At 35.4% G+C, this 132,810-nt stretch overlaps 5 protein-coding genes, 1 non-coding gene and 1 pseudogene across 12 annotated transcripts in view; 4 read left to right on the forward strand and 3 right to left on the reverse strand.

Annotated features, from left to right (window-relative positions):
- Positions 1-2,650, reverse strand: part of LOC129945495 (uncharacterized) — a 5,586-nt gene extending 2,936 nt beyond the window's left edge. The window contains exon 1 of the mRNA XM_056055314.1: positions 1-2,650. This exon is cut by the window's left edge and continues 2,936 nt beyond it. Within this exon, the coding sequence (XP_055911289.1) occupies positions 1-2,650 (2,650 nt within the window).
- A 9,277-nt stretch (positions 2,651-11,927) lies between these two features.
- Positions 11,928-13,018, forward strand: LOC129941564 (uncharacterized). Its single transcript, XM_056050238.1, has one exon. The coding sequence runs from the start codon at positions 12,011-12,013 to the stop codon at positions 12,902-12,904; it is 894 nt and encodes a 297-aa protein (XP_055906213.1). The 5' UTR covers positions 11,928-12,010; the 3' UTR covers positions 12,905-13,018.
- A 6,873-nt stretch (positions 13,019-19,891) lies between these two features.
- Trnaq-uug (transfer RNA glutamine (anticodon UUG)) lies at positions 19,892-19,963 on the forward strand. Its single transcript has one exon. It is a non-coding gene; the product is annotated as a tRNA-Gln (tRNA).
- Positions 19,964-39,248: 19,285 nt separating this feature from the next.
- On the forward strand, positions 39,249-72,192 carry LOC129942542 (protein TRC8 homolog). 2 transcript variants are annotated; one of them, XM_056051528.1, is made up of 7 exons: positions 39,249-40,269; positions 65,312-65,882; positions 65,941-66,478; positions 66,541-66,715; positions 70,603-70,799; positions 70,863-71,042; positions 71,106-72,192. In XM_056051528.1, the coding sequence occupies exons 1-7, from the start codon at positions 39,819-39,821 to the stop codon at positions 71,367-71,369; spliced, it is 2,376 nt and encodes a 791-aa protein (XP_055907503.1). In that variant the 5' UTR covers positions 39,249-39,818; the 3' UTR covers positions 71,370-72,192. The 2 variants fall into 2 exon arrangements, with proteins under 2 accessions (XP_055907503.1, XP_055907504.1); XM_056051529.1 differs by having other exon boundaries at positions 70,618-70,799.
- On the reverse strand, positions 55,435-56,013 carry LOC129940960 (nucleoside diphosphate kinase-like; annotated as a pseudogene).
- On the reverse strand, positions 72,183-116,063 carry LOC129942543 (F-box/LRR-repeat protein fbxl-1). Of its 6 annotated transcripts, none has more exons than XM_056051535.1 (7): positions 97,747-97,812; positions 89,985-90,166; positions 78,494-78,818; positions 77,813-78,431; positions 77,583-77,750; positions 77,314-77,517; positions 72,183-72,529 (listed from the first exon to the last, which is right to left on the reverse strand). In XM_056051535.1, exons 2-7 carry the CDS (start codon positions 90,069-90,071, stop codon positions 72,394-72,396), a joined length of 1,539 nt encoding a protein of 512 aa, XP_055907510.1. In that variant the 5' UTR covers positions 90,072-90,166; positions 97,747-97,812; the 3' UTR covers positions 72,183-72,393. The 6 variants fall into 6 exon arrangements, with proteins under 6 accessions (XP_055907510.1, XP_055907508.1, XP_055907507.1 ...); XM_056051533.1 differs by having other exon boundaries at positions 97,325-97,809; XM_056051532.1 differs by having other exon boundaries at positions 97,304-97,809.
- Positions 116,064-124,880: 8,817 nt separating this feature from the next.
- Positions 124,881-130,461, forward strand: LOC129942318 (uncharacterized). Its single transcript, XM_056051190.1, has 2 exons — positions 124,881-125,616; positions 129,797-130,461. The coding sequence occupies exons 1-2, from the start codon at positions 125,288-125,290 to the stop codon at positions 130,224-130,226; spliced, it is 759 nt and encodes a 252-aa protein (XP_055907165.1). The 5' UTR covers positions 124,881-125,287; the 3' UTR covers positions 130,227-130,461.
- The last annotated feature ends 2,349 nt before the right edge of the window (positions 130,462-132,810 follow it).

Below are 132,810 nucleotides of genomic sequence, written 5' to 3' on the forward strand. Positions count from 1 at the left end.
AGTTGAGTGACACGCCATTGACTTCGGCAGCAGCATCCCAGACTATTCGAGTCTTGCCCGGTTTATTTTGATTTGTAACAACAAATATTGGAAGGTACCAAGTTCGAGGAAATTGATGTTCAAGTTCGTTTTTAGACAATTTTCTTATGTATCTTTTATTTTCATATTCTTTGATCTGATTTTTTATTTTATTGCCCAAGTCTGGGTTGCGTTTCAATTTTTGTGCAAAGCAGTGGTGTCGTTTTAGAGCCATTTGGAAGCTCTCTGGGAGTTTAATGTTTTCATACTTCCATAAAAGGCCTGTTGTGAATCGACAACCGATTCTGATCGTAAGACTTTCAAGCATCTTGCAGGCGCGTTCGTCATCTTGCGACCTTAACAGCCCCTTTGGTTCCCCAACCCCAAGACTATCCAGAGAAAAGTAATCTTTCATCATGTTATGAAGGGTGTAGTCGGCGTCACTCAGCTTGGCAGTTGCGCATTCACACTCATGATAGTAAGAATGAAAGGACTCACCTGTGTTATTGTCTGTTACTGATGATGGTCCATATGCTACCCAACCAAGTCTTGTCTTTGTTGCAACTGGATCTCCTTCGCCGCCTTCTACCACCTTCAGAGGAATTGCTAGCTTCAAATTATCTAGACCGATCAACAAGCGTGGAACAGCCTTCTCGTAGGATTGAATTGGGTACCCGCGCAGATAAGGGTACTTAGCTCTGAGTTCTTCGACATCCAAGGATTGTTGTGGCAAATTAAGAGATTTCACAGTTCTGATGATTGGAATTTTAAATCTTTTATCGGTGTGTTCCCTTCCAGAAACTTCGACGGATACTATTCTTGATTCATTTTCGTTTCGGTGGGTGTTGCCTGTCCACTTTAAAAAGAGCGGTTGATTGATGCCTTTGAGATCCAATTCTTTTGCCAAGGAGTCCTCCATCATAGTAAGTGACGATCCGTCGTCCAGAAAGGCAAATGTCGCAATGTGCTTCTGTTCAGCATGAAGAACAACAGGAACAACGCGGTATTTTATATTATGAGTTGATCTGTGCGTGTTACAGTTGAAATTTGCGTCATCTGTAGAGGTAGCTTGGCTTGTTTCTGTCGTTTGCACTTCAATTGTTGATGTTCCTGTAACCACTGTGTCACTCGTGTTCTTGTGTAACAAAGGATGATGTCTATAAATGCAACCCTTCACACCACACAAAGTATTCAGTCTGCAACGAGATTGCGGATGAGATTTCAGGCATGTACGGCAAAGTCTGTTTTGTTTTATAGCATTCCATTTGTCGTTAAGGCTCATATTCTTAAATCTCTTGCATAGGTGAACTCCGCAACAATCCTGAGAGCAAATTGTACAGCGTCTCTTGTCGGACATTGGTGTCTTTACATCTTCTTCGGAGTGTGTATTGATGTGGGCTTTTTCTTTCTTGCGCATAGGTGTTCTCGAATCTTGATTGAATGATATAGCAGGACTTACTTTACATATGTTATCTATTAACCTGAAGAGCCATTCGTCGAAGTCCAATAGGTTGTATGATGTCATTCCTTCAATTGCTTTCGCCCAATCTAACATCAGCTGTGTCGGCAGTTTGCTCACAAGATCGTCCAGGAGCTCTGCATTGTGCAAATACTCCTGGAGGTCACAGGCTTCTATTGTCGAAATCAGATTTTGTACAGCCAAGGAATACGATATAATAGTCTCGACTTTCTCGATTTGGATTCTTGGCTGAGTTTGGATCTTCTGCAAAAGCGACTTTATTATGACTTTTGGACGGCCGTACATGATTCGCATTGTTTGTATGATGTTAGGAACATTAGATGGCAACATCAATCTGCCGCGCATTGTTTCAAGGACCTGTCCTTTTAAACATTTTTGCAGTCTCAAGAGGTTTTCTTCATTACTAAAACCACAGAGCCGTGTACTTCGATCGTAAGTACTGATGAAAAGTGGCCACTCTTCAGGGCTGCCATAGAAATTCGGTAAATCCCTTGACATTGAATGTCTGTTTGCCAATTGAACATTATCGGGTTGTGCAGACTCTTGCTGTAGATTTCTTGGATTTGCATGATGAAGTGATGTTGATGGGCCAGGGTTGTGTGGCATGGTGGTGGCAGGAATATGGATGCCCAGATGTTGATTTATTTGTGTTGTTATTTGTGCACTTTTCATTGTATTCACTGCAAGTGCTTGGTGTTGTACATCGTTCTGGTTTCGAATCCAATTCTCGACATCTTTCGGATCTTTATACGATTCGGAGCACGCACTTTTTTGACTTCCATTTACGAGCAAATCCAATTTCTTTCTTAGATAATCTTCATCTCTCTTCTTCTCTAGTTCTCTAGATTCTTCGAGGATCTGTAATTCTATTTGCCGGCGATTTGTTGATGACGTCTTCTTGGAACGTACGGATTCTGCATCTGCCTTCTTTTGGTTTAGACATTGCGCGCAGCTCCAATCTTCTTCTTCTATGGCCGCAGTCACGTTGACGCAATTGAAATGGTACCATTGTAAACATTCGTCGCACTGAACCATTTCTTGCGTGTTGTCTATGTCGCATAATTTGCATCTACCATCTTCTTTGGCTTTGGCGATTCTACGACCCTCTTGTCGTTTACTTCTCCTTATTAATGGAGTTTCGTCAGCAGACATCTTTATCTTTATCTTTTACTTATTAATATAAAAGAAATTTGTAGAATTGTTGCTCTTCCTTATTATTGGAACAACTTATTTAAAGAAAAACAAAGAATCAATTTTAAATTTGTCAGTTTCGAATAATTTTATTAAAAGTAGAAATTTTTATGAGAAACTACAAATTTCTTTTAATATTACTTCGCAATTCTTGTGGTTCGTTGGTCTTCTCTCAATGACTGCTGAAATACGTTTGTCTGGAATTTGAATTTTTCGTTTCTTCTTCTTTTTTGCAGTTGCTATTGGTATGGCTTGGATTTTGTATCGTAAGTTTGGTATTTGTATGACATTGATGTTTGTATCTTGAAAGTTGGCAGTCGAAGATATGAGTGACAGTGATGCCACTGCCACTAACACAATCCTTCGGGGGTTTTCTGGCCCGCATGGCGAAGCCAAGAAGAATTTTGAACATTGAAATCACCCGTAAAAACGATTTCAGTGTGAGGATACAGGGAGACAATTCTGTGTACGGAGTCAGACAGAGCATAAAATTCCTTAGAAGTTGAAACTCTCTTCAGGTTTGGGCTCCGATAAAAAAAACAATAGTGAATGATGTGCTTATTGACGGAAAGTTTTTTAAATTTCAGCTTTATGTTTAATAGCGAAGTTTTGTAAGGCATTTGATAGAGTCATATTTCGATTTTGATAACACTGATTGTCACTGAAGATAATAATTGGTATGGTTTAATTTTTCAATTTTTCCAAAAAGACAATAATGCATGATGCAAAAACATTTGAATCAACGCCACCGTCTCCCTTCCGCTGTTTCGATTAAGCGTGGAAAAAGGATTCTGTTTTAAAGGTACGTCATCGGTTGTCATGTTTGCATGACATTGTTGAGCATTATTAAGTTCCTCAACGAAAATAAGTTATCAAGAGAAAAAACATATATTATTCTTGCATATGAGGAAATGTGAAAATATTTCCGTAGTCCAAAAATATATCTTGTCACACTATTATATACAACATTAAGCGACTTAGCAAGTTCCATTCTTGTTTTTATTGCAGTGATTCTTTGGGTGGTCCATAACATTCGTAAGCCTCCGTACAACCCACCGATGATAAGTTGTATATAATTTGTCGAAGTGAGTGTCTTATTGAATACAAATCCAAGATTCTTGGCTGGGTCAACAAACTGAATAGCGTTATCATTGAGTAATATTATAGAAAAGCAAAATGTGACTGAAGGGTCTTTTGAAATCACTAAGAATTTTGACTTGGTACGATTTCAAAAAAGTCCGTTGGATCCAGACCAGAGCAATATGTTATTTAGATCTTCATTTATCTCCCAAATACTATTTTCAAACAACCCCAATGGACAACTGTAAATAAGCTGTACATCATCGGCATACATATGCATGGATGAGTTAAAGCTTAGAGACCGGAGCTCATTGACATAGTACACAGTTAAAAGTAATGGGCCCAAAATAGGCCCTCGGGGAACACCCCGTGTTGGCGGAAGAAAGGCTTTGGAAAATCCAAAAGAGTGAGAAAAGACACGACATTCTTATCTACACTTTCTCTTATTTCTTCGACCACATTTATAAGGGCAGTAGTGCAACTGTGTTTGGGACGGAAACCAGATTGATTGGGACCTAGCATGTCGTTACGTATAATAAAATGCCGCATTTGTGTTGTGTTCATAATTTTTTCAAAAATGTTGGTAAAATATGGCAATATGGCTATTGGCTGATACTCATTTCGGGTTTTGGAACTGTTTAAACACGTTTCTAGACTCCAGTCATGAGAATAGTGTTAAAAAGATGTGTTATGTATCTCAATGTAATCGGTAGAATTGCCTTCACAAACACGGGATGGATTTCGGAATGCTATTGAGTTTGATTTAATAGATAAAAAGAGGCTGGGATGCGACCCATACTGATAACTTCCCATCCCATTTGTCTTGCTTAAAAGTTTGGAGGGTTGGGTTAAGTAAGTTGTTAGTTGAATTATTCTTAACAATTTAAAAATTACCAACAATATTTTTCATATAAAGAAATAGTTTAGTTTGAAACTCTAGTTTTGGTAAATAGATTTTTTGTCGAAAACAAATTGTTACCAATTTTAGTTTCATTTCTTAATTTTTTACAAATTGGATAAATGAAATTAATTTATAAGATATCAAGAACCGAACATCAATTTTTACTAATTTTCGTACTATTTTTTGTAGATTTTATTTTTTTATGAAAAAAAAAACATACTGATGGATTTACTGAATGTTGACAACAATTTTTTTTTAAAGATAAAAGTAGTTTAAAGCCAATATCTCAAAGTTTTGAAAAGATATTTAAGTCGAAAACCAATTTTTACCGACTCTTATTTTTTTTTTTAGGTTTGAGTTTTTCGTAAAAAAAACTGTCAATTAAATTTTTCTCAAAATTTTTAAGAATGTTTAAAACAATATTTCTCATAAATTAAAATTAGTTGGAAGCCATAATCTCAAATTTTAGAAAAGATATTTGAGTCAAAATTTAATTTTTACCAACTTTGAGTAATTTTATCAGATTCGTTGCACAAAATTGTTTTGGAGATGAAATCATGTTTTAGTCGTAAGATTTTCGAGTTGACAAATATTTGTTCTGTTTTTGGTTTATAAAAACCGTTAATTGGACTTTTTTGACAAAATATACTTGTTTGGTATCACGTTACGATATCTTATATAAAATTTAATTCAAGTCTCTAGCGTTTTTGGTTCATGAGATTTTTAGGGTTAACCAAAATGTCGCGAACGTATGGACTTACGACCGTTCGTACACAAACGGAAAGAAATACATTGCGAATGTCAGTATGGGTGTGAATGCAATACTGTATGGCTTAGAAGATTTCCTTTGGATAAAAAGTTTTAAGCATAGTTAATTTGGCCATACTGAGAATAGTAACGTTGACAATAGTTATAGCCAATACGCCAATGCCAGTATGGGAGTCAGAACCATCCTGACTGGCGGCATGTACGTCGTACAATGCTCCTAGCAGAAAAGTCTATACATTATATTGTTATGTCCCTTATGCTAACATTGAAGTAATACCTATTGACAGTAATCCAATAAGAGTATCGATTATCACGCCATAAATTATCGCGGGAAAAACTAGTAGCATTGCGACATCTCTGGTACGGTATGGGGCTAAGGGCAATACTGTCTCGTCAAACGTACTATGCGCCCAAGTTTTACAAGCAAAGATTGTTGTACCATATAATATAGTACATGATCCCATACTAATAAGAGTTGTTGCAAGACAATTAAGGAATATCACCGATACTTTTTTAGTATGGGTCTCCAGGCCATACTAGAATTGTCAAAAATGCCATACACTTCTTTCCGTGTGTCGCTATAAAAGTGTCGCTATATAACCCCCTTATCATCCCCGTCCTGCAAAACGGTCCAGAAGCATGGACTATGACAAAAGCGGATGAAAGCACCTTGGGTCGGTTCTAGAGAAAAGTTCTTCGTGTGATCTACGGTCTCGTACGCATCGAAGGGGATTGGAGGAGAAGATGGAACGACGAGCTGTACGGGCTGTAAAACGATGTAGACCTAGCCAGAAGGGTAAACGTCCAACGAATAAGATGGCTGGGGCAAGTAGAGGCCCGGAAAGTCTTCAAATCCACAACCACAGGACAGCGCAGTAGAGGAAAACCGCGGATCAGGTGGCGCGCACAAGTGGAAAGTGACCTCATCCAACTTGGAGCGCGAAACTGGAGACATCTAGCTAGGGACCGAGCTAGATGGAGAAGTTTTTTTGGGTGAGGCCCTAGTTCACATAGGACTGTAGCGCCACCTTAAGTAAGTAAGTAAGTAAAACAGTCAGCAGTAATTCCCACATTTTTAGAATTGCTCATCACTTTACCTCAATTCCAGACTTACTATCCAAGTATAAAGGTTCTTTTTTTAACCTCACATCGAGAATGTGGAATGATATTTTTACCTCTCACCATTGTGCACCGATATATCATCTTAAATCCTTCCCTATTTTCCCAAAGCTCGCACTTAGATATGTTAAGGGAATTAATAACCTCTTGAATGCCTGTTAATTAAAAAAACAATTTGGAACCTCATTTTGAATACAAAATTTTGTGAGAAAGTAAAGTTTTCGAAAAAGAAAAAAGTACTAAAAAGAAGTTATGACTTTTACAAACCTTCTTTGGCCAATTTTCAAATTAATCTTATTTCTTTTATTCCAGGTTTTATATAACAACATTATAGTACTTCTAAGAAGTTACCGACGACAACAACTACCGACTCAACTATATAACTGTCTTAACTGTGAAGAGCTCTTTCCTGTATTTGCGCAATTAGAAAATATATGATGGAACAAATAAATCGAATCCTTATCTTGAAACCTCGCACCATCAACAGATCAACACCTTTCTTAATTCTATCAAAAAAGCTCCCACTTTTATCTCGTTATATGTGAATGGTGTATGGTGCCATTTCGAACTCCACCACCTATACCACTACTATCTAGATATCTCTCTATAGCTACTCCATTAGACCGACTACCTCATACCAGAGGAGTACCGACTTGACTACCAAACTATACCGACAACATTCAATTCCTCCCAATTACGCGAATTGGCAATCTATTAAGGCAACAGCTATTACTTAACATCAATTCAGCCTACTGCAATCATTGGCAACAACTTCATCGGGGATACCAGAGTTCAATTCGATTCCTGGATTCCTGCTTTGGTCATCAATATATATAGCCAGATTCCTGGTGGTGTGTTCCTATCCTCCTTTCGCTCTCTTTCCCTGCTTGGTGGAGCAGCTTATTCACTAGTACGAGTATATACCATCTATTGTGGCCTTGCTGATTCTTTGAGTGTTGTGTTCGGTTTCGGTGCTCCAAACGTGAGCACAGCAATTAATTAGCCAAAACACAGGAACCCTTTTGGGTTTGGTTTGCTTTTGCTGTTACTTTTGCTTTGGTTTGGTGGAAACTATTTTAATTGGCAATTGTTGTGTGCGCTCTGAGAATGGTAATAAAAATTCCATTTCCCTAAAAGTTCCAATGTATCCCCACAGATATATCCCCTTCAGAGTTCCAGTTGTTGTCAGCCATGGCAGGCATTGGAATCAGCATCGGAATCGGCGCATTATGTATGTAGGAACGTACTCTATTGGCATTTATGCGGCTGAATTGGCAAATAGAGAAGAATCCAATCAATTGGATCTCATCGAATCCGATCGAATCAGATTGTATCGCTTTGGAATCGAAGGTCGGCGACAGTGTATCTCCAAACGACAGGTCTTCCTTCTCTTAAGGCATACCACTGGCACTAACCTTTCCTATAAATATCTTTCCTTTAGTTTGGTTATCGATCGGAGATCTTATCCCCATCGCTGATGTTTGTTTAGGAGTCTAAGAAATGAAGACACAAAAAGCAGGTTGCCTGTGCAAATCTGTGCATCTGAATTCGATCACCAAATAAATAAACCAATTGCGACACACAAATCACGGTACAAGTGAGGTATAGGTATACCCTCCGCTCCACCGGCACTGGCACCGCTGCGAGATTCTTGGATTCTGCTGATGGTGATTCTGTGAAATAGAAGGATCTCAGGTTGAGTGACGGTCACGCTTTTTGTGGGTTAAAATAGAGGAAACTTGTTAAGACTTCTAACAACTTTTGAGTTCTAATATATGAACGTACACATAACGGATTAAAAAAGAATTAATTTTGAGAAGAGATGTGTTTTGATAAGTATTCAAAACTTTCTCTATGTAAGGCAAATATTTGGTAAGGTATTCGTGGAAAGGTAGAGTTTAAAGTTCTTTCCTAATGAAAATTGTTGCAAAATTTAACATTTAGTTCACCGAGAGCCAAAATTCGTTGTTCAAGAGCTTTCGGACTTTGACAGTTGATAGTAGCCATATTGAAGATCTATCAAAATGGCTTTCATACGGTCTTAACATGTTTAACACAATGCCATCATTATAGAAGGGTTTAAGAGGGGATATACATAGGTGCACACTGGTCGTAAAGTTTGTATGAATAAAATGGGAAGGAAAACCAGAGTTGAGTTAATCATTAAACATTGTCGATGTACGGATAAAAAAAGAATCTCCATACTTGACAGAAATTCCAAAATTTAGTTCAAGGGTAAATTAAGGAATTGTTTGACAAAACAGCGTTGGTAAAAATATTCGTCAAATAACTAAAACGTAAAAAATTGCGGCTGTGTTCGCACGGTGTAAAAGTTTCTATCGATGAAAAAAAGAAATTTATTTGGATCCTCTCCAATCTTGTCTTAGGGGAACCTGCGTAAATATGAGAGTTATATTCAAGTTTTGGATGAATATATGTTTTGTAATTACAAGCAGGTCAGAAGGGTCGGGGAAGCCCTATGCGCCCATTTAATGAATATAAGAGGCAAAACGGGCCCTGGTTAACATACTTACTTATTTAAGGTGATGTTACTGTCCTGTGGTAACTAGGGCCTCAACCAACAAACTTCTCCATCTAGCTCGGTCCCACGAAGAACTTTTCTCTCGAAACGAACCAAGGTGGTTTCATCCGCTTTTGTCATAGTCCATGCTTTTTCTTCTTCGGTGATATATATTTAGGTCATTTTCTTGATAAGAGTATGTGCATTATTTTGCCATCAGTAACCGTTAAACCCATGTTTGCCGCCTCTGCCTCAATATTCACAAAAGCATTGCCTCTAGTGTTGACGTGTGAGCTCTGCACTATATTCTTTCAAGCACGATGTAAAAAAAATCGCATGACAGCGCCTCATCTTGTATACAAAACTTTTTTGACATCGAAAGGTTATGTTAAGTTGTTCCCGACCTTTATGGAGCAGCGTGAATTCTTCATGGTCATCATGACACTAGACATGGCTCTATACAGCTCATTCCTGTAGATTCTGTCATATGCGACCTTGAAATCGATTAAAAAATAGTGGGTGTCGATTTGATGTTCTTGGGTTTTTTTTCCAGGATCTGGCATAATATGAATATTTGATCGACTGTGGACTTTCCTGGTCTAAAATATCACTGATAAGGACCTATCAAGTTGTTGACGATGGGCTTTAGACGTTCACATATTACGGCAGAGAAGATTTTGTAGGCGATGTTAAGTAGACTGATTCTTCTATAGTTGGTGCAGTTTAGAGGGTCTCCTTTTTTCACGATCTGGCAAACAATACTGAGGTTCCATTCATCGGACATGCTTTCTTCCGACACATAAGTTGAATAAGTTCGTCTATGCTCCGAACTAAATTATCTCCAGCTGCTTTGAAGAGCTCGGCATTTAAGCCATCGCTCTAGCGGCTTTTTAGCTAAGATATATGTCAATATTTAATTCGTCTAAGTCTGGAAGACGGGATTCTTGGCTTTCTTTGTCTATTTTGAATGGATCATCCTGCCTGACAGCAAATTCTGATCATCGTCGCTGTTATACAGTCTGCAGAAGTGGTCATTCCATATCCTCGGCATTGACTGTGGTTCCACTTTGAAGTTTCCACTATCGTCTTTGCAACCTTCGGTTCTAGGTTTATGAGTTGTTATGCACCTGGTCATAAAACTTTCAAACTTAATTCCTGCTTTTGAAACTCTCAACGTCTTCTACCGCGCGTTTCTCATATTTTTCCTTCTGAGAGGTCGGTGTTCCTCTCCCCTCTTCTGCTCATAGAGCTTGTGAGCAGCTCTTGTATTTCTATGCAGCTTGCGCCGCCGCATTGCCTGCCTGTTGTTTGGTTGCATTTTCCTGCCGATGTTTCTCATCAAATCAGGGGTTCCTTGTTGCTGGCTACTTGAAATCCAGCACGTCAGAGGTGGCTTCTCTGATTGCATCTTGGCAATGTTGCCACTAGTTTTCGATACATTGTGTTGGCGCCAGAAAACTTCGAGAGAGGTTACTTGTTACTCGGTCGGAAAAGGATTTGGCGATCTCTTGCGATTGTAGCTTTGCTACGTTGTACCTTCTCCCACCATCTCCTTGTTTTGCCTTGGGTCTGGAAACCTGAAGTGCTACCTTGGCTACAACGAGGAAGTGGTCCGAGTCGATGTAACCTCCTCGGAAAGTTCAGACATCCATGATGCTGCAAGAGTGTCTAACGTGAATCGCAATATGGTCAATCTGGTTGACGGTAGATTGATCTGGAGAACTCCAAGTTCCTTTGTGGATGTTGAGGTGTGGAAAACGCGTACTAGCTACCATGACGTTTCGCTCCGCAGCTTAATCGATGAGCCTGAATCCGTTTTCGGAAGTGTTGTCGTGCAGGCTGTTTTTCCGGATTATTCCACCGGAGATATATTCCCTTAATTGCTTGGGATTAAAATCGCCCAGCACAATTTTAATATCTTAGCTAGGACATTGCTCATATGTTTTGTCTAAGAGCTCGAAGAACATATCCTTGGTATTATCATCCTTCTCTTCTGTGAAGTAGGGAACGCATATTAGGCTAATGTTGCCGAATTTAGCCTTGATGCGTATGGCCATGAGGCGCTCATTGATGCACCTATAGTTCAAGACTTGTTGCCTAAGTCTGGATCCAATGACAAAGCCGCATCCAAATAAGCGTTGTTGGTTTTCTCGGTAATAGTCACCATAGTGAATATCGCAGTTTTCTGGATGGTGGTGATGCCTGCTTTATAGCAGGGCCTCCGCTAAATCTTCAGCTACACGTGGTCTGTTAAGGTACCTAACATTAAACGTGTATAGCCGCAGCTTAATTCGTTTGCGTGGGTTGTCAACAGTAAACCGTCCGTATACGAGGCTTGTAGCTTCTTTCCACCTGGATTTTTTTTGTGGTCTGGAAGTCACTCTGACACAAGGCCTTCAACCTGAAGGTCCAGGTCCTTCATTTAACTCTAAGATCGATAGCCGGTATAGCCGCTCCTTACTGGCCTGGGCTTTGAATATGTCGTAGTAGCCCTAAAAGGTGTTAACTAAGTAATTCAACCGAACTGGATTTGTAGACGCCACCGTTGATTCCATCTAGGAAATTCCTCCGCTGCCGCCTGGATGAAGGAGAGAGATATCCTAATGGACGAAGTCAATACACAAAATTATTTCTTTTGAACTTAATTGAATGCTTCAACGACTTCTGGTTCAAAAAGGAACGACTACATGCTTCACATTTTGCAAGAGTGTTTCGAGTGTATGGTCATGTCATCTGTGTTTATAGCTTGATGAAATAGCATGTAAAATCAATATGCAGCATTATTTGAAAATTGAGTACCGACTGGCATTTGAACGTTCACATTTACGCAGGTACCTGCCTTGATTCGTTTCTAAAACATTTATTATATCACTTTAGTTTGATTTAAGCGTCTTTTCAAAATTAATTATAAAGAGAAAAACTATTTTTCAAAATGAGTAATTTCGAATGTCAATGCTTGTGCGACAATGAGAACTGTGCCCGTTTTCACAATCCACCGAAGCCTCCGTGTAACTGCATTCGTCAACTTAGCAACTCAACCAAATTCATCGAACGCTTACTTGACTGTTCCGCGACTATAGTTCGAGTTCTATCGATTTGTGGTATTCATGAGTGTAAAGCTAAAGCAGCAGGCGATGTAATTATTTTTGGATTTCTTCACTATAAGGTCGTCCAAGATCCTGTTCGAGATGTCCTGCGAAAGAAGCTGAGAAAAGATGACATTTTTCATGATTTAGGAAGAAAATGTCGTTTGAATCGAGTTGAAGCTCATTTGGCGTATTCGATTATTAAGAAAGCTTTCAAGGCCTTTTATTACAAACAAACTGCCGATAATTATAATCCGGATTTCATATCTGAAGAAGAATGGATGCGTGCTGCTGAGAAAACTGCTGACGTCTATGCATCTGCTGAAGGTCTTCGAGAGTCTGAGAGGAAGAAACTGGAAAACAGAATTAAGACGGCTTATTGTAGTTTCATAAAGAGGGTTGAGGAGTGTCGGAATAAGGACAAAAAGTACAGTTGTACATGTTGCTTTTGCAAGCAGTGCATTACAATTGGAGGTTTTAAATTATATGCAAATGTCCTACCAAAAGAAGATGAAGCAGCTTATCAATTCAAAAAGAGGCTTATCGCTGAAGGTAGGAAAGCAGCTTGCGAGGAACCTGATCCTTGTGGACATAAAGCTTTGGAGTGGCAAAATAAGATTAAAGCTCAAACTGAACTCGATGATTTAAATGAACAGAAAAGTAGGGTAGAATGTATTTGTTCTCAAATTCCATGTTGCTGTGAAAAAAATCAGGAAAAGCTTGAGGTCGAACAAGACTGAATCATTTAGCTTCAACAATGAAAGCTAAACAAATTTAATAAAATTCGAAAAAAAATTCATTTGGTAATTTAAATTTTCTTTAAATGAAATAAAACAAATGTAATTTAAATAAAATATCTCTTTCTATTATAATATTTAAATATGTTATACGATAAGTTCAGAATAAGCTTTTTTGCATATGACCACACTACATATAAAGGTTTTAAGTTTAAACTAAAAATCATTTCTTTGAAACCTTAAACAAAAATGTACATAGTACAAAAATGAAAAAATGTTGTTAGATTTGAAATGAAATTTGACACGTATTTTTACATGTATACAGGGAGTCCCACATGCCTCGAAAAAGATATGAGTTCGTGAAGCCGTTTTAGATCGAAAAATTTAAAAGGGTACATTTTTAGTTACCACTTTGGTTTCGAGCTGTTATGGTGTTTTTGATTTTGGAGCAACTAAACTAAATTTTTTTTGTAGCTTTTCGAAAGTTACAATGATTATTGATTTTGTTTTGGATCTGAAAAAGTACCTTTTCGGAGATCGTCGTAAAGTTTCTTGCCCCACCTTTTGGTACCATTATTTCAACGAAATATGGTCCAATTCTGTTATTCACTTTAAACAATTCAACCGTAATACTAATAACCCTGCTTCTTGAGTGTTTTACAGCATACGGTTGAGCCTATAACTTCAGTGGAACCTTCAAGTATATGGATTCGGTCTTGAGCCGTACCACCGATGATGGGGCGCGAGGTCAGAGAAGATTTTATACCTAAAGTTGGTAAACCCAGTCACACCAACGATAAAGATTTAACGCCCATAAGTTTTATGTCTTTTATTCTTAAAGGCTTTCAAAGTCTTCTGGATATTCAAATACTGTGCGGTTTGAAAAATGTTGGTCAAACTTTTTTTTTTCGATTTTTTTCGAATTTTGTCAAATGTGTTGAAATAACAACATATTTTTTTATGAGGTTGTGTTTTATTATGCGTTTCGAATCAGTTCATGATACAATAAGAATTTTAAGATTTTTCTAAAATGTCACATGAGCAAAAAGTGACTATACCGAAAAATAAGTTTTTTTTGGGGACCTGCCTCGTTTTTAAGAATTAAAGAAAAATACTCTATTGGTGCAGTTTTTTTTTTTTTGTATTGCTTCTCAGAAACATGTTGTATCTAATTAGTACTTTGTTAGATCTCCTCTTGCTTTTATTACGGCTGCCCATCGGCGAGACATTGAATGAGATAGGTTTTTCCATGTGGATGCAAGTATCGTGTTTCAGTTCCGGGAAAGTAGTTTTTTTAATTTATCAACTGACCCTGGCTCTTCACAACCTCTAGTTTTATTATAGACTAAATATTCTCAATGGATTGAAATCTGAAAAAGCCAACTTAGCACCTACATCGATATAAATTTCTTCGAAGTACTTTTTAACCTCAGAAATAAACATAAATCCAAATGTTTTGTTTAGTCTTGAAAGTTTTAGTTTTATATTAGTCAGTCATGAAAATAAAAACAAGTTCATGCTTACAATTTTGGCTGTATTACAAGGAGCATTTTCCTGTTGAAAAATGATAACGAAGTGGTCCCTAAAAAGCTCTAGCACCGTGGGCTCCAATAAGTTTTCCAGGACTTGAAGGTAAACTAACTTTTTCATCTCCACAGAAGCATCCGCACACCATCTCACTTTCAATCAGAGCTTAATATTTCTTTCGGTCCTCTTCGCGCAAGGATCCTACCATCTTCAACATGGAGCTTAAATTTTGATTCCTCCGAAAAGATGACATCGTTTCACATGTCTTGGGTCCAATTTACGTGCTCCTGAGCCTGTGTTTTAAGTCCAGATTTCACGAGCCCTTTTCTCACTGAGCGTGAAAAAATTACTTTTAATTCCAAGAACTGATCTCGAAAAGGGTAATAAAATGTTTGACCAACATTTTTTAAACAGTACTGTACATAGCAATCTAAGTCCAGGAGTTTAAGCTCTTATAAATAAAATAAATAAATAAATTGGGTGGTGCGACAGTCCGTTGAGAACCAAGGCCTAGTGACTTACAACTCTCAACCATTCCTGTGTGCGAGTAATGTTGTCAGGAATGGAGGGGACCTACAGTTTATATGCCGACTCCGAACGGCTAATTTTGAGAAAGCACTTTTTCATGACAATAGTTACTCTTGGAGAATTTGTCAATTCCTCGCAAGAGGCAGTACCCGTGAAAAGACTTTGGATGGCATAGGCAGGGATCGAACCCAAGACATCTGGCATGACAGTCCGACGCACTTTTTTTTTTTTTTTCAAATTCATTTTTATTTATTCAATCTTAAACCCATCTTAAAGCTAGACAAAAATTCATAAAACTATCCTAATTATCCATAACTTACAACTAACTTAATGGTCCCATACGGACACTCTAAGCTAAACTATAACACTAATTACTAATGCCTTTCGGCCTTAAGATCTATTTTACTTCGATTAAATTTTATTTGTTTTGTTTTTATTAGAAAATTTTGAAAAAACTAATATCAATAACCTTTTTTATTTATTTTTACTTACAAACTACTTAAAATAAGGTCCATAAATAAAACTTAAAAACTAACTCAAACTACCTATTCTACCTATAAACTACTTAAAACTAGACCAACCACAGCAGCAAATCTAACTATCTAACTTTTTTGTTTTTCATATTTCGTTGTCTTTTTTTTTTTTTATTTCTATTTATTTTTTTTTAAATGTTTTTTTTTGTTTTTTTTTTTTTTTTTTTAAATTTTTTTTTTCGTGCCACCATGCCTATTCTACTTAAAACTAAACCCTAAACATAAAACAAGTATGTAAGCCGGCCAAGGCTTAAAACCCCATCCCGACTACCCAATATCAAGTGCCGATTGAAGCCACCAAAACTGGTTCTCCTGCTTCACCCTATCAGTTCGGTACCGTTCGGACACAGCCCTACTGAACCGAAGGAGCTCTGCTCCGCCTTGTGCCATGACGTCCCGATTGTACAGGAGTCGCCTATCCACGGTTCTTAGTCTGACGTGGTAGATTAACGGAACTGCCAATCTATCCTGTATCAGACCGCATCTATCTAAAATGAGGAATGCCTCTGGGGGAATGAAGCCGCTCAAGCATGCACTCTCAAAATACTCGTCGTTCGGATAGAACGCCCCGAAAATTGAATTGTTGGTCGAAGACATAGGTCTTGCAATGTGACCTCGAACTAGTTTTATCACGAAATTGTCAATTCTGTTGATTCGAGCCCCGTTGTATAGGACCTCGTTTAAATAGTAATGCACATAAGAAGATTCGGCTGTTCGATATAAGCCGGTACAGCATCGTAAACACTGCCGCTCGAACACCCGAAACTTCTCCATCTGGGAATGGGCAACGCTGAACCACACAGAACAACCATAAACGATCATTGGCCGTATGAGGGCCATGTAGCAAATTACCTTCACTCTGGGGTCAAGCCGACTGCTAAAAACAGTCGTTTCGTCAGAGCGAAGGTTCCTCTGGCCCTGGTCAGAGCAGCATTTATATGTCTGTCGAAATATAAATACTGATCTAACCTGATACCGAGGTACTTCACTACACTTTTGCTCACTACACGCACTAACCATCATGCCACGGGTACCACACTAGCTCTTATAAAGGGTGTCCCAAATTAATGCAAGATTTGAATTAAATAGAAAGCGCCGTTTTAAGTCTTTTGATAGTTATATTTTTATTGACTCGTAAAGTACATAGGATAGGGTTATTTATGGAATAACACATCGGACAAATGGCCTCCACGGCTTTGCATGCACATGCGCACTCTTTTGTTGAAATTTCCCATGACCATTCTGCATAAATGTGGCTGAATTTTGTTGATGCAGCGTTGAATCTCCTCCTTTAATGCACGGGTGGTTGTGGGCTTGTTGACATAGACTTGTTATTTCAAATAACCCCATAAAAATAAGTCTAATGGTGTTAAATCACACGATCTGGAGGCCAATTTTGATCACCGAAACGAGAGAGTACACGACCTGTAAATGTCTCATGCAGTAATTGAATTGTTTCACGGGCTGTATGACATGTGGCACCGTCTTGTTGAAACCACATATTGGACACATCAATATCATCCAATTTTGGCAGAAAGAACTGTGTTATCATGTTGCGATATCGAGCACCAGTAACAGTCACTGCCTGACCAGCATCATTTTCAAAAAAATATGGCGTTGTGGATGCATTTGTTTTTCGACAACAAATGCGGCAATTTTGGCGATTGACAAAGCCATCAAGATGAAAATGCACTTCATCGCTTAGGATGAATTTGCTCGAAAAATCAGGGTCCAAGCTTTCACTATTTTTGAAATATTCTTTAATAATGAAGACACGTTGTTCTATCGTGTAACGCTCCATTTTTAATAACCCTATACTATTAGCTGTCAAATTGCTTTTTTTCAGGGTTGCCAACACTTCACTGCACAAATGGCGGCAAATTCAAACTTGCGTTAATTTTGGGACACCCTTTATAACATTCTCATTCCAAAGGCAGAAGTATAGAAACGGCCTTACATTGAGTGATGAGAACAGATAAGATAATCACTTACAACACCAACACCTGACATTTAATTTGGTAGCAAGTTCTTACACTTGCTGTCCTTAGACATTGTTTTGTCGCTTAGTTTTTGAAAATAACTAAAAGGATTTACGCAAGATTCACCCTCTCTTCTTTGACGAAATGTTTCGAGTGAGTTCCTTTTTCTAAGCTACCAAGACTTAACAAATTCACCAATTTGTAAATTTTTCTGAACAATGAAAAACCAGTACCCTATGATATAGAATAAACCACAGCCACCACCATACTCTCACAAGGAGACCATCCCTTATATGTTACTGGAATTTATCATTTCTCAATTTATCTCGTGGTACCACATCTTCAGTGGTGTGTTAATTTAGGTCTTTGATGTGGTGCCATCTAGGAAAGATAACCCTAGAAGTGGCCGCCCGGCTTTATGTGCGACTCAATCCACCGAGCTTTATCTAGAATTACATCATTCCTAAAAATGGTTTTTACGTCCACTCCAGACTTATTTTATCTTATATGAAATACCGATTGCAATAGCCATTCGATTTGTATATTTACTGATTTCTATGGATTTTTTATAATTTTATCAGTAAGTCAGCCTCAAACCCATAAGGCAGGACGACAGTTCATTGTTGACAATCTTTCGAAAGATTCAATCTTTGGAAGGAAGTCAACCGTAGCTTTTTGCGTTCGCTCACAAGTTAAGAATTTTCTCAGTGCAGTTCTAAGCTGTGCCTTTTTCAATAACTATGAATTGCAACAGTATCATTCATCATTGAGCTGCATTGATTTCTATAACTTGTGTCCAGGGACCACCAACGTGGATGTGCAAGTACGGGCTTCTTCCTTCCAGATTAAAGACAACCATATCGCTTCCCTACTTGGAAGTCAGTTTGACCCCCAAGAGTGATGAGAACAGTACAAAAAGCCCTCACAGATTTCGAAATAAAAATGTTATTTTAAAAACGAATCATGTGTATGTTTAAACATTGACACATCAACAGCGAGCCAGGTGGTATAGATTTAAGTATAATTGAGAGGAACTCCTCAAGAAAGTGTACTTTCACGACTCCTCGATACTCTAGAACAGTTAAAGAAGTAGCCTACACCGTTGATGTAGATCCACTAGCGATAGACAAATTTCTAAGTACTGCTAGCGAGCAGTTAAACCTAGACTTAGTTAGGGCAAACAACTTAGGCTTGACTATTAACCCCTTACGACAGTACACCCTGTCTATACTTCAGTAACGAATGTGTGAACAATATTCCACACACGAATGATTCAATATCCACATGTACTGACATGACGGCTCGAAAACGAATGCTGGAGTAGGACAAGTTAGATTTAAGTGGCTATCCGGGATGGAGTAGGACACTTAGGGCAGTTTATTTCTTCTAACCGCAATTAAAACAGTTTGAGTCCCTGAGGTTCCTTTAAATCGTTTTAAAAGAATAAAGAAAATGAAGAATTGCTTCTTCGACTTCTCTACCAACCCCTTCATTTCTTTTTGATCGATCTGTGTAAGAGAATACTGACTCGTCTTCCAGGAATGTCCTTTCTACCCAGAAAGATCTGAAAGGTATTGCAAATTTGCAATCTGGAATTTTCTGTGGAATTGCAGTTGGGGGATGGTGTAGCCTAAGTGCTTTGGAGTTGATTTTAAAAACTTAAGAATTACGGAGTGGCCAATGTTGTTGTTATCCCGATAAAGCTTTGAGGCGAATAGCAGAATTTGAAGCTATTTATTTGCTTAGTATATAAAGAGATGGGTAGTGTAGGGTGTCCAGTGCCGCAGATGGCGTCGTGCGAAGCGATCCGCTTATATTTACTTAGCCACATACGAAGCTAAACGTAAGACTTTATTTAGATTGTAGTAACAGGTTTCTTCTCTGACAATGTGACGCTCAATTTTGCCAATTAGTTTCATATCAACATTATCATCATAGACCATCTTAAAACACATTTTTCGAGTCTCCTTAACATAACTGAAATATCACCACCAATTAATGAAATTCTTGATGCTCCATTTCCTCTATCCGAGGTAAAAGCAGCTATACAAAATTCTAAAAAAGGCAAAGATCTTAGAGAGGACAGAATAACTTTTGAATTTTATAAAAATCTTATCCCCAAATTTCTAAAACTTCTTACCGACAAATTCAACAACATTTTTGAAACGGCTAATATTCCCTTTAGTTTTCGATTAGAAATCATCTTTCCTTTCTTTAGGACCATATTAAAAAGAACTTACCAAAAAATCCGCACGTCCTGAATAAACACAGGGTTTTCTTTCGTTCAAATTACAAAGTCATTGTGCTTTAGGAAAAGTAAAAGATTCTTTCTTGGGTTAACATTAATAGAACGCCAAAGAAGAGTCGTTTTTATTTTATCTGATTCCAAGAATAAAACATATAAATGACCCCCGAAATTTATCGGTTCTATGGTGTAATGGTTAGCACTCTGGACTTTGAATCCAGCGATCCGAGTTCAAATCTCGGTAGAACCTTGAAGTTCTCTTTTTTTATTTTTTACTTAAACTCTAACAAATTTTGTATTGCAATTACTCGACTTATTTCAAAAACAAAAGTCTTATTAGTAGTATATTCCGGATTTATAGGAGGTGTATGATGTCATAAGCATTTTAATGACATTTAGTGTCAATAAGTCCATATATGGACTGGTGCTCCTGCAACTTGGACAGTTTTGAACGTAAAGCATCTAAATTGATTGGTGCTGATATCATCATTAATTCATCTATGTCGCCTGAACATCGTCGTAAAATTTCTTGTATCACCCATTCTTACCGTTATTTTAGCGGTTTATGTTCTAGAAAACTTACCAGTTGCATTCCTTTCCTTTTAAACAATTCAACTGTTACACAAGCGCTCCTAGGAATGTTTATTAATGTATTTTCGAGCCCAACATTGGTCGTACTGTTAAGTAGAAAGATTTGTTCGTTAGCCGCATTACGTGAATGTAGAAGACCTTACCACATTCTGTCATTACAACACTCGGACTCCAGGAAATCATAGAGGGAGACGTCGCCGTCGTCGTCAGTGGGGAATTTATCCAAGATATCCAAACCACAAAGGTATCTTGGGTCCGGGTGTCGTTCCTGATCCTTCTCATTAATTGGTAAGTGTGGCTGACGACTTTGGTGATTAGCTTCCTGTTCAAGTGACTTGATTTAAGCTTCTTCGTAGACTCTTCGATTGCTATAGTCCTTCTATCGTTGATGCTCGAATTGTATAGATCAGTGCATATCCTTAGTACCTATCTTCCTCTCGAAGACTTTGAGTTTTTCAATTGCAGTTTTGAATATGGCGCACTATATCGGAAAACTGTATGTGATAACCGGTCTTAGCAGCTGTTTGTATATCACCAGGGTCGTGTTTTACTCAATCCTGTTTTCTTCTTCAAGAGAGGATTCCCATTCCCAGGTACTGGGCGTTCTTCTTGGCTTTAATCCTTGATCCATCCGGAAACGTCAGAACAAGGTTTCAGGCCACTGCCACCAATCTATAGCGGCTGAAACACACCAATTCCTCTTTAGGATGCGATCGTAGAAAATATGGAGGACGAAAAGGTAAGTGATTCATCAGCAAACAACATGTCCAAGTTTTGATCCTTGGGCGACTCCAGCCCTAACACTGGGTAAAGGTACACTTCCACATATGAAATATTTTGTGAAAAGTAACTGTGAATTGAGAGCAGGTGAATGGCAAAAGTTATACAATATGCATATATATCTTCGGCATCTTTGGGCTATTAAACTGGCCTAAGTGTGTCCGTTTCCATCTTGGACAGCCACTATAACCTTGTATGTGTAAGCAATGGTCGTGCCATTCCTAAATAATTTTGGAATGAAATATGAAAAGCAAGCATGTACACCTATTTTGTCAGTGGAAATAATTTCGTTGAAGTCAAAATACTATTTTCAAGCTGTTTGGTTACCTTTTGTGTAGAGTATTTTTTTGTTTTCAAGCCGTTTTGTGTCCTTCCGAAAGTAAAATGAAAATGAATGAGATGTAGTTTTTATTATACCCGAAGTTGATATCTAAACAGACGAAGAGGATGTATGTGAGGACGACTTGCTTGATCCCGATATACCTATTGATATCCCAGGACCAGTATAGGTTGAAATCAATGATAGATTTGAAAGCGAAGACTATATCCCACTTTCTAATCTGAGGGAGGAAAGTTTAGACTGAGTTGGGTCTCAAAATATTGCTCCAAAATGGTCCAATTATACGATTTATTCTATTGAAATGGCTGAAACGTTTAATTGTTTGAAAAACCTTATCACAGTAAAAGAAAGATAGGAATTGCAAGACGAAGTTCAAATTTTTAAACACTTTTTCTAAGATGATATAATGAATTTGATTGTGGAGCAAGGTCGGATATACGCACTGGACCAAAACTGTCACTAATTCTTGTTTACAAAAGAAGATCTAAAGAAGTTTGTTGGCATTACGCTTTTTTCCGGATATCACACTTTACCCCAAGAATTCCGATGGTAGCTAACGGCAAATCCCGCGGATAAGATGGCGAAAATTAGACATTTGATGATAATGACTTGCCATAATTATCATAAACGACGCGATGGTAAAGTACTTTTGTCATCATTACGCTAAGCAATTTATTCGTTGAATGCCTGTTCGTTTCGGATATAAGGAATGGATGCCTTGTAGCAGCGATGGATATTGCTACAGTTTTGACGTGTATGGGAAGGTGGCCGAATGACGGTCACTTAAGGGGAAAGTATGAAAACTCAGTTAAAATGTCGCACAATTTTTTTTATTTTGATCAAAAAACATAAATTATATTCAATTCATTATGTTTCTCAGAAGGAGAAATTATCAATGACATACACTTTCATAAAAAGCGAAGTTTTAAAAAAAAGTCCAATCTGCCCATCATAGTGGGAAATTACGGCCATGAACACGGGTAATCACAGTCAGACAATTATTGTCTTCAAATATAAGAAAAACTACAAAAATAATTCAATTTTTACTTTAATTAAAGATATAAATACATATAATTATGGGAAAATATTATATACACATGTCACATTTATATCCCTTTGCGGACTCCCTCCCTGAGCACCACCCACACAAAGTCCAACGAAACCAAAATTCTTTATTTTGCCCAAAATCCGCACACTACTTTCTTCTACAGAGCTTTCTGTAAATATTTGACGGATATGCTTTTTCTCTTTTTCAGGTGTATTGGCTTTTATTTCGAAATTTGTACTTCTTTTCTCTTTTCTTTTTCGATTAAAATTTCTTTCATTGGTGTTGCTGTCAAAACAGATGAATGCTGTTTAAGACGCCTAGGCCTTGAAACTGCATGACCTGCATCAGTTTTTGGTGTTGAAGTCACGGACGAGAATGGTGTCCAAGGAACGGTTTGAGGAGTTTCAGCTGAAAATAATTTCAATTTAAACTTCTTTCAAAAAGAAAAAAAAAGATAATAGGTACCGTTCGAGAGCTTTAATGACTCGACGAAAGCAGATTTGGACGTTGAGGGAATCTTTAATGGATCTGTAATTAATGCTGATGTATTAACTTGAGGTTCTGAAGCATTTGACGACACTTTAATATAATTTTGAACATCTATTGGGTCAGATGTTGTTAAATCACCAGCAAAAAATTCATCTTCTTTGAAAACATGAGGATCTAACGGATAGATTCCTGTTGCTCGGAACCCCGCAATTCCTTTATTTATGTTGGCCACCTTACCATATGCCTTGTTAAATAGGGATGCTACTTCATATGGTGTGACTCTTGCCATCAAATTTGATTTCATATAGAAATTTACTTCCTGCCCGTAAACAGCCTTAAGCATGACAATGAAGTTATTCCTGCAAAAATTATAGGATGCAAGTGATATATGGCTGCTGTGGTAATCAACTATTAAAAGAACATTATTTTCTTCGGTGAGCTTAGTGCATGAGCGGAAAAGCTTCAGCCAGTAGTTGAAAATATCTTCAGTTATCCAACCGTTTTTGGAGATGGTGTAGAGAGCACCAGGTGGACCACCTTTCTCCAAAAGAGGAGACATCCTTGCTCTCGGGAAAATAAACATTGGAGGTTAATGAAGCACTCATGGCACACATCACGGTTATATTTTTTCCTCATTCACCCCTTTTTGGGCTAAGATTTTCCCCGGATCGGCAACCGTTATTATCCCAGTTTCGTCCGCATTGAAAATGTTGTTTAGCGTGAACTTGTGTTTTTCCATCAAGTTTTCAATCTGTTGATAAAAGAGGAAAACCTCAACCTTTTTTAATGCTGAAACGCGATTCAGACTTGTTCATTCAGCCTTGCGAATAGCTATACTCTTGATTTCTCATCCATTCGACTCCAGCTAGTTTGTCTTCACTGTTAAAATTGTATGGCACGCTGTTTTGTTGTGCGTATTCGTAAACATGTTTTCGGAGCTGCAAAGCGCTAACGCCCTAAAACAGCTTGCCAAGAAGACACCCGGTCAACAATTTCTTTTTCTTGTTGCTGTGTAAAAATTGGGTTTCTTCCCATAGAAGGTGGCTTTAAAATGCCATTTTGAATTTTTTTGCCGCGGCCCTCATTGTTAGGCCATTTGAATGGGCTCTGATGGCATTCTGTAAATCGTTAATTGTCCAAAGAGCCTTATTAGACGTTCTTTTGCGATTTATTGTCATACTGAAGTAAACAAATTGAGAATAAAATTATGATTTTAATGACCGTTATTTCCCAATATCATGTGTCGGCTGATAATATAATTTCGTTATTTTAAATTTTTAATCACCGTTTGCCATGAATTTGAACTTTTCGAACGTCAAAATATTTTCCCTATTCTTCTCTATCATAAGCAATCAAAATCGCAACTAACTTCGCGTTAGTTAGGGCAAAAATGCAATGACCACTATTGCCCATTGACTGTCATTAGGATAAGACCACGTTCCCCTATTGTGGGGCCAAAAATGAGAATCAAATAAATAAGAGCTTACCCCTTGGATCACCCGTGGTTCTTGATTTACTGGAAGTAATAACTACGCCCACTGACCACAGCGTTTTTTTCGATAACTATTTCACCAGCCTAAAGTCCAACGGCTAAGATGGCTAGGTCATGTAGAGCGGATGGACATCAACGCTCCAGCCCGGAAGGTCTTCTAATCCAATCCCGAGGGACGGGCGGCGCAGTAGAGGAAGACCGCGACTCAGGTCGCACACCCAGGCGGGAGAGGACCTCAACCAACTTGGCGTGCGAAACTGGAGACAGCTAGCTAGGAACCGAGCTGGCTGGAGATGCATGTTGGTTGAGGCCCAGGTCCGCCTCGGACTGTAGCGCCACCTTAAAGAAGTAAGTAAGTATTTCACCAGCCATAACCTTATGGCCACTTTACGCAGAAAAAGATTTCGTGCTCCAGGTACAGATCGTGACAATAGGTCAAAAAATGTCCACTCAAATTATTGAAAACGATAATGAAAGTAAATCGAGGGTACTTTCATCACCGTTGTTGTATAACACCAATGGTTTGGCTGACGAAGGACTACCTTTTGTTTCTCTGTTGTTGACCATCTTTTGACTTTTCCTAGAGGTTATATGTGGGAAGTGCCAAACTACACTTTGTATCGGAAAAAATGTTTTAAAAAATTTCAAAACTAGAATGTGTACATATCTGGCCAGTGTACTCGGTTGAGTACACCCCTCTAAGTACCAAACTTGAAAAATATTTTTAATTTGTTTTATTTTCTGGTCAAATAAATTACTTATTAAACAGCATCTCAAAGGTTTTTCAATTACCTCTATTTTAAAGGTTCTTGGTATTGAATGGGTTACCACAATCGAACAGAACAGTGGACACAGGGTTTATACAAATTTTTGACATTCAGATTCTATTGGATAAAATGTTTGACTATAGTTAATTGTGATCGAATAGAGGCTTATTATTTTGGGAATAAGTCTTTTGAAAGAATAGTTGCCAATTACTATAATCATTCTATTTTATTACATTTTATAAAAGTAAACAGTCTAAAAACTGGCAAGTATGTATGTACATAGTTGATCTTAAAAATAAATCTGCTTTAGACTCGTTTTTACTTCGATTAACTAACTGCAACCATTCCAAACTTGTAGCACCACTTAAAGCTATGAACAAATTGACTTTTTCAACCGTGCTCAAAATAAGAAAGCATTACACACACAAACAAAAAACTCATCTATCTAGAGCATATTCAAATTGACAGACATCTGTCAAGAAATTATACCAAACAAATACTCTTAGCACACTTTGGAATGATGTGGCTTTCTAGGTCCATTTGTAAAAAAAGCTAAACTTAAAATCTCTGCGGTCTCTGCTTGGGCCTTGCAGTCAAAGCAAAACAGTGCAAACCAAAGAGACACATATCAATCGGTGGACAGTTTGTCAGCCCTCATGAGAGTCCGCGAGTCCTCCTTCAGTTTCATATCAGACTCTGTACTATGCCTTCAACTCAACTCCAATGGATATACCGACGTTAAGCATCATAAGTACCTACCTATAGATAGAAAATTCATCAAGAGTCAATTAGTTTGTCAGTTGAAATCAACCAAACCAAGAGTTGGTCTGTTGGAGCTGGTCATATCGTCATCATCCTTTCAGACACACACTTGGCCAGGCAGCTCATGCTGCGTTTACGTATACAATGGGGGATTATGGAGGCTGGCCAAAGAGACACCAAAAACCTGGTGCCAGCCTTATGTGGCTGAGACGAGTCAAAGTCAGAGAGCCTGTGCACAAGTGCACTCGCTTGGTCTGCACATTATCAGAAATGGTGATGCTAATTTCTATTCTAATTAGCCATATGTCACTGCTGGAATGCTTGTGCTTTTTTGTGGTCGAGCATACGGCGGCGCGCGGCGAGTGACTCTGAGCGTGCTTGGTCGTACTTAGTAACCGTCTTATGTTGTGGTTGAGGGACGTCGAGATTGTTCTGGTCGTTGGAAGGGAGATCTAACTAAAAGTCTGCACTTTGCAATCGAAGCTCTACGAAGCGGCCAATGAACGCAGCGGTGTGATTATTGTGCTGGATCAGAGACTGTGATGGAGACCCAAGACAGAGTAATAGCCTGGTGACACTTTTTAAGACAGTTTAGAGATACCTACAATTTCGTGTCAATTTGCAGTGGGATGCACATTTATGGCAGTAGTCTGGCAATTAGGGATACCTTAGCTGAGAATGGTTGCCGTTTTGTGTGTTTCTGATGTTTGTCTAAAGGAGTAACAGCTTTTTCTTAACGGTGTTTTATTAAATAAGATCATTTGGATTATCATTAATTTATTTATTTGATGTTTATCTGTACCTAAACACATTTATTTTAATGGAAAGCCTCGAAGGAGTGATGGCTAAATTAAGGTATTCTCAGTTTATAACTAATAGCCCTGTCACTTAAATTGGATGAGAAAAATTATGGCAAAATGTTTAACAATGTTTAGAAGTGTTTGGCCTTTTAAAGGAACAACCAGGTTGTAAGTTTTTGTCGGTATTAACTTTTATAACAACAATTTTTGGTTGTTTTTAAGAAGTATAGTAACCTGCTGAAAGAAATACGAAAAGTGCGTATACGCCTTGTGAGTTACTACTTTGTGATTTTGCCTTATTTTAAAACCTTTTTTGGAAATAATGATAAAAGGTTTTTAAATAAGGGTGGGTAGATGTTGAAATAAAACAAGCTATTTTTGAGCCTTTTAGTATTGAATATGAAATCTTTCAAACCGTCTTGGTTTCTTGCATTGGTACGGATCCGAGTTATCAAATCTTCAATGGCAATTCGATGTGAGTCCTGAGCTATGATAACTTTAAGGTCATAAGTATTGCTTCATTCACATATAGACCTACGACCGTAAATAAAAATAATCGTTAATTTTCTTTGTACAACTTTTTATTTTGAGGTCAAGGATTCATGATAGATAGATAGATAGATAGATAAATAGATAGATAGATAGATAGATAGATAGATAGATAGATAGATAGATAGATAGATAGATAGATAGATAGATAGATAGATAGATAGATAGATAGATAGATAGATAAATAGATAGATAGATAGATAGATAGATAGATAGATAGATAGATAGATAGATAGATAGATAGATAGATAGATAGATAGATAGACAGATAGATATATAGATAAATAGATAGATAGATAGATAGATAGATAGATAGATAGATAGATAGATAGATAGATAGATAGATAGATAGATAGATAGACAGATAGATATATAGATAAATAGATAGATAGATAGATAGATAGATAGATAGATAGATAGATAGATAGATAGATAGATAGATAGATAGATAGATAGATAGATAGATAGATAGATAGATAATATAATTTTATTAAAAAATAAAAAAAAAAAACATTATTAGGCTGGTATTCAAAATTAAGTATGACAATAACTTGTTTTTAACTTGTCTGTCAGGTTCAAAAAAAATTAGTTAATTTAATTAAAGCAAAGCTTAGCAAGTTTTCACAAAATTCGTTTATTACTAAACTACGATATTTAAGCTAGTCTTTTAAAAAATTTTAGAGTTTTGGGTAGCAAGATTCATTTAAAATGTTTAGGAATGTTGGCCGATTTAAAGTTACATTTCCAAGATATTTTTGACGGTATCCTATAAATATGGGGCACACACCAATGAAGTGGTAAGTATTTTCTGTCGCATCCTGATTACATAGAGTGCATAGGCCAACAGAGTCGTTGTGGAAAGCTTTAGCATTTAAGTTCAAAAGACCGCAACTTGCTTTGAAGATTAGGCTGTTCATGTCACGGACATTTATATCTTCAAAGTAATTCGGGACTTCCGCATACAAAAGATTGCAATATTCGTCGTGCTTTTCAACTAGCTTTGTCAGCAGCAATTTGTGCATTTGATTCCATTGTGAAACTGGAGATTCGGGACTGAAATCAATCTCCATCTCTTGGAAAAGGCCTGAACATTGCTGGGCCCAATAAATATTTTTCTCGATGACTGCTTCAGAAAGTGGTAAGCGGTGACGTGGCATTAACATCACTCTACGTATGTATGACAGATATATCTTAAATGTACTTAGGAAAGCCTTTGGAAGACCAGTCTCGATGTGTATTGCATAGTTAGGCGTATTATAAGGCAGACCAAATCATCTTTTGACGAAGAAACGTTGTAGTTTTTTCAGTTTGAATGTGTTCCTTGTATCCCCACACTTGCGCATCACAGTAGTGATGCAGATATATTTAGCAGCGTGAGTAACAAATTTGTTCTTTACAAAATTTGAGCATGTCGAGTTTTTTGAGTTTTTCGATGATGTACATAAGTCTTTTTGTTAAGTGATACGACCAGAACATGTTGTAAGAAAAGTAAACGCCAAGATATTTGTATTGATTAGTTACCTTTATCTCACAATTGTTGAAATACCATTTTTCAGCTGCTGCTCTTCTACCTCCATTCCTAAAAGTTACTATTTCAGACTTTTCTAAGTTGAGAGCAAGGTTCAAAATTTTGCAATATCTGCCGAAGCTATTGATGATCGATTGTATAGGGTACTAGGTCTGTCAGAAAGAAGAACTATGTATGTCGTCAGCGTGTATCAAAACATTTATTTGCATACCATTCACAGTGAGACAGTACAAATAGAAGAGCACCCATTACACATCCTTGATTGACTCCTTTAGATGTCTGGAAAAAGCTAGACGTATTAGTTCCATCCCAGACTGTAGCAGTCGTATCTTTGTATAATAAACGTATAATAGACACCAGTTTTGTAGAGACGCCTATCTTTGATAATTTGTAAAACAAAGCTTCTCTGTTAATGTTGTTGAACGCTGCTGACACATCTACGAAGAAAGCGTAAAGCTTTTTCTTTTGGTTCAGCTGTAGTTGGAAGATACTAGAAAGGTTGTAGACTTGGTCAACTGTACCATATTGTTTTCTGTATGCAATTAAATTATTCAAAAAAAAAAAAGACAATATTTTGGATAATGATGAAATAGTTTGTTTGAAAATCTGTTTTTGTTAACAAAATTTTTTATTCGTTAACACATTTGAACCAATTTTAGTAGCATTTTTTTGAAAGTTTGTATGTCTTATATAAACAAATAAAAATTGGATGAATGAAATTAAATTAAAGTCAAAGTTTTCTATTATTCACCAGATTTCGAGAACAGATCATTAATGTTTACCAATTTTTCGAACTATCTTTTGTAAATGTCTAAGACAATAGTTCTTATAAGATAAAATAAGTTGGAAGCCATAATCTCAAATTTTTGGGAAGATGTTTGAATCGAAATTCAATTTTTACCAACTTTGAGCAATTTTTTTCTGAGGTTATTATTTTTTATTAAAAAAACTGTCTATTCGATTTTTCTCATAATAAACACATCGGACCCATTACAGTAACTTCCTATGGGAAGTTAATAAAATATATAAAATATTGGTTTTCATAATGTTTTATGAAAATGTGAAACGAAATTGAAAGGTACATAAACCTAGAACCGAAGGCTGCAAAGACGAAAGTTTAAACGTCATAGTGGAACAGCAGTCAATGCTAAAAATATGGAAGGACCACTTCTGCAGACTGTATAACGGCGACGACGAACCGAATTCCGCTGTCAGGCAGGATGATCCATTCAACATAGACAACGAAAGCCAACAATCCCGTCCTCTAGACTTAGACGAAGTAAAGATTGCCATATCTAAGCTGAAGTTTGACAAAGCCGCTGAAGGGGGTGGCTTCAATGCCGAGCTCTTTAAAGCAGCTGGAGATAAGTTGGTTAGGAGCATGCATCAACTTATCTGTAAGATATGGTCGGAACAAAACATGCCCGATGAATTGAACCTCAGTATTGTTTGCCCGAAACTGAAAAAAGGAGACCCTCTAAACTAATATGTGAACGTCTAAAGCTCATCGTCAATAACCTGATAGGTCCTTGTCAGTGTGGTTTTAGACCAGGAAAGTCGACAGTTGATCAAATATTCACATTACGACAGATCCTGGAAAAAAGCCAAGAACACCAAATCTACACACACCAACTATTCATCGATTTCAAGGCCGCATATGACAGCATTTACAGGGACGAGCTGTATAGAGCCATGTCTAGATTTGGCATCCCTGCCAAACTCGTCCGTTTGTGCAGGATGACCATGGAGAATTCACGCTACTCCATAAAGTTTGGAAACAATTTAACAGAACCTTTCGATGTCAAAAAAGGTTTTAGACAAGGTGACGCGCTGTCATGTGATTTTTTAACATCGTGCTTGAAAGAATAGTGCAGAGCTCACACGTCAAATGTAGAGGCACTATCTTTCAAAAGTCTGTCCAATTAATAGCATATGCTGATGACATTGACATAATCAGAAGAACTCAGTGTGATGTCAATGGGACTTTTGTGAGTATTGAGGCAGAGGTGGCAAAAATGGGTTTAACAGTTAATGAGGGCAAAACAAAGTACATGCTGTCATCAAGAAAGGACCTACAACACCGACGTGTTGGTGAAAACGTCACCAACCACAGACGTAACTTTGAGGTAGTCAAGGACTTCGTTAACCTAGGCTCCACTGTAAACGCAGAAAACAGCACCAGCACTGAGATCAAACGCAGAATAACTCTTGTAACCGCTGTTTCTTTGGGCTAAGAAAGCAATTGATTGGAAAAGTCCTCTCTCGAGGGACCAAAGTGTCGCTACATAAGACCCTTATCATCCCCGTCCTGCTATACGGTGCAAAAGCATGGACTATGACAAAAGTGGATGAAAGCGCCTTGGGTCGGTTAGAGAGAAAAGTTCTTCGTATGATCTACGGTATGCATAGAAGGTGAGTGGACGACAAGATGGAACGACGAGCTGTACGGGCTCCACAGCAACGTAGACCGTGCCAGAAGCATGCAAGTCGAACGACTGAGATAGCTTTGTCACGTAGAGCGCATGAAACCAATGCTCCAGCCCGGAAAGTCTTCGAAACCACACCCACAGGACAGCACAGTAGAGGAAGACCGCGAATCAGGTGGCGCGCACAAGTGGAAAGTATGCTCACCCAACATGGAGCGCGAAACTGGAGACATCTAGCTAGGGACCGAGCTACATCGAGAAGTTTGTTGGGTGAGGCCGTAGTTCACACAGGACCTTAAGTAAGTAAGTAAGATTTTTCTTTTTATTATAAAGTTTAAACGTTGACATTATGTGTGAAACACTACATAATTTAAATAACCACCACGCGGATTGTTGCAAGCATCGATTGTTTTGAGGATATTTTCGACCACTTTTTGACACATATTGTGCGGTATCTCAGCCATAACTTGAAAGAAAGATCCATTTACACCTCCGGACTAAAGAGCGAACTGACTTTTTAACTTCCCATAGGAAGTTATTGCAATGGGTCCGATTTGTCAAATTGAAAATTTTGACATTTCTCGACGTTTCAAGGTCCCTAGAGTCGAAATAAAAGATTTTTAGAAAGATGTCTGTGCGTGCGTGTGTACGTACGTTCGTACGTCCGTACGTCCGTACGTCCGTACGTTCGCGACGTTTTTTCGTCGTCCATAGCTCAAGAACCAGAAGAGATATCGACTTCAAATAAATTTTGTTATACAGATAATAAGGCAGAAAAATGCAGAAAGGGCTCTCAAGAAAATTGCGTGGGTGGTTTTTTTACCATAGCAGTTTGAAAAAAAGGTGAAAATTTTGGTTAACCCTAAATATCTTACGAACCAAAAACGCTAGAGACTTGAATTAAATTTTTTATAATATATTGAGACGTGATACCAAACAGGTATAAAAATCTAAAAAAAACATTACTCAAAGTTCGTAAAAATTGAATATCGATTTAAATATCTTTTCAAAACCTTAAAATTTAGGCTTCAAACTTATTTTATCTTATAAGAAATATTGTTTTCAACATTCAGTAACATTTTGAAGAAAATCGAATTGACAGTTTTTTACAAAAAATAAAAACCAAAAAAAAATTAATAAAAGTTGGTAAAAATTGATTTTCGACTCAAATATCTTTTCAAAACTTTGAGATATTGGCTTAAATTTACTTTTATCTTTCAAAAAATATTGTTGTCAACATTCAGTAAAATTTTGAACAAAATCGAATTGACAGTTTTTTTATAAAAAATTTAAAACCGAACAAAAATTAACAAAAGTTGGTAAAAATTGAATATGGATTCAAATATCTTTTCAAAAACTTGAAAGTTAGACTTCAAACTTATTTTATCTTATAAGAAATATTGTTTTAAGCATTCTGAAAGATGTTGAGAAAAATCAAATTGACAGTTTTTTTACAAAAAATAAAAACCTTAAAAAAAAATTTATAAAAGTTCGTAAAAATTGATTTTTGACTCAAATATCTTTTTCCAAAATTTTAGATATTGGCTTTTAACTACTTTTATCTTTCAAAAAATATTGTTGTTAACATTTAGTAAAATTTTGAAAAAAATCGAATTGATGGTTTTTGTACAAAAAATTAAATTGATTTTCGACTCAAATATCTTTTCAAAACTATAAAATATTGGCTTCAATTTAATTTTATTTTATAAGAAATATTGTTTTCAACATTCGATAGAATTTTGAAGAAAATCGAATTGACGGTTTTTTTACAAAAAATAAAACTCTAAAAAAAACAATACTAAAACTTGGTAAAAATTTACTTTCGACTCAAATAGCTTTTCAAAACTTAAAAATATTGGCTTCAAACTTATTTTATTTTACAGAAAATATTGTTTTCGATATTCAGTGATTTTTATATAAAAATCCAACAGTCCGTTTTTCATAAAAAATAAAATCTATAAAAAATAGTACGCAAATTTGGTAAAATTGATACTAGTATATAAAGACAAACTTTTAAGCAAGACAAATCGACAGACGGGATGGGAAGTTATCAGTGTTGTTAGTCGATTTATTCTTAAAAAATTAAAAATTACCATAAACATATCATATATTTCATATAAGGAAATAGTTTAGTTTGAAAATCTAGTTTTGTTAAATAGATTTTTAGTCGAAAAAAAATGTTTACTAATGTAAGTAGCATTTCTCAAATTTTTACAAATTGGATAAATGAAATTACTTTGAGAGATATCAAGAACCGAACATAAATTTTTACCAAATTTGCGTACTATTTCTTGTAAAATAAAAAAATGGGTGGCGCAACAGTCCGTTTGAGAACTAGGGCCTAGTGACTGACAACTCTCAACCATTCCTGTGTACGAGTACTGTTGTCAGGGATGGAAGGGACCTACAGTTTCAAGTTGAATCCGAACGGCAAATTTGAGAAAGCACTTTTCATGACAAGAATTACTCTTGGAGAATTTGTCAATTCCTCGCAAGAGGCAATACCCGTTAAAAAACGATTTAGGTGGCATAGGCAGGAGTCGAACCCAAGACTGTCTGTAGAAATATAAATACTGATCTAACCAGATACCGAGGTACTTCACTACACTTTTGCTCGTTAATGGCTGCACGTTAAGATCAACGATGGCCATCTTGCGCCATTTTATGTACATATCCCTTGTGGCCCTAGCCAACAGAGTCCGGAACAGAATTGTCTCCGACTTTTGGACATTTATTTTCAGTTTCCAGCCATCGATATATCGCTAAATCTTGTCGAAATCACGCTGCAAGAGTATTCTAATAACCTCAACCTTTCGGGCCGTTCTGTACGCAATTAGATCGTCGGCGTACGCAATTGCCTTTGTTAGACTACCTATCAGATCTCTGGTGTAAATGCTGAAGAGAATCGGCGAGTTCACCGCTCCCTGTTGAAGACCATTTCTAATTGAGAATGTTGTGGTAGAAGTTACCTTGCCACTTTTGACAACAAACTTTCTATCGTTAAGCATATCATAAAGTATATACAACAATGGCTTGCTCATGCCAAGCCTGCTCAGTTTTAGGTCTAGAGGGTCTAACCATACGATGTCGAAGGCCTTTTCCAAATCAACCAGAACAGCACCTGTGCATTGTTGTTTTGATTTATTCCATTGGATATCAGAAACGAGTTTAGACCCAGCTTGAACCTTGAACCTGAACTGTTTATCCGGAATTATTTTGTTGTCCGCAGCCCACTTAGTCAGAGCCCTATTAATGATCTTTTCGAAAACTTTGCTGATGCTCGGAAGAAGACTTATCGACCGAAGATTTGACGGGTTGGAGTTGTCCTTTTCCTTTTTCGGGAGAGGATGAACCACAGCGGTTTTTCAATGCACTGGATAATATGTATTATTCAGTGCATTACTGAAGAGTGTGGTGTAAATGTCAATTGCCTCCATCGGTAAATGTCTTAGTACAACGTTGGATATACCATCGACGCCTGCTGACTTTTTGTTTTTTATTGAATTGAAGATGAGCTGAAGCTCAACCTTCGTCACTAACAATGGACTTGGTCCCGTTTGCTCGGCGATTATGGCATTTGCCAAGAAATCGTCATTGAACCGCATGAAACCGCGGTTCTCAGATCGCCAATGTGTGATATCATTACGGAGGTACGAGTAAAAGTGATTGCGTAGGGCTCTGATTTCCAGGTCGTGGTTGAGGCAAATGCTAACATTCACCTTGTAAACTTGCTGGAAAGCAGCTCCCACCGCCTCTACTTTTTCCTTCGGATCTTCAATTATATAAAAGTCATCGTTGAAGATGGCTTCCTCTGGATCTATTTGCACTGTCATGAGTACGTCCCTGTTCTCTTCAGTTCTTTGGAGTTTAAGACACGGAAGGTCATTATCGTTTTTTTCCTGTATATCTTATTGATTTTGGGGAACATAGCAGGGTCACTGGAATTAACTGACCGGATCTTGCGGTCCCAGTACTTGTTAATTGATAGCCTGTAGTTTTCCTTAATCAACAAATTGACATTTTTTATTGACGACTTCAGTGTCCTAAGCTCCAAGTCGTGTGGGTCTGTAAGTCGTCTGTACAAGTTTTTGAGTCTTGTAAGTAAGCCACTCTTGTGCCTACGTAGTGCGTCAATTGTCGCGTTTCTGTAAGCGTCCATTTGGTCCCGTTCTTTGTACTTTGGTATTGTCCGTTTCATCGTTCGTTTTATTGTTTCGTCCATCTGTTGTAAATGTTGATCAATTTCTGTATTTGTCAAGTTTCTGTTGTTGGGTGGGGCTATGTCACTCGAACGAAGTTCTCTCGCTAGGGCGTTGGTAAAACGAGACCAACGCATCTTACTGTAATTATAAGAATGCGTTGCAACGTATTCCTCCAACTCCACGCATTCGTTCGGAATCTGCATTACAGCAGCCAGTATACAGTGATCACTGTCGTACTCGACTGTCTATAAGCAGTTTCGCGGGTGATTACCCACTTTGTCTGTAACTGTCAGTCTGGTGTCGTACAGCAAAAGGTCCAGAAAGGAGCCGCTTCTTGGATACGATGGCCTTTCAGTAGCCAGCAGGTCGACGCCATATTCAACGCTGTAAAGATTCATCAAATTAAAAAGATGATTACCTCTGGGATTACTATGTTGATTTCCAAAATCTTCATGTTTTGCGTTCAAATCACCGGCCAAGATGAAATAGTTTTCTTCCCAGCTCAGTTTCAGATCCCTTAAAAGAATCTCGAGTTCTGATGCAAAGTAAGTGATCTGCGGAGCTCCAGCCGCATAAGCCGCAACATATACATATATCCGCTTCTCTTGAATGAGAGAGATGCATACAACGCAAACCTCTAGTGTCTTGAGCTTTCGCAATTCATTGTTGGATATGACTTTATAATTAATGCCTTTTCGTATAAAGAGAGCGACACCGCCCCCTTGAGTGGAGTCGGGCCGGTCTCTTCTTACGATATTGTAATTTTTATGAGTCAATTTGTGTTTGTGGTTTAGCTTAGTTTCGCTAGCCATAAACACATCGGGGCTGAAGTCTGTCAACACTTGGAACATATTGGCTCTTCGTTAAATCCTAATCACAGCTAGGTCTGTTAGGTGCGTTTCTGGCAGCCCGCCCATTATAGTCTAAATTGCGCCAGGCCAGGTAACAAAGAGAAGAGATGATCTACCCTTTTGCCTTGCTCCTGTATCTGACTTTGCCGCCCTGTTAGTTGACCTTGAATGCTCAACGACAAGGCTACAATGTCAACATTCCATCGCACTAACCATCATGCCACGGGTACTACACTATTTCTTGTAGATTTTGTTTTTTTTTTATAAAAAAAAAACGGGCTGTTGGAAAAAATAATATTTCCTGTGAAATAAAAAAAAATTTGATGACAATATTTTTAATTTTTGAAAAGCTATTTGAGTCGAAAGTAAATTTTTACCAAGTTTTAGTATTGTTTTTTGTTAGGCTTTTATTTTTCGTAAAACAAACTGTAAATTCGTTTTTTTTTTCAAATTTTTTTTTTTAATGTTGGAAACAATATTGCTTGTAATATAAAATTATTTTAAAGCCATAATCTCAAACTTTTGAAAAGATATTTGAGTCGAAAGTCAATTTTTACCAACTTTTGTTAAATTTTCTTTTAAGTTTTATTTTTTATAGGTAGGAAAACGAATCCTTGTAATGATGGTGATTTTGACCCTTCCTCTTAAATATGGGCCTGAATTTAACCGAAGACCGAAGGCATTGTAGGACATGTGACTCAGAAAACCATACAAGAAAAAGTCTGAAGTAGTAAAATCACAAGATCTCGATGGCACATAGCGCCAAGTCAGTCGTCCTTTAAAAACAATGACACTACGACTACCCCCCATGGATCCACCACTGGTTCCCGTACTGCTTTCATAAAAATACAAATGCAGGCAGCGCACGGATGACTACTTTTTGAAACGTCATTTATTTAAAAGAAAAGAGGCTGGGATGCGACCCACACTGATAACTTCCCATCCCGTCTGTCGATTTGTCTTGCTTAAAAGTGTGTCTATATATATTTTTACCAAATTTGCGCACTATTTTTTGTAGATTTTATTTTGTATGAAAAAAATGTACTGTTGGATTTTTATATAAAAATTACTGAATATTGAAAATAATATTTCCTCTGAAATTAAATAAGTTTGAAGCCAATATTTTTAATTTTTGAAAAGCTATTTGAGCCGAAAGTAAATTTTTACCAAGTTTTAGTAGGTATTGTTTTTTTTGAGTTTTATTTTTTGTAAAAAAACTGTCAGTTCGATTTTTCTCAAAATTTGTCCTAATGTTGAAAACAATATTTCTTATAAGAAAAAATTAGTAAGAACCTATTATCTCAAAGTTTTTAAAAGATATTTGAGCCGAAAATCATTTTTTACGAACTTTTGTTAATTTTTTTTTCGGTTTTTAATTTTTTGTACAAAAACTGTCAAATCGATTTTTTTCAAACTTTAACTGGATGTTGACAACAAGATGTTTTGAAAGATAAAAGTAAATTAAAGCCAATATCTTAAAGTTTTGAAAATATATTTGAGTCGAAAATCAATTTTTACCAACTTTTATAAATATTTGTTTAGGTTTTTATTTTTTTTTTTTTTAAACTGTCAATTAGATTTTTCTCAAAATATTATCAGATGTCAAAAACATTATTCTTCGTTGCACAAAATTGTTTTAGAGATGAAATCATATTTCAGTCGTAAAATTTTGGAGGTGACAAATTTTTTTTTCAGTTTTATTGATCTATAAAAAAAAACCGTTATATTGATTTTTTTCAAAAACATACCTGTTTGGTATCACGTTACAATATATTATATAAAATTTAATTCAAGTCTCTAGCAATTTTGGTTCGTAAGATATTTAAGGTTAACCAAAATTTCCACCTTTTTTCAAACTGCTATGGTAAAAAAACCGCCCACGCAATTTTCTTGAGAGCCCTTTCTGCATCTTTCTGCCTTATTATTTGTATAACAAAATATATTTGAAGTCGATATCTCTTCTGGTTCTTGAGCTATGGACGACGAAAAAAACGTCGCGAACGTACGGACGTACGGACGTACAGACGTACGTACACACGCACGCACAGACATCTTTCTAAAAATATTTTATTTCGACTCTATTGACCTTGAAACTTCGAGAAATGTCAAAATTTTCAATTTGACAAATCGGACCCATTACAATAACTCCCTATGGGAAGTTAAAAATAACAAATGATAGTTTTTATACAAGAATAAATAAATCCTACCAAAAATTGGTTTAAAAGTCACAAATATCTGAAAAAAAAAACACTTTAATCTTGAAATATGTACTGCAAGTTCTTTGTACTTTTCAAGTTCTTAAAATGGCAATTTGGCATATCGACGGTTAAACACCATAATAACGTTAGTCAGAACATTCAATAAAATAAAACATTATTAATAAAAACAAACTGAAAATTCAAAGCTACTTTTGTTATTTTTAATTTAAAAAAAATAAAAAAAATAGAATCATAAATCCCATCAAATTTAAAACTGAATTTGCTTTAAAACAACCACAATTACTTACTTAAAAATTCTATTTATTTTTCTCTTTATTTGCTATATCTCCTTCATCGAATCTTTTTGAAATCAAAACATCATAGTTTTTTTTTAAAGTGATAGGGCTTCTAAATATTTTGAATGTTCAAAGAACATAAGAAATTATAATTAGCAAAAGTTTGAATTTATCAAACAAATGTTGGCCTCTTCTGTTAACAATAACTTCGTAGCCACCTATTGGCAGCTAGTATAACTGCAGCTAATACGAACTACCATACCGACAACAATCCCAGCAAATATAACTATCTCTTTCTAAATTACACGTCAAAACCGAAATTGACAGTTCTCCAACAACACAACACAAAACCAACAAGAACAAAAATATATTTTTAATTCACTCTCATTCGAACTAAACGCCCTCATACCTACGAATTAGGCAACAAAGAAAAATAAAACATCGACCACGAACATAGACTGAGACAGAGAAGTGAATGAGAACCGAGAACGACGAAGACGAACGACCCGAGACCGAGACCAGACCCAGACCCGACCAGTGGCAGTGGTGCATAGAAAAACGCAAAAATATGACTCCGCGAATTGTCAAATATTTTACAAATTTTACTCTGAACTGAAAAAGAAAATCGTTTATACAAAAAAAAGTGAAGAAAATAAAGAAAAACAGTTTCGATTGCATCCATCCATTCCGCCCTCGGTTAATTCGCTTTGAATAAATCGAAATCGGAAAAATCTATACATTTTCCCCGAAAAATTATTGTTTGTTAATTATATTGTGAGAGGAGAAAAATACAAAATTCTTGTCCATTGGGACGGAGGACGGCCAGAAATAAAAACTACGACGGTCGTAGTCGTCGTCTGCGGACGTAGCTGAAAGCTGAAGACTAAGCAGAAGCAAAAGCAGACAAAAGCGTTAGCGTAAGCGTGAGGTCGTTCTCGTTCGTGAGTCGTCACCCGTCATCGTCACACAAAAACACACCATACAAAATGTCGTTCCGTGCGAAGGTTCTCGGTCTGGTGGACGTTATGATGCGTGTTCCACCCATTCTTGTAATTGACGAAATTCTCAAGATAGGAATGGGGCTGCCCACACGATTGTACCCTCCGTTCGAGAAAACCGGATCCCTCCCCGACGATGTGGTAGTACTGGATGGTGGCAGTGGGGTTGAAAGAAACATCAGCACAGCCTCTGTTGCCACTGCAGAATCAACCTCATCAGCAGCAGGAGCCAATTTAAGCACCTCTAGCAATTTAACCAACGTACCTGGCCTAGCATCGGCAGCAATAGGATTACTAATAAAAAACGCTACCGAGGCGGTTGGCGTTGGTGATGGAAACGGTGGAGTTGGAGCCGAAGAAGGATTCGAGGCAGCTATTGAGAGCAACTTGAATGAAATTCTATCGATAACAGCGGTGAAATTCATCATTTGTCTAGTGGGTAAGTTTTGTATGAACCTTGGATCCGCCAAGCCAAGGGAGATATTGTTATTTTCTTTCTTTGATTTTCTCTTTATTTATTTGCACAATCACACCTCGTCGTAGTCGTCGGTCGCCGCGGTCGTATCGTGTGGTATCTCAATGTCAACAGCAGAGTTCATGATCACGCATACCTCTAACGCGCTGAGCTTGAGCTCTACCAACACAGCAGAATCAGCAAACAGCAACTATACTAAATTTGAATGAACATTTTTGTTCGTTCACCTGGCTCGGTCGATTAAGTTTTTTGAGACCAAAGGTTGTTGAAGCGCCAGTCGCTAACTAATGTTGCGGTGCTTTATTTATAATTAGTTAGATGTTGAAGTGGAATCGAATAACCTATAAGTTTCGGATGGAAATATCTTATCTGGTTATATTTTTGCCAATCGGTTTCTTATAGCCCGTAATCTTCTTTAGATTATAGTTATTCTGGAATTATACCCTTTTACGGTTAAGATCATATCTTACTTCCTGACTAAAGTACCTAGTAGCTTTATAAACATGCAACTTATATCTATTATAATTTAATTATTTTTTGTCATTTCTACAAACTCAATTTACAGCAACAAACAACACCTCACCCCACCCATTTTGTTCAATAGGGTAATTCTTCATGGTCAAGATAATTTTGAATTTTATTTAAAATTGGAACCAGTTAATTGACTTGAAGTCAAGTAATAATTTATGCTTGAATTTTATTAATTTGTGTTTTTGTTTGTTTGTTTCCAAAGAATTGGAAATGAAATAAAATGCAACATAAAGCTCTATTCTCTTATCTTATATCTTTCCTCAAAAAAAATCATTATCGACAGTTATAGTTCAAGCAATGGAAAACATGTGTTTATTTAAATTTTAGATATAAGTGTTTTTTGTGGGCTTAAGATAAATAGTTGAAATTTAAGAATAGAAATGATTCAACTTTGATAAAGCAAATTTGCAGAATGAAGTTTAGGAAAACCCTCAATCAAGCTACTATTCTCGGAAGGGTAAATAACATCACAGACGTTGGAGAACAATGAAGCATATTAAGTGACAGACATTGCCACTTCTGATTATTACATTATTGAGTATTTGGTTAGGTTAGGTTAGGTTATAGTGGCTGTCCAAGATGGAAACGGACACACCTAGGCCAGTTTAATGGCCCGTTGTGATACCACATGAATCTCTAGGCTACCTCCTAAGCTCAATGGAACCAGTTTGAGTCTCTTACAAAACGTGATTTAGATCATTAAAGAAGAATTCTCCTAGGTAATTTTTGCGTTTCGTGCCAGAGCAGGGCATGTGCAAAGAAGATGAAGAACTGTTTCTTCCTCTTCCTCATCCATATAGCTTCTGCAAAAGCCATTTGAATATACGCCTAGTCTCGTGGCATGCTTTCCTGCTAGACAGTGTCCGGTTATGACACTTATTATCGAGCTTATATTCGATCTGCTTAGAGAGATAGCAAGCACCTTGAACGTTTTAAATCCAGTGTTGGCCAGATGTTCTTTGTGGCTTGACACGTGATGATGTTGTTCCACCTGATGCCCTCCTCACAGCTTCCTGCATTAGCAACAATTTACAAGTAGTGATTGGTATGGCATGCCAGTACGTGGTAGGATGGGCTGCACTGTACCGTTTCTGGTGAGTTCATCTGCTTTAGAGTTACCTGGAATGTCTCTATAGTAAGGCACTCAGCAAGGGTGAATATTAAACTATTGTGCCATCTCCATTAGAGATGATCGACAGTTATTGACTGTTATAGAGTTTTTAGAGAAAGAGTCCATTGATTTGATAGCGGCCTGACTATCTGAGAAAATACGAATATCAGATGTTGATATCACGTTTTCTTTAAGCCAGGACAAGACTTCTTTTTAACCAAAAATCCACCTGTAACACACTACAATGATTGGGAAGACGGAATGAGAGACTTAATTTCAGTCGTTCAGAGTACACCCCCCAACCAACCCCTTCTTTTGTTTTAGACTCATCTGTAAAGAAATGGATTGACTCACCTTCCAGGAATGTCCTATTCTCCCAAAAAGATCTGGGAGGTATGGAAATCTGGAAATTTCTGTCAAATTGCAGTTGGAAGATGGTGTAGTCTGTGTGCTTTGGAATTGATTCTAAATACCTAAGAATTACGAAGTGGCCAATGTTATTGTTAGTCCACTGCGACGAAGCTTTGAGGCGACTAGCAGAGCTTGCAGCTATTTGTTTGCTAAAACTGCCAAGAGGTGTAAGGTAGAGTAAGGTGTCCAGTACAGCAGATGGAGTCGTGCGAAGAGATCCGCTTATACACAGGCAAGCTGAACGTTGGACTTTATTTAATTTATCCTGGTTTATAGCTTTCTTTAAAGCAGTCCACCATACTGCCACACCGTACATTAAAATCGGTCTGATTACCGATGCGTATAGCATTGAGTATTTGAGCGAGATTCATTTTGATTTCAGAAAGTTGGGTAAACTTAAATCCATATTTGGCATTTAAGTCCTTTCAAATGAGGACTTAAGTGTCGAAGATGTCTGTGGGTTCTTAAGTTCATTAAAAGTCATTAACTTAATACCTCATTATTACATTTATAGTTTTTTTACGTATTCGAAAGTTTTTTGATTTTTGCAATACGTTGTTTAAATTTTCTAAATTGCAATTTATTATTGACATTTTAAATATTATTAGCTGACGTGCCCGGCTCTGCGCGTCTTGCCAAACTTTAAGCTAAGTGTACACGATTGGAAGATCTTCTTATATTGGCAGATTTTTCGCAGAACTTACTTAAAGTGGGGCTATAGTCCTGTGTGAACTAGGGCCTCACCCAACAAACTTCTCCATCTAGCTCGGTCCCTAGCTAGATATCTCCTGTTTCGCGCTCCAATTTGGTTGAGGTCTCCTTTCACTTGTGCGCTCCACCTGATCCGCGGTCTTCCTCTACTTCGCTGTCCTGTGGGTGTGGTTTCGTCGTTCCGTCTTCTCTTCCACTCACCTTCGATCCATACGGGACCGTAGATCACACGAAAAACTTTTCTCTCGAACCGATCCAAGGTGCTTTCATCCACTTTTGTCATAGTCCATGCTTCTGCACCGTATAGCAGGACGGGCATGATAAGGGTCTTATAGAGCAACACTTTGGTCCCTCGAAAGAGGACTTTACCACTCAATTGTTTCTTAGTCCAAAGAAACAGCGGTTAGCAAGTTTACAGAGGAGCCTAGGTAGACTAAGTCCTTGACTACCTCAAAGTTACGTCTGTCGATGGTGACGTTTTGACCAAAACGTCAGTGTTGTATACCCTTTCTTGACGACAGCATGTACTTTGTTTTGCCTTCATGAACCGTTAAACTCATTTTTGCCGCCTCTGCCTCAATACTCAAAAAAGCCCCATTGACATCACGCTGAGATCTTACGATTATGTCAATGTCATCAGCATATGCTGGTAATTGGACAGACTTTTGAAAAATAGTGCCTGTAGATTTGACGTGTGAACTCTGCATCGCATGACAGCACGTCACCTTGTCTAAAACCTTTTTTGACATCGAAAGGTTCTGTTAAATTGTTTCCAACCTTTATGGAGCAGCGTTCATTCTCCATGGTCATCCTGCACAAACGGACGAGTTTGGCAGGGATGCCAAAACTAGACATGGCTCTATACAGTTCGTCCCTGTAGATGCTGTCATATGCGGCCTTGATTTGCCTTAATTGAAATATTTGATCGACTGTAGACTGGTCTAAAACCACACTGATAAGGACCTATCAGGTTGTTGACGATGAGCTTTAGACGTTCACATATTACGGCAGAGAAGATTTTATAGGCGATGTTAAGTAGACTGATTCCTATATAGTTGGTGCAGTTTAGAGGGTCTACGTTTTCAGGATCGGGCAAACAATACATCGGGCATGTTTTCTTCCGACCATATATTACAGATAAGTGGATGCATGCTAATAATCAACTTATCTCCAGCTGCTTTAAAGAGCTCGGCATTCAAGCCACCCGCTCAAGCGACTTCAGCTTAAATTTGGCAATCTTTACTTCGTCAAAGTAGGGAGGACGGGATCATCCTGCCTGACAGCGGAATTCAGTTCGTCGTCGCCGTTATATAGTTTGCAGAAGTAGTCCTTCCATATCCTCAGCATGGACTGCGGTTGATGTTTCCACTTTGGTCTTTGCAGCCTCCGGTTCTAGGTTAATGTACCTTTGAATTGCGTTTCACCTGTTCATAAAACTTTCGAACTTCATTCCTGCTTTTAAACCTCTAACATCTTCTACCGCACGCTTCTCTTGTCCTCTCTTTTTCCTTCTGAGAAGTCGGCGTTCCTCTCGCCTCTTCTGCTTATAGAGCTCATATGCAGCTCTCGTCGTTTTATGCAGCGCCGCTTTGCGTGCCTGTTGTTTGGCTACATTTGCCTGCCGACATTCCTCATAAAACTAGGGGTTCCTTGTTGGTGGTGGTTTGAAACCCAGCACATCCGAGGCGGCTTCTCTGATTGCATCTTGGCAATGTTGCCACTGGTTTTCGATACATTGTGTTGGCGGCAGAGAACTTCGAGAGAGGTTACTTGTAACTCGGTCGGAAAAGGATTTGGCGATCTCTTGCGATTGTAGCCGTTTGTCGTTGTACCTTCTCCCAGCATCTCCCTGTTTTGTCTTGGGTCTGGAAACCAGAAGTGCTACCTTGGCTACAACGAGGTAGTGGTCCGAGTCGATGTTAGATCTTCGGAAATTTCGGACATCCATGATGCTGGAAGCGTGTCTGGCGTCGATCGCAATATGGTCAATCTGGTTGACGGTGGATTGATCTAGAGAAGTCCAAATTCCTTTGTGTATGTTGAGGTGTGGAAAACGCGTACTGGCTACCATGACGTTTCGCCCCGCAGCAAAATCTATGAGCCTGAATCCGTTGTCAGAAGTGTTGTCGTGCAGGCTGTTTTACCCGATTATACCACCAAAGATGTCTTCCCTTCCTAGTTTGGCATTAAAATCGACCAGGACTATTTTAATATCGCTCATATGTTTTATCTAAGAGCTCGAAGAACATATCTTTGGTGTTGTCATCTTTCTCTTCTGTTGGGGCGTGCGCGCATATCAGGCTAATGTTGTCGAATTTAGTCTTGATGCGTATGGTCATGAGGCGCTCATTGATGCACTTACAGCTCAAGATTTCTTGCCTAAGTCTGGCTCCTATGACGAAGCCGCATCCAAATAAGCGCTGTTGGTTTTCTTAGTAGCAGTCACAATAATAAAGATCCCATCGTATTTCCTTGATGGCGTCGATGTCTGCTTTATAGCAGTCTAGGCCCTCCGCTAATTCTTCGGCCGCACGTGGTCTGTTAAGGGACCTAAAATTCCACGTGCATATCCGAAGTTCGTTGTACTTAATTCGTTTGCGTAGGTTGTCAACAGTAAATCTGTCTGTATCCGAGGCTTGTTGGTGCTTCGCAACTATGAAGTCACCCCGACGGCACAGCCATCAACCTGGAGGGCCAGATCCTTAGTATAACTCCTAGGACGGGGACCCAGATAAGCCGCTCCTCACAGGCCTGGGCTCCGAATATGAAGAAGAAGTTCTATAAGGTGTTCACTAAGTAGTTCAACCTTACTGGAACTGTAGACGCCACCGTTAATTCCATCAAGGGAATTCCTCCGCTGCCGTCTGGAGCTCTCTCGTTTGTTGCCCCAACAACTTTCCACTGGGGTTAGAACCCAATCTCCAGTTGAGGTACTAGGCACCCGATGCTCACCACGGGGATGTGAGAGTAGGAGTTGATAGACGAGGAAAAACCTGTGGACGCTTGTGTCCTCTTGAATGCATATGTCTACCACTTAAACATCGCTTGTCGCTAAAGAACTCCAAAAAAATGTTAGTCTCATTTTTTTTAAAGGAGATTACTTTTTTCCTTTCTGGTTCTGCAAAAAACCATCAATTGTATTAAGAAATCAAAATATTTTGAACTTGGATTTTTCAATCCAAATTTGAATTTCCTTATCCCAAAACAAAAAACAAGAGAAAACTTAAGATTGTATGTCCCGTGATCCCATTTCAACTGAACCTAAATATCTTAGAACTGCTATATTCCAATTTTGGTCATTGGAGTCTATTAAGACGACTTATTTTGAAGATTCTATTTTTTTTCTTACTGCCACTCATTTAAACAAAATATAAAATGACATATTTTTTTTCTTTCATTTTAACCATTTACTTGGCAAAATATCAACACCGTCTTTTATTCCTTGTCCATGAAAACATTAAATAATCATCTGTCCTACAACTAGAGTCCGGTGTTGGCCTTCATCAACGAGTGTTAGACCCTTTCCAGACTGCTTTTCGACGATTTGCTTATAAAAACACTTTAGTCATCTTAGTTCACACTATTTTTTTAATCTAAGCGTGATCTGTAACGGTTTCCTTTACCAATACATTAACTATAAAGGACTTTCTGGTCTAGTTTCTCTTTCCTCATGCGAGTTAGGTGACTAGTCTACTACGCCAAAGAGATTAAATGATATTAAAATACTCAGAAACAATCCCTGAAACAAAGAACCTTACCTCAGCCATCAGTGACGATAGTTGTACTACATTTTAGTTTTTTCTTGGTTGAGATATGACCATAAAGTAGCTTTCAAACTCTCGTTCTACCTCTCAATCAAGTCTTTCTCTCTACCCAAAGGTTACAAAATTACTTAATATATGCTAAATGTTAAATATTTCATCAAGAGCTAAGCTAAAATAAAGTTTCTAATGGGTCAACGACTTAATTGCATCAAATCATAAAATAAGAAAAACAAGTTTTTGTTAAGCTTCTGAGAGGCTAGACTATCTAAATTTAAAAATAGTAACTCAACCGAAATTGTGTTCAAACTATCTTAACTTGTTTTGTTGTATATTTTATTCCTCTTAAGATTGATTCTGCAAGAAGTTGTATACCCCATAGTTGTGGCTAGACTACAGACTACAGTAAAAATTCTTTTTTGAAAACCTTGCATAATCTGTTAAGTCAACCATAAATGTATTTCAGGTTTGACGTGAATCAAAAAGAAGTAAAGTACCTCTTTACATGATCAAAAAGCCTCCCATTAACACCAAGTCAATTTTGTTTGAATTCCACGACCTTGAGGTATTATTTCCATTCACTTATAATAATTCTATTCGCAGACGTTCAATTTGTTTTTCTTGTTGTTGTTGTTTTTGTTTTTGTTGTGTTTTTGATTACCTCTAGACCATTCTTTTGACTAATTGATTGGCTAGAGAAATCGACTTCAAAATGATGAAAAAATCAACTACAAAGACCAGCGACGACGTGCAAATAATTTTAAAGTTTTTGATTTTCTTTAACGACTCAATTTCGGCTTTGAATTGCCTTGATTTCGCTTTCCGTATTGTTTGAGTTTAAGTGCGCGTTTGCGCCAACTAACAAATATGCATAAAGAAGTAAACACTTGAATATTTGCGACGACGACGACGAGTTTGGTTTTAGATGATGTCGTAGTCGCTGCTGGCAATAATAATAATAATTGTAAATTGTATTCTTATCATTTTTATTTGCTTATCGCTTGCAATTTTATAGAAACCTTCATATGTACATACAAAGTACTATTTTTTTGATTAGTCATTGTGTTTAATTTTAATTTCAAGAATAATAATTTTAATTAAAACGAAAAGAACAACGCATCTAGCTTTGTTTTGTTTTTGTATTCTTTTGAGTAGAAGGGAGTTTATTGAGTTAAAGAATGTTTAGAGGGAACACTTTTAATGAGGCGGAATTAAACATTATTTTTATTTTGGTAAAATAATTATGTGCAATTTTTTTTAATTAAGAAAAGTGGAGCAATATGTAACGTATTTGAAATATAGGGTAAAGAATCAAGTTAATTTGGCTTTGGGGTGGAATACTTTTAGCTACCCTCAGAACTTAAAAACAACGATATGGAAATATCTTTAAAGATAATCTAAAAAGAAAACATTTTAAATAATTAACACTTGAAAGCTGAGTAATATTTTGATTCTGAGTCTCAACGAACATAAACAATAATAAATTAGGTTGCGCAACAGTTCGTTAAGAACTAGGGCTTACAACTATTCTTAACAACCTAAATTTTTACGCCAATTAAACCCAAAACCTCTACCATTACAGTGGGCAGGTTCAGGCAACATAAGGGACTAGAAAGTTATTGAAGTTCCTAGTATCTGATTGGACCAGCTGCCAAAAAAATTACCTTCCAATTAAGGCAACTTTAATGAAAAGTTGACTGAAAAGTTACTTAAGAAAAATCTGTCTAACTATCAAGTCGAGTCTACTTTTGTCAAAATGACAGTTGATCATGTTTTTTCATTAAACACAAAAATTAACTTTATTTTGTTATTCAACCCTATTGTGAGTTTCACGTGACCAAGATTCCACTAGAAAAATAAACCTTTTTCGAAAGATTTCTCTTATTGGGAACACTCAATTCGGGCGGAATGAAATGCCATTTGGCGCTAAAATTTCCACTTATTTTTTAGAGGTGAACAGATTAAGTTGGAAGAGTTACAAATTGAAATGATGAGACAAGAAAGAAAAAATTATGACTTACGAGCAAAAGATTTAAACTGAATGAACCCTTCCTGTTGTAAAACAGATGTTTATTGACTGCCGGTCAAACGATATTTGCATGGGTCCCATCAATACATCCAAAAACACCTGGTAGGTTGTGTTTTCCATAAATTGTTTGAGTAATTTCATGCTCTTCATCTGGAATTGGGGAAGTAATCCACTGAGGGCAAAGCGTCTCTTCAAATATGTCGAGAACTTCTGATAGTACCAGACTAAAAGTGCTTTGCGATAACCAAATTTTATAGTCCTTACCCACTCCTTTTTGATAGTCACCTTCGGCAAAAAATTGCAAACAAGAGGCAAGCTTAACAATGGGTTGTATAGCTAGTTTTTGTTTCGGTAGAGGCAAGGTATTTGTAAGGACATCTAGCAGAAACTTTAAAGTTGGTTTGTTGAGCCTATAATGCTGTTGAAAAGTATACTCTTCATTCTCACAATGGTTCACGCAACTCCAAAGGATTAGAATGATCCCTTAAGTGCCTTCGAATGGCTCGTTCTTCTATCCTTTTTTCTTCCTCCAAGACCATTCGCAGTGCAATGCTTATCATTATTTATTTCCTTTTACATTTTCTTGTAAATTATTAATCTTTTTATTAATCGTTGACGGTGGTGTCAAAACAAAAATATACTTCACTAGGGTTGTTCCCTATAGACAATAGAACCTTTTTATGTTAAAAAAGGTTTTAGACAAGGTGAAGCGCTGTCATGTGACTCTTTTAACATCGTGCTTGAAAGCATAGTGCAGAGCTCACACGTCAACACTAGAGGCACTATCTTTCAAAAGTCTGTCCAATTACTAGCATATGCTGATGACATTGACATAATCGGAAGAACTTAGCTTTACGTACCGCCACAAACGAAATGATTTCGGGCATGCGTTTAGTTCATTAGCAACAATTGATCCGAGAATAACTGGAAGAGCGTGACACAAATATTTTGGCTGTCACAAAGATCCTTTACTGTTCTGTCCAGTACTTCCAATAACTTTTTATGTGCCAATGTGCATTCACCCCGAACAATCAATTTGCATACCTGTAGAATTTTGGCCATTGCTCTATTTTTGGGATGTTGTATATTGGTGTTTCGTTTATTTGCATGTCTAATGGTTATTTAAAGGAAGAAGGTGCAGTTCATCAGAGCAGGTTTTCTAGATGAAACCAACTCTAAAGCTACATCATTCCGCGATCTTATTCTCGCCAAAAGCAATAAAATTAAGATAGAGATAATCTACTGTTCACAGCAATTCTTTGTTGTTGATTTAATTGTGGAACATTTGTACGAACTGTTTCAGCAAATGCTTCAACGTCGTAATGTTGTGGCTCAAAGCATAGAGCTGTCATTCCCAAACACTACAGTACTTGATTTGCCATCAATAAGCACAAATCTCCATCCCTGCAGTTACTCGCACACAGGAATGGTTGAGAGTTGTTAGTCACTAGACCCTGGTTCTCTACAAACTGTTGCGCCACCTAGTTTAAGCACACATTTTCAATCATGTTGAATGTCTCATTGTAGATTTCTGCAGCCATTTGTAATGATTCAATGGATACTCGCACCAATTCGTTTTGCGTTTTACTCCGTTCACTTAGAATCTTTCAATCTAATTTAAAATCGTTTAAGGATTTTACAATTTCCGCTTGTTATAGTTAGTCGTTAGTGTGAAATAATATCCCCTTACAAATATGACCTTTTATCAATTTAAAGGTAGATATCTTTTCCATTTCATATCAAATAAAGAAAATAAAAATACTGGGTCATCATTTCAAACATTTTAATATGTGTTTATAAATAGGTACTTAAGGTGGATGTGGCTCTACAGTTGGGAATGGTCTTCTTCTTCTAAACCTTCTGTTTAAAAATTTAATTCAAGGTATGCTGCTTGGCAGCGGCGTATACTTTATCTTGCCCTTATTGACCCTAACCCCTTTTTTTGCCCACCATGAAAGCCCCAGTAACATGAATCTTTATTTTATTCAAATATTTTTTTGTTGTATTAATATAGGAAAACTATTTCTTTATTGGTTTGTTTTAATCAACCTTCACTATTACTTTTTGTAGGTCCTCCTTACAGCCCTGAAGTCTTCATAGTCCAAAAAACTGTGGCAAATAGCTTTATTTATACAGGGTTTTCCAATAAGAGGTTTCACTTTCATGGCAATGTCTGTACGGCTATGGATGTTTAGGTAGGTTTATATTTATTCTACAATGAGCAGTGAGTAGGATTGTCACTATGCTTAGGTTATTCCTCCTTTTAGGCTATTGCAGTCTTTCAAACGTTGTTGCTTTTAATTATGTTTTTGCCTGTATAATTTTTGGGAGTTAATTGTAGGTATTAAGAGTTTGAGACTCCTCGTCGTTCTTGTTTTTGTATATAATAACGCTTTATTCTATTCCTCAGCAAAGTTCAGGTCCTATCAGTAGAGTTGTGTTACCTGTTATCTTTAAAGAGTTTGCATATGCATTAACCTGAACATCGACATGGCCTGGCACTCAATGAAGTGACAATAATGTTCTTGCTAAGTTGTTCAGTGTAGTACCCGTAGCCTGATGGTTAGTGCGTTGGACTGTCAAGCAAGGGTTCTTGGGTTCAATCCCTGCTTTTTTAACGGGGATTGCATCTTGCGAAGAATTGACAAATCCTCTAAGAGTAATAATTCTTGTCATGAAAAAGTGCTTTCTCATATTAGCCGATCGGTTTCGGCCTAAAACGGTAGGTCCCTTCTATCTCTGACAACATTACTCGCACACAGGAATGGTTGAGAGTTGTAAGTCACTAGGCCCTGGTTCTTCATTGACTGTTGCGCCACTTAATTTATTTTGTTTAAGTTGTTCAGTGTGTCAAAACAGTACCGACACTATTTTTAATTTATTCGAGAAAGTGAGGGTTTTGAGTCCAGCTTGACTATCTGACTTAAAAGCTTTGGTGGCCTAGATAATTAAGTTATGCGATTTCAACAATACGGCACCACAGACCATACTGTCGATATAATAGTCTTATTTTAAACTGAATTGATAAAAATGTATTATGCCGATATATAGTCCTACCAATTGGTTACCTTGATCGTGATATTTAGCATCTGGGGACTGTAACCGAATGGGCGGTGTTTTGACAACTAAAAATTATTAATTTTATTACATCCAAATAAAAGAAATTCAAAATCAAAGTAAACAAACAAACAAAAAAAAAACACCACCAACTAGGACAAGACCGACGACGACGACTCAACTGCTACTGCAGTTGTTTATATTTCGAAAAAGTACAGTAATGCTACCTCGCTCACCCTCTACAGGGGTAAGCTTAGTGACAAAAATTCTCCTTCTGGTCAGAAAAAATTATGGCTGACATACGAATCACAATTGAGTGATTGTCAGCAAGTTCCCATAATGTGAGAATGTTTAGAGGGAATGTTGCGAAGGTGGGGAAACTCACCTCTGTTGCGTGACACAATTAGGATGCGATCGGTGTCATGACATATATGAATCCGACTCGCATCCAAAAGACGTTTGCAACAAGTGCGTAAAACACACCCACCAATGTTCACACCCACATAAAAAGATTAATAATTGCGTTATAACATTAATGTAATAATGCGTAATCTAGTGGGTGTGAAACGAGACAAAGGCTGGAAAATCCTGGTTAGGTAGTGTTAGTGAGATGGGTAGAGCTAGGGTTCTTGAGTAAATGCCGTCGGCAAGTACCTTCTTTTCAAAATTATCTACCCTTGGATAAGGAAGACCAGAAGAATTTGAAGAAGGTACCGCCAACCGACCGCTCAAGGAACCTAGTTCGAGAATAATCTCAATTCGTAAGTAGGTTTTCAATAAGGCAAATATGTTATAAATCAGTTTTTTTTATAGTTTTTTTATTAAGACATATCCGCCAGCGCTGATTTTGGTCACATCGAGATAGGATGTACGTACCTATAATATCAACCTTAAAATAAAGATAGTGAAAGATCAAATTTTATTTTTTATATGTATATACATATATATATATACATACGTCTACGAATTGGTTAGTAAGGTAAGCTCCAATTAAATAAAATTCAAGTGAAAATAGATAATAAAAAGCATATTTTTTTGTGCATTTAGGCCGTTAAAAAAATTTTCTTTTGACGGCCTCAAATCTGTGTTTTTAAAGGAAACAGGAAATTAACGTGCGGGAAATCCCAGTAAAAAAACCTTAATCGTCTCGCCAATCAACCAAAAAACAAAGGAAAACCTAACAGTCATAATACATATATATACAATTATAAAAGTGCTTTTTTTTACTCTTTTAAATTCAAAAATTTAAACAACTTGAATCTTTTTATTGTTCAATTTAAATTTTTTTGTACAGTGATAATTTAACATTTTTTTCTGTTTAACATTCAAATTGAAAAAAGTAATTTTGATAAAATAAGAAAGTGGTGTATATACATACCTACCTTATACATATATATATATATATTCATATACATATATATATATAAGTGTAGATTTACCTTAGTGCGAATTATATTTCTTTTGGAAAAAGTGGTAATATTTATATATTATTTCAAATAAAAATACAAAAAATAAGGCGTACTAAAGATCGCCACATCGAACCACGATTCATCGAGGGAGTGGCCACTACATCGATATTTTGGGGTGAGTGATATTTTTGGTAACTAGTCGCATTGAGACAATTTTAAATATAAATATTGCCCATTACTTCCGTAAAATATAATAGTGCTGGTCTATAAATATACCCTACATTTTTTTTACCTAAGCTTTCAAATTTTACTTAAATATTTTTACTTTCAAATTTTAATTATTTTAAAAAAGTTAAGTTAAATGTGAGATATTTTTTTTTTTAAATGAAATTGGTAATAAAATTTGTCATACGTTAGATACGAAAATATGAATCTCTAGATTTTTCATTAGAAAGGGGAAGATGAGGCGATGAGGAAATCGAGGTAGAAGGGCGGAGGAAGAGGAACGTTGTTTTTTAAAGGGGTTGTTTAGCGAGGAAACAACCAGGTAGGGTGGGTAAAGATTATCTCGCGCATCATTGACAGCTAGATGCAAAGCCTGGCATATTTTTTTTTGATAACGAGGAGGTCAAAGGATCCACTCCTGAGCTAGCGAGGGATATTTTGTGTGCCAGCAATGACCTCAACAGAGAATAAACTCGTTACAGGACTCTCTTGGCAATCGTTGTTTCTTCACTTACGTACAGAACCAATTAAATACTATATGGGACCTTAATTACCTTAGTTGTGTTTTAGATTCAAAGGTTGAAAGATTCGGATGAAAATTTGCTTGCCAGAGAGAGAGAGAGATAGACAGACAGACAGGGTCTTGATTGTTGGTCCTTTGTGTATGGAAGAAGTGTAGAATTTCAACAACGAGTTTTATTAGCTGTATAGCATCACCCTCCAGCAAAACATATATGACTTACATTTTTGTTTTGTTCAATTGATTTTCTTGTCTAAAACATTAGCCCATATTTGTGCATGCTTTCTTATGTTGAAAGATCCAACCAGGGCGTACATTCTCCTCAGTATACATAACATGTCTCTTTCAAAAATATATTTTAAACTTAATTTAGCAATCAGTATGTTTTGGATTCTAAAAACAACCACCAATATCAGCACAAAATTTAAGAGATTCAGGGATCAATACCTTTGCGTCCCTACACTTACTACCATCCAAAATAATTTAAAATCGTTAAGGCATTTAACAATTTCCGCTTCTAAAAGTTGGTCGTTAGTGTGAAATATATTCTAACAAATAATATGACCATCTAACAAGTTAAAGATAGGTATCTAAATACCAAATAGACAAAACAAAAACATTGATTCTTCATTTCAAACATTTTAGTATGAATTTATAAATAGATACATTACAGTTAGGAATGGTTTCTACTTTCTCTAGTATCGTTGCCTGTACTTATTGCGGAGACAAAATAACCTTCTGTTTAAAACTTTAATATAAAGTGTGCTTTTTTGCTGGCAGCCCTGTTCGACCCTAGACCCATTTTGTTGGCCTCCAGAAAAGCCCCATTCTTATAAATATAGGAAAACTATTTGTTTGTTTGTTTTAATTAACCTTCACTATTACTTTTTGTAGGTGCACCTTAACTGCCCTGAATTCTTTTTATTCCACAAAAATTCTATTAAAAAACTTCGTTATTTCGAAAGAATCCGACAAAGCTAAACTTAAGCAAATAATTTTATTTATACAGGATGTTTCAATAAGAGGTTTCAATTTCCTGATGTTGAGGTAGGTGATTATTCAGTTTACTGTGGCCAATGAACTGAGGTTTTTTAACCTCATGCTTATGAAGTCTTTAAATCGTTCTTGGTTTTACTTTCCAAGTAACGCCTGTCTCATTTTTGGAAGTTCTTGCGTTTGTATTTAATCACGTTTTTTCCTATTATCTTATTGTTATTATATATACGCTTTCACTTGAACACCGAAATTTTAACGACCAATTTTACTGGCTATATAGCTCCTTAAGTGGCTAGAATACTTGGAACGTAAAGGCATCTGATGTTACCAGACTGCACAAAATTGGACCTTAAAAAGTTGGAAATGCTTGACGATTTAGATATTTGTGTAATACTAAAAAGAAACAGAGTATGACGAATTCTGCTAACCGGTAGGTAGAGCAGCTTCTTATTCGTAGACCCAGTTCTCGGTAGCTGGAGTCCATGAGACCAATTCTTTCTCATTGAACCATAGAATAATTTCCTTGTTAGCCGATTGAACAGCATCTGAACCGTGGAGGATATTACGTCCGACTTGGATGCAGAAATCACCACGGATAGTACCTCGAAGAGAGTCAGCAGGCGACCGGTTTTGACGACGTTCAAGCCTTCCCACACCATTGGAACTACTGGGCCGGAGCTCATGTAATTGACCAAACCGGGGAAGAATGGACGAGCAGGCAAGTCAGAGTAGTGCTTCTCAAACAAGTTCTTGGAAGCCCACATGAATTTCATGTCGACCAACTTGAAACCCTTCTGTTCGAAACGCTTGTTGATCTTGCCGACAAGTCCACGCTGGACCGCATCGGGCTTGACCATGATAAAAGTACGTTCCTTGTTTGCTGCGATTGCTGTCGAGAACAACGAGAAGAATGTCTTTTGAGGGGTGTTGGTTAATTCATAAGGCATCTTGCGTTACTTAGGGTGTTAGTTGAAATTTGCCGGATTTTTTGATTAATTCTCAAAGGAATTCCAAAAAATTGTATTAAAAGTATTGGCGATTGCATTCTAAATATTATGCCCATCCGTCAGGCAAATCGTGAATACTTTTTACAAAAAGAGATAGTTATCTTTCGAAGCGCTGCTCTACTAAAAGAAATTTGATCGTTCAATGGAAAAACAATACTGTGATGTCATCGGTTGCTGAATTCTCTCCTTTCAGAATTTGACGATCTGAAAACTTGCCTGATCAGTTAAACCTACTGAAAATTGAAATTGATTAAAGTTTTCAAAGTTCGTCATCCTGGCTCTCCCACTTTTTCAATAAATTGAGTGATCTTACCTACCAAAGTTTAACAATTTAATGAAATTGAAAACATTATGCTTTCTCGGGTTTTAACCGCACTTTTATCAATTGCTTCCGATGTGAGTTATCTCGAACAAAAATACAACGTAAGTAAGCAATTCATTTATATACATTAATTTACAAAATTGTATACAATTTTTTGAACTTAGATGCTATGGCTGTGCCGTCAGCCAGGTTGACAACAAAAGTTAAGAATATTTAAATTTGTGTATGTAATATATTTTCCAATCATGCTCGTTAAGGATGTTTATAGTCTCTTGTAGGGTAAGAGTATTTTTCTCGAAAAAATATCGTCTTTGAGTTTTGAATATTGGACAGATACGAATGAAATTTACATAGACAATCTTCTTTTGATTTCAAGTTGCACAGCGTACAGAATTGGTTAAAACTTCCATTATAAAGACTTCCATTTAAGTTGAGAACATCTTGCTGATTAGGGATATCTCTTCATAACTCAGTGAATCCTTAAAATAATTTCTGGACCAAGATTATAGCTGAGCTGACTGTAGATTATTTTACTGAATGAGTCTTTAGCTTCTCTTATCATTTTTCTCTATTATGCTGTAGATTTGTTCTTTCAAATGGTTCACCTTGCTGAAATCATCATCCAATCTCACGCCATCTTGCAAACTACCACTCCTTGTTTCTCAGCTTATATAAAAGAAGTTTTTTCGAAAGTCTTGTGCTCTAATGGTTGCTGCAGACTTTGATGATGTAGTCTTCAGGGTGCTTGTTAGAAGTTTTGGCAGTCCTGTTTCTAAATATATCGCATAACTAGGCGTATTGAGAGGAAAGTTGAAAAGCTTCTTTATAAAATTCCTATACAATTTTTCCCCAAACCTGAGCAACTACAAGAGAGTAGAGATTTCACTACTGAATTAAATATTTTGTATTTTGTAGATAAATTAATTTGTTTGTTAAAGAAGATATTTTTCCATTTTAAATTTATTAAACTGTCTGAGCTTTGGGCTTTCTCCGATAAATGAATTTTGAAATTTAATGTTGGATTCAATTTCAAGCCTAGATATTTGATCTCTTTTGCTACCTCCAATTGCGTACCATTACGGTTCTCTACAACGTCATCAAACAACCCGGTTTAGGTTGGGTTAGGTTATAGTGGCTGTCCAAGATGGAAACGGACTCACTTAGGCCAGTTTAATGGCCTATTGTGATACCACATGAATCTTGAGGCTTCCTCCTAAGCTCAATGGAACCAGCTTGAGTCCCTTACGAAACGTGAGAGGTTGATTATACCGATATGATTTAGATCGTTAAAGAAGAATTCTCCTAGATAATTGTTGCGTTTTCGATCTAAAGCAGGGCATGTGCAGAGAAGATGAAGAACCGTTTCATCCTCTTCCTCGTTCATACAGCTTCTGCAAAAGTCATTTGAGAATACGCCTAGTCTCGTAGCGAGCTTATATGCGATCTGCATAGAGAGAGCAAGCACCTTGAATCCAGACTTAGCCAGATGTTTTTTGTGACTTGACACGTGGTGATGTTGTTCCACCTGGTGCCTGCCCTCCTCACAGCGTCTTGTATTAGCAGCAGTTTACAATTAGCGATCGGTATGCCAGTACTTGCCAAACGTGGAAGCATGGGCTGTACTGTACCGTTCCTGGCGAGTTCATCGGCCTTACAGTTACCTGTAATGTCTCTATGGCCCGGATATGAATATTAAACTGTTGCGCCATCTCTATTAGAGATGATCGACAGTTATGGACTGTTATAGACTTCTTTTATCGCCAAAAGTTCCTCCAATGATTGGGAAGGCGGAATGAGAGACTTAATTTCAGTCGTTCAGAGTACACACCTCCACCAACCTGGCTTACCATCGTGCGAAATCGGGAACGTATCCATTCGTAATGAAGTCCATGCGGAGAACCTAAGTGCTAGCCCTCTGCAACAAACCATCTCAGCAAATACCATTGTAGAAGACGAAGTTATAAACAAATGTGGTCATTCCTGGAAGTTATCCGATTGGAATTTAAGACTCAACGGGCTTGAATCTGCTAACAACACATGATTCCTGCTGAATAAGTTCCCCGGATATGCTGATGCTACATGGATTCGCTCCTTTTTCAAACGAGAATTGTGTTTCAATATCTGCGAATGTCATCAATTGTCCGGAAGAAAATTTAAGGTCCTAATGCCCTCGAAATACAACTGGGGTGGAATCGGGTACGGTGATTTGTGATAGGTGACAGTCACAATCAACAAATTCAGTCTGTGTAAGGTGATAGTCACCGGTGACAATCACGATTTGGTGACTTTTTCTGGTGACAGCTCTTTAGTTGTCACTTTTATTGGAAATTGATTTTTATTTTTAGTTGCTGAAATTTCAAGACAATATAAATGCCTTTGTGCCTTTGATTTTACCTTCTGAAAATGCTGAAAATGAAAATATTAATCATAATAGAAATGTCGGGCTCTTGAGGATTAACCTCCGCAATAAAATAAACTTTCTTGATCTTTCAAGTCCAAAGTAAATACGCATATGTGCTATATATTTGTTCACATATAAATACCAATTTCTTATAACTTGTTTTTTTATTTATAATTAATATTCTGAATTAAATAGATTCTTAAAAAACTTTCGATTGAATAAGGAAACATTTTTACATATCCTACCGCTTCTGGATTTGTCAGCTGGAATGCGGTCAACACACATTCCCCCTATTCTTTGATTAGTCGTGACTTTAAATTTTCTTAGAGGTGGTGGCTACCAAAGTCAAGTTGGCGCTGACTGGTCAGCTCCAATGGGCCAAAGTACTGTTTGTGAGGTTATATCTTTGACCTTAAAACAAATAGAGAGGAAATAGTGCCTACTTACAATCAAATTTAATAAATCGGCTTCAGAAGCAACAAAAATGTTTTTCTACGAAAAATATCAAATTCCTGGAAGTAGGATTTTGTTTCTTAGGAAAATTAAACTAATTTTATTACTTGTTTTTTATTTTATTATTTGTTTCCTAGTAATCGGCTGCATTGATGGGAGTCATATTATGATTCTCCGCCCTTCGGAAAATGAGCATATGTATTTCAATAGAAAATATGTATATATAAAAATCGGATAGCTTCCGATCGGTTTTTTATAATACAACTGAAATTGTAACAAACGTCAATGAATTTCTTTTAAAGTGACACCAAATTCTAAACAAAATTTGGTGATCACCTTACGCAGACGCAAAAATTAGTTTGATCACTTTTTATGATCACAAAGGTGACAATCAAAAATCACCTTAGCCGATACCACACCTGGTTGTTTCATCACCAAAGGTGATACATACGACTTTTTCGAATGCGACGTACCAGAAAGAGTACCAGTTTTTATTAATTCTAACAAACCCAAACCAAATCCCATAAATAATACTGAACTTAACTGTTAAAATGTACGGCTAAGTCATCAAAAATTAAGTTAAACGATAGATCACTGCCATACATTGCGATGCATTCCAAATGTGTAAACTTTTATTTGAATAAAAAACTTTTCATGTCCTGATTGGGAAATCCCTTATTTTTAGAACTAAATTCAATTGTTATTTTAAGTGACAAAAATGGGTTAAATATCCAGAAACGAAAATAATAATGACCCATTACAATAATATATTGGCTTCTGAGTAAATTGAATTTATATATAATTCTTTCCAACTCAACTTATGCATTTCTTTGCTTAATAGCTCTCCTACCCGGTAGAAAAAAAAAACTACTAAGTTTTTAGTACATTAAATTGCATTATTGTTTGTGTGTTTTGTTTTCGAGTGAATTATTTACTTATAAAAGCTGCAATTCTCGAAAATGCCACTTCGAAGTAGCAAAAATAAAACTTGTTTTTAATGAAAAGACTAACTTCCCATTTTAGTCGTCGTTTCTAAATTAATGTAGTCTCAATGTTTAAAATTCCGAAATAAATTATTTTATTTCTCTCTTTAAAATTAAGTTTCGGGGTCAATACTTTATTAACAACCTTAAGTTTTTACCGTAAATTTATGCAAATTTATTTATATTTTATTATAACTGAAGATTCATGAACATATTATAAATAAATACAAAACATATTATATTGTTGCATAATACGGTCATGTGTTTATACATTATGTATAAGATTATTGCGTTTGTTTTTGTTTACCTATACATTTATGTACATATGTATATCGAACGAACTAATTTTGATGACTTCATTACTTTTGATTAATTATTCAATACAGTTTTGCTTTCAATATATTTTTATATTTTTTGTCTGCGTTTTTGTAAGTAAGTGTTGTTTGAAATATTAATGATGTTTCATTTTAATCGAATGACTGTGTTGTATTTTACGGCATTGAGCTCTCCTTAAAATGGAAGTAACAAAGTCCATCACTTGGAGCGGAAGGTTTAAAGGAGAAAAGACCAGAATGGAAGTAGTTTGAAAATCTGTTGTCAATCCTGAAATATTAAAGATAAGGGGTACTTTTGAATCATTTCAATGCATCAAATAAATTATTTGTCGGTTTATGAAATTTATTCAATATTAAACTGAGTCCTCGTTTACGGATTCACACAATTTTTGAATAATTGAATGATAATCTGCTGACTGTGCTATTTGGCTTAAATGGTTTGTCTGTCTTCTGTTAATATCCAGTCAACTAACGTTTCTGAGGTCAATGACAGTATTGTACAGGTACTTAAGAAGTCTTTCATAAAATACCTAAATATTTAAGGAACATTTTTCATTGTACAAAAACTCTCAGGCAAGCTACACGTCTAGCACTATTAGTTAAAGGTTGGAAAATATCTCCTTTCCGCCTTTTTGTCTTTTCAATATCGCGGCTATGTAGAAAGCGCTACAGAACTAGTATCTGGCAATACTCTACATTATTTGAAATGTCTTGACATAACCAACATAACGACATTATGCATGATTAGTTGTGATGGACGTGTAAACATGGAGTTTACTAAGGGCGAAATTCGAGCAATTCCAAAGCTTTCCTTTGTTAAACACAAATCCGCTAGAGAAACGTTCGGTGAGATTAATTGTATTTTGGGGGATGGAACTCTATCACATCAAATGATTTCGACGATTCAGAGCCAGTAAAAACGACACCATAGATAAGCCTGCCGGCGGAAGACAGGTGACGACGATGGCCGGCATGAGGCATCTCGTGACATCAAGCGTTTGAAACCATATGCAGATGATTTGACGCAAAAAAAAACCTTTTGCACCGAATCAACGCCTGCGATATGCTGCTGAAACAGAACGAACTCGACCCATTTTTAAAGTGAATAGTAACTGGCAACAAACAAAAGATCACATACAAATATCAAGCGAAAACGGTTGTTCTCGTGGTCGAAAGCCGGTGAATCGTCCCAAACAGTGGCCAAGGAGGGATTGACGGTCAGGATGGTTTTACTGTGTGTTTGACGGGGTTGGAAGGGAATTATCGAATATGAGCTGTTCCTATATGGCCACACAATTAATTCTACCATCTTCCGCGAACCACTCGACCGCTTGGAGCGTCCAGAATTTGCCAACAGGAAGGATGTAGTATTTCACCAGGCCAACGCCAGACCACACACCTCGTTGATGACTCGTCCGAAGCTACGGTAGCTCGGATTGGAGTTTGTATCGCATCCACAATATAGCACGAACATAGCGCCAAGTGATTACACTTTCACTTGGTGTGTTCACCAAGAATGAAAATGTTTCATTGGCTGTATGGAATGTATCGCAGTCTTGTTTCAACCACATCAACATTCTCCAATTCTGTTACGAAAAAGTCATTAATAATGGCTCTTCATGGTATTCCCCATTAAGTGTAACAATAGGGCCGGTTCCATATTTTAATAAGTATGGACAAATGATAACCAAAATAAACGCGCGGCGGCTTAACATTAACCCATTCAATCAAAAATGGGCTTCATCGGTGGTCATAGCGTCTTCAGTGCGCACGGTGTGGCGTCTCTGGGGATCGAATTGTTCACTAGAGTAAAAGTGGTGCTCTGTTGAGCGATTATCTCATTCGAACCATTATTACGGCAATACATTTTTTTTAAAGGAGGAAATCTTCAAAAGACACTTGGCAGTATTCGACACCAAGTATTGTGGGACTCTTAACCACTAAAACCAACTCTTCATCAAGATTGGTCTTGAAGGATCGACTTCCGATTTTTATTTCTTAATTTTGTTCAACCACTTTGGGGGAAGTTTAATCTTTTAATACTTTCCCATATTTTTTTAGGCCATAAGCTTATGAGGCTTGGTTCTTTTTAATCTCCGAACATGGTTTCTTATATTCAAGACGGACTCCATTTCAGAATTAGTACGACTTTGCAGTCTCTGGTTGTGCGATACAGCGTATTTTTTAACAACTTCTGTAACCATTTTTATTTGTAAGTCACGATGTAGATCGGTATTTCTTATGTACCAAGGTGCATTAACTATTCCACGAAGGACTTTGTTTTGGAATTTTTGGATGATTTCGGTATTTGTTTTCTTTGTACAGCCCCATAATTGGATTCCATAGGTCCAAACAGGCTTTAGTACTTGATTATACAGCATTATTTTGTTTTCGATAGATAAATCAGAGTTGTTGCCAAGCAACCAGTACATTTTTCTATATTTCAAGTTTAGTTCTTCTCTTTTCTTTTTGATGTGTTCTTTCCACTTATGGTGTGATTACGATCTGGAATATCCCTTGTGTATAGTAAATACAGGGTAGGACCTAGGACACTAGAGTATTCTTGATCGTACCTTACTCTAAACAATCGGTCTGAAATGTACGATTTTAATATTTCAAAGTACTGCCTGGGAAGATCCCTTTGCAGTTTGTACTCAAGTCCCTCATGCCAAACCTTGTCAAAAGCTTGAGCAACATCTAAGAAAATAGCCGAACATACTTGTTTTTCTTCTAATGCTTTTTCTATTACATCCGATATTCTATGAACTTGGTGTATCGTGGAATGTTTATTTCTAAAGCCAAACTGATGGTTTGGGATTAACCTTCTTTCTTCTATGATTTTGCTAAGTCTCTTCAGAAGCAGTTTTTCAAAAACTTTTGCCATAATTGGTATGAGCGATATTGGTCTGTAAGCCGTCACTTCTGTGGTGGTTTACCTTGCTTTGGTATGACAATTACTTCAGCAATTTTCCAATGGTGCGGGACATACCGCTGCTTAAGGCATGCTTTTATTATATATTGGAGTTTTATGAAGGCTTTCAATGGCATTTCTTTCATAACCTGACCAGTAATTAGATCGTAACCTGGTGATTTTTTTAATTTTTTATTTGGTAGTTGAGGTAATAAATTGCTACAATTTGAAGAGTAAGTCAAAATAGAAATAGCAAACCAAACTAAGCATAAATCAAGTGATAGCTTTCAACATGTATCGCTAGACTGAAAACCACACGTTTAAAAAAAACACCCATTATTTAAGCTCGGTCTGTGGTTTCAAGATTTTTAAAGTCCTGTGAACAAAAAAATTTAAACCTCGATCATTACCAACGTCGATGTCTTCACTGATTAAGTCCTTGAAATTCATCAAAATAATCTAGATTTTCATTAAAAATACATCCCATTTTAAACTCGAAGGCTAGAGAAAAACTTTAAAAGAAAGCTAAAGAAGTGTGTAAGCGAAGTAACAACTAAAATATCAAAACAAATGACAGGTTTATAACGTTTGAGGCGACTAGTGCAGAAATCCTTGCACCTAGAATCAAAAACGAGTGTTTTTTAGCCTGAAGTACATGCCATAGCAAATTCCGTTAAATGTTATATCGAAAGAAATTATCGCAACCAAAACATAGCCTTTATATCTGATAGTCAAGCTGCACTTAAATTCCTCACTTTCAACTCACTTAACTTGAGAAATATTTGGGATTGTATTGACACATTGTAAAAACACATTAGGTACCTGACCATGTCGGTATTTAGAAAGAAGTAAGAGGCTAACTCTTAAGCAAAAACAGATGACCCAAAACAACTAAGCACCTAAACTCTTCTGTGGAATAAGAAATGACGTGATAAAAAACAAAATTACGAATGAGAAGACGACATAAGTTTAAATAGGAATAACCTAAGAATAGTAACAAGCCTACTCACTAGGAACAGACTACTAAAGACCCTTGTACTGAAAAATGGCCAGTTGTAGATTATTTAACACCCATTACCATTATCAAAAATGTTTTGGGGATATGTGAAGTAATCATGCACCAAAATATTACACACTTGGGAGTAAGAGAAATCAACTTTCTTTCTTTCTGCAGTACCTCAAATACTTAAGTTGCTAAAAGAGATAAACTAAAGCCCTTATTTAAATCGAGAACCGGCACACTTAATCTATAGGTCACAGTGCACTTACTTCGAACTAAATTTATTAATGAGTCTAGCAAATGCAATTGATGAACAAAATAAAATGGAAAATGTGTCCCTGTATCGATTTCATCTACATTTTAAAAGTGCTAACATTCTCCCTTGTCGAAAATGCTTGCATTTGGTTTGTTTTTGATAAATCTTATCTACCTTGGATTAGAAACTACCTTTCAGAATACTGCAAATACAAGATTTTCCAATAAGAGATTTTATTTTAATCTCTTATTAGAAAACACCCTTAACATTAAACTTTTTCAAATATGATATGCACAAAATAAACGCTGGTATGCTTGTAGGGCTCCGTTTTGTCAACTAAGCTCGTCCTCATATTCATAAATGTTCTTTTGTCTAAAATGAGTAATTCACTCATTCTGAAGGTGTTCTTAGGGTTAAGATTTTGAATGGCAGCGTTCAATGAGCTCTTTATTGACTATTCTGCCTTTGACAGCATTTTCCAAATGGTGAACGTGCTTCCAGAATTTGATTTTAAACCCGCCCACAATATTGTCTACGACTTTTCAATTGTGTCTAATAATTTTTCCTTTTTTTCCAGGTTTTCTATGCGCAGCTTGTATATTTATGCTATGGACAAGGCATTTGGTAATGGTCTATCTGTTCGTCATATCGGTGGGTCTGACGTTTCTTTCGTACTGGAGTAATGTATCGGCATTGGCCCTCATGGAAAGTGGGCCATGTCTACTAGTCGACATTCTGTCATTCAACACATCACGTCTGTTAGATCCAGGAGGTGTTGTGCTCTCTCTGTTGCCTCATCTCGTCGCTCAATGGTTTATGGGAATGTTATTTGCATACATTCATCTTGGGCCACGTTATGAATTTCTGCAGAAAAAAATGCCTCTCATTTTTGTGAGTCCCATTTTACTGGCAATGTTGCCCCTACCTCCTTCATTCCTCAAGCTGACACCAGCTTTTGCTGGTGTTATACCATTCATCCTCACCAAAATCACACTCTATACAAGTGCAATGGAAGCGGGCAAGACCATTTTGAATGGCTACGAATATGCAATGAATTTTGTCTCAAACTTTGGTCTATCGGCGTTAATTGAAAACGAATGGCAACGGCTTAATGTGCCGTGTGTTTTACGAGTCTTCTGGTCAATAAGGTACACATTTTTTAAAATTAAAGGGTTTATTTTAAACATAACATTTGTTATATTACAGAATTGGTCAAGAACTTATCTCACTGATATTCGCTAAAGACGTGAGTTTAAATGTTATTGGAACAGTGCACAAACTGCTTGCGGACGGTTGTGAGACTCTGACAGCTGTCCTTGGAATGACCAGCGTGATTTCCATAGTCTGCCATTATATAGGAAAAATGTTTCAATGGTTCTTAATGTCTGGCGATACAGATGAGGAAAAATCATTGGGTACGGTATCGGCAGTGCTCTTTTATATTCTAGCATTGCAGACCGGTCTGACGTCGTTGTCGCCTGACAAACGATTCATAAGACTGTGCAGAAACTTGTGCCTTTTGGTAACGGCATTGTTGCATTTCCTGCATAATATTGTCTCCCCGATTTTGATGTCCCTCAGTGCAGCCAGAAGTCCATCACGGAAGCGTCATACACGTGCTCTTGTGGTTTGTATGTTCTTGTTGGTGGCACCGATTAGTTTACTTTTGGTCCTATGGTCAAGACATTCACCTTCTACCTGGATGTTAGCCGTAACTGCCTTTTCAGTTGAAGTTATTGTTAAAGTAAGATTGTTTTGTTCATTGTTTATATGACTATATATTTGATTTTTTTTGGGTTTTCAAAGGTCCTTGTGAGCTTAGCAACATATGCACTTTTCTTATACGATGCACGACGGGATTCGTTCTGGGAGAAATTGGATGACTACGTGTACTATGTTCGTGCTTTTGGTAATTCGGTGGAATTTTGCTTTGGGATTTTGCTCTTCTTCAATGGTGCATGGATTCTTTTCTTCGAATCTGGTAAGCTAATTTATTTAGAACACTTAGTTTTATTTCGTAATAGAAAACACATCACATTTTTATGTTCAAAGAAAATAGTAGTGAAATTTAGTGTAGACGCAAATTTTGAAGTTTGTTTTTGTTCTTTCGTTTAATTATTTACGCTTTCGTGTGTCTGAATCTATAAATTACTTATCTTACATTTCTTTGTATCTTTTTGTTTATTGTTTAATGATATCTCAAAATATCAATATGATTTTTGTTTGTTTTATAATAAACGGGCACTCAAGGGGTTATTAATACCCTTAAAATAGGGAAGGATTAAAGAGGAGATACCGATGCACATTGGTCTTAAAGTTTTGAATATGAAAATGATAGGGAAAAACAGAGCTGGGTAAAACATGCCACATTCTCGATGTGCGGTTAAAAAAAGAATCTCTATACTTGACAGTACGCCCAAAAACAAGCTCAAGGGTAAAATGATGAGCATTCCTGGAAGTGCGAGTATTACGGCTGCATCGTTTAAGGGTTGGAATGTCACTCGCTAATTTCACAGAACATCATTTGTAAAAATATCGATAAAATAACTAAATTCTAGCGATGTAAATTTTTCGGTTATAGTTCTATCGCCTATCATTTTCAAAGCTCTTTTTTGGATCCTGTCCAAAATACTTGAACTTTTTTAGGGGCACCTGTCCAAATATGCGAGTTATATTCAAGTTTTGGACGAATCATCATGTCTTCGAGTTTTTCATGTCAAAAAAATCTTAGTTAAAGAAAAATCTCCAAAGGGAATACTTTTACATTATGAGAAACCCAATTGGGACAGTTTTAATGGCTTCTGCACAGACTTAATCCCTCGTCACTTATCTCTCAAATAAATAGTAAAAGTAGTCTTGTTAGGAAAATATTATGGATTTAGTTTTTATAAAGGCAAATCTACTGAGGAAATCTACAACAAATTCAAATAAACCAGGAAGACTTATAACGGCCATATAATAATATGATACAAATGTTTAGCATTTTTTAGAAAACGTAATAAAAGCTTTGTCAAATTGAATTGGGTACCACTTCTATTCAGAAGATTATTGCATACTTTTTTCGCCATCTAATTATCATCCGAATACACGTAAGACCTTTGAGCAATAGTTACATAATGGTATAAAAAGTGAGCCAAATACAAGTACATGAAACAAAATATCGGGCAAAAGGCTACCGCGACCTCGTCTGCATACCTCCATCTGATTTCAAATTGTCTATGACTGTGGCATAATTGAGGTTCTATGCTGTCAATGTGCCGAATTATCTGATCCTTGAGCTCTTCAATTGTTGCTTGCTTACCGACGTACACATTTTGTTTCAAATAACCCCAAAGAAAGAAGTCCAATGGCGCAAATCACATGATCTTTGCGTCCAATTGACATCGCCAGATCGTGAGATAACAGTTGAATTATCTCGCATAAGCGCCATTGTTTCTTTAGCAGTGACGCAAGTTGCGCCGTCTGGGGCCCTACTCTAATGCTTTTCGAAAGCAAATATTTTCGAAAACGAATATTTTGTACTCTCTATTTCTAATGCGGATAAGAAATCTAGTACTTACGGAATGACAAATCCTCATTCGGATTTTTTGTACTTGGCAATGCGTTTCCGATTATCCATATCATACAATTTGGGTCATATAAAATATGTTGACGTTTCTTGCCACAATTTGGACCATTGACGAAGCTTGAAATGGTCAAGAGGCTTCGATTCTTGAGTCAATTGCACCTTGTAAGTGTTTTAATGCAAGTCTTCATGCATAATGTTCATCAAAGATGCGGACGAGCGTGAGAGGTGCAATTGTTGGGCACGACGACGAGTTGAGGTGGACGGCTCTTTAGATTAACTTTCGCGAACGGCAGTAATATTTTCTACAGTACGAGCTGTACGAGCATACACTGGTGTTTTCACATCTTCTACACACCCGGTTAGCTCAAATGTTTGCAAGATTTTTCGGATTGTACGCACATTTGGACGATTAAATTGACTGAAAAAAGCACGAAGTGCACGATATGCATTTTGATTTGAATGTCCATTTTCATAACCATGGGAAGATTGTATATCTTTCCATGGTTCAAATTGAATTAATTTGAAATTAAAAACGGCTTCGCTGTAGCAAGTGTTTTTTAGGACCTTTAAGATGGTTTAATGGATAATATTGGCGTGAGTACTTGAATCGTATCCCACAAGATCTTGGTGGCATCGTTATGATGATACGACTTGAAACTCGGAGCTTGGCCACCAACCTGCGTCAACCAGAGATCGTCCAGCCTCATTTCTTCAATTGCAGTGAAAAACCGAAACATTGCCCTCATCTTCATTTTCAAAAACAGTCCACAGTCATTCTCTGTATATGGATTGGCTTCTCGACAATAAAGTAGTGTAAATGCTGCAATTTTTGTCCGATAATGAAGCGACCAAGATGAAAATGCGCCTCATCAGAAACAATGAACGTTATCTTCAATTCTTGAGTCAAAAGGACCTTGTAAACGAATAAAGGCTGAATCGCAATCACACTTCAGCTTCGGCTTCACCTGACGTTTATGAGTTCAGCCATAGGAATTAAATGCATGCTATCACAATGAGGCTTCGACCTCACGTTTCGTTTGACAATCGTAAGTAAAAGAACGTAATGTGACTCCAAACGGAAGCTCTAGTTCAATTATCTGAACATTTGCTTTGTCTGAAAGCTCAACAGCTGTAAAAAAAATGTCAACAAACAAAAAATTTGCTCTTTGGAGGGATGAAATAATAGAAATGTCATTCAAAGCAACCTCGAAGCAGGCCCACCGTAACGCAGACGAACCGAAGCTGAAGCGTGTTTGTGATTCAACCATAAGTCTTATGACTGAAACAGAAACACGCTTCAAGATAAAGCGTCTTTGTGATTGAACCATAAGACTTATGGCTGAAACAGAAACACGCTTCAGACTCCTCTTCGGAACATAGTGACCTGCAATATTTAGCGATAGGTACATATTAAGGGATAAGTTGGGTACCTCCTGGCCTGCCAAAGAATGTCAAGCTCCGGAAAAGTATTCCTTTAAGATCTTGATGAACTTTCCGAAAAGAAAATTAAAGACCTGACTTCCTTTCTGAAAGCGACGGAATTCCTCTAACGTTCGCCCTCCGCCTAAAAGTCGGATATGAAAACTCAACGGCAACGTTAAGTTCGAAACTGGACCGCTTATAATTCAAAGCTCTAAAATCTTCATCCAACATTTTGTTTGAAAAAAAGTCTTAAGCAGGAAGATATCACCAACTAGAATCGTCTTTAGTCAAAGTCGTTGCAATAATTTCATATTTCGTTTGTCGTCGTCCGGTAGAACCATCAAAATTAAACCTGACCTTTTAAACATTTTAAGCTTTCAACTTTTACTGTTATAGCGCCTTCAGAAATCAGTCCATGTCAATTATTTTCATGCAGACACTAATTTTATGTAGGCACGCACTCATCTACTATTCCTATTTCATGTGCCTTTCGTGTTGCTGGCCTAAGCAAAGTCTTAAGCCGTTTTGGATTGATGGTCTAGTTTTCATGTTTATTATTGCTTCATGTAACCGATTACAAATTTCAACAACTTGTTCATTCCTCATTTTCATAACATTAACCATTTGTTTTTTAATTGGAATTTGTATAACAAATTCAAGGCCATAAAACATCGTTCGTTGCAGTTTATTTATCCATAAAATCAAAATCGGTCATGCATCCAAATTCATTATCGCCTTTCGCTTCCATCGCAACTTTATTATCAACAAAACAAAAACGTAATTTTATTTATTTAAAAAACAAAAACAAGAACAAAACAAACTGTGTGCATGTATTTTTATTTGGTTGATTTGGTGTACCGTATGATATAACTTGATAGCACAAAATGCTACAGGGGGCGCCATCAGAGCCATCATGATGTGCATCCATGCCTATTTCAATATCTGGTGTGAGGCTCGTGCCGGCTGGTCAATTTTTATGAAACGAAGGTCCGCTGTCGATAAGATTTCTGCTCTGCCCGAAGCCACAGAAGAACAATTGAAGAACTTAAATGATGTTTGTGCAATTTGTCATCAGGTAAGTTTCACTGAATTTACTGAATTTCAAAATCCAATTAATTATTATTTAAAAATATTGCAGCAAATGGAATCAGCAAAAATAACCAGATGCAGACACTTCTTCCACGGCGTGTGTCTCCGAAAATGGCTTTACGTGCAAGATCGGTGTCCACTATGCCACGAAATTATGATGTACATTGACAGACCTGGCGAGAATAACCCAATTCCAGCTAACAACCAACAGGAAGAGCGACCAAATCATGTAGAACAAAATTTCTAGTACCCCCTTTAAAATGTGTTGCTAAAAATGGTTTAAATTTTTAAGAATAACGCTCAAGACTTACTTCGAATGGCTACCGGACATCTAGAGCCTCGTGAGTCAGTGCCAAACCGGATGGCAGCCGTTGCATCAATTGGGACATCTCTTCCAACAGCAGCTGCAGCCTCATCAGTAGCGGGGACTGCGTCATCTAGCAATAACACAGAAGATGATAGCAGCAGTTCTATAGTTCACAATTTTCGACGACTATCAACAACGCCACCGCCACCGCCACCGCCACCAACATCGCCTGCAGAGCTTCAGGAGTAGGTACTTACCCCCAAACAATTAACACTACCAACAACACCATAAAACAAACAAAGTCAAGTCAAATGGTCAACACTGCTAACGCTAAGAACAACAATTAACAAAAAAAAAAGAAAAGTAAGGAAAGAAAAACAACGACTACCCAATACCGTTACCGCCTCATTCATATTAGAAGCTGCCTCCGCTAAGCTCCACTCCGGTTCGTGTTGTCGCGCGAGCAATCAGATGTAGGTGTACATTGTATATAAATCTGCTATCACAACTCGATCATCATTCGGAAAATCTCGCCGCCTCGAGTTGTCCACACGTCCACACATCTCTGCACCGATTTTAAAGATCAAACAACTTTTTAACAGTCAAAAAATATTTTAACTTTTGTTTTCTTTTAAATACTTTTACTTATTCAGTTCATATATTATATTCGTCGTCAATAATTGCTACCAAAGCAATTAATTGTTTCTTCTTTTAAATTTTAAATATTATTATAATTATTTCTTTTTTTGTTTTTATATAGAGATATTATTTTTTAGTGAAAATTACAAGTAAAAATAAAAATAAAATAAATTTAAGGGTGATTATTATTGTACTATGTATTTTATAATATATTTAATAATAATCTTAGCCAACATATAAAATTGAAATGAAATGATAAAAGAGAGAAAAGAGAAACAAAACAAAAACATAAAAGTGATGATTTATTTTTGTCAAGTCTGAATCATGATGAAATCGCTAGCGAAACAAAATAATTAAGAAAATAAAAATAAAAACAAAACACAATTTTAAAGGATGAATAAAATATATTATTTAATAATACAATTTTAATTTATGCTAATGTGTATTTTTATTTCTTTTTTTGTTGTTGTTATAATCTTAGAGGATAGAAACATAAATAATACAAAACATAACAATATTTAGAAGAACAACACGAAAAATAATAATTTGACTAGAATCAACAAAAATAGAAGAAAGGAGAAAAATGTTGTCTTTGTTTTTCTCCGCTCTCTCGTAGGCAGCATTGTTATGTTACTCAATTGAAGATTAATTCATTGTAATTTTGCAACAAATGGTAGGGGGATACCCGGCAACAGGTTGTTGTACGGACGACCGTGACACGATCGGCACGTTCAAAATTAGCCTTCACTGTTTCGTAGTAGCGTCCATCACTGTTAAAAGAGAAAAAAAAATACAATGTTGTGAAAATGGAACTCAGCCAAAATAGAGAGAAACATGTCTAAAAAGATCAAGGGTAAGGGTTTTTTGTTGACCTAGTCTGGCAATTTAGTTGTAAAAGTTTTCACACACTTTTTCAACAGTTCTTCTGCAACAAATTGTTTCAGGGAATGCTTAGGATACTGGAAAATTACACTATTTTTAATTTAAGTAGAAAAAACAACAGGTGTTTGTTTGATTTTATGAATATAACAGGAGCTAGGAAAACATAATTACTGTGAGTTAAACTTGTAATCCTTCGTCATTGGCTAACTTACAAACTTATGCCAAAAACTTGAAAGTCGAAATGTATTAATTTAGTAAAAATGTTTTTGCTAATGTGTTCAAAATTGGAAAGGAAGCTATTAAAGATCCAATTTTTAACTTGAAGAACTTATTTTCCTTTAAATTTCACCGACCTATCCTAGGTACTAGGTTTCTCACTGCCGCCACCAAGAAACCCCTGGTTTGATTTCGAATGTGCTCAGGCAAACAAAGCCAAATCGAAGGCATACAGATTGTGGCAGCAAAGGAGGACACAATCTTCATGCCAGCTCTACGTCGACAAGAGAAGGGATGAGAACCGCTGGCTCAGAAGAAAGAAGAAGATCGGCATGAAGTAGAGGAGGTCCATTGATGCTTTAACAAGAAACAGGTGCGGAGCGATTGTAGAAGAGTCAAAAAGAAAACAACGGGATTCACTAGCCGCCCTTGAGCCTGCAAAGTCAGTTCTAAGAATGTGGAGAGATCATTTCAACCAGCTGCTTAATGGTGATGAAGTCAACGATTCCGCCAGCTAGTAGCCATGTCAAATCCATTTAGTTGACGATCTAGAGTTTCACCCACTCGACCAGAGTGAGATCAAACTAGCCATCAACAGGCTGAAGTCGAACAAAGCGGCCGATGATGACGGTCTGCAGGCGGAGCTTTTAAAGTACACAGGAGCAGATCTGCTAGGGAGTATGCATCAGCTAGTTACTAAAATTTGGTCGTAAAAAAGCATGCCCGACGAGTAGAACTTGAGCACTATTTGCCCAATCCATAAAAAAGGTGACCGCCTTCTCTGAGCCAACTGCAGAGACATTAGCCTTTTAAACATCGCATACAAGATCTTGTATAGCGTATTATGTGGATTCCTGAAGCCATTTGCTGACGATCTAAGTGGCCCTTACCAGTGTTACTGGAAAATCTACCATCGACCAAATTTTCACTTTACGCCAAATCCTGGAAAAGACCCAAGAACATAACAGCCAAACACACCATCTTTTCATCGATTTTAAAGCAGCTTATGACAGTGTAGACAGGAACGAACTATGCAGTGCTATGTTGGTATCTCTACCAAAATGATACGATTTATCAGGATGACGCTGGAAAATGCTCGTCGCTGCGTCAAAATTGGAAGAGACTCGACCGAAACCTTCTAAACCACCAGAGGGCTTCGACAAGGCGATGCGCTGTCATGCAGCTGCTGCAATATTGTTTTTGAAAGAGTGGTGCGCAACACCAATGTCAATACAAGTGGCACCATCTTTCAAAAATCCACACAATATCTTGGATATGCAGATGACATCGACATTATGGGAAGAACCAAATGAGCAGTTACGGGTGCCTTCTCTAATATCGAGTCTGAGGCAAAGAAAATGGGTCTTGAAATTAACGAAAACAAAACGAAGTATTAACTGTCGTCAAAAAGAGTCGATTCACACCATAGATTTGGTAAAAATGTGACAATTGACAGATACAACTTTGAGGGGGTAAACGAATTTGTTTATCTAGTAGCTGTTAATTCTGCAAATGAATTACCCTTTCTGGTCGCTATTACTTTGGGCTAAGTAAGCAGTATCTTACTTTGGTATCTTCGAGAGGAAGGTTCTGCGAACGATATATGGTCCGGTTTGTGTCGACAGGCAAAGTAACATATGGCGGAAAAAATTTAATCAGGAGTCATACGAGCTGTACAGCGACTTGCCACTGGTCAAAAAACTGCTTGTTCAACGCTTCAGATGGCTAGGGCATGTCGAGCGAATGATCATCGAAGCTCCAGCCCTTAAGGTACTCAACGCCAAGCCTGAGGGAACAAGAAGCAGGGGCAGGCCTCATCTCCGGTGGAGTGATCAAGTTGAGGCCGACGCACGTCAACTTGGTATTCGAAACTGGAGGCAGGAAGCTAGAGATCGAGTAAGCTGGCGAAAGTTATTACTTGAGGCTCAGGAGCACAATGCACTGTAGCGCCAACTAAAGTAAAGTTAAGTATCCTACAAACAAAAGGGTTCAATTTTTCTGTTGTAAAATCTCATCTTCTTCGGGTGATTTTTGGTCCCGTATGCAAAGATAGAGAATTGAGGAGAAGGGCTGTACAGCAACACTAACCTAGTTAACAGAATTAAAGTCCCTAGGCTTAGATGGGTAGGTCATGTAGAGTGAATAGACATCAACGCTTAATCCCCGAAGGCCTTCGAATCAAACCCCGAGGGACGGCGGCGCAGTAGAGGAAGACCGCGACTCAGGTGGGTGAGGACCTTAACCATCTTAACGTGCGAAACTGGAGACAGCTAGCTAAGGTTGAGGCTTGTTGGTTGAGGCCCAGGTCCACCCGGACTGTAGCGCCACCTTAAGTAAGTAAAGCAGGCTAATTCTAATAACTTATGAAGATTTTTTGAAAATCTGTAATTAAACTGAATATTCGAGACAGACATTCAAGATTTTTAAAACTCCAAGTATGTAGTCTCAAAAATCCATATGAATTTAAGTACGTTTTTTAAGAAGATAATGTCCTTGTTTCTGTTGGTAATTTCTAAGATATGTCCATTGTCCGTCTTTATAGTAAATGATGTTGTATGGGTTATAAAAATTCAGATCGCACTGGTTTCCGGACCTGGAATACTGAGTGGTCTATTTGATTTGCAGGGATTACTGATTGGAACTGTTACTAAGATAAGGTTGTTTTTATTGAGAGTAAAACATACTGCAAATCGTTTTGGTGATAGTTCCCATAAATAGAAGTTTATTCAAAGCCAAATCCTCGAAGGCAGTCCTAAAACAATCTACGAATATGTTCGTAATTGGCTCTGGAAGATGGCTTGATTCGATCTTTTTTCCTATAATGCAATATAACTTTATCTCCGTTAAGGTTACCGTTGCTTCCCTTCTTGCTGAGGAACTTGTACGTACATACATACTTGCCTAGTTTATTGAAAAAGCCTACTCATTCCCACACCTGTTTTAATTTAATGTAATAGGAGATGGATTAGGTTCAGCGCATTTTCGCGATCAGCGAATTAGACGCAATCAGTTGAAGATCCGTACCAGAAGAGTTGCAGACATTGTAATCGTCCACACAAACATCTTATGTTTGCTACCTTAAGATAAGACTACGAACAGGTCCAGCGCGGAGATAACTAGTGCTTAGTCGCGCTTGTCTTTCTGAAGAGACGTGTGTGGCGTGATAAACGTAACTAAAAAGTAGTTTTTGGCTTTTAAACGCATCAGCTACAGAAGCAGAAGAAAAAGTGTAATAGTAGGACCGTCCACAGAATTAACAAAAGGAGATTACTAGTGCTGTAAACGAAACCTGGTAAAACACACACAAACTGATCTCTGCTAGTTTGTGTGAGAACTAAATCGAAAGGGGGAGAGAACACTTTTCTGCGGTTTTAGGCACCTAAGTACAAATCTTCGTAATATGCAACCAATACACCGTCCTACGTTAAGAAGAATTCATTACCCTCATGAAAGCACTTAAGAAAACAGCAAGCGGTTGTACATGCTGGGTTTCCTACAGAACTCTTACGAGTAGCCCCACTAATATCGAGCGAGCTAAAGCACCCTCGTATTAAAAGACTTGAGAAACGAAGAGCTTTCATAAAGAGTTAAAAAAAGGAATAATTCAAAGGAATAATGGAGGATTCGCACTAGATATCCAATTTGGATTGCATCTGGACAACTCAAACGTCGCAACTTATGCTTACTCTCTCATAGGATCATGGTCCTTAGATCTTAAATAATTAAACGAGAACAAGGGTTGAAAGGGAGCAAAAATCGTGATGCTGAAGACCAATTGACGAAAACTTAAAATATTAGTCTAGAAACTTCTTCAGAAATCCAAGGAAATGTTTCTGAACAACCGGTAGAGATGATAAAAGATATCTAATATCCTAGTGGTACTTCTCTACACGGAACTGAACAGCAAAGCAAAACTTAAAGACCAAGCCACAAATTTTCCGTCACAATCATTGCTGCTTAATGGGTGCAGTACTTGAAAAGCCACTGTCAAAAGAAAGCTGCAAACATTCTTATATAGATATGTTCGAAACATCTTACAGATTGTCTGGCCCAATCGTATCTTCAATACAGCGTTCCAGATAGCCGTGAACACATCTGCAATCAAATCCCTATAGAACAACAAGGCTATTGACGACTTTAAGTCGAAACTGTACCAATTATAATAATTACTAAGGCAGGAAAACGTTTGAATTCCCTATTTGATAAGATCATGTTATCGTTAAGCAAAAAGTGTCAACGCATAAATCAATTCTAAGCTGGCTTAAAAAGTTATAAGAATGCATGAAGAGTATTGTAAAAGTTTTTCTTTCCAACTTCATAGAAGAGTGTTTTCATTTCGTCTGTTGAAACAAAGCGCAAGGTTTAAAATCTAAGGCACTCATAACTTATTATTTTTTTACAGAATTTGTATAAAGAGATAAGACTCAAACATTTAATTTCCAAAATGTCCACTTACCTCAAAACCATGCATCTCAATTTCAAGCATTTAACACGCAACAAATCAATAGCTTTTTGACTCTTATCAGAGAAACGTAAGTTATCAGGATCCCATCGCAATTCTAAACGCTCCAAGCTTCCACAATTTGATGCAATATTATCCATAAGCTGATCAACATGAATATTGACTCCAAGTTTTTCAGAAGTTCCCATAACTAGAATCCTTAAAGAAAAACACATTAAATTTATAACAGCAATCCAATAAAGCTCAAGACTTTATTCACTTACTTTGCATTCGTTAACAACGGAAGAATGCTCATCCACAATTGATCTGTAATATGTGGCATTCCTGACAAACAGCATGCAATTAATTGACTTCCATGTCGTGAGAGGAATTTCTGCAAAGCTTCGTCTGATAAGTTGTCAGATGCATCAATATCCAAAGAGATAAGTGATCTTGTGACAAAAACAGAAAACATTTGTTTTAAGAAATTAAAAATTAACTATCAAAAACGTACCTTGACATTCCAGATTCCATCCAAGCCTTCAGCACGGAGTCAGTGAAACCATTAATCTGTCCAGCACACAAAAACTTCAGAGCTGGAATCCTCGTCAGCATATCGATCAGACATTCAGCAGACAAATCTGTTGCAGTAATGTCCAATTCTTGGAGGGCACACTTTTCCCAATCGGTCTGCATTACGTACTCAGACTTAAGACTTGTTCCATTCATCAAGAGACATGTCAACTGCTTTGATCGCTGAATTAAAGCCTTCAAAGTTGATCCTGTGACTTTGTTGCAGAAATTCACAGCCAAACATTCAAGTTGGATACAATTCGAACTGAATGCATCAATATGCGAGTCATCGATGAAATTGATGCCATAAAGATTGATTACTCGAAGATTTGGAGTAGCCGACTTCAGTTTGTGCACATTGATGACTTCATAAATTTCCTCCTCTTCTTCTTCGCACTTCTCATAGGTGCCAATCAAATGCAACACCTCCAGACCATTGATGAAGTTGTAGATTTTTCTCATGAAACCTTCCATAAAGATGACTTCGGACAAACAAATGCACATGTAACGTAGCTTTGTGGGGAAAGCCTGCATTTCACTGAAATCGTGAAGTTGCATAGCTAGGAAAAGAAAACCAAAATATTTAGAATTATAATTCATAGGTATCAGATTAAAAAGATACCTGTTGAAAAATCCAAAAGCATATGGGTGAGATTTGGACACTTTGCCGAGAGTTCATGAAGCACGGTGTGTGTGATTAATTCAATTGGAAGTTCAATGTAACGCAAGGTGGGTCCAAAACGAACCGAAATCAGTGCCAACAATGATTCCAACGATCCAACATGAAGACCGGAAACTTCGGGTCGCAACGAGACATTCTTCCATAGTCTGGTATCATAGGCGACTTGCCTCCAACGACGGCAAATTCTGGCCAAACGACAGATCTCACGATGCGATAAGTACGAGAAGATGTGCAAAAGAACTTTATCGGGAAGTTTTTCAATAGTCTAAAAAATAAACAAACGAATAAAACGATTGTTATTAAAGTTAAAAAAAGAAAGATATAAAGAATTTGAAATGAATATTTTTAAATTCATGAAGTAGTATCAAGTTTGCAAACCCTAAAAATCTTTGCAAGTTGTTACTTGTTAGATTACTCCTTTCTTGCATAAATTTTATAGAAACGCTAAACCATTTGTGATAAAACGGTTTTGTCATATATGGTCTACACGATACTTGAAAAACTACACTACTCTTAATGATGGTAGTTCTGCCAAAAATGTTTTAAAGTATTTTTTGATTACACTCAAACCTGTTAAAAGGGATTTGCAAAATACTAATTCATGTACTTGGCAGTATTGCAGTAACTACCAGTGCAATGATTTGAATTTTGTTATAGGGCTGTAACCTAAAAAGTAACATTCTCTGAAAACAAGACAAAATATGAGTAACAAATGTATAGTTATACTAACAACTAAAAAATGTAAGTGTAGCAAAGAAGTAACACCCGAATTTCAATATTACCGATTTTGACATTTATATTACACATAACTCATTTGCAAGGAAGCAAACCGATAGCAACTCAGTCAAAAATTCTTCTATTTCAAAACCCAGAACTTGCGTAACATGTACGCATAGTCCAAAAAGTCTTCGTATAGCAGCCTAACCTTAGTGTTTTTTGAAAAAAAGTACTAGGAATAAATGTAAAAACCAAAGTGTTAGGTTAGGCTAGGTTAAAGTGGCTGCGGATACAGAACCCACACACTTAGGCAAAAAGAAAAGGCCCATTCTAACACCACACGAATCTAGAGAATTACTTTTTACTAGTCGAACAATTTTGAGCATTTTATAAAGCGAAGAAGATATTTGATATCCTTATAAGCTAGTTCACTGGGATTATTAAAAAGGTAGTCTCCCAGATGAAGTCTGCGTCTTAGTGAAAGAGCAGGGCAAGTGCATAGAAGGTGAGAGATTGTTTTCTCTTTTTTCCCATCCAAACAGCTCCTGCAGAAGTCATTTGAGGCTACACCAAGTTATATTGCGTATCTCCCTATAAGACAGTGTCCCGTAAGGACAACTATTAGGGAGCTAATATGAAGTCTGCGTTGAGATAACAAGTCTTTAGAGCGCTTTGGTAAATTGTGCCACCTAGAGTTTGCTATCGCAATTCTTTTATCAGAAGTTAACATGTAGCTATCGGTATACCTATCTTCTCCCTTTCAAGTGAAATAAGTATGACGGTTCCATTTTTAGCGAGTTCATCGGCTTTACAATTTCCTGTGATGTCTTTGTGGCCCGGCACCCAACAAAGGTGATGGTTAAATTGCTCCACCGTTTCCATAAGAGACGATCGACAATCGAGGGCCGTTTGAGATTTGGTTGAGACACCGTCAAGATATTTAATAGCAGCCTGACTGTCAGAGAAGATGCGGATATCAGAAGTTGATATCACGTTTTCTCTTAGCCAGAAGAGAACCTCTTTGATCGCAAAAATTTCCGCTTGCTTGCTTTTGTCATCCAGCGGTTTTCTGTTTTCCCATTCATCTCTGGGTGGAATGGATACCGGGAAGTTTTTTCCAAATTGGGGTTTTGGAATAGTTTAGTATGTACTTTGGTATAGAACCAAAGAGATTCAAAATGATGGAGCGCCCACATTATTGTTCCTCCACTGAGATGAGGCGTTGAGTATTATAGCTGTACTCGCTGCCATTTGTTTGCTGAAGATGTCGAGGGGTGTCAGATAGAGGAGAGTGTCTAACGCTGCTGAGGGTGTGGTTCTCAATGCCCCGCTTATGCAGACATGCAGTGCGTTGGACTCTGCTAAGTTTGTCGTAGTTTGTGACTTTCTCCAGTGCAGTCAAGTATTGGTCGGAAGACCGATATGTTTAGCCAGTAGGTTATGCGAGGTTGAAAACTTTCTTTTCTCAGTGTATTAGGATGTTCTCCTGCGACGGCGATAGCAACATCATCGGCATACACAACCACTCTGTAGCCTTACCTATCAAGGGATATTAGTAGTTCGTTTACCACTATGTTCAACAGGAGAGGGACAGAACACCACCTTGTAGAGTGCCTTTACCGACACACCTTTTCGTACAAAAATCCCCCATCTTAGAATTGATGATCCTGCTTTTTAGCATTAGATTAATCATTAGCAGAAGTCATAGCGGATGTGTCAACGTTTTTGAAAGCTCTCAATATCCAGAAAGGCAACCATAGTATATTCCTTTTGCTCTAGGGAGTATTTGATAGTTCTTACCAGAGTGTACAAGGCTGTTTTTACCAATTTCCCTTTGCAGTGGCATCGATTATGTCTTATCAGTGCTATTACGCACATGGATATCAATCAATCGTTCCAGAGTTTTGAGAATAAATGATGATAGGTCTACCAAAGTGGTAACAATGATAATAGTTAGTTTCCACTTTCATCTTTATACCAAATTTAAAAAAAATTGTGATTGTGATTTTCAAAATATTTGTTTTTAATATACTGTTATAGTAAATACTTGATCTCAGAATCGGAGACTTTTTGGAATACATATGTGTAAATAGCACGAGAGTTTCATTTTTATCAATTTTTAGCTTATGTTACTAAATGGAAACCACTTTCTTACTATCATTTTTGTGACCTTTTCGAATGCCATGCCGTTTGTATTATATTTTCAATGTTAAAAATGTTTACAGATGTTTTTGGAAAAGTGAAAAAAATTGAGTTTCTGGAATTGAAAAAGCGATTCACTTACATTAAAAAAGTAATCAACAAGCATCTGGAGTAACAAGAGGTCAACTTGAAAGAACAAATGTGACTTGTGGTCTTAAAGTTACAATCGAAGTTCGGATATGAAATCAACACCACAAGTTTTCTTCAAAACGTATTGTCAAAACCCCGAAAACATTAAATAAAAGTTTTGCCAACATTTGTATAGTGCTATTTACATATATTTACACAGTATCTAGAAGATAAACATGTGTACTTTGTAGCATTGCCCTTATTATCAGAGGCACCGTGTGAGCATTGGCACAGGGTTTAAAAGGAGTTGTGGGTGCACATTGGTTTTGAATTCCTAAATATTTTGCAATTACTGGGAAAAACAGAGTTTGGAAAGGCATATTCGAGTGGTACGGCTAAAGAACAAATCTCTGTATTTGAAAGTACGACCCAAATTGAAGTAAGAACTCATGAGGATTCCTAGAAGCGCATTACAAAATTACGGTTGACTTTTTAAGGGGAGTAATGCAGCTGGCTATTTATCTAGACCAGAAACCGTTCAAATAAATGTAAAAATGGGTGAGACCAGAAACTTTGCGGCGATGTTTGTATTATTTGGAAGTATTATAGTCTTTTAGAAAAAAGCGAAATAAGAGGAGGAGAAAAACTTTTTGCATCGCCTTAGAAAACCTAAACTTCTTGTGACATTTTTGGTGGCTGGTGATACACATACCGGGAATGTAGAGATGTTCAGTCTCGTGTGCAATCTCTTGTGCAAGTGCCATCCATGGATAGTGGCAAGGGGGTATATCTCGCTTTAACGATACAAGGCAACGTTGGGTTTTTGAAGCATTAGATTAAACATGGTTTTTTGCTTCCCATTTTACAATGCGTTTAGTTAAAAATTTAATAAGCTTATCAATTCTTGTCGTTGCAGTGCCACATTTGAAGAAGAGAGTTGGGAGTCTGGGAATGACAATGGAAAGCTATGAGTACTATCGTCAGCGAAAAAAATGTATTGGATTACAATTTTGCAGACAGGGGGCCATTAATAATAGAATTGAAAATAGAAGAGAACCCTGGGGCACACCTGCATTTATTTTGTAGTATTCAGACTTGACCCCATCTAATACTACTTGTATTCAACGATCCGCAAGGCAATTACTAACCCAATAAAGGGGGATTTATAAAAACCGAAAGCAGAGCCTGATGCCAAACCCTATTAAACGCTTTTGGATATCAAGTGTAACCATAGGGATGAACCATAAGGCCGCAAGTAGACCTACTGCTGTGAAAGCTATACTGCCGGTTATTAAGAGCACTTCGTTCTTCAAGATATTTCTTAAGCTGAAAATTGATCATCGTTCCTATGACCTTAGAAAGCAGGGACTTAAATTTAATTGGACAATAGTAAGAGGGTGAGGAGCATTCACCTTTTTTAGGAAGAGGACGGACAAATGCTCCTTTCCATCCACTCGGAAAGGGACATAGACAATAAGACAAACGAAAAGCTTAGGCAGTGGTTTTGCCAGCAAACGAACACGTCTTCAGAACGATAGCAGGAATACCATCCGGACCATTTATTGCAATCTCTTAGGATTCTCGCCACAGTACGAGTGCGGAAAAATGTATAGTTTTACTAACGCTCTCAAGTATACATGCGGAGTCATAACACTCACTGGCAGAGTTGAATAATAGACGAACTGCCAACTAAAGAGATTAGCTTTCTGTAAAGAGTTAACAAACAAAGTATCACTAACATAAACGAGTGTAGGAACCGAGGAAGAATTCCTAATGTTTTTTACAAATGATTAACAATTTGTACCGCTTTTGGGATGTTGCAGTATCTTTTCCCGTCATTTTTGGTCACGTATAAATTTTGTCCGTCGAATATGGGCTTTTCAAAACTTCCCGGATTTCTTGAGCTGTTTCCGGGTATACTCAGTAGGATTGGCTTTAATGCAGAGGAAATATACTTCTTTAGCCAATGCTAAACTATGCGCTTTCCTTAGGTCTGATGCTTTTAATTAAGAAGACTCAAACATGTCATAGGATCAGCGCTGGTGTCAATGTGAGTATCGATGAAGCATATAGTGACCAGTTAAAGATCCTGAAATAATTAGTGAGTCCGTTTTATTTGGCTTTCTCTTTTTTTAAACTGGATAGTTTTGATACAGATTAAACACAATGATGAAATGTGCCTAGAGGTGATAGAACACTATAATAGTGTGCTTAGAATTTTGCACGTCCGATATTCGAGTTAGCTTGTTGAAGATCTCAGAACACACCTCTTGCGTAGTTGTATGACTCGGATGTTCAAGCCATGGAAAAGTCTCAATTTTGCCGAACAGCTTTATCAGCCGTCTTGGACTGAAAAGACCAATGGTATGTCAACAACTCAAAAGATCATCCAATGAATTGATGAGCTAAATCTGAAAATCAGCAATAAAGTCTTTGAAAAATGGAGTAACAGAAGACGTTATTGTGAAATCAAGCCGATTTAGCCACTTATACGAAGTTGTGTTGCACAATTAAGGAGAATGTTTGCTCTTACTATTAAAGCTATGATTTGCATGTCCCTGCTTCTGTGGGAATATTTCAAGATCACTGAATTAAAATAAATATACAGCTTAGGACCATAAGGTACTTTTGGCCACCAGTGCGTATACTAACACTTCACAGTTCTTTTATTTAATTCAACTTAAACGTTTTTCTACTTTCCATTTTGATGCATATTTGTTTATACTTCGGTTAAAAAACACGTACCTATACGCAGTGGCCATTTTAAGTTAAATCACCAATAATATACATAACAAGCGTAAATCAATGTTTGGTGGTCTTTTTTAAAAACTGAATAGATGGATACTATGTATAAGATCTTTTATTAGCCACATGTCCTACATTCCTTAAATCACTGGAATTGTTATTGATTCGATATTACTTTCGGTGCGACATTATTCAGAATTTTTGAGTGTATACAATTTTAATAAACTCAGAAAAAAACACAAACAAAATGATCCCCAAACATTACGATTTAAAAATAGAACATTTTCGACAGTTTCGAGTACATCTTTTGTGCGCCACTCTCATTCCTGCGGACAAAAAAAAACTACATATGTGCATTTCATTTGAAATATATTTCAAACAAGTGTTCCACTTAAAAATCTCTCTTTCTGAACAAATCACATATTAACTTTAAGTTATTTTCAATTATTTGTTAACTTTTTTAAAAATTCTATTACCGTGTTAGCAAATGGACTTCGATATGTTCCATCAGATAGATACACTTGAGATGCTTCTACCGCTAATTGTCCCCAAATATCTGTAGATATATCCATTTTGAGTGATTTATTTTCTTCTCAGTTAATTCACTTCAAAATATGTATGATCACGGTTTTATCAATTTTGATATTGTTTATGAAATCAAATTAAAAATCTGCAATTGCAACCGTGATTTATCTACGTTTAAATAATATTCAAAATATTATTTTCAAAGGTGTATTTATGAGGACTTTTTTTCTATTACTTCCGATTGTTCTTATGTAAAATTTGTTAAATGACTGAATTTACTTTTGAGAGAATTTTCCAAAATAACCCAACAAAAACTGAATGGGAAATTTTATTTTTAGCTTGAAGTTCAATTAAAAAAGTGCTTTACTTTGAATACAATCTGAATATTGCCTGTATCGTCGCTGATCATTGAGTGAAAACAAATAAAAACTGTTTGCACCTTTAAATGTTTTTGAAAACATTCAGCGAAACAAAAATTTTCAAACTTTTAATTAAAATAGTGTTAATTTGTATGATTCTAAATGTGAATATTATGCTTCATTTGAAACAAATCACGAAAGTAATGATAAATATTTTAAACTTATATGTTTTAAGTATTTGTTCGAAAAGATTTAAGTGAAAGGAACCTAAAATGTGTTCTATATTATATTTCGGGCATCAAAGATAATAAAATGGATGTTTTTTTACCAGAGCAGTTTAAAAAATGAAAATATTGGTTAACCTCAAATATCTCACGAACCAATGACGATAGAGACTTTAATTAAATTTTATATTATTGTAACGTGACCAAACGTTATACCAAACAAGTATATTTTTGAAAAAAATCAAATAAATGGTTTTTTATAAATAAAAACAAATTTAAAAAAATTGTCACCTCGAACATTTTACGAATGTAAAATGATTTTATCTCCAAAATAATTTTGTGCAACCAAGAATAACGTTTTTAACATCAGGTAAAATTTTGACAAAAATCAAATTGACTCTATTTTTACAAAAAATAAAACCTATCGTTTTGTAGTCCAAACCTGATGCCGACCACAATAACTTTCTTCTCGCCTATAATTCTCTCTCTGAATTAAGGGAATGCCTTTATAACCAATACCTTAACCAAATAGAAAATAACCCTCTTTCTGATGCAAGGGCATTTTTCAAGTTTATAATTGTCAAAAGAAAATCGTATGGGTTTCCACCTTCAATGAGTTTCTGCAAGATAATCACCTCAGATCCAACAACTATAACAAATCTATTTGTTAAATACTTTAGCAAATCTTGTACTAAACATTTCCATGATAATGATCCTCACTATCTTAGTTACTTAGATGGTTGCGCTCAAACCTTTCTTTCATCTTTCACAATAACTGAAGAAATGGTACTTCCCAAAATCGTAAGCCTCAAAGAAAACTTTAGCCCTGGTTCTGGTGGCGTCCCATCAGTTGTCTGCCAAAGCCTCTAACTGCACTCTTTGAACTCTCTCTTTCACAAGGTGTGTTCCCTCATATATGGAAAGATCCATTTATATTTCCCATTCATAAACAAGGCAATAAAACTGAAATTAATAATCATGGACGAAATTTTGATGCATCTTGAAACTTTTTGAAAGCCTAGTTCATGATTCCGTTTATTCCCATTGCAATTTTTTGGATTTATATCCAAAGTTTTGTCAGCCCTCGAGAATGGCAATGAAGTTGGCGTTGTATATACTGATTGCGCAAAAGCCTTTGATAAAATATCCCATAAGATAATTTATCTCAAACTAAGAGCACTAGACTTTCCATCTATATTTATAAACTGGATAAGCTCCTATCTTGCGAATAGAACTTATAGAGTCCTTTTCCGTAACTCAGTCTCCAGTCCTATACATGCAATTTCTGGAGTCCCACAAGGTAGGTCCCCTTCTCTTCGTCTTATCTGTTAACGATGTCTGTCTGAAATTAAAAAACTCAGACATCCTAATGTTTGCGGATAATAAGAAAAATGTTAAGATTATCTCAACTCTATCTGATTCCTTACTTTTACAAAATGATCTTAATATCTTGTTAACTTCCCATAGGAAGTTATTGTAATAGGTCCGATTTGTCAAATTGAAAGTTTTGACATTTCTCGACGTTTCAAGGTCCCTAGAGTCGAAATAAAAGATTTTTAGAAAGATGTCTGTGCGTGCGTGTGTACGTACGTCCGTACGTTGGCGACGTTTTTTTCGTCGTCCATAGCTCAAGAACCAGTAGAGATATCTACTTCAAATAAATTTTGTTATACAGATAATAAGGCAAAAAGATGCAGAAACGGCTCTCAAGAAAATTGCGTGGGTGGTTTTTTTTACCATAGCAGTTTGAAAAAAATGTGAAAATTTTGGTTAACCCTAAATATCTTACGAATCAAAATTGCCAGAGACTTGAATTAAATTTTATACAATATATTGTAACGTGATACCAAACAGGTATATTTTTTGAAAAAAATCAATATAACGTTTTTTTTTATAAATCAATAAAACGGACAAATAAAATTGGCACCTCCAAAATTTTACGACTAAAATATGATTTCATCTCCAAAACAATAATGTTTTTCACATCTGATAAAATTTTGAGAGAGAAAAATCGAATTGACAGTTTTTTTATAAAAAATAAAAATCTAAAAAAAAGTTGGTAAAAATTGAATATCGATTCAAATATCTTTTCAAAAACTTGAAATTTAGGCTTCAATCTTATTTTATCTTATAAGAAATATTGCTTTCAACATTCTGAAAAATGTTGACAAAAATCGAATTGACAGTTTTTTTTACAAAAAATAAAAACCTAAAAAAAAATGTATAAAAGTTGGTAAAAATTGATTTTTGGCTCAAATATCTTTTCAAAACTTTGAGATATTGGCTTTAATTTTCTTTCATATTTAAAAAAATATTGTTGTCAACATTCAGTAAAAATTTTGAAAAAAATCCAATTGACACTTTTTTTTAAAATTAACAAAAGTTGGTAAAAATTGATTTTTGACTCAAATATCTTTTCAAAAAATGTAGATATTGGTTTCAAACTAATTTGATCTTATACGAAATATTGTTTTCAACATTCGATAAAACTTTGAAAAAAATCGAATTGATAGTGTTTTTACAAAAAATAAAACTCTAAAAAAAAAACAGTACTAAAACTTGGTAAAAATTTACTTTCGACTCAAATAGCTTTTCAAATATTTAAAATATTGGCTTCAAACTTATTTTATTTTACAGAAAATATTGTTTTTGATATTCAGTAATTTGTAAATAAAAATCCAACAATCCGTTTTTTTTATACAAAATAAAATCTACAAAAAATAATACGCAAATTTGGTAAAAATTGATACGAGTACATATAGACAAACTTTTAAGCAAGACAAATCGACAGACGGGATGGGAAGTTATCAGTGTGGGTCGCATCCCAGCCTCTTATTTTTCTTGTATTTTATACCTTTTATGTCAGTGAGACAAAAGTAGCAATCCGAAACGTGATCTCGCTGTTCAGTCCATATCATGGGTAATGCAAACGGCATAGGTCGTGCGCCTTTCTTGCAGTCGATTGAATTTTTCACAGCAACAGACATAAGGAGCCCAGGATTTGTCTTGATGGGTGACAGAAAAACCAAAACATTGGTGATATCACTCCAACACAATATTCGTAAAGTTTTGTCTTTGTTTTTTGAAAGTCAGTTCTCCGCAAACATAACATAAATAGATAGGATCATTGTTACACTTCCTCGACATGTTCACATGGTTAATAACAAAAAAATGCTAAAACAAAAAGGTGTTAAAATGCAACCACAAATAATTTTAAAATGGGTTACTTGGAAGCGCTTCTGTTAATTTGCTGCGTAGTACAAGTTTTGAGTTATACCGTATCACAACAAAACTAAGGCTAATTGACACTTGACAATTGTGATTTAATAATGAGACTAGATTGACAAAACAAAATTAGCTATCAAATTTCGTGTGACAAAACCAGTGTTGACCAGTGTTATCTATTGTTGTTTTGTAAGCTTTATATGCTTAGTTTTTTCTATTTTTCAGATTAGATAATCTTCTGTTAAACCACGGTGGGTTTGAATTGGGTTTAGCTATTTTTTTAGGAACATACATATCAAAAGTTTTATGTAGATACATTGCGAATTTTTCAAACGCATTATCAAGGCTTAAATTAATCAAGGCAGTATCCCAAGCAATTGACAACAAAAACTTATTGATAGCAACAAAGTGTGCACGTTTATAATCAAAATAAAAAAATTCTGCTACCTCAATTGTATCTTCTATATAAGTTAAAAATGTACACCCTACACTAAGGCATTATGGTGAATTGAGTGTTTTATAGCAAATTATATAACTCCAATGAACTTTTTGGTCGAATATAACTTATGCTATAAGCTTAAGTTTATATTTTAATTCAACTTGACTACAAACAAAATTATTTCTTACTGCTATAATAACATTTCATAAATAATTCAAAAATGAAATACTTCAAGGATCCAATATGTTAAGATTTCCAGACAACAATTATACATTTTTACAAAATCTTAACTGGTAGGACAAAACCGCAGGGTTTTTGTTGTTGCATCGAGGGTAGAAAAACATCGACAAATTTTCCAGAAACGTGATCAAATCTCCGAAAAATGATGGCGGTTAAAAGCAGCAGCGCCATCACCCTAACCTAAATCTCGACCAATACTTTTAATATTTGACACATACCTCCATTTTTCCTCTTTTAAAAAACTAAAACTCATTTTGACATTTAAAAAAACCGTCCATAATAATCGGTTATAATCGGGTCTCTTATCCACATTACACATTTACAATCATTAAAAATGTATTGTCATTGCACATTTAAGCCCATATGATCTGAAATTCATTCCATAATCAAATTTAATAACAAAAAATCAGGGCACTTTTTTACCAAACACTTTTCACATTGTAACTTTTTAGTTTTAATTTGCAAATAACGTTTCACTAAACCTTAATTTGCAAAGAGTCAATTCATTTCTGAAAAGTGAAAACTTTTTTTATTATGCAAAGTTCTTATTCTTTTTGTTTCACCAAACAATAAAAATTATATTTAGAATTTTGAAAAGCTTTTCAGAGAATTTTTCACTAACTTTAATATTCAAAAATATCATGATTTTTACCCAAAAGTGAATTTTTTTCTGATTAAAAACTCACCAAATTTTCTCTCGAAACATTTCCCAATGCATCTCTGGTAATTGCTGAAGATGTTGTCTGCACAGCAAGGACATTCCAGTTATCCATTTCTTAGATGTTTTTATAATTTCCAAGAATTCTTATTATTAATTTTTTTCTTAATAAAGCTTTAAAATGTTTTGTTTAGTTTTTATTCATTCATCCTAAATATATGCACAATTTATTTACATTGAAACTGTAAGACATTTTTGTATTTAAAAACTTTTTATGAAGCAAATGCCCCTTATAATTTAAATATTTTGAACGTTATGTTATTTAAAATTTTGAAAAAAAGCTTTGATTTCCTAGCTACTATTTTAAAGTAATTAACTTAATAATTTACTATAATTTTCATACTAAAAGTAACAACACATGAACATCATCATCTCTTCACTAACTTTAAATTAATTGTAATTAAGTTAAATACATATGACCTATAGTTGACTTCAAGTTAGAACTTGAAAAATTGGGCCAGTTTATGTTTTTAAGATTTCTTAGAATTTTCACATTCAGATTGACAAAATAGGAGAAGAAAATTTAAATAGAATTCACTATTAACTCTAATCTAGTAATAAAATTAGCTTTGCATTTCTTTTCTTCTTTTTTGGATTGGGAGAGTAATCGGAAAACCGCAACGTATAGGGCATATTAATACAAAAAATGATCATTAAGTTTATTTATTTATTCAAACAAAAAAATATTTTAAATTGCTAGCTATTTAAAAGTCCAAATAACCGAAATAATACATTGTTTATATTATATTTTTCAGAAAAGAGTAAAAACTAAAAAATAAAAAAGAATTGGGTATTCTTACTATGGTGGGTCTATATGGGTTGGCCTAAAATAGTTAGATAAAGAATATTTTGAGTTTTTCCATTTTGAGCATGAATAAATAAACAGTTGGGGGTACCGAATGTGGAACAGGCAACATAAAGTTGGCCATGTAAAAAAAATGTTTTCTCCAAATTGACACCACAAACGTTAAGTGTTTGCCCTTTGGTATTATTTATGAACATCGCAAATGATAAACGCACAGGATATTGTAATCTTTTGAATTCAAATGGCATATCAGTTGGAATCATAGGGATACTCGGTATCAAACACACTTCTCCTTTTGATTTACCAGTTGAGATTGTATCTCCAATCAAATTTGGCAATAACTTTTTCACTGCCATTCTGGTGCCATTACAGAGTTTTGGTGAATTAATTTTTTCAATAATATAATCAAAGAACCAATTTTCAGACTCAACCAATGCGGTGGTATACCTGAAGGTTCCAATGAATTTAACAATTCAATTGGATAATTCATTGCCTGATCTTGATTCATAACACTGTCAATTGATTTATATGTAGTGACTATACCTGGCTGTGTCGCTTGAATTTGAAGATTAATGGCATTGATATGAATGTTTTGGTGAGGATCAGATCTCGGAATTGTAGCTCTAGCGTTGGCTTTATCTACATTGATTGGGAAGTCTATAGGATAGACTGAGATTCAGTTGTTCCGAAAAGATAGTATTTCTAACTCCGTGATCGGTCTTTGAACCGTCTGTATAGAAGTGTAACGCAACGTCTTCCAGGGGTCTCTCTTCTTCCCAGGAGGGTCTTGAAGGGATCAACAAATGAAAGCTTTTACCGAATACTATTTTTGGGATGGTATAGTCTAAGTGATCTGGGATAGACCTGAAACTGTCTAGAATAGTAGTATGTCCAGTATTGTTACTGGTCCATTGAAAGGTGGCTCTAAGCCTTACACATGAGTTGGCTGCCACCATTTTGGAGAAGATATCAAGAGGTGTTAGGTTTAAAAGCACTTCCAGTGCTGCGGTTGGTGTTGTGCGAAGTGTTCCTGTGATGCACATACCTGCTGACCGCTGGACTTTGATGAGCTTATTTAGATTTACCATCTTGTCCAGTGCGGTTCACCATACGACAGCTCCATAAATGAGTATCGGTCTGATTACCGAAGTGTATAGCCAGTTGGTTATTTTTGGGGAGAAGCCCCATTTTGATCATATGACCTTTTTACAAGTAAAAAGCGCTACAGTAGCCTTTTTTAATCTTTCATCAATATTTGCCTTCCAATTTAGTTTTTTGTCTAAAATGAGGCCTAAATATTTAGCTTGGTCGGAAAAGCTTAATGGTATTCCTCCAATCTTGGGTGGGCTAATCTGAGGAATTTTATATCTTCTCGAAAAGAGTATTAATTCTGTTTTATGTGGATTGACGTCCAGTCCACATTGCTTAGCCCATTTTGTTAGCCTATTTAAGGCATTTTGTAGGAGTTCTGAGAAAACTTGGGGGTGCTTCCCACATACGGATATTGCAACGTTCGTCGTCAGCATAGGCAATCACCTTGAAACTCTCTGCTTCCAATGATGTTAGTAGGTCGTTTACTACCATGTTCATGAAACAGCAATACATTTGCCAAAAAGTTGTTAGACACTGAAAATAATAAATCGCAGTGGACGCCTCGACCGAATTCTTCACATTACCTCAGATTTCTGTCCCATCACAGAATTAAAAGAGGAGTTAATTCAGCGTGGTTTGTTGTCCCAGATATATATCGCAACAATTCATAATTGGCAGGGTGAACGATCAAAATTGGCAGCGAAAAATATAAATGTCGAGAATCTCAACGCGACCATTCAGAATGTGGTTCCGGGACAGACGGTTTCCTTCAAATCAATAGACACCGTTATGAAACAGGATGTCAATAATCTTACGAAGTTTTGAAATTGACTGGAATGCCACCATACAATTCGTAGTTAAAAGAAGGATCAGTTGCTAACATGCTGCGTAACATTAACCAATTTCGACTATTCAATAGAACAAGACTGGCTTTGAAAAAAGGGGTGAATAACGACATTGAGGCAACAATCATAAAGGAAAAATACAAAGAAGGGTTTGTCTTGATTCCGCGTATACAGATGATTCCAACGGATTTACCATTTGACTTCGAAGTTTACAATTTCCAATACGGCTGGCCTATTCAATTACTAAATCACAAGGCTAGTCGTTTGATGTTTGCGGAATCAACTTGGAGTTCCCTGTTTCACAAATAAGCAATGACGATATTTAACAGTTGTCCTAGACTCAAGACGTTAATTTTAAACAAAAAAGAAAAACGGCTGTAACACCAAATCAAAATCCTAAAATGCAATTGTTGTCTCGCTAGAAGTTTAAGTCGTCAATGATTGTGTCTTAAATATCTGCAATTTTAAAATAACGCCATTTTCTAAGGAGTCTAAGCTAAGGTTTTTGGGTTCAAACTAATTTAGTAATGTCTGAAATATATTTTTATAACCTCTCATTCGATACCAAAAATAGTTTTTACATTTGCTATCGGCTAAAAGTTGTGAATTTTTCTATCAGATTTGTTATATTTTTCTCAAATACCTCAAAAAATATCTTAAATAATTTTTAAGTATTAGGCTTATAGTGGAGTGTCTGGAGCATTCAAAAACGTAAAACCTCGGATTAGAGTTATAGTGAATAGATTAATATGATCGATGTGGGATATTGTTTTTTAAACTATAAATTGCAATGTTTACCCAAAATATTTGTGTGCACTCCATTTTTTCATTGTTTAAACAAATTATTATAAAAAATTAATGTTGACCATATATTTTCACTTTAAACAGTAATTTTTTAACTTCCCATAGGAACATTTTTGACATTTCTCGACGTTTCAAGGTCCCTGAAGTCGAAATATAAGATTTTTAGAAAGATGTGTCCGTATGTCCACATGCCCGTACGTCAGTACGTTCGCGAATTTTTTTTTCGTTGTCCAAAGGTCAAATAAATTTTCTTATACAGATAATAAGGCAGAAAGATGCAGGAAGGACTCTCAAGAAAATTGCGTGGGTGGTTTTTTCTACCATAGCAGTTTAAAAAAAAGTGAAAATGCTGGTTAACATTAAATATCTCATGAACCAATAACAGTAAAGACAAACAAGTTTATTTTTGGAAAAAATCCAATTAAAGTATTTTTTATAAATCAAAAAATCTGAAAACAAATATTTTTTACCTCGAAAATTTAGCGACTAAATATGATTTCATCTCCAAAACAATTTTGTGCAACAAAAAATAATGTTTTTGACATCTGATAAAATTGTGAAAAAAATATAATTGACAGTTTTTTTAGGAAAAAATAAAAACCTGAACGAAAAATTAATAAAAATTGGTAAAAATTTACATTTGCCTCAAATATCTTTGCAAAAGTTTTAAGATATTGGCTTAAAACTATTTTTATATTTTAAACAATATTGTTTTCAACATGCAGTACAATTTTGAGAAAAATCTAATTGACAGTTTTTTTTATAAAAAATAAAAACCAAACAAAAAAAGAATACTAAAACTTGGTAAAAATTTACTTTCGACTCAAATAACTTTTAAAAAATTACAAATATTGTGTTCAAACTTTTTATTTCACAAAAAGTATTGTTTTCGATATTCAGAAGTTTTTTTTCATAAAATTCCAACAGTCCGTTTTTTATAAAAAAATAAAATCTAAAAAATATAGTAGTTGAAATTAATTGGAGAGATATCAAGAAATTCCACTGTACATAGCAGCTGTCGCTCCGCTCTCCCCTCCACGCTTTTCTACCTTTTTGAGATTCCTACTCCTATTTTTATACAAAGGTATCTTAGAAAAATGTTCATATTTTAATATATATAATTCTTCTGTGAGTGTGTATGTCACTGAACTTCTCTTAAACGACTGGACCGATTTCGATGAAATTTTTTGTGTGTGTTCAAGGGGATGTGAGAATGTTTTAAATTCACAATTTAATTATTTTTTTTAATTTATTAGTAGTTGTTGATTTTGGAATGTTTTACATTGGATCCGACAGACTTTTACATGGAATAAACAATCAAAGAATTAGGAACCGCGTAAACGAGACATTCCAGTACCAGGATTCGCTGATATATTTATGACAAAAACTTTAGGTCGATTATATAAAGTTCATCCTAAGCAACGCGAATGTTTTTTTTTGCGTTTATTACTGGCTAACGTCCCTGGGCCGACGTCCTTCCAATATTTGCGAAAAGTCAAAGGTACTTCATACGACTCTTTCTTCGATGCGTGTCGTGAGTTACAACGAGTTTTCCGTCTGATGCATCTGCTCTGTGGACTAATTTTGCATCGGACTAGAACTACTAATCAAAATCTTAATATTGAATTCTCCGCCGAAATATACAACGAGTCATTAATAATGATTGAGGATATTTGTATTCTTATTTCAAACATGCCGCTCATCCATTTTGGAATGCCAGCGCCGAATCGCCCAGCAGTAGACATAATCAACAGCGATGTTCAACGTGAACACCAGTTCGATAAGACTTCTTTGGCTACTTTTGTTGCGGAAAATGAACAATTGCTTACTGCTGAACAACGAAATGTGTATGATCAAATTAACGTTTCAATTGCAGCACAACAAGGTGGATTCTTTTTTTTAGACGCTCCAGGTGGCACTGGTAAAACATTTCTTATCGCACTGATACTTGCGCGGATTCGATCTCAAAATCATATTGCATTGGCCATTGCTTCATCAGGCATTGCAGCAACGTTACTTGATGGTGGACGGACTGCGCATTCAGCACTTAAATTACCTTTGAACGTTCATACAAATCCCGAAGCGATGTGTAACATAAAGAAGCATTCAGCATGGCTGAAGTTTTGAAAAAATGTAAAAGTATTATCTGGGATGAATGTACAATGGCCCACAAGTATTCGCTTGAAGTTCTCGACAGGTCCCTGAAAGATATCAAAAATAATGCTCGGCTTTTCGGTGGTGCTCTACTGGTGATTTCAGACAAACATTACCAGTCATTCCACGCGCGACATATGCAGACGAAATAAACGCATGTTTGAAAGAATCTAATATATGGCCAAGTGTCACTAAATTATGCCTTACTATTAATATGCGCGTTCGACTTCAAAATGATCCATTAGCGTCAGGATTCTCTGAACAATTGTTAGACATTGGCAACGGTAAAATTCAATTGTATGAAGATACACAATATATTCGACTTCCAGAGAATTTTTGCAACATGGTGGCTACCAATAATGAGTTAATAACAAGTATCTTTCCATAAGACATAATTATACTAATCATGAATGGCTGCGAGAGCGAGCTATTTTAGCTGCAAAAAATTTAGATGTTGACGCCATCAATTTTAAGCTTTTTTACCTTTAATTTAAACAAGTTGAAGATTTCATTACACATACTCACACGCTATCGATTAGTCTAATTGTAATAAATTTACATGTTAGATATTGTCATAACATTTGAATAATATTTTCATCAAAATGGTCCAGAATGTTTTAGCTTATTAAAAAAAGTTTGAAATGTTCAAATTAAAGACGTGTAGACAGCACAACGTCTGTCGGGTCCGCTAGTATATGTATATATTTATAATAACATATAAATAAAAAACATTACTGTTGAAAGTGAAAATATATGGTCAACATTAATTTTTTATAATAACTTGTTTAAACAATGACAAAATGGAGTGCACAACAAAATTTTAGGTAAACATAGCAATTTATAGTTTAAAAAACAATGTCTAAAACTCTAATCCGAGGTGAAAACCCCCAGGCACTGCACTATAAGTCCAACATTTTATTTCATATACATGTTATATCCGTATGTATACATATTCTGGGTCAAAAACATCATTTCAAAATAATCTAAGGTATTGGGGTTTAGTCTTTCAAAACTCATATAAAATTAATATCATTATCTTTTAAAATTTTACAGATTTTTTTATTTCTGCACTAACAGAAGAAACCCCCGTTTTTATAGGGTGGCGCAAAATTTGTCACCACCGACGAATCATTACCTAGACAAATTTTGGCAGTAATACGGTTGATTATGTGTACATTTTGTATATGTTTTATTTACTAGTTTAAAAGTAGAATTATAGACATTTTCCATTCTTAAAAAAAATATTACTGTCTTCGGAAAGACCAAAGGCTTTTTACAACAAAAACAAATTAAAAGAAAACACCACTTAGATTCTAAACATGTCGTTTCCGTGTTCTTATTTTATTTTAATTTCCTTATGTTCTTTCTTTAAATTTTGTCCACCATTGCTACATAAATATTTTCCAAGAAGTCTGAAACCTCAAAATAAATTCATGTTTCTGCTCATGTTTTGAAAAAAAAAAATGGTGTACTTTTAACTTGGAAATCAAAGAAACTCTGCTGCTCACGACAATATGTAGGATCTCAATCTCAACGCAAATAAAAATACATAATTATATTAGGCATATATTTACTGAAGACATTCACTTTATACAATTTTATTTTTACTCTTTTTCAGGGGGTGTATGATGTACGTTGTTCGTTTTGTACAAGTACTGTAATGAGCTTAAACGCACTAATTAAATTTCTATTTCGGGAATTTTTTTTTCTAAAAAATTATTAAATTTGTTGTATTTAATATTTAAAAATTCTTGCTTTTATGGGGAAAAGGAAGAATATCAAATCTTTTCACTGAGACTTTTTCGGAAACAAAGGTTTCCTTTAAACTCTGCACAAGAACACAACACTAGCACTTAAATGGAGACACTAATATCATCAAGTGAGAAACCGATTTTCCGAATTTCATAACAATCAAAGTTATTTTGCACAACTATCAATTCTTTTATTTTGTTGGCAACAGAATTTGATTTCTTATTTTCAACAACACCAACTAAGTAACTGCAAGCAACTTGTTGACAGATAGTATTAACTATGTATTTTCAAAACCCATCGAATTCGAATTTCAGCCAACGATCTTGTTAGTACCGAAATTCCCGAAAGACTGAAGAATGCAAAATTTTCAGTTTAAACTTATTTCCCCAAAAAAAGATACATAGATACATTTGTACCTACATTCATATAGAAGACAAATCAAAAAGCATGTCGAACTCATGAGCATCAGTTTCTATGAATGTACATATGTACGTAAGTTGCTGAGTCTTGAATCTTGCTGTGAGTTAAGTTGCCCTTAGAATGATCTTATGAAATTCTACATACATTTTTGTAACTTCTGCAGCAAAAAGAAAGCAAAGAAGAACGATCTTCTGCAAAAATGGACTCAGTTTCTGGTGCTATTAAAAGATCCTAAAGTGCATAGCATTTCTGTTGACGGCGGCGGTGGCGGTGGCGGTATTGGCTACCGGCGGCGGCGACCATGGATATATAGACGCCACAGCATTAAGCTGATCGAAGTCGATCGTGAAAATTTTGGCGAACGCTTCGAAAGTAAAAAGGAAAATAAATTGTTTTAATAAACGAGAGAATGTTCCGAGTGCGATGAGGTTCACGCACGATCCGCACGACATTTTTCCCACTAAAGTCATCAATTTAAGTTAGAAAATATTTTGTTTAAGAAAATTGAGAACCAGCTGTCAGGAAACATTTAAATATTTACATTTAAGTTGTATTATTCAGCTTTTAAAAATATGTCTTGAAGACGCGACGCGACATCTTGTCGGCGACGTTTGACGAGAGATTTAAAACAAACATTAAATTTAATTTTTTCCAAACTATCTCAATAAGTCGATGCGTAATAAATGATTGCTTTCAGAATTCTTGGAATGTACATATCCTAAGGTGTACCATACATATATTATATTGATATATTATATTTTGCAATTTTTTTTGAAGTTCTTAAAGAAAATCAAGACAGTCTACATAATTATTGAGCCATTTGATAGGTGTGTCTAGTTTAAAATTTCAGAGCCTTTTATACGATAATGTGCTTTTTTACTAAGTACAAGTATAACGCTTATATTTAATTTTCTTTTTTGTTAAATTAACTTGATTAGTGTGAAAACTATTAGTTTTAACTGAGTGGAGAAGTCCAAAAGATGACTTAATCTTAAAGACGGTAGATCTATGCGTTTTGAGCTAATTCGCTTTCGTTTTTTCACCCGGGTGCCAATAGTGTTTTTTTGTTTGCATAAAAGTGTATGTTTAGTGTTTATAAATTGTTCTGACTCACCGTAAGCAAAAACTGAAATGCATCTTCATTGTGCTCTCATTTTAAAACGCTATTAAATCCACAAAACTGTATAAACTCCATTCAATTTGCTTCTCCATGTTTTGAAGACGACATACTGGATGCACAACTAACAGCGACAGAAACGAATGCGGTGATCAAAGATCTGCAAAATGGCAAAGCACCAGGGTTGGATCGCATTCCGGGTGAATTCTATAAGTTCGGCTCTGTAGAGCTCATACAAACGGTAACAAACTTAAGCAAAGACATCCTTGAGAAGGGTAATATGCCTCGAGATTTCAAGAAAGCTTTGATATTCCCAATCTATAAAAAGGGTTCCAAATCCGATCCAAACAAACTATAGGGGAATATCCTTTTTAAACGTATCGTACAAAATTCTATCTTACAACGGCGCCTTACATCTTTGATCAACCACAACAATATGTTTAAAGAGTACCAAGCGGGATCTAGAACATTTTTGTACTTCGCAATGTAGCTGAATCTTTTGCAGCGCAGGGAAAGAAATTATACGCGTTGTTTGTGGATTTCAAGGCTGCATTCGACACAGTCGATAGAAGACAGTTGATGTACAAACTGTACTGCAAGGGAATGTCTCACGAATTTGGAAGTAGCACTACAATAACAAAAGACTTGAAGTTGTCAACGAATGCAAGTACCTTGGAGTGATCTTAACCTGCAATTTAAAAATGGAAAAGCACTTGAAAGATAAACTTGCAAAGGCAAAAACTGCAATAAACTCAACTTGGAAGACGTGTTTCTCCAACAAATAGCACGTAATTTAAAGTTTTTGAATCAATCATGCTTTACCCAGCGCATTACAAAAAGCTTCTGATATAATTGCACCAATCCTTGAGGCAATTTTTACCACCTGTCCTTACCTGGTCCATGTTCCCTCGGCATGGAGAGAAGTTAAAGTTGTTTTTATACCTAAAGCAGGAAAATGCTCCCAAGTCAATCCTAAAGATCTACGACCTATAAGTCTATCATCATTCCTTCTTAAGACCTTGGAAAGATTGATTGATATCCATTTAAGGGTATGTATCGATACAAGACTTCTGTCTTCGTCTCAACATGCCTACTGTAAAGGTAAATCGGTGGAAACAGCGTTACACACTTTAGTACGCCCCATCGAATATTCCCTCCATCATAAAGAGTTCACTATGGTTGCTTTCCTTGACATCGAAGGTGCCTTTAATAACGTGGACACATCTGCAATCACTTCTGCACTGACATCTCTAAATGTAGAGAGTTCGCTTCGGGAGTTAATTTATTTAATGCTTACTAGCAGAATAATTAACTCAAAACTGGGCAACTCTTCTAGTAGACGAACCGTTAGTAGAGGGACACCGCAAGGTGGTGTTCTATCCCCTCTCCTCTGGAACCTAGTGGTGAATGAAATCCTAACTAGTCTAAATGCGGAGTGTTTCAGAGTGATAGGAAGCATTCGACAGAAACTTCCAGATTTCTATACTTACCAGATCTTTTTGGGAGGATAGGACATTCTTGGAGGATGAGTCAATCCATTTTTACACAGATGGGTCAAAAACAAAAGAAGGGGTTGGTGGAGGTATGTACTCTGAACAACTGAAATTAAGTCTCTCATTCCACCTTCCCAATCATTGTAGCGTGTTCCAGGCGGAACTTTTGGCGATAAAAGAAGTCTTTTCTTGGCTCAAAGAAAATGTGATATCAACATCTGATATGCGTATTTTCTCTGATAGCCAGACCGCTATCAAATCTCTGGACTCTGTCTCTACAAACTCTATAACAGTCCATAATTGTCGATCATCTCTAATGGAGATGGCACAACAGTTTAATATTCATCTTTGCTGGGTGCCGGGCCATAAAGACATTCCAGGTAACTGTAAGGCAGATGAACTTACCAGGAACGGTACAGTACAACCCATCCTACCACGTTTGGCAAGTACTGGCATACCAATCGCTACTTGTAAAATGTTGCTAATGCAAGACGCTGCGAGGAGGACAGGCACCAGGTGGAACAACATCACCACGTGTCAAGTCATAAAAAACATCTGGACAACACTGGATTTAATCCGTTCAAGGTTCCTGTTCTCCCTAAGCAGATCGCATATAAGCTCGATAATAGGTGTCATAATCGGACACTGTCTAATAGGAAAGCACGCCACGAGACTAGGCGTATTCTCAATTTTATTTTCTTACTTTTATCTAAAATTGGAACGGATATGGATTTTGGTCCATTGAAATGATGGTTTATCGCAGTAAACTAATGACTTAACAGAGCCTTATAGAAAGTAATAGAGAGACGTCTTTTTTTCGTCGATGTTTAGCTGATTAATTGTTAGATTTTAAAAAATATGTGAAGTATGATCATGCCCACCCTTCACCAAAATTGCAGCTTCTTTCTCATTTCGAAATAAATGAGGACCGATGGTGCTGTCAACTTGTAAACCTCACAAAGGGTCAATTAATGATGATTCGGGCTTGATGATTAAATTCGTTTTATTTACGGCAATTTTAATAATAATTCTTTCTTATTATTTTTTTTTAGTAAATTTGAAAATTTAGAATCATGGTTCTGGAGTGCTTTGTATAGTGTGGCCATACCTTAGTTGTTAAATACGGTGATACTAGTGTTGTCCATAGTTAAACTCTTCGCACTTTTTGTGCAACTTTTAATCATGTTTTTTTTTTTTAATTAATCCCTGGCGAAACGTAGGGTAAAACCAAAATGGATTAGTTTTATTTTATTATTAATCGCATCCAACTGATTGATCATCAAAGCCCAAGAAACAAAAAAATTTCTCACAAATTAAACATCTTATCAAATTTCCACTTTCAACGATTCATGATACATAACCAGACCTTATTGAACAGAAATTGACATTCACAGATTGTCATTCTCAATTGTCAAACAATACACTACAAACATCGACATTTCTCGTTTAAATTTAAAATAAAGTAATTATCAATTGCAGAATTTTTGTTTTAAAAGTCTTTATAGAGACCTCTAAGAATTTTACCCAACAACCATGGAATATCGTATCTGCTTAGTGGTCGAGTGAATCCTTCCATCACACAGTAATATTTTTCCCACATTTTTTGTTTTTGATTTATTTGGATTTTTCGGAAAACTTACCTCTCTTTGCACGAACACTAATGCGATTTAAAAAAAATATGTTAAGCTAATTCAATGTTTTAAAAACAATTTGTTCGCCACGAAAAAAAAAAACATTTTTGAGTGAAATCTGAATGTGCCTATGGAAAACCGGGTACATCTTTCTTAGTGTTTTACTTGATAAGGAAAAGCTGATCCGAAACAGGTGGGATGTCAAAAAAGTAATCCAAAGGTATCTAAGTATTTCTTATATATGTATATTAGTCCGGTCAAATTAGACCAAAAAATCAGTAAACCCACGACAAATTCAGGGGAAGCTGAAAATTCTTAAAATTGTTTAAATTATAATTATAAACATTGTCCCAACCGATCCCATGTAAGGAAAAAATTTTAGCGGGGTAATAAGGTCCAAAAAATGAGTTTTTCGCGATTTTCTTGAAAACGGTAAGTTTTATCGAAAAATTACCCCAGACATAATTTGTAGATCAGGGAATTTCCTATAAAAAAGGTATCAATAATTTTTTCCCTAAAAGCCACCGCTTCTGAGATATAACGATGCAAAAAATTGCGAGCGTCATAATATGCCTAAGTACCTCACCCATATACTTTCTGTAGCTATAATGTAAGTACAAGTGTAAAACACAGAAGTCTGCCATTTACGGTTGTTTCGAAAAAGTAAACATTGATATTAACAACGATAATGCGACGTACATTATTGATGGTGGATATTTACTGCACCGTGTTGTTTGGGATACTGAAGAAACATTCAGTGTTATTTTTGATAAGTACGTTCAGTATGTACGTCGACATTTTTGTCCCAGAGCTACTGTCGTATTTGATGGCTATAATGATTGCACGACAAATATTAAAGCAGCAGAGCAGCGTCGTCGAACTTTGGCAACATCTTCATCTTCCGACATTTTATTTGATGAATTTATGACAGTTCCTATTAGTCAACAGAAATTTTTGGCAAATACTCACAACAAGTCTCGATTTATTTCAATGTTAAAAGAAAAGTTTACTGCTGAGAATATACTGGTTAAACAAGCTCATAGCGACGCCGATGTACTGATTATCGAAACAGCAATAGAACAAGTTAACATGACAAATATAACGATTGTTGTGGGTGAAGATGTAGATTTACTCGTGTTACTCACTGCTCGAAGTCCAGCTGAAAAAACTATTTTCTTCTTAAAACCAGGAAAATCTCAAAATCAATCAGAGTTTTATTCATCAAAAAGTTTGTCGACTTTTGCAAAGTGTCGAAATCACATACTATTTTTACACGCCATAAATGGCTGTGATACGACATCTGCATTTTACAGGAGGGGTAAAACAACTGTATTCAAAATGTTTGAAAAGCAAGACTTACTTGCAACTGCTGAAGTTTTTAAAAAATGTAATTCAAGTCCAGAAGAAGTTATTACCAACGGAATTCACTTTCTTCTTCGTATGTACGGAGCTCCTAAAAAAACTACCTGCTTAGACAAGTTTCGATATGCATCTTTTGTCAAAAATACTCGAAATAAGAAACAAGTACAATTAGCTTGTCTTCCTCCAACCTCAGTCTCTGCTCATCAACATCTTCTTCGGGTATACTACCAAGTTCAAGTGTGGCTTGGTTATCAACTAAACCCAACAGATTGGGGTTGGAAGTTGGTCGATAATATATTAGAACCAATTCAGACTTTGCTTCAACCCGCGCCGGAAAAATTGCTCAACACTATCTTTTGTAACTGTAAAAAAGGATGCAATGCTAAATGTGGTTGCAAAAAAGTTGGGCTGTTTTGTGATGCTTCACTTTTAACACAATTCACCTATAGTCAGGATGAAGAAGAAGAAGAAGAAGAAGAAGAAGAAGAAGAAGAAGAAGAAGAAGAAGAAGAGGAAGAAGAAGAAGTGATTGACGATTCCGAATCCGACGAATAAACTATTAATTTCTAAATCTAATCACAACAGACCCGTGGAATAGGCCTATTGGGGAAACCACGTTAAAAAAAACGCGCTAAGTACACTACCTCAGAGGTGGCGTGGAAACGTGTGCGTTTATGACGCTTGCAATTTTTTGCATCGTTATATCTCAGAAGCGGTGGCTTTTAGGGAAAAAATTATTGATATCTTTTTTATAGGAAATTCCCTGATCTACAAATTATGTCTGGGGTAATTTTTCGATAAAACTTACCGTTTTCAAGAAAATCGCGAAAAACTCATTTTTTGGACCTTATTACCCCGCTAAAATTTTTTCCTTACATGGGATCGGTTGGGACTTTTAAGACAATGTTTATAATTATAATTTAAACAATTTCAAGAATTTTCAGCTTCCCCTGAATTTGTCGTGGGTCAAATGTCTAAATTGACCGGACTATATATATATGTATGTTGATATCTAACAAAATGGAAGAAACTTAACAATTGATTTCAAATATGTTTGTTTTTTTTTTTAAATTCAGTAAATTAATGAAATTATTCATTATAAACTTTATTTGAAAATAATTTTTGACCATGAAATCAAAATGCTTGTCTGCTTTTGTTAAAAGTTTAAAGTTGTTTTTATTTTTTCCAGCTATCTCAATTACAGTATTACTCGTTTAAAAGCATACTTACTTACTTAAGGTGGCGCTACGTCGATATATCTTCTCCTCCATTCTCCATCTATGCATACGAGACCAAAAATCACCCAAAAAAATTTTCTCTCGAAGCAACCTAACACGTTCTCATTTTTCTTTGACAAGATAAAGGCCTCAGCGCCATGAATGAGAACCGGATGATGAGTGTCTTATAGATGGTTGTTTTAGATGCTCAAGAGATGACTTTATTACTTAATTGCCTTCGAAGTCAAAAGAAACAGCGATTTGCAACAGTTATTCTTCGTTTGATTTCAGCGCTGGTGTCGTTGACTGTGTTAATAACGGTGCCTATGTAGACAAAGTCCTTAACTACCTCAATGTTATAGCTGTCAATGGTGACGTTTTGTGCAAAACGTCGTTGTTCAGTGTCCTTTCTTGATGACAGCATATTCTTGGTCTTGCCCTCATTGACCCATCTTTTTCGCTTCCGTCGCAATGCTCAAAAACGCTGCACTGACATCACACTTTGATCTTCCAATTATGTCAATATCATCTGTGTATCCGAGTAATTGCATGGACCTTTGGAAGATTGTGCTTCTAGTGTTGACGGTTGAGTTTTGCACAATTCTTTCCAGAACGATATGGAATAAGACGCATGACAGTGCATCACCTTGTCTAAAACCTATTTTGACATCAAATGCATCGGTGAGATTTTTTCCGACCTTGATAGAGCAGCGTGCATTCTCCATCGTCATTCTGCACAAACGAATAAATTCGACAGGGATGCCAAAACTGCTGTGGAGCCATTCTGATAAGGACCTATCAGGTTGTTGACGAACTCGTTTAATAAGGCATTTAAAAATTCACCTATACAGGATACCCTAGGAAATACGAAATTGAAAGCAGCCATTGTGTATTTGCACATGTTCGAAAACCGTGAAACTTTATTCCTATTATAACATTTAAAACGTTATTGAGTGTTATTTAAATTGAAATATGTTAAGATTAGTTAATATGTACATTAAAAAATTTGAGCTACACCATAGAACACCGTTGACACACCCAAAAACAATGCAAAAGATGCATATTTTTCATATGGACTTTTGCCATAAACACTCTTCAAATGTTTATATAAATACAGTTTTCAAATAAATGCATTGTTTTAATTTTTAAATCCCGCGTTGACGCTAAACAAACACGACAAGATGAACAGAACCACATTTGCCATCAAAATAATGTATCTACAATGATTTATTATTATTTCATTGTGCAATAGCAGACTCATGTTTTCTTTTCGAACCTAAATTAAATTTTTACCCAGCGGCCGGTGCGGCCGACAGAGCAAGCCACACGACGCGATAGAGAATGGAGGCGAACGTAAGATACGGCCGGCCGGGTGCTCCACATCATGTCTAGAATATTTGTTTTTCTAATTTTTGTTTTTAGTTTTTAGTTTTATTTTATTATGAGAACATTTTTGAAGTTAATTTGCATTGATCAAAGATGAATCTATATGAAATGAAAAGTGCTTCGGCTTCCTCTTGTAGTCTATATCCGAAAAGAATTTTAATTGGTTTTGGTTCTTTGATATGATGGGAATTTTCAATATATGAATAAAAAAGAGCAAAACTGGAAAACATTAATTTTATGGTAATTAATGAATAGCCAGGGTGAAGAAAGTGCTAAAAGTGCTCAATTTTAAGCAAACTGAACGGAAATAAGAGAGTGCTTTTGCATTTTAAAAATAAATTCATTCATAACATTATTATATCTTCAAGGCCAAAGTAAACTTCCTCTTTTTGGTATGCCAAGGGCTTCACAAAAGAGATTTCGAAGATTAAAAATTTCAAAATAAAATAATTTATAAAATGAAAAAAGAGGCTGGGATGCGACCCACACTGATAACTTCCCATCTCGTCTTTCGATTTGTTTTGCTTAAAAGTTTGTCTATATCAATTTTTAACAAATTTGCGTACTATTTTTTATAGATTTTATTTTTTATGAAAAAACGGACTGTTGGACTGAATATCGGAAGCAATATTTTCTGTGAAATAAAATAAATTTGAAGCCAATGTTTCAAATTTTTGAAAAGATATTTGAGTCGAAAATCAATTTTTACCAACTTTTATTACTTTTCTTTTAGGTTTTTATTTTTTGTAAAAAAAACTGACAATTCGATTTTTCTCAAAATTTTACTGCATGTTAAAAACAATATTTCTTATAAGATAAAATAAGATTGAAGCCCAAATTTTAAGTTTTTGAAAAGATATTTGAATCGATATTCAATTTTTACCAATTTTGAGTAATATTTTTTTTGATTTTTATTTTTTATTAAAAAAACTGTCAATTCGATTTTTCTCAAAATTTTATCAGATATCAAAAACATTATTCTTCGTTGCACAAAATTATTTTGTATCACATTACAGTTTATTATATAAAATATAAAAAAGTCTCTAGCGTTTTTGGTTCGCAAGATATTTAGGGTTAACCAAAATGTTCACTTTTTTTCAAACTGCTATGGTAAAAAAACCACCCACGCAATTGTCTTGAGACAAATTTTCAATTTGACAAATCGGACCCATTACAAAAACTTCCTATGGGAAGTTAATAAGGTAAAAAATCATTACAAAACAAAAACTGTTATAATTCTTTATGACTTTCATCGGTATGTCCCGTTTACTTTTTGCATTTTACTAGTATTGCATTCCTTAAAAAATTGGAGCTAGAGATTTTTACCAAACATGAAATTAAAAAGTGTGTACTTTTTTGTCTGCTTAAAACACGTTTTTTCGCATAGCCCCACAATATCGCCAAGACGAGAAATGACATGGCCAGGTGGCACCGTCTTGTTGAAACCACATATTCTCCAAGTCGTGTTTTTCAATAGCAGACAAAATTCGGTGTTGTTCAAATGGTAGACATGTGCATTCAAGAGGACACAAGCGTCCACAGGTTTTTCTCAAACCCCAACTCTGTCTATCAACTCCTACTCTCACCTCCCCGCGGTGAACATCGGGTGCCTAGTACCTCAACTGGAGATTTTGTTCCAACGCCAGTGGAAAGTTGTTGGGTCACCAAACGAGAGAGGGGGGGAGAGGTGTTTCCAATAAGTTATAAGGCACCTCTCCTTATCCAGACGGATAACGGTGGCGTCTACACTTCCAGTAAGGTTGAACTACTTAGTGAACATCTTATAGGGCTTCTTCGACATATTCGAAGACCAGGCCTGTAAGGAGTGGTTTATCCGGCTCCCTTCCTTGGAGTTATACTAAGGATCTGGCCCTCCATGTGGGGGGTTGTGCCGTCGGGGTGACTTCCTGGCCACGTAAAAAATACCTTTAGTTTCGAAGCACCTACAAGCCTCGGATACGGACGGATTCACTGTTGGCAACCCACGCAAACGAAATAAGGATAACGAACTTAAGATATGTACGGTCCCTTCTTTACAGACCACGTGCAGCCGAACAATTAGCAGAAGTCCTAAACTGCTGCAATGCAGATATTACCGCCATCCAAGAAGTGGGTTGGGATCGACCGGGCAAACGCAAACTTAAAGACTGCGATATCTACTACGGCGACTGCTACCGAGAACAAAGACAGCGTCTATTTGGGTGTGGATTTGTTGTTGGAACTAGGATCTGGCAAAAAGTCTTGAGTTTCAACAGTGTGAGCGAGCGCATCACAACAATCCGCATCAAGGCTAAATTCGCCAACATAGGAGAAAGATGAAGACACCAAAGACATATTCTTCGAGCTATTGGACAAGACATATGAACAGTGCCCTGACTATGACATTAAAATTGTATTAGGAGATTTGAATGCTGCACGACACTACCTCCGACAACGGATTCAGGCTGGTCGATTTCGCTGCGGGGCGAGACGTTCGGGTAGCTAGTACGCAGTTCACGCATCTTAATATCCACAATCGGACATGGAAATCTCCTGATCAATCAACCGTCAACCAGATTGACCACATTGCGATCGACGCACGACACTTCTCCAGTATCCAAGATATCGTTGTAGCCAAGGTACGGCTACGGATATCCCGATCAAAGCCAAAACAAGGAAGTACTGTGAGAAGATTCGACGTTAGACGGCTACAATCACAAGAGACTGCCATGTCCTTTTCCGATCGAGTCTCTAATAACCTCCTAAGGAGTCCTATGCTGCCTGCATTAAGCATTGAAAACCAGTGGCAACATTGCCTTGCAGCCATCAGAGATGCCGCCTCTGAAGTGCTAGGTTTCACACGGCCACCACAGCGAAACCCCTGGTTTGACGACGAATGCCGGCAAGCGCACGCAGCGAAACAAGAGGCATACAAAATGGCGCTGCACAAAAGGACTAGAACTGCTAGCGAGCTCTACGATCAGAAGAGGAGAGAGGAACACCGACTTCTTAGATGGAAAAAAAGAGAGCATGAGAAGCGCACGATGGAGGAGATAGAGGGATGTCACAACAGGAATGAGGTTCGTAAATTTTACCAAAAAGGTAAAAAAAAAACCTTCCAAACCGAAGCCTGTCAAGACGATCAGGGGAACATCGAAGTAGAACCGCAGTAGATGCTGAGAATATGGAAAGATCACTTTTCCAAATAATATAACGGCGATGACGAACCGAATTCCACTGTAAGGAAGATAGAACCACTCAACCTCGGCGATGCAGATCAACAATTCCGCCTACCCGACCTTGACGAAGTGAAGATAGCTATATCTAAACTTAAGTCAAACAAAGCTGCTATAACTGACGGTATCGCTGCCGAACTATTCAAAGCCGCAGGCGATGACTTGGTACGGAGCATGCACCAACTCATCTGCAAAATATGGTCGGAAGAAAGCATGCTCGATGAGTGGAATCTCAGCATAGTGTGCCCGATACATAAGAAAGGAGACCCTCTAAACTGCGCCAACTACAGAGACATCAGTCTCCTTAACATTGCGTATAAGATCCTATTTGCCGTATTATGTGAACGTCTGAAGCCATTCGTCAACAACCTGATTGGTCCTTATCAGTGTGGCTTCAGACCAGGAAAGTCCACTATCGACCAAATATTCACACTACGGTAGATCTTGGAAAAAACCCAGGAGCTTCAAATCGATACCCACCATCTCTTTATCGGTTTTAAAGCCGCGTATGACAGCATCTATAAGGGAGAGCTCTACCGAGCAATGTCTAGTCCTGTCAAACTTATCCGTTTGTGCAGAATGACGATGGAGAATGCACGCTGCTCTATCAAGGTGGGAAAAGATCTTACCGATGCATTTGTCATGCGACTTCTTCAACATCGTTCTGGAAAGAATTGTGCAAAACTCAACCGTCAACACTAGAGGCACAATCTTCCAAAGGTCCATGCAATTACTCGGATACGCAGATGAAATTGACATAATTGGAAGAGCGTGATGTCAGTGGAGAGTTTTTGAGCGTTGAATAAATAAATTACCATCCAATTTGTATTTTGTACTGTAGGCGTTTTTAACCCTTTGTTCTCCTAATATTTGAGTTGAAAACCGTCTCTTATTCGTTTTTTTTCATGTTTTGTTAAAAAAATTATTAGTTGATTTGTTCTAAAACATTGAAATTACCAACAATATTATGCATATTGTCCGGTTTACATTAATTGCAACAAATGGAAAGAGGATTTTGAAAAATTAAACAACATTATGAATCACATGGCCAATAAAATTGTTATTTTAATCGTGGATTTCAATGCCAGAATAAGTAGTATGCAAATACACACCACGCAATCTCTAAGCAATACTCTTATCTCAACAATCAACCGACTGTTTAAAGATGATATATGCAATCAAAAGATTTTTGGAATTTACCAAAGAAATAAATGGATCTTTGTAATTGGTACAAATATGTCTGCAGATCATCTTGCATACCACTTCATAAACCTGGTCTCAATTTAATCTGATTTGTCCTTTGCTTATGCAGAACCACTGGTTATTGAGGAAACTTTGGACTGTGAAATAGACTTTAATGAAATAAAAATCGTACTTCAAAGAGCAAAAGATTGAAAAGCACCAGAAGAAGACGGAATTTCGTATGAATACTTTAAAAATGCAAAACCAGCTTTCATTTTTATGCTAAAGCAGCTTTTCAACAACATTCTTTCAATCGGCTTTATTCCCCCCTCGTTCAAAAAATCTATTATCATTTATGAATGTTATGGCTAAAATATTTTGCGGTGTTTTAGTCAACAGAATAGAAAAGTGGGTTGATAATAACAGCATTTTAAGTAACTTTCAAGCGGGTTTCAGGAAAGACTATTGTACTGTGGATCAGATATTTGTTTTAACGTCAATTGTCAAAGCATTCCAATCCAGAAATAAGAAGATTTACGCTTTGTTTGGTGATTCTAAGGCAGCTTTCGACCTTGTGAACAGAAATGCACTTTTTTTACACTCTCTCAACTCGGAATCTCCTCAAAACTTTTAAATGTATTAAGAAAAATGTATACTGGTACAGAAGCAGCGGTTTGGGATGGATCTACGTTCTCACAATGGTTTGATACTAACGCAGGTGTTAAACAAGGATGCCCTTTGAATGCTTTGCTGTTTGCGTTGTTCATTAACGATATTGGCAAATTTCTTCCTGATGGGATTCGGATAGCTGACACTACGATCAATGTCATCATAATCTATGCAGATAATGATTCTTTCAGAGTCACCAGAAAATTTGCAGCTTATGATGAATCGGTTGTCGACATACTGCAACACATGGGGACTTGCAATAAATATTGAAAAATCAAAAATCATTGTATTTACAAGATCTTCTCACAGTTTGGTTAGAGAAAGCTGATTCTTCAATGGCCATCGTCTTGAAATCACTAATGATTACGATTATATGGGCGTGAAATTGAACAAAACGATGGATTTCAAAAATCATCTCATTAAAAAGGCGAAGTCTTCACAAAGCTTGCTGAATATGACATGAAGGAATATTTTCTCAAACCAAAATGTATTGCTGTCAGCTAAATACAAAATATTTGAATGTGTTGTTAAAACATCTCTTTGTTACGCGGCACAAGTTTGGGGAACAGATGAATTCAAAGCAATAGAAAAGCTCCAAAAAAAAATCATAAAAATCTGCCAAATAGACGCCATTTATTTAAAAACGGAGATTGCAAAAACAGTTTACCAACACCCTTAAGATGCAGGCCGACTACATCTATAAAGTTGCTTCACATCCAAATGCTCGTTTGACAAGGAAAATGCTCCTTTATGAAACGCGGAATAAGAACTGGTGGGTTGCAAAATGGCAAAATATTGGCGATATCTATGGAGAATTTTATTTGAATAACTTGGCTCAACTAAAGGAGCAGCTTTACCAAGATAATTTGAAAACACGAAGACTTCGTTCGAGAAAAATTAGTAGCAGAGGCTGAGCAATCTGAGAGCAGAATAATTTACTCACAACTAAATCATAACCTTTTAAGCAATAGTTATTTTGAAAATTCATTCAGCTATAAAGAAATATCGTTAATATTCAAATAGAGATGTGAGCTCTTAACCTTAAATGGCAGTCCATACAACGGAAATTTCCAGCAATGCTGTACTCTATGCAACATGAAAGCAAAAGAAGACTGCTTTCATTTAATAAACATTTGCCCAGTGTTAAGACACCAAAGACTAAAATTTTTAAAGAAAAACAGTTTTACAATGCAAGAAACAATAGAATTATTAAGTGGTGTATATTGGAAATTATTGTACTGTTTTTTAAATTCAATTTATAAGTACAAAAATCTTTTAATGACTGAATTTATTTAAATCAATTCATTTAAATTTTAAAATATAAACTGAAATCGCTTTATATAATTTTCCAATTGAACTGACGGCTATGCCAAAGCTTTATAAAATTCGTTATGTTTATTCAAACTGTATTTAAATATTTATAAATAAATGAATTACTTACTTACTTATTCATATGATGAATTAGTTTGATTTCTATTTTTTCTATTCTATTTTTGTTAACGAGATTTTTTCTTAAATTTTTACCAATTTTTGTACCATTTTTTGAAAGTTTTTATTTTTTAAAATTAACAAATACAGATTGGATTTTTCTAGGAAAATTTTGCACAGAACAAAATCATTTCGACTTAAATATCTTTTCAAAATTTAAAGATATTGATTTTCGACTCAAATAACTTTTTAAAAATTTAGGATATTGGTTTCAAAGTAGATTTATCTTATAAAAAATAATGTTTTCCACATTCCGTGCATTTTTTTATAAAAATCAAACAATCAATTTTTTTATAAAAATTAAAATCTACGACAAAAGTACGCAAAATTAATAAAAATTAGTTTGTTTCTCGTTATTCTGTGAATAAATGAAGGTATTGAATTCTTTCATTTATCATTTCTTAATTTCATAGATTGATACTAAAGATTATTGTTAACAGATTTGAAAATCGACAATTTTCGAAAATCAAATTTATAACTTAAAAAAAGCAATGACACAGAATGGGGTTGCATTAAGGCAAACTCCTTTGGAAATATTTTATATGATCTGTCCAATACTTTACCAGTAATTGTGTTGCTTCCTCCCAGCTCTACTTATGTCCCCAATAGTCAATTAACCTCACCTATTACCTTAAATGAGCTCAGCTCTGATCATTATCCTGTATTATGTGAACTTCTTTGGTCGGGAATAAAACAAGAACTACATTACCTAGATTTCAAAAATGCAAACTGGACACGTTTTAGGTCAATTTTAAAAAGTAAACTTCGTAATATTCCTACTGGTCTAGAAAGTGTGAAGTTGATAACATTGTGCATAACTTTACTTTAAGACATTATTGCCTGTGTTAATCGATGTGTTCCAAAAGTTATTAAAAATCCATTTCACCAAAGTCTCTCGCCGCATATATTGGAACTTATAAAAAATAGGAACATTCAAAGAAGAAACTGGCAAAGATATCGCCAACCTATTTTTCCTGATAACGTTACATATTTGAATCGCCAAATCTCTTATGAATTACTAAACAAAAGAAATCTTGTTTGGAATAATAAACTACCTTCCATAGAGAAAAATGCAAAACCCTTCTGGAATAAAGTAAAAATTGTAAAAAACAAACATCGACAGGTTCCTTTTCTGAAAAACGATTCAAGAATCCATTATACGGATTTGGAAAAAGCTAATGCATGCTCTTGCTCTTAGTTTCTCCCAAAACCATTCTGTAGCACAACACCTAGGCGATGTTTTAACAGATCTTATGGTAGATACAACTATTCAAAACTTAAACCAGATGATTTTTGACACACCACAAAATATGTTAGCAACTCAAGAAGAAGAAGCTGTAGTTGTTCACACACTTAAAACAAGGAAATCTAGTGGGCTCGATTAAGTTAAAAATCTATATTTAAAAATGTTGCCTAAAATCGGAATATTCTTCCTTACATTCGTCATAAATGCTTGCTTGAAAATGCAATACTTTCCTACTACTTGGAAATTAGGTAAGGTAATACCAATTCTCAAAGCCGGCAAAAACTCTATTAGGACTGAAAGTTATAGACCAATCAGTTTACTCAGCAATATCAGCAAAATATATGAGAAAATAATTAAAAACAAAATTGCTAAAACAATAACTGATAACAACTTATATCCAAATGAACAATTTGGTTTCAGGAGATACCACAGTACATCTCATCAAGTGCTTCGTATAAGAATGATATTGTTAGACATCGAAAAAGCGTTCGACTCAGTTTGGCTCAATGGTATTATTTATAAAATGATTTCCCTCAATTTTCCACCTTATCTGTGTAAAATTGTTCAAAGTTTCCTTTCAAATAGATGTTTTATGGTACATGTAAACAGTAGTGTCTCGGAAAGAATACATTTTGATTTTGGTGTCCCTCAAGGATCTGTCCTTGGACGGACCTTGTATAACCTGTATACCTCTTACTTTCCCAAATTACCATCCTGTGAAGCAGCAATTTTTGCTGACGACACTGCAATACTTTCTTTGCGAACGTTTGGTCTCAACATTGAGACGAATATACCAATATTACAATCGATGGAAAATCAAACTTAATGCTGATAAATTACAAGCCATCTTTTTCACAAGAAAAAGAAAAGCTTGTTATCTCCCAAGCAATAATTTGCAAATTTTAGGTAGAGCGGTTTCTTGGGACAATCAAGTGAAATATCTCGGTATCTTCCTTGATTCTAAATTAACATTCAATCACCATATTTCACAATCACTAAAAAAAAGTCAAGATAGCAACCAAACTGCTGTTCCCTTTTATTAATAGGAAGTCTTTACTTTCAGTCGAGAATAAAACGATAATTTGTAAGGTTATATTTCAGGCAATTCTTTTGTACGGTTGTCCAGTATGGAAAAGCGCAGCTAAAACTCATCCACTCATTCCACCTTAGATCTCCACGTAAAGGAGAATGTCGAATTGATCGAAGATAGAATAATTATTTTTTTTAATTTTTTTTAGCTGTGATATATATGTATTAATTTTTATTTTACTTATTTTTTATTTATTGTTTCTTTGTTTATTTGATTATTTATTTATTTATGTATGTATGTATTTATTTATTTATTTATTCATTTGTTAATTTTTGTTTTGCTTATTTATTTTATTATTATTTATTTAGTTACTTACTTATTTATTTATTTTATTTTATTCTATTTATTCAATTATTTACATTTTTATGTAATTTATTAAATATTTATTCATACTTATTGTTAACAAATAATCATTTATTCATTTATTGGCTCATCTGTTAACCTGATAGACTTCATACCCTTACTAGTCATTAGCTTTATGATTTTATTATATTCTTACATTAAATGGAGGTTTTTATTGTTTTTTCCTCCGGTCAAAATTATATAAACCTTATTGATAATTTATAAAAGTTATATGCATACTATTTTAGCTGAAAGATACATTGTATCAAATCACTATATTGTAAAATGTGCGGTAACAAACCATTGTAAAATTTAAACAAAATCAATAAACTATCTATCTATCTATCAAAAAAAGCAATGCCAAAAATTGGCGAGCAATTTTTTGACTTGGCCTTTATAATAAGACGTTAGTATTTTAAAGTAATTCACGAAAAGCTATCAGAGTGTATTCCATCCTAGATTATTATAAAAAATGATGATACTAAAAACAACCATTTGAACAAATCAAATATATCGTATAATAAAGCCTTTTTCTTAATAAATGTATTAACAAAAATCTTTAAAAAATGTATAATCGTTTTCACGTAACCGTATAGAAATATTTTAAAAATCCGAAGGAATTTAAACTTACTAGATCGCTAACATATTTCACTCCTTTGGTAGACTCCATCCTGAGGTTTTATTTTTATATAATCCTTTGTTGTATGTAATCAGGTACTTTTAAATGCTAATTTAGTTAAAACACATAACACATTTAAAAAGCGATTTGAACTATAATATGACCATTCACTTTTTTAACTAACTAAAATATTATGTTTAAATAAAATCATTAACTTTTGAATTAACTTCAATCTTTATAACTTAAATTTTCCAAAAAAAAAAGTAACAGCTAGTAAATTTTATTATAAAATTATATATTTATAACTATAAACAAGAAATATTTGTTTTATTATTTTCTAAATGCTTAAATTTTAAATTGGTGTTTTCTGTTCGCGATGCTTAGTTTGACTGAATTCAATTAACACTTTATACAATTTAATTGCCATAAAGAATTATCTATTGTATTTCTCGACTGGCCCAATTCAAAAAAGAAAATGTTCATAATTTTTCTTTATTTTGGTCTCGCACTTACAATATGTACATACAATTATATTTTGCTATTTGTATCCTTTTTGATTTCTAATTCTCAATTTAATTACATTTTCATTTTCATTGTTTTTAACTATAACTATACAAAAAGGGAAAATAGAAAATCATTTTGCATGACAGCTCGTGAAGGGCCAAGGTTTGATGTACTTTTGTATCTTTTTGCATCCCGTTGATGTTGTATATTCTGAGTTTCTATATGAGATACAAAATTCAGATGCAAATTTAATTTTCAACTCGTACTATTTTTGCTATTTTTAACTTTCTGGTAAAATTTTAAATAAAATCATGTAACGTACTTACCTTCAATGACGGAGACATGAAAAATTGTTTTCCTGTATCTGACGGATACATACAACAAAGAAAAAACATCATCAGAAACAATGTTTGTATACATTTTCTTGCATGCAATTATATTTGACAAATCAAATTGACATAAGCAATTTTGTTTATAAAGTTTTATATCTAACATTTTGTATATAAAAGATGAGTGCACTTGGTTATCCAGATGACATCGTCCACAATGATCTTGAGATAGATCGTAGTGATCTTTTGAACTTGTGATACATCATGTGAACATATACATCTAGAAGTTCGTCAATAATTATTCAAATGGCCCCTTCAAATGTGTAGCCCCTTCAATTGTGTATTTTTTAACAGACACAACTAAATATCCATAGATACTATTGAGAAGGGGATACAATATTTGTTTGCATTCGTCATTTAAAAAAATAATAATTACTGACTCTCTTCACAAGAGAAGCCAAGAAAGTAAATTGAATGCAAGATAAAAAGATACAAAAATGAAAACGAATGGTTATTATGTTGAGGTGTGACTTACATCAGTATTGCCAACAGTGATTGTTTCATTTCTTATAAATTTTCAATAAAATCAAATAAAAGTTTAAATAATTATAAATTCAAATTCGGAGACTTGCTGTTTATCTAGTTTAGAATAAATTCAATTATTTTTATAACTATCCAAATTTTATTATATTAGCAATAAAATAAGTAATGAAATACACTGTGATAATTAATGTTTGTCTTTTTAATTTATTAGTCTCTTGTGTTTAATGTTAATTTATTAAATAGTTTAAAAATTTGTTTTCTTTCATTTTAAAACAAAACAATGTAAAACACAACAACAAATAAACAACATATCGTAATAAAAAATCGTGAAGAAGTCGTGAGTAGCGAAGAAGTCGTGAGTAGCGACGAAACGTTGGGAAAAAGATGAAATAAAGTTTTTTATTTGCATTTGAGACGGATTGACCAAAACAGCCTTCGTTACTAAACATAAATCTACTCAATTATTTTAAACCACTTAAGTAAACGGTGATTTTTTAAGAGCTTGAGAACTTTAAAAAAAAAAAACGCATAAAATTTGCAAAATCTTATCGATTCTTTATTTGAAACGTTAGATTGGTCCATGACATTTACTTTTTGAAGATAATTTCATTTAAATGTTGACCGCGGCTGCGTCTTAGGTAGTCCATTCGGAAAGTCCAAATTTGGGTAACTTTTTCGAGCATTTCGGCCGGAATAGCTCGAATTTCTTCGGAAATCTTGTCTTCCAAAGCTGGAATAGTTGCTGGCTTATTTGTGTAAACTTTAGACTTGACGTAGCCCCACAAAAAATAGTCTAAAGGCGTCAAATCGCATGATCTTGGTGGCCAACTTACCGGTCCATTCCTTGAGATGAATTGTTCTCCGAAATTTTCCCTCAAAATGGCCATAGAATCGCGAGCTGTGTGGCATGTAGCGCCATCTTGTTGAAACCACATGTCAACCAAGTTCAGTTCTTCCATTTTTGGCAACAAAAAGTTTGTTAGCATTGAACGATAGCGATCGCCGTTCACCGTAACGTTGCGTCCAACAGCATCTTTGAAAAAATACGGTCCAATGATTCCACCAGCGTACAAACCACACCAAACAGTGCATTTTTCGGGATGCATGGGCAGTTCTTGAACGGCTTCTGGTTGCTCTTCACTCCAAATGCGGCAATTTTGCTTATTTACGTTACCATTCAACCAGAAATGAGCCTCATCGCTGAACAAAATTTGTCGATAAAAAAGCGGATTTTCTGCCAACTTTTCTAGGGCCCATTCACTGAAAATTCGACGTTGTGGCAGATCGTTCGGCTTCAGTTCTTGCACGAGCTGTATTTTATACGGTTTTACACCAAGATCTTTGCGTAAAATCTTCCATGTGGTCGAATAACACAAACCCAATTGCTGCGAACGGCGACGAATCGACATTTCACGGTCTTCAGCAACACTCTCAGAAACAGACGCAATATTCTCTTCTGTACGCACTGTACGCATTTGTGTGGTTGGTTTAATGTCCAATAAAGTAAACTGAGTGCGAAACTTGGTCACAATCGCAGTAATTGTTTGCTCACTTGGTCGATTATGTAGACCATAAATCGGACGTAAAGGGTGAAACACATTTTGAACCGAACACTGATTTTGGTAATAAAATTCAATGATTTGCAAGCGTTGCTCGTTAGGAAGTCTATTCATGATGAAATGTCAAAGCATACTGAGCATCTTTCTCTTTGACACCATGTCTGAAATCCCGCGTGATCTGTCAAATACTAATGCATGAAAATCCTTACCTCAAAAAAATCACCCTTTACGTACAAAAGTATTTTTTTTTAATTACAAAAAGGGTGGTTATATGTATTTAAAGGGCCGATGTTGATTTTAAATAAAACACAAGTTATTTAAGAATTTGTTGTTATTAACTTCCCATAGGAAGTTATTGTAATGGGTCCGATTTGTCAAATTGAAAATTTTGACATTTCTCGACGTTTCAAGGTCCCTAGAGTCTAAATAAAAGATTTTTAGAAAGATGTCTGTGCGTGCGTGTGTACGTACGTTTGTACGTCCGTACGTTCGCGACGTTTTTTCGTCCTCCATAGCTCAAGAACCAGAAGAGATATCGACTTCAAATAAATTTTGTTATACAGATAATAAGGCAGAAAGATGCAGGAAAGAGCTCTCAAGAAAATTGCGTTGGTGGTTTTTTTACCATAGCAGTTTGAAAAAAGGTGAAAATTTTGGTTAACCCTAAATATCTTACGAACCAAAAACGCTAGAGACTTGAATTAAATTTTATATAATATATTGTAACGTGATACCAAACAGGTATATTTTTTGAAAAAAATCAATATAACGGTTTTTTTTATAAATCAATAAAACTGAAAAAAAAAAAATGTTCACCTCCAAAATTTTACGACTGAAATAGGATTTCATCTCTAAAACAATTTTGTGCAACGAAGAATAATGTTTTTGACATCTGATAAAATTTTGAGAAAAATCGAATTGACAGTTATTTTTATAAAAAATAAAAATCTAAAAAAAACAATACTAAAACTTGGTAAAAATATTGAGATATTTTAAAAATTTTGAGATAATAGCTTCTCACTATTTTTGTCTTATAAGAGATATTGTTTTCAAAATTAGGACAAATTTTGAGAAAAATCGAATTAACAGTTTTTTTTACAAAAAATAAAAACCTAAAAAATAATTAATAAAAGTTGGTAAAAATGTATTTTCGACTCAAATATCTATTTAAAAATTTTAAATATTGGCTTCAAACTAATTTTATCTTATAAGGAATATTGTTTTCAACATTTGGTAAAATTTTTAAAAAAATCAAATTGACAGTTTTTTTTACAAAAAATAAAACTCTAAAAAAAACAATACTAAAACTTGGTAAAAATTTACTTTCGGCTCAAATAGCTTTTCAAAAATTAAAAATATTGGCTTCAAACTTATTTTATTTCACAGAAAATATTGTTTCTGATATTCAGTAATTTTTATATAAAAATCCAACAGTCCGATTCTTCATAAAAAATATAATCTACAAAAAATGGTACGCAAATTTGGTAAAAATTGATACGAGTACATATAGACAAACTTTTAAGCAAGACAAATCGACAGACGGGATGGGAAGTTATCAGTGTGGGTCGCATTCCAGTCTCTTTTCTTCGAGTATATATCATCCAATATTGCCACTATTGACGACGCTGAAAAAGGTCAAAAGGCTTTAGTTCTCAAGTCGATTTCATCTTGTCAAATGCAAGTAGCAAGTCTTTATACTTTATTTGTATCAAAGACATTTTCTTATTTTAAAAATAAGCCTGAATAAGTTTAACACGTTATATTGATATAGCCTGAAATTGAAAAATTTTAAATGAAATGCAGATAAAAACTTGACGTTCAAGTGTGGTTCCAGGTTAGCATCGGCCCTTAAAATTTAAGGTTTTTGATTTTTGTTATTGTTGAAAAATTTTCAGTACATTATTTTTCAACTGAAAATACAAAAATATGATTTTTATTGTTCTGATTTGTTTGCATTTATAATAACTTTTCGACTTACGCAGTTCAGAAGTTTAACCACCGATGTACTAAAATAACAAAAATTTCATTTATTTGTATTTTAAAAAGTTTATCTAAATTTAATAAAAAAAACTAAAATCTCCTTATTTTCTATTTAAAATTTCGTATCAAGATGCGGTTTTGTTAGTCATACCCAAACTAATATTGAATAATTTTGGAGATATGGTATGAAACGCAAAGTACGGCGTTGTGTTGTTTATGGAATGCTGAACTCTAAAGATCAATGAGAAATAAGCAGCTCTGTTTTTCGTCAATATTATAAGCTCATCTTCAATTCGATAAAAAAAAGAAGTCAGTAAGTGTCGATGGTATATCCAACGTTGTACTAAGACATTTACTGATGGAAGCAATACACATTTACACAACACTTTTCAATAATGCATATTATCCAGTGCATAGGAAGACCAGTGTGGTTCATCCTCTCCCGAAAAAGGGAAAGGACAACTCCAACCCGTCAAATCTTCGGTCGATAAGTCTTCTTCCAAACATCAGCAAAGTTTCCGAAAAAATCATTAATAGGGCTCTGACTAAGTGGGCTGCGGACAACAAAATAATTCCGGATAAACAGTTCGGGTTCAAGGCGGGTCATGACACAATTCATGCTGCGTCTAAACTCGTTTCTGATATCCAATGGAATAAGTCAAAACAACAATGCACAGGCGCTGTTCTGGTTGATTTCGAAAAGGACTTTGTCACCGGATGGTTAGAAGGTCCTTACCTAAAACTGAGCAGGCTTGGCATAAGCAAGCCATTGTTGTATATACTTTATGATATGCTTAATGGTAAAAAGTTTGTTGTCAAAAGTGGCAATGTAACTACTACCACAACATTCTTCACTAAATGGTCTTCAACAGGGAGCGGTAAAATCGCCGATTCTCTTCAGCATTTACATCAGTGATCCGATAGAAAGTCTTACAAAGACAATGCGTACGCCGACGATCTAATTGCGTACAGAACGGCCCGAAAAGTTGAGGTTATTAGAAGTACTTGCAGCGTGATTTCGACAAGATTCAGTGATATTGCGAAAATAAATGTATACATAGAAGTCTGAGAAAATTCTGCTCCGGACTCTGTTGGCTAGGGCCACGAGGGATACGTGCAAGATGAACATCGTTGATCTTCACGGGCAGCGATTAACGAACAAAAGTGTAGTGAAGTACCTCGGTATCTGGTTAGATCAATATTTATATTTCGTCAGATATATAAATGCTGCTCTGACCAGGGCAAGAGGGTCCTTCGCTATGACGAAACAGCTGTTTTACAGCAGTGGGCTTAACCAGATTGAAGGTAATTTGCAACATGGCCCTCATACGTCGGATGATCGTTTATAGTTGTCCTGTGTGGTTCAACGATTCCAATTCCCAGATGGAGAAGTTTCGGGTGTTCGAGCGGCAGTGTTTACGACAATGTACCAGCTTATATCGAACAGCCGAATCTTCTTACGTGCATTTATATTCCAACGAGGTCCTATACAACGGGGCTCGAATCAACAGAATTGACAATTTCGTGATAAAACTCGTTCGAGGTCACATTGCAAAAGCTATGTCTTCGACCAACAATTTAATTTTCGGGGCGTTCTATCCGAACGACGAGTATTTTGAGAGTGCACGCTTGAGCAGCTTCATTCCACTAGAGGCATTCCTCTTTTTAGATATGTGGATGCGGTCTGATAGATAATAGATTGGGAGCCCCGCTAATCTACCACGTTAGACGACGAACCGTGGATACGCTACCAGTTTGGTGACTTCAATCAGCAATTGGTAGTGTGGTTTTAAGCCTTGGCCGGCTTACATACTTGTTTCATACATTGTTTTAGGGTTAAGTTTTAAGTAGAATAGGCATGGTGGCACAAAAAAAAAAAACAATAAAAAAAGATAAAGTTTCTTTTAACCGGTGCGGCCTCTTGCGAGGATTTGTCAATTCTTCCAAGAGTAATTCTTCTCATGAAAAGTGCTTTTCAAATTAGCCGTTAGGCTTAAAACTGTAGGTCTCTTCCATTAAAAACGGTTTTTTAAAACTAGAGCAAATAGTTAAAATCAAAGTTTGCATTCGAAATTAGCACTAAAAATTACCTTCAAAGCGTATTTTTCAAAAACAATAAAGTATTTAATCCAGAATTTCTAGAAACTAAGTGAAATACTTAAATGATTTAAATTGTATATCTAGAAGAAAAAGATTTGTACTTTGAAAAATCATCATACAATATAAGATATACTTTAATAATCCTGTGTTGGGTTGATTTTAACTTTTTGAAAGGGGCAAATTTTAAAAATCTGATAAGAAAAATTAAGAAAAAAAAAGTAATTTTGTCAACCAGTGTTAATTTATCTTAATCTCAATACATCGTTTTAAATTTTTGTTTGGGTGTTTAAAAAAGTATATTTCAAAATCTTTTAAAAATTCCTTAATTAAGCCATCAATATCCAGATATATTGTTTATATTTCTTTATTTATTATTATTCAATTTTATATTTATACATAGATAGATAGATACTTTATTTTTTTCATAGATTAAGGCTTTACAAAAATTTGCGTAGTACGCAGCTTGCACAGAGATTTCATATTTGAAATATATCTTACAACTGAAAAATGATATGAAAGTTAGTAAATACATTTAAATTAAGCAAAAAAAAACTTTTGCAGGAAAACGATGATAAAAAATCTTCCTTCGATATATTTTATAATAATATATCGAATTATAATAAACTTACAATCTAAAGGGACTGCCAAGTTGGTATATAGTTATTTTTTAATTGAATAATACAAGAATAATATTTAGAAAAAATGGTCAAACAAAAAAAGTTAACTAATTATTATAATTGATACTAATTTAAATAAATTAATGAATAAATAAATAAATAAGCAAATAAATAAAAGAATAAGTGCATAGATACATAAATATACAAATAAATCATTATAATTTCGATTTTACAAAACATTAATATTACTGACTAACTAAATGATGAATTCCAGTATTTTTTATTTATAAAAACAAATTTTCACCTAGAAAATTTTACGAATAAAAATGATTTCATCTCAAAACAATTTTGTGCAACAAAAATTATATTTTTAACATCTGGTAAAATTTCGAGAAAAATCAAATTGACATTCTTTTATAAAAAATAAAAACCTATGAAAAACATTACTCAAAGTTGTTAAAAATTGAATTTTGACTTAAATATCTTCTCAAAAACTTTTTTATGGATTCAAACTTACTTTATGTTATAAGAAATATTGTTTTCAACATTCGGTTAAATTTCGAGAAAAATCGAATTGACAGTATTTTTTACAAAAAATACAAAAACTAAAAAAACAATACTAAGACTTGGTAAAAATTTACTTTTGACTAAAATAACTTTTAGAAATTAAAAAATATTGTCTTTAAACTTTTTCAATTCACAAAAAATATTGTTTTCGATATTCACTAGTTTTTTATAAAAATCTAACAGTCCGTGTTTTCATAAAAAATTAAATCTATGAAAAATAGTACTTGAATTTGGTGAAATTATTTTCATTCATTCAATTTGTAAAAATTTAAGAAATGCTACTTAAATTGGCAAACATTTGTTTTCGACAAAAAATCTATATAACAAAACTAGATTTTCAAACTAAACTATTTCTTTATATGAAAAATATTGTTGTTAATTTAAATTTTTTAAGAATAATTCAACTAACAACTTTTTTAACCCAACCAATACAAATAGCACTACAAATCGACAGACAGGATGGGAAGTTATCAGTTTGGGTCGCATCCTAGCCTCTTTTTAAGTTTAAAATAACTAGAAAATTCTAACAATTAATACAACATTTAAGTGAAAACATTCATTATTCATACTGGCAACACTTGACTAACTCTCAATATAGTTTTGTTTCTTATTTATAACACGGTTTTCATAACAGAAGATAATACTCAAAGAAAATACCTACTAACTGAAAACAAGCCAACTTTTTCACAGGTTGTTTTGTATCTTCATTCTTGAACCTCTTTATTTTTACTTTCGACAGGTAAAAATTCATCCAAAAGATACAAAAGTGAGGGCTGGAAAAAGTGAAACTTTGTATTCGGATTCAACGATATAGTTGTTTCTCCAATTTCAATTCGTCTGTCTCGTTTAGTATAATAAACTCTTCGGTATAGTGTGTTTGGTGCTTTGTTGTTGTTTTCCCACAGCTTCGAGACAGCATTACAGGTTTTGAAAGATTGGGCGTCGGTTGAGCAATATAAGAGTGAATCGAATCTTAATTGAGTTTTAGAATTATGTGAAAATAACAAATTTAATTTGTACTTTTAATTGTTTTTTATTCAAAACAAAGATTTCCTAAAGTTCTGAAGTTGTGAATTTAATTTCGAAATCGGTGAATTATCGTTATCTAATCTAGTTAGTATCTTGAAGTCGCATATATGAATCATGGATACGTATAGTGCTGAAAAGTTGCTAGCGTTCTTCTACCCAGTTATCATTTTTATGTCGCTTCTGTGTTGCATTACTTCGGGAGTTGCATGGATACATTGGCGACACGTTCTCAACGCTTGTGCCGAAACTAATTGTGGATGTTTTTTGAATGGACGCAGTACTTATAACGAATTCGAGGGCGGGCACATTGCATATTGCCACTTTGCAACATACGGACTGATCTTGCCTCTGTTTTTCGCTGTTATATTGGGAATCTATCATGTTTATCGAGTTTGCATGGGCACTGGGAAGAGGAAGCAGGGGGTTACGACACTCAGACAGAGGTATGTTGTTTTGTTTGTTTTCGTAAAAAAATAAAAGAAAAAATTAAATAATTCATTCATAAATCATTATGAATCATTTTATATTGTTTGTTCATTGGCTCTATATCATAAATTATATCTGTTTCAGTCATTTCATATAAAATGGATTAATCGACAGATGCTCATTCAAGATGTTGAGATTTTTTGATCTCGAAATGTTTAAATATTTAAATAACTCTGGACGGCAAAATTTAGTTCGTTTTTCTGCCATAAAAACGAACAATGCTTTATTAAGGAAAAATTTGTTCCCTTGTTGGTTTTGATTTTGAATTTGTACTAAGATTTTTGATATCTGATGTTTAAATAAAATAATATTTTTCAAAACCATATTGTCACAAGAACAACCAAGACAAGTTTTTTAAGGCTATGATTAAACACAAAATATCTCTTAACAGTAAATTGTGTGATGGTTTTGCAACGATCCACTGTAGTCCAGTTTTTATATTTGAAAGTTGATACAATTGAATATTTTCCAGAATAATTTATCAAAAAAATCTAAAACCCGTCTTTTTAATATGATAGTCGATTTCAAAGTGTTAACAATTAATTTGACATAAAATAAAAACTTCAAGAAGGTGGTTTGTTCGTAGACTACTACATTAACATGTGGTGTTTAAGCGAGCTTTAAATTAAACCTTTGGTGGAAATATAGCAAAACTTAATTATCTTTTCTATTGTTTTCTCTTGCAAAATAAGCTCAGTAAGTCCATTTTCACTAACAAGACTAAATAATATCAACAGTGACAGATTGATTTGTTCCCCAATGGAAAACACATGATTCCAAATGCACAACTACTCAACGAACACAGCCATCTAGCCACAAATGCAATATCAATCGTACCAACATTTGAGAACAAAATCACATAAGATCCATTCGAGACTCGTACAAATTTCGATAACCTATCCGTAATAATGGTAATAAAGGTTTTTTGAATTAAGGGCGGGTAGATTTTGTGTGTAGATGTCGTGTCGTTTGCTGTGTGGCCTTAGCGGTGTCCTGCTGGAACCACATGTCGTCTTGATCCATATGTTCCAATTTGGGCCAAAAGAAATTAGTTATCATCCTTTTGTACCGCTCGCTGTTGACGGTGACAGCCTCACTTACGTCGTTTTCAAAAAAGTACGAACCATTCATCTAAAAAGGCTCCTCGTCACGATGATTTTTCAGCCAAAATGTTGGTCCTCTTTCAAACGTTTCGAAGCCAAGTCAGCTAACAAACGGCGTTGTCTATGGTCATTAACATTAAGCTCCTGGGTCAGTTGGATCTTGTATGGGTGTAGGCCCAAGTTCCGTCGCAAAATTCGCCAAGTTGAAGTCTGTGAAAGGCCGAGTTTTTGTGCACGGCAAGGAATAGACTTCCTCGGGTTCTGCTGTACACTTTCGCTGAACGCCCTGATGTTCTCGGCCGGTCTGGCGTTCTTTGAATTTACGGGTGTTGGTTGATAGTTTACTTAACCGGTTGTCTAAAATTTGGCCACCAAACGTTGAAAAGTCAACTGTTGGGGTCACTACGTCTACCGTATAATGGGTGCCTCAACGTTTGCGTTAACGAACACTCACTCAAAATGGCTGCCTCGGATCGTCAAAATCTAACCGCGCCAAAAAAACTCTATATATTCGAGGACCTATTGTATAACTCACTACAAACTTCAACTTCATCTGGTTTTGAGGTGACTTTTCATACAACAGGGCCTTATATCCACCTACTTCTCTAGAATCGTAATCAATTGGAGCTCTTCCAATGGTTGTAGCATGATGAAATACGGTAGAGCAATAGATATGGGAGTTTAGGTCTTGACATTTCTCAAAAACAACATAAAGAACCTTGCTTTTAACTTTTTTTGAAGAAGCTAAAGCTAGATATTCATAGGTTTAACTAAAATCTAAAGCAAGTTTGGTGAAATGTAAGCTTTTTTGTGTGAATAAAAAAAAACACAACATATCCTGGACAAATCTAGCTTATGAGGATTAGGATAATAGCTGTCCCTAAAAATAAAAACAGTAGGAACTTGAAATGCTTTACTGATACATGTTTTTGTAAACTACAACATTTATGTACGTCATTAAATTGAAGATATTAACTAACCCGAAGCTCCTCATCTTTGACATTAGAATTCATATTTTTAAATTTATATTTTTCTAAAAGTAAGACTCTAATGGCCAATTTCTCAGTCATAAATAGGAGCTACATAATAAAACATTTAGTGGACGCTGACAGTTTTATAATGTGCGAAATTTACATAAGTACTTAAACCCATTTAACTATCGACTTTTCGTGCTCTTCCATATATAAACCGAAAATTTTTAGATCAATTTGTTTTATTTTAGGTGCCAGTTATAGCTATCATTGGTTTTCATCATTGAAAACAAGCATTGAAATTTTGTTGACAGGTCGTTTATAGCTATCATTAAACATGTCTGTCATTGAAAACAATTTTCTGATTGAAATCCACCGAAGAATTTTTACTGACAGAAATCTGTCATTGGAATTGTGTGAAATTGCAACACAAATCAGTGGAACGATTAGTTTCACTTTTGAACAGAAAATTATCAGCTGAATTTCCGTCCGGAAAATAGAAAAATCCATTTTTAGAGAAAAACAAATGCAATCACAGTTTTTTCTGAAAAAAAAATTCTTTGTGTGATTTCCGATCGATCAATATAGAGCTTTCATTTCTAATCAAAGGGAAACACCTTCAAATATCGATTCACAAATTTGTCCTGATCGATTTCAATGATGGCTATACCTGGCGCCTTAGAACTTCGTCAAGGAATTGGCTTTGATGTGTTGAAAAACGTAAAACAAACATTTTACTGTTGATTTTGCTGATTGGAAATTCCTATAACCGGTGGGACCTTTATTCATATGTATCAGCTTATCAGCTTAACCAGCTTTAGCTTAACCACATAATTGTATTATACCCATGAGCCCTGGAACAACAAGAAATGCAGTTGATCAATATTTCGGCATTAGTGAACGAAAACTATTAGGGTTTTCCATGGGTAAATTCAATTAATTTATTTTTGATCTATGTAGATCTGTCAAACACAAATTTACCCTGTGTTTGCATTCCATAGGGCAAAATAAATTGATTTATTTTTGATTTAAGAACAAATCTGCAGATCTGGAATTGTTGGCAATACTTTCTTGCACCAATACTTATAAAGTTTTTAAAAATGTTTAGCTAAGAATTTGACAGCTCTACCGCACTTGTTAATACGTACGCAAAGTTATATTTATACAATGACAACTAAAAAAAGAATAAGAACCGTGTCTTAACTGATATCCTAGTGATTCAGATATTTGAAAAATATGTTCACCCTTTGCTCAAAGGTCCTTGAAGCCCTAAGTAATAAAAAAGTAACCTCTCTTGGAAATAAAAAGTAACAGACTATATTCTTTTAAAAACCGAGAAATATCGAATATTGATCAGACGGTGTTTTATATATTTTCGATTGTCTTGGACATAATCGCCCTACAACTTAATATAACTTCAAAATAAGAACTGCTCAAACCTTTTGAACTATTATGAAAAAAATCTTGATGTTTTTGGAGTGTTTTCTACTATATTTTAGATCAAGCTATTTTTATTACAAAAAATTAAGGCTTAAGCTAGAAAATGGGTTTTTGAAAAAGCTGTGAGTATATTTTTCTAGATTAGTTAAATATTTATATTATTCACTTAGATTTTGCCTTAATATCGGTGTTTTAGCAGTTTTATTTTAATTTAAAAGTTCTATAACTTTGACGTTAGGTTTCGTGAGGTTACTTATAGTCACAAATAAAATTTCTTGATATTATGTTCTTTTTATTATTGTTATGATCACTCGATGAAATAAGAAAACATTGTATTCGAATTAAGAAAGATATTGAAATATGTACAAAATATTCTTCAATGAAATGTAATCCACAATATTTTGCGCAAAATGACACTAACTGTCAAATCGATTGTTCTCAATCCAGATCATTCGGTCAATTAGCCACCAGTACATTTTCGAGGAGTTGGAAAATGAACATGAAGTTTTCTCATAAACTGGACAGAGTGCTTTAACATTTTTTAAGATTTGGATGCATTTAATTTATGTTATCATCACATAATTATTTGTTTTAATTCAGAGCCCTTTGCTTTTCTTTTCCAGATCGGGAGACATGATTGTCGTAACAACTGAATCGGAAATGACAAACAACGGTATATCACCCTACTATTGGACACCTGCAGCTGTCATATCATGTGTCATGTTCCTATACACCCTGGTGCATGCCTCTATTTACACAGATGGCTTTAATACAACCTGTGAACAATATCGAGCTACACTTTTAAAAGAAATTCAAGGAGTAGGACGAATTGTCGGAGTGATAAAAGGCCGTCTTTCATGTGCAGCAGTTTTTGACTTTATGGATTTCCTTGTCACAAGTGACAGATATGAACGTCGTAGATATGGACAAATTCACACGGCGACTTGTCTCTATTTTTCACTTATCGGCACATGGTTAGCAGTTTTTGCATGGTTGAGCATATCGATTATAAATATTGTACAATCAAGAAGAAACAAATTAGCTCGTATGTAGTGAAGATGCATAGAAGTCAAAAGGAATTTAAACTTTAAGTACCTTATGAAATTTTATTCCACCCATAATGTAAAGCATGTAAAAAAAAACATATACATTTAACAAAAACATACATTTTAACATATACACCATGTTTTTAATAAAAATAAGTTTACGATCTAAACGATTATATTTTAAGCAATTTATCGATCGCAATAAACGAACAACGATTTGCCATTTTTATATTTCAATTTTACTTATTTTTGTTTTAATTCAAACAACTTATTTCTAAATCCATTTTTTGAAAAATTATCTGGATTTTTAGATATTATGTCCGAATGTTAAACAAAATTAAGCTTACTGCAAAGAAGTACAAACTACCGTTGCAGTAGTTTTTAAATACCTTCCTTTTGGTGTTCTTAACACTATTTAAAGAGTCTCTTATAATCTTGTGGCCGCATAGTATTTTTGTTAAATTTGCTAAAATAGTTACCTCAATAATTTTGTTCATACGCTCAACTACTTCCGACTTATTGAAATGAAATCAATACTTACTTACTTAAGGTGGACCTACAGTCCTGCGTGAACCAGGGTCTCACCGCAGAAACTTCTCCGTTTAGCTCACTGTGAGAGTGGATTCGAAGACTTTCTACGCCGAAGCATTAATTGTAATTGTAATTGTAATTTATTTATTAGTTTAAAAAAAAAAACTCTTAATTCTAATTTACAATTCAGTCTTTAAATTAAGTTATTATAAAGAAGATAGGTAATTTTTGATTTAAATACATTCAATATAGATATTATTTTCACATTACTAGGAAGCATATTGAAAAGTTGAAGACCTTTATATAGTAAGTTGTTTTGGGTCTGAGCTCTTCTGTACAGCGGAAGTCGGAAGTCACCAAGATTTCTCAACAAGTATCTACTGTTGGTTATGTACTCCACATTTCTCTGTAAATATACTGGATATATATTATGTTTGATTTTAAAAATCATGATAAGCGTATTGAATTTAAGACGTTGATCAACATTTAGCCATTTCAGAGATAGCAACATTTGATTAATTGGCGTCATTCTATCACATTTTAAAATTACTCTCATTGCTTTATTTTGCAAAATTTGAAGTTTATTTTGATTTCCAACACTACTCATATATATTATCGATGAACAGTAATTGAAATGAGGAAATACAATAGTATTGTAAACTGTCAAAGCACAATTTTGAGAAATATTTTTTCTTATTCTGGTCAAGAAACCTATTTTTTTTGAAATTTTGTTACAAAGTTTATTTAAATGAAAATCAAATTTAAGTTTACTGTCAATGAACACTCCTAAATATTTGACTGTGCTTACTCTTTCAATTGTTTCGCCATTTAAGGAAAGGGTTACATTTGATTCTAAGCTATTTATACACATGCACTTGGTTTTGTTGATATTTATTTTTAATTTGTTCTTGCACAACCAATTGTTCGCACCATTCATATCAAGCTGCATATTCTCCTCACAGAACTCTAAGTTGCGACCACAGATATAAATAAGAGTATCGTCGGCAAATAAACATACTTTTGAACGTGTTAAACATCTTCCAAAATCATTAATATACAACAAAAATAATAAAACTCCAAGTTCCGCTCCCTGGGGTACACCAATAGACACTTTTTGGGTACTGGAGGTAATATCATCAATCTTAACATTTTGAGTTCTGTCAGTTAAATAACTTTTAAACCACTTCATCTCATTTCCACGAATACCATATTTGTATAATTTTCTCAAAAGTATCTCCCTATCAATGGTTTCAAACGCACGTTTGAGGTCCAAGAAAACAGCCAGAACAGTGTTACCTTTTTCCTTTTCCTTTTTCCACTCATTAATGATCCAGCATATGGAGGTTTCACACGAATGACCACGCCTAAATCCTGATTGCTCTTCACATAAAAGTTTATTATTTTCAATAAAATTTGTAAGTTGGACGCAAACTATGTGTTCCAATACCTTTTCGTAGGTCGGTAGCATATTTATTGGTCTCCATTCTTCAGCTGTTTTAGCATTTTTGACTTTTTCAACAGGAATGATATCAGCATTCTTCCAACTCTCTGGGAACTCTCCATGGTATAAAGACAAATTTATTATTTTAAGCAGTGATGGAAGAATCACATCACTGCAATCTAATACAATCTTGCAGTTCAAACCTGAGCAATCATTTTTCTTATTCATTTGTTTCACTGCTTCTATAAGATCATTTAAATTGATTTGATTAAACTGGAATATGTCTTCATAGATTGGGATTTCATCCGAATAAGTTAGTTTGGGAATACTTTCGCTAATGTTTACTATACTATCAATAAAATATTGGTTCAACGAGTTGGCTTTATCAATATCAGTTTTTATTTGAACACCATTTATCTCTAGGTCATTAACGACACTTTTTTCTTCTTTAAGAATATACCTCTTCAAAGATTTCCAGAGACCTTTCTGATCACCTGCTTTTTCACTTATTTTCGCTTCTATATACTCATTTTTTGTTTTTTTACACTGAGTTTTATAATAATTTCTAGCAATTTTATAATTGTTCCAATCATTTGGTAAATTTGTATACAAAGCTTTG

This window comes from Eupeodes corollae, chromosome 1 (genome assembly GCF_945859685.1).
Source record: "Eupeodes corollae chromosome 1, idEupCoro1.1, whole genome shotgun sequence".
Taxonomy (NCBI): Eukaryota; Metazoa; Arthropoda; class Insecta; order Diptera; family Syrphidae; genus Eupeodes; species Eupeodes corollae.

Coding starts and splice junctions, on each gene's coding strand:
- LOC129942542 (XM_056051528.1), top strand. CDS start 39,819: ATGTCGTTCCGTGCGAAGGTTCTCGGTCTGGTGGACGTTATGATGCGT. Junction 40,270..65,311: donor ATTCATCATTTGTCTAGTGG/GTAAGTTTTGTA, acceptor CTTTTTTTCCAG/GTTTTCTATGCGCAGCTTGT. Junction 66,716..70,602: donor GATTCTTTTCTTCGAATCTG/GTAAGCTAATTT, acceptor ATAACTTGATAG/CACAAAATGCTACAGGGGGC.
- LOC129942543 (XM_056051531.1), bottom strand. CDS start 84,858: ATGGATATATCTACAGATATTTGGGGACAATTAGCGGTAGAAGCATCT. Junction 77,751..77,812: donor ATGGAATCTGGAATGTCAAG/GTACGTTTTTGA, acceptor TTTTGTCACAAG/ATCACTTATCTCTTTGGATA. Junction 72,530..77,313: donor TTGAGATGCATGGTTTTGAG/GTAAGTGGACAT, acceptor CTCTTTTAACAG/TGATGGACGCTACTACGAAA.
- LOC129941564 (XM_056050238.1), top strand. CDS start 12,011: ATGAGTAATTTCGAATGTCAATGCTTGTGCGACAATGAGAACTGTGCC.
- LOC129942318 (XM_056051190.1), top strand. CDS start 125,288: ATGGATACGTATAGTGCTGAAAAGTTGCTAGCGTTCTTCTACCCAGTT. Junction 125,617..129,796: donor GTTACGACACTCAGACAGAG/GTATGTTGTTTT, acceptor TTTCTTTTCCAG/ATCGGGAGACATGATTGTCG.